The following is a 144,179-nucleotide window of genomic DNA, read 5'->3' on the forward strand; positions in this document are numbered from 1 at the left end:
AGTGATTATTCCTTATATATACCATTTTTTGACGGGTATTAAATGAATAATAATAATAATAATAATTTAATAATAATAATAATAATAATAATTTGTATATGAATGGGAAAATTTTAGGCTGGAACTTCAAAAACCTAGTTTCAGTTTAATTCTCAGCTCACTTGGGGTTTGGGGTCTAGACTAGTCTGGAACATAGTATTTTTTCCACCTTTGAAAAGATAGAGTTTAATGTGAGTCTAGTTTAATATGAGGGTAGGCTAATTCAAACTAAATTGTTTCCAATTCAACCAAGACTACAATTTTTATTTCTATTAAACGAAATCCTGCCGTCTTTTTGAAGATAGAAGAAATGTCATACACTCACAAGCACTCACAACCCCAGAACTTGGCCCTTAATCCCTTCTTTGGTTAAGCTGTAGATTAGCTACCTCTGATAGAAATACCTTACTTTTTTACTAAAGCTTAACTTATTGAACCTAGAGTTAAAAAATAAAGAAAAATATCTTTTGCTGAAGCTCGATTTATAAAACCTAGCGGATGTACAGAATCCTGCCAAGGACAACTTTTCTTACTTCTGAAAGGAATTTCTGCAATTAATGATTGTAACAATTGAATATAGTATTGAAGGTTTTCTTCTTGAAGAAAAAACACCCGTTCCCAATTATCTCAAGGCAGTTTTGACTACAAGTCATGATGTTTGTTCTATGGTAGAAAAGGAATAACAAGAGCAAGGAATAGAGGCTGTTGAGAATTTAGACAGATATTAGACAACAGAATGTAATGGAAGATACTGAGACTCTGTGGCAGAAAGATCCAGTACTGCTATTCAGATGCTAGAACCAAACCCTGGTCAGCAGTGAAACCAGGTACCATCAAAAGGAGTGCTATAATTCATCAAAACGAAGCGTAAGACTGAAAAGTTTTGTATGAAAAAAGCCATAGCAGAAGAGCTCATTGAAGAACTCCGCCCTGGCTTCATGAAGGGCAAATTATAAACAACAAGTATAAAGTACATAATAAGTGTGTACACCATTATTATTCTAATTCACTATTTCAAAGAGTTGGCCTCTCTTAGCATAGTCGAAGAGCCAGAATTGTATCTGTACATGGGAGAAAATCTGATACCAGTACATGTTTTCATAAAAAATATAGAGCAAGCATTAGTTAAATCTGTGCAGATTGATCTACTGCATTAGTGGTTGTGACACTGTGAGCTTTTTCTATTTGAAAGAGAATTTTTTTTTATTATTCCTGCAGAAAATTCTGGAATAACAGTAATATATCTTTCACCATCCTACTCAGCTCCCATTTTTCACAACTTGCTAAGATTGGGCAAGAAGAGCACCGTAAGGTACCACAAAAGAATGCTGGTTGTGTCTACTGAGAGCTTTCATCCATATCAATTCTCGATTCTCTTTGTCCATAACTTCTTTCCCTTTTGCAATCCATTTTTTTTTCACGTCCATAATATGTTTAGGGATAGCCTCCTTACACCCGTGCTTCCTCCGTCCTCTATCAAATAGGGACTGTCTTACTTCAGCTGTCGCCGGGTTAGGATAGTAGTCTATCTTTCACCATCTTACTCAGCTCCCTGCTTTCACCACTTGCTAAGATTGGGCAAGAAGAGCACCATCCTCATCATGCTTCTATGATATAATCGCCCAAAACCACCATACTATCATAGTCATTTATTAACATATATAAACAAATATCACCCCAAATCTTATCAATTTGCGGACCAAATCACGGAAAAAGTTGGGTAAAATGTTTAGGTTATCAAGGTCATCATAGACCCTAGCTGATTTCTCCAAATTCTTCAAAGTGTCTCCGTTCTCGTTCAACATTACTTTTTCCCATGCTAAGCAGTAGTTTGCGGCACCTTTTGTTCTCCATCCAACTGTCACCATTACTTCTTCAATTCCAGCTCCTCTTGCAGAGAGCGTTATTACTCCAGCGTTATTGTGCGGTGTCTCTCCTGCTGATAGCCCAATCTCCCTTAACGTAATCTTCAGGGACCTATAAATGGACTGTCCCTGCTGCCAAGGTCCTTTAAGATCCACAGTCTGATTGACGGGTCGCTAAATTTGGGCACTCAAAGCGATGTAAAATAATTCTTCCCTTTTCTTCTCTCGATATCAGAAAGAAAACAATATTTCTAGGTAAACAGTTTGAAAGTGTTTTATCAAGACCCCTCAAAAAGTGGTCTAGCTCCTCCTGCAATCTTGATTTCCGTTTCCTATAGGGCGAGGTCCGGAGCAGATCAACCAATTCTTTTCGCCTGGTTTCCCATCTTGTAAGGTTATGTTGGGTATGAACCTGCAATCAAAATCGAAGCATTTTAGACTTTGAACAATTTTATTTATCAAAATCATAATTTTTCATCAAATAGAAATACATAATAGACTTGCATGTACTTTAATATTTTGAAATTTGACTCTTACTGCTATTAAATCACTTATCAGACCTTTATTGTCTTTGAGATATCCCTTCTTCGAAGGAAAACGCAAAACCTTCTTATCTCGCTTTTTCCCTAAGGGCAAGAAATCTGTGGCATATGTTTTAATGATGGGCCACCATGGGGCTTCTTTTTTAAAAGGGAGCACAATTGTGACTTTCATATGCATGTTTAACCAATGATGTAGAACATGTGGAATCATACAAAATGGGGGGAAAACATAATAATTCTCCAATGGATGCAATTTTTGGGTAAAGAAGTCAATTCCAGCTGTGCCAGGTTGCGGATATGGCGAATAGAAAGGCAATGGAACCCCTAGAAGATCATGCTGAACATTTGATTGCAATGCCATTAAATCAAATGTGCGCCCCCTCCCTTCACCAAAGGCTTTTTGCACTTTTGACCATGCCCAGCCACTAAGCATACAGTGTTGTTTCTCAATCGATCTTGAAGACGCATCTGCAAGATTCAAACTCGAGGGTACATAAATCATATTCAACCAAATATTCAACTTTACAACTGGTAGGAACAGTTCCTTCAGTATGTTGTTAAGATCCCCAGCAAAACACCGGACAAGGTACAGCTATCAAAAACCGCTTTGTTATCCACCTTAGCTATCACCCGGGAATCTCTGACCAGTTCTGAAACAGCTAGGATGGCGTTTAAGACAGCTTTTGCCTCTTTTACATATATAGGTGAAGTTAAATCAGAAGGTGCAAAGTAATCAGAAAACTCCAGAACTTTATTCTCGGGTGATCTAAACGAGCATGACCATTTGTAGTTGCTCACATCCATAAAATCACCAGCTCTTTGTGGGCTGTACTCCTCCAAGGGAAAACCGTTGGTGAAGCTTTTAAACCTCCCCAAAATCTTATCTCTTCAATCACATTTTCTGGTATTTTTCCTCCTGGCGTCTTTTTTCTTTCCCAGCCTCAAAACACGAGGAACATGATTTTATAAAAAGACGTGCATGAGGGAAGACAGGGGTGAAGCTTACTATCTTTCCTATAAACCTCTGCAGGTCTTTAACCTTTAAATTAGGTTTACCAAGGAGCTCAATCCTCAAAATTTCAAATTTCTCCACCTTATCCTCTGGTATTATAAAAGAGCCGATTTTGCAGTCAATAAACATGCCCAAATGTTTCACTTTTGAGGATGAATGTAATTTCGATTTATTTGATATAAAATATCCTAATTTTCCCGCCAGCGATATTACAAATCTAAGGTGTCGTTCTCCCACAGAGTGAGAATCGGGGCCAGGTAGAATGTAATGAAACGCGTCATCATAATGCTTCCATCCCCATCCCCCCGCTTTCCTGTAAATAAGGGTTGGTATTTCCGAAATTCGCGCATTAAAATATGGAGATAACCTAGAGCCAAAAGTCAACACAGTTCAATCAAAATACCAGTCTTCTTCGTCGTCTACGTGTACGCCAGGGTATTTAAATCCAAGGTACGTTCTGTTAGTTGGCCTGACAAAAACATGGCCATAAGCACTATGCTCATCTACCGAAAAACCTTCACCATCCACATTTAAATATGGTTGTATATCCAACTATGTGTCTAACGAAAATGGGAGATCTTTTATCCATAAATTCAAAACGTTTCATCGTGACATAGCCTAGGTTTCTCTGGTTCTATAGCAAGTCCCATTACCAGTTTTGGAGGGTCACAATATCCTACCTTTCCCCATGGCAGCACCGATCCATTACGATTCCGTGTTATAACAGTATTTTTAACAAAATCGCGAAACAAGTCCACTGATTTTGAATTAGGAAATTCTGCTGGAACTGGTACAACTGAACCATAGAAATTCCCTCTATAGACACCCTAATACGGGACAAAGTAAGCTTCTAAGTCAACCCCATCAGCTATCCAGCCTAAAATTTCTTCTGAATGTGTGAACCCTATCACTTGTGAGACTTCTTTCCAATGCGATATGTGATTCACTAAATTTCCGGCGATAAAACGTTGAGTGTCTAGGACTACATACTCCTTTCTTTGATCCCAATGATCAAAACTCATAAAATAGCTTGCATGAGGGTGGACAGGGTATTCAACCAGACTCCCTTGTGCATCTGTCCATGTCTCTGGTCCACACTTTGGAATCTAAAAATATTTACGTTTTAGACGTTTTACATATAAGCAAAACTGCTATTGATTTTAATCTTTCTCAAAGGTCTTTTTCTTCCTCTATGCAGTGGTTCCAAATAAATTTTTGGGCCAATTCCTACCTATTCTTAAAACCTAATACTTTCCTCGTCGTAGTCAATTTGTTATTCAAAATTTTACCAATATTTCCCTAAGGAAACTCAAGGTGACATTAAATTGGTATTTTCAATTTTTTTTTTTTTTTATTTGTTTTTTTTTTTTTTTTTTTTTTGTCCAAATGCAGCTGAATGTGAAGTCATTCACATGATTTTTTTTTTAAGCTACGCTTTAAGGCATAGTCCGCCAAAGGGGGCCCGTGCTGTCCATGACTCATCCAAATATTGCCATACCCACGCTGAAACTGACGTCTCTAAGGGCATCGTGTTTCTGTAGTACGCCTACGCACATCTACATATTTCCATACGTATTTCCGTAACTACAGGGCTCAGTAGGGAAAAATAGAACTAAATATAAGAGAATATATTGGATAAAAGGGAAAAAAGAAAAAGATAATGATAGTAACGAATAAACGAAGACAAAAACTGTTTCACTCTTTTAATTGTGCACATCAAACATATACAAGACCAAGACCAACATAAGACCAGTTTAGAAAGAAAAGGAAAAGAAACTTTTACTCCTCATTTTTTGGCGTTGTTTTTCCCATGAAACGGTCGGCCACCAAATGCGACCCTGAACTACAGTTGTAGCATATTCTGCCACCTCTGTCCCCATGACCCCTCCTGTATCTCTGGGGGAAAAGTTCGAAGATCCATAAGGATTATGCCGTGGGTTGGGATTATACGATGGGCTTAAGGTGTATTTAGAGGGAATTGCCACTTGAACCTCTTGACACTTGTCTAACGCCTCGTTTTTTGTGTCAAGTTTTAATTTACTCTTAAGTAGTCTCCGCAATTCCCCGAAAGTCGCTTTCTCCGTAAACGTGCCGATCACATTAATTATGCATTGAACTAGCTCATGCTGGGGAAAACTTACATACGGAAGAACTGTTCGTAAGCCACCTGATACTTTTCCCCTTCAGGGTCACCAGTTGAGGTGGCTACAAAGGCGAGATGTCTCAAGCAAGACATATATAACTGGCCAGGAAAATCTGACCTTGCTCTCTCTACTGGAGATTGTGCCAACATCGTTCTTTACTTAGGCAGCGCTATTGTGCTACCAATGATAAAGCAAATAATTACTCCGACTGATCGTTGGAGTAATCAGTGGGTAGATACACACTAATATAAACACAGAAGTCCGTTTTCACGGCTAAGTAGTGATCATTTGGTTCCATGTGCGCCCATAGACTGAATTTTAGGGCGCTGAATTTACCTGGTCTAATCGGTTCTTCCAGTGCTGTATAATTGAAATCTCAAGACAATATATCATAGGCAGCGCGATAGCGCTGCCTAAGTAAAGAGCGATATGGGCACAATATATTGTTTTGTTTTTTGTACCAGGGCACTTCTTATAGAAATAAATGTAATGGAACTTCAAAAGGAGCTCATGGAGGGCAACCAGCTCTCCTCCCCCCCCCGTCAATCACTTCCCCAAACACATTCAATCAAAATTTCGAGATAGCCATTTTGTTTAGCGAGGTTTAAAGGTCCGGAAACTATGACTTTGTTAATGAACCCCCCACCCCACCCCACAACCCTCAGAGCATTAGTCCAGAGAGAATATAACAACGCCTTCAGTAATCAAATATAAGAAATATTAGGCGGACGTTGAACTAAATAAAAACAAACTATGAGCATGTGGACTTTCAAAACGGTGACAAAGCAATATCTCAACAACAGATTATATTATTAAGTTAGATCTTTAAGAGTATATTGTGGGGGATTTTGAACCAGCCAGAAGGCACTATGTGTATACTTTTAGTACTACAACCACAGTTACTGTAACTAATGACGTTAAGAGTACTAAGTTGAAACTTCTAGGAAGTATTTAGGGGACGTTCTAATTAAACGAAAAAACTGTATACATGCAGGTTTTCAAAAAGGCATATAAGCGATATCATAGATAGCACTACCTTGTAATAGCTAGAAATATCAATGAAACATTTAAAGAACTTAATTTGATTCAAAATTAAAAGTTCTAAGGTCCTTCTAAGAGTAAAACGAGATTGGAGGGCAATTAGCTCGTCTCTCAAGCCGATTTATTTCCCAGACACATCTAGTTAAAATTTTGAGAAAACTATTTTCTTCAGCATAGTAGAACGGCCCAGCAACTATGTCTTAAACCCCCACAATTATACCAAACTATGGATTCTTATAGAAAAAAAATCATACAGAAGATATTATTTTTCTTTCATGAAAATTACTTCGTCAATAAAAAACGTACAGAAATTCATCTAAAAAACTGTTTCCACAAAAACAGTTTTTCAAAGAAAAGTAGAGCTTCATGAAGCCAAAAATGGGCAGAAATGAAGTCAAGTAATCATCCAAGCGTAAAACTACCACAAATCACTATCAGTAAATAAATGAAACTCAAAATGAACAGAAATTAGAATAAACAGCCAAGTCAAACTCGAAATGAGCAAAAATTAACACTAGTAGAACTGATAACCCCCGTGCCTTCTCAAGACCAGAACATAATTTGCGCTTTATTGAAAACAAAAAATGTTTAAATGTTTTCACTTTTTTAACTTAAATAAATAAAAAACTTTTTTTTAATCACTTTTTCTTACCCTTTTTTTATTTTAAGGAATAAATATCAGTATATGTATATTAAACTGATAATCAACAGTATTTTTTTTTTTTTTTTTTTTTTTTTTTTTTTTTTTAGTAAAGCCTAAATTATATTATGGTCTTGAGAAGGCATGGGGGTTGTCAGCCCTAGTAATGTTAATTTTTGCTCGTTTTGAGTTTGACTGTATGGAATGCGTAGGAATGCACGAAATTTGAATTTGAAAATATAAAGATATTAAATTTATCCTGTTTTTCTACTTTATTTTGGAAGATGCTGATGAATATCCCTTTTTGCCAAGTATTATTCTTGTTATATATATTAGGTTTAGTGCCTTATATATATTTTCGGCCTATTTTTTGGCTTGAATGGATGTCAAAACTAGATACACCTGGCCTACTTCTGGAGGGAGGTCAATCCTGGGGGTTACAGCACATCCCTCCGATGATGAGGAAGCTAGCCATGATGATAGCACAGTTAAAATGATTGCTGTTGATGTCATCTCACCTGTAGGCAATCTGATCGCAATTATGGTTTCCATCTAGTTGAAAGCAGAAAAGAAAGAAACTCCCCAGTACCGCACTCAATATTAACTCTAAGCCAGAAGGGCTCATATTAAACCTGAAACCAGCCACAATATCCCCCTTTCTGATACTCCTTGTGCATTTCACTCATATTGACGATTCACAACCGTTTACAATTAAAGTAATTTTGAAGATTAGGATGCATCTTTACAAATTATTAAAATGCAATTTTGTTGCAAACATTTCAAGGGATGGAGTTCTAAGTGCTAAAGATGACGAAAAATCCCTAAAAAATACCAGTATCAATAACATATGTGTTACAGCGAGTCTAAAATAATCACTACCAACAGAAAAACAACAAAAATTGTGATATATTGTGTCCCCTATGAAATACCAATAGCAGACCTTAAAGAAGGTCTAATGAATGCTAAGGGTGAAGAAATATCAGTGCTAGAGGCCCACCGACTTGATATTACAAATGAAGCCGGACTTGTTCTGAGTAAAACTGCTCTGTTTAATTTGCCTGTCTCAATATTGGTGGAAAATATATTCCTATTTGGCCAACCAAAACCTTTTAGATTGTACCAAGAAAAGCCAATGCAGTGCACTAAATGCATGAAGCTGGGTCATGTCTCCAAAAACTGCAAGTCCACAAAAGCTCAATGCACTGTAGGGCCGTTTTTTAGCACTAAGATCTTACATCTAAGATCTTTCATCTTGTTGCAAAGAATATCGTTTTTTCAACTCATCTTTGTTCTAAGATCTTAAAGCTCACTGATGTTAGCAAAAACCATGAAAGACGCCATGTTTCCGCCATCTAGAACAATGATGAGATAACTTTGATGATATACTCATCATTGTTCTTAGACCACTGATCAGAGCAGAATGATGAAAGACATTTGCATGAAAACGACAAAAGATGTAAGATCTTATTATTAATACCAACAGCGGTAAGCTATACAAAAAGCTTGTCGCACTAGTTCGCACTTAGTTCAAAGATTTCACTTTTAAGCGTTTTCTGACAAAGGATGAAAGAACTTAGCTCATTGATAAGTGAAAAAACAGCCCTTGTCTGTCTTGAAGAGACAGACAAGGGCTGACAGACACAGAGACAGACACAAGCGCTAACAATCATTCCTGCAGCTCCGAGCCTAAATGCGCCAATTGCAAAGGAAATCATAATTCACTCAACAAAAAGCTTGTCCCAAATACCTGGAAAGACAAGTGTTGAAAATTGCCCGGAAAGAAAACCTACCTATTGGAATAGTTGCAAAATTATACAGCTCTATTCTCAAAGAAAACATTCCCACTTTAAGGAATAGCACCAAGAGTACACCAAGGAATTGGGTCCCTAGTACAATTAGCACACTACAACGAATATCCTATACAAGCAGTATGGCATCTCCGTTGACTAGCTCTAAATCACTTCTGGCTGATTTAAATTTCACCCCGTCAGGAGTAAGCTACAAAACTAGCAAATCTAATTCTAAGGCTCAAGAAAAAAACTTTGTCCCTTCACCATATGTACTTCTCACTTATGCAACCTCTGCCAATGCTCATGTTTCATTATCCAAGCTGATACAGTTCTTGATCTCAGTCACCTTTATTTCCCAAACAGGCATTCCTCAGAATCTTGAGGCCAAGATTCTGAGAGAGATAGCTGTACATTATTTCTCAAATTCTTTTGTTGAAGAAACAGAGTGTGATATTATTAGTATCCTCAACTAATTTTAGGTTCTCCATTATCTCACAGACAAAAATGACTAGTGATGTGTCTGTCCCTTTAAAGATACTTCAGTGGAATTGCGCATCAATTAACATAATGATATTAATATAATTAAACTCTCTGATTATGTTACACGGACTAATGTTAACATTTTGTGTCTCCAAGAAACAAATTTAAATAGACTAAAAAAGATTATCCTACCTGTGCATAAGTGCTTTCGTAAAGAGAGGGATTCAAATAGGAAAGGTGGTGGTGTAGCAATTTTTGTAGATTATACTATTACGCATTTTCATTTGCCTTCAATTTGCTATGACTTTGAAGTGGAGGTGATTGGAGTATCTGTTAATTTAAGGTCTGAAAAACATATCAACACTAAATCCTTTTATAACCCACGAGGTGAAACAAATATCCTTAATATTCTTGAGAAAGAAAGAATTGGAGGTAATACCCTTATTCCAGGCGATTTTAATGCTCACAGCACATTATGGGAAGTAACAACTTATGAAAATAAAGCTGGAAAAAGTGTAGATCAGCTTCTGGTAAATGATACAAGTCTCTCTTTTTACACCATCTGATTTATAGACCCAACTTGACATTTGTAATAATAATTCCTCCACTATTGATCTCCAGATTGGTCCCACAAGTCTTTATGCAAAGATTCATATTACAAAGGTCCCTGAACTACAAACAGATCATATAGCCGTTCTAACTTTCATAAGCAACACGCAATATGTGTTCACAAATTCCAAATCAAAGTATAATAATAAAAAAGCAAATTGGTCACTTTTCCAAGATAAACTAGCATCTAAATATACCTCATAGGTGTATAACGAGTTAGACATAAATGAAAAAGCTAAAAAATTATCATCATGTTTGATCACTGCTGCAGATGCTTCTATTCCAAAGATAGTGAGAAGAAAAGGTTGAATCTCAAGAAATGGCCTAAGACATGGTGGAATGAAGACTTTGAGTGGGCATAACAAAATAGGGGAAAAAAAAACATTTCCAGAACACCCTCTCCTATCATTCATCTTGAGCATAACCATGCAATAACAGAGCTTAAAAGAGTATGTAGAAAATCAAAACAGACAGTATGGGAAAGGTTTAGCTCCCAGATAGACCCCCAAAGTGCTGCAACTAAAATCCACCAATACATTAGCAAACCAAATGGCTATATAAACCTATTGATGATAGAAAATGTGATTTATGTATCAATAACAGGTACATTCTTAGTGACGGTAAAAAGAAAAACTGAACTGTTTGCAGAGCAATATAAAAAGAAATCATAAGACTGATCCCCAGATGACCTCCCTTTTGTATTCTGCCACAATCCTGCTTACATGAATTTTCCCTTGAAAAACTTTCCTTTTTAAAGAGATGGAGCGGGCAATTAACCTTAGCAGCCAGAGGTCAACTCCTGGACATGACGACATACATGTAAAGTGCATTACACAAGCTCCATGGATATTTAAATTTGCACTTCCGAACATTTATAATCATATATGGACCTATCATAAAATTCCAACATCATGGAAAATAGCCATTGTTATCCCTATCCTTAAGCCTAACCAACCGTCAAACAATATTAAATCTTACAGACCAATTTTGGTTCTAACAACACTAGGTAAAATACTGGAGCGAATGATTTTAACTAAGGTTGAATGTTTTGTAGAAATAAACAACCTCTATCCCCTTGAATAAACAGGATCCCGAATGGGACACTGCTCATAGGACAATATTGCTTGCCGAGAGCATGATATTTCAACTTCCTTTAATCAAGGATATTCAACCATTGTCATACTTTTTGATTGGATTGATGCATGTGGTAGTGTCATTCACCAGAAATTACTGGAGGTGCAAAAAACCTTGACTTTCCCCTTGGGGTGTGGGCCTTATTGATGATTTTCTTAACAACAGAACATGTGTTGTGCAGATTGGTAATTCCAGGAGCCATGAATACCCTATTAGAGAAGGTTTATCCCAAGGAGCAATCCTTGGCCCCCTTCTGTTTAATCTATACATATATCGGAGTTCCAATTACACCATGTATCGTTTGGGCTTTTTGCAGATGACCTAGTAATATGGAAGTCAGGCAAAAACGTCCTTGAATTAGTTCCGAGATCTTCAACAAGACGTCAACATAATACGTATCTTACTTCTCAGAAGCATTAGGTCTGTCCATCTCCACTTCTAAAATCAAAACAGTCGTATTTACTAGGCAAAAACATGCATCCATACCAAATATTGCTTTGAATAGTTACCCCCTAAATTACGAATCTTCAGTGAAATTATTGGGAATTGTTTTTGATTCTAAATTAAGATAGAAGGATCACATCAAAACACTCAGGAGTAACATTATCCAGAAACTGGCTCTCCTAAAACGGCTTACTAATTCTGAATGGGGTTCATCACATAAGACAATGATTTGTTTTTATAAAGTTTATATTACAGCAAAGATGGAATATGGTATCCAGCTTTTTTCTAATAGTTCCTGATTTATGTTTAACACACTGGAGTCACTACAAAATTCTGCAGTCCGTATTGCTATGGGACTTCATAAGCATACACCAATTCTTAAAATGAGAAAACTATCAGGGAACTCCCCTCTACAGGAGAGACCGTTGCTTCAGAGAACACGGTATTTCATCAGAGTACAAGCATATGGTAATCAGCATTTTGTATATAAGACAACATTTAATAAACCACCCCCTATGGTTTCTGTATCTCTTTCCTGGAATCTCTATCTAAAGGAGTTTCCAGAGTGGTCTTCTCAGGTAATTGACTCTTCTCCCTTTGTGATTTCCCCACCATGGGAGATGGCCCATGTCAAGTCGTTTACGGGCATGCCACCAAAAAATAAATCATGCTATTCACCCCAAGATGTTAATATAATCTTTGAAAATTGCGTGAAGTCCCGTTTTCCCAATTATGTACATGTCTACAGGGACAGTTCTGTTAAAGATTCAAAAGCTGGGGCAGCTGGCTGTATCCCGGACCTAAACTTGAATATTTATGCCCCCCTTCTGAGTAATTCATCAGTACTTTCGGCTTAATTATATGTACTAAGACTTGCATTAGATGCCTTAATTGATCTGAAGACCCCTTCAATGAATATTCAGTTCCTGTCAGATTCTCTTTCTCAAATCCATCTTCTTAGCCAAGTAAACTATCATACTGATGACCATCACCTGAAAGGGATACGCAAAAAATCCGTTATCTATTTTCAACTGAATATTTCGTAGCATTTCTTCATGTTCCAAGCCATAAAGAAAACAAATATAATGAAATGCCAAATAATTTTGCAAATAAGGCAGCAGATATCCCTCCCCCAGGAAATTTAAGGACGTTCAATTTCAGAGAGGTCGTTAGAGCCCGAACACAAATTGCTTGCCAACATTTTGTACATGTTCCTTTCAATTCTGATGACTTTAATATGCTCTACTATAAACTAAAAGTTGGAACTATTTTACTTAATGCTGATTTTTTTAAATGGAGAATTCACCACACACCCCTATGCAGAAATTGCCATTAGACTTCGGAAAATGCAAAATATGTTCTCTTTGAACGCAACCCAAGGGATCAAGATTCGAGGAGACTGAGAAATTACTGTAATCAATTGAAGATTCCCATATCGTTTGATGCTCTTATTAATTGATTTCTCTCACAGGATTTGGAAGCCACAATCTACAGACTGATGATTACGATCCTAAAAAGACGCCATTATTACTAGCGGCACGCCGACTGTAATCAACTAACAGATATTCTTTGGAATGTGGCTAGAATAATTCATAACACAGTGAATGTTTTCCTGGAATTTTATAGAGGTGAATGGACCTCCCACTGGGTCCCCAGACCTCGCAAAGCTATGAAGAAGAAGACGAACTCTTCAACCGGAAGGCGTTCATATCCAACTTTCACAGATGTTTTCAGAAACGTATCAAGATCAGTTTAAGACGGATAGTAAACTTTAACCGTTCAGGACTTGCCACACTACTATTTTTAGTGTACTTGGACCCCTTCAAGGAAGATTCAGTTCCTGTCAGATTATCTTTCTTCAATCCTTCTTTTTAGCCAAATAATAATAATGCTGATGACCTTGACCTGAAAGGGATACGTAAAAAATCAGTTATCTATTTTCAATTGGATATTTCATGCCATTTCTTCATGTTCCAAGCCATAAAAAAAACAAATATAATGAAATGGCAGATAATTTTTCAAATAAGGCAGCAGATATCCGTCCCCCAAGAAATTTAAGGACGTTCAATTTTAGAGAGGTCGTTAGAGCCCAAACAAAAATTGCTTACCAACGTTTTGTGCATCCTCCTTTCAAATCTAAGGACTTTAATATGCTCTACTATAAACTAAAAGCTGGAACCATGTTACTTAATACTGATCTTTTAAAATGGGGAATTTACCACACACCCCCATGGAGGAATTGCCATCAAAATTCACAATATGTTCTCTTTGAACGCAACCAAAGGGATAATGGTTTGAGGAGACTGAGAAATTACTGTCATCAATTGAAGATCCCCATATAGTTTGATGCTCTTATTAGTTGCTCTCTTTCACATGATTTGGAAGCCACGATATATTGATTGAAGATTATGATCCTAAAAAATGCCATTATTACTAGCTGCACGCTGACTGTAATCAACTAGCAGGTATTGTTTGGAATGTGGCTAGAATAATTCATAACACAGTGAATGTTTTCCTGGAATTTTAAAGAGGTGAATTGACCTCCCACTGGGTCCCCAGACCTCGCAAGACTATGAAGAAGAAGACGAACTCTTCAACCGGAAGGCGTTCATATCCAAATTTCAAAGATGTTTTCAGAAACGTATCAAGATCAGTTCAAGACGGATAGTAAACTTTAACCGTTCAGGACTTACCACACTCTACTTTTTTTTTAGTATACTTGGACCCCTTCAAGGAACATTCAGTTCCTGTCAGATTTTCTTTCTTCAATCCATCATCTTAGCCAAATAAATTATAATGCTGATGACCTTGACCTGAAAGGGGTACGTAAAAAATCAGTTATCTATTTTCAATTGGATATTTCGTGCCATTTCTTCATGTTCCAAGCCATAAAAAAGTCAAAAATAATGAAATGGCAGGCAATTTTGCAAATAAGGCAGCAGATATCCCTCACCCGAGAAATGTAATGACGTTCAATTTTAGAGAGTTCGTTAGAGCCCGAACAAAAATTGCTTACCAACGTTTTGTGCATCTTCCTTTCAAATCTAAGGACTTTAATATGCTCTACTATAAACTAAAAGCTGGAACCATGTTACTTAATACTGATCTTTTAAAATGGGGAATTCACCATACACCCCTATGCAGAAATTGCCATCAAAATGCACAATATGTTCTCTTTGAACGCAACCCAATGGATCAAGATTTGAGGAGACTGAGAAATTACTGTCATCAATTGAAGATCCCCATATCGTTTGATGCTCGTATTAGTTGCTCTCTTTCACATGATTTGGAAGCCACGATCTATTGATTGAAGATTATGATCCTAACAAATGCCATTATTACTAGCTGTACGCTGACTGTAATCAACTAGCAGGTATTGTTTGGAATGTGGCTAGAATAATTCATAACCCAGTGATGTTTTCCTGGAATTTCATAGAGGTGAATGGACCTCCCACTGGATCCCCAGATCTCGCAAAGCTAGGAAGAAGAAAACGAACTCTTCAACCGCAAGGCGTTTATATCCAAATTTCACAGATGTTTTCAGGAACGTATCAAGATCAGTTCAACACGGATAGTAAACTTTAACCGCCCGGGACTTGCCACACTCTACTGTTTTAGTGTACTTGGGGATTTGCTGTTTCAGCGACAGTTCGTCTAAATCTTCTGGCACTCATCGAATCACCACGACAAAAGCAAGTTCCTTGACGGAAATGTTGAGCGGTGTTTCAGTACGCCTAACATTTTGACTATCTCACCCACGGTTTGCTTTTTGACCGAACCAAAAGTTTCCACTCGTCGTTAGAGCAGCGTAACTCGGCTATATCGTTTGGATTCAGGCACACCTTGTCGAAGAATGCTTTTTGTTATTTAAGCCTATCAAGTCCTTTATTGGGTTCTTAAGTACCACAGAGTAGACTGCTGAGGTGGTTGCGGATTGAGGAGGCTAAGTTTTGTCAGGCAGGCTGACCGAGGAGCGGCTAGAATTCAACATAGATCCATCTAATTTTCTTGAAAGTTCATTTACTTTTGAAACTACTATGACATGAACAGACTTGCCGATGGCAAGTACTTCAAACGGACTGAAAATTACAAACTTCGAGATCTCAATATTTTGCTTTGCCGCCGGGACTAGCGACTTGTACATATCAGTAATATTGTCATCATCCTTGGCATAAGAAACCATCCGGGTTTGGATATCCAGCTTACTATGAAGGATCTTCTTAGCTTGTAAAACTGCATCATGTCCGAAGTAATTAACAGCATTCTTGACGACCAGATCCAGTTTTACCCCTTCTGTCAGTGATCTGCTCAAAAAGTTCAGAACGGGGCTAAACACCAAATTTTCAGTCATCTTGTTTCACTCATAAGCAGCCACAATCCAAACCATAATCCATAAATCAAAGTCTGGAGACGGTCGTTCGATCGGTAATGTAATGTTGACGTCACACAGTAGCAATAGCAATTTTATTTGGGTCAGGACCTATAATCCTTTGCCAAAGATTGCAAAATCTGATTAGCTTCACAGGGATTAAATTCACTGAAAAAGCTAACTGGTTTGATAATGCTAATAAAATATCCAATTCAATTCAGGTATGTTCACTGTCAACTCTGAATCAATACTGACAAATATATTATTGGATCAGATCAAAGAGACGAGTCAAGGTACAATATAGTAGCAGTCTTTCCTGCTCGAGCCATGTTCCCTTAAACTATCGGACCCAAACAATCTCAATCTGAACCATACATCAAGAAACTTCAGTTATCGTGGATGGGGATGCCCAAATGTAAGATTTTTGGTGAATCGTTATAATTAAGATGCAAAGCGCCTTGGATTTACTGCCTCATTGCTAAAATTCAATAGATGGAAGGAATTATATTATTTGAAAATAATAAGATAAAAATGCCACAATGGCAACCAATGATTTCATTTATTGCTTAATGATTTTATTTTGGCCAGTGAATTTTAAATATTTTTTTATTTTTTTTTTTTTTAATCGCCAGCATGCCATAAATATTCAATGGAAATTGTACATAAAGGCTTGCTTTACAACAAAATAAAGGTCGGGAACTTTGGGCATGTAGAATGAGCGGGATTTTCATCAAGATCAAGATATTCGTGAGGTTTCCTACCTTTTCTGAAACTACAAAATCAATCTAAAACCATTGTAAACAAATCAAATTTTAATATAGTATGTAATAAGAAATTTTGAGGGTAGAATCTAAAAATAATTTGTCTAAAAGCGTATACGGCGATCACAGATAAAAAGCATTTGTGCCCTATCTCACAGTGCAAAAAAATATTCGGGTACCCAATGAGGATAGACAAGCACCAAATTGATTGGCACCATCAAATCACTTCAGTTGGACGTCTGTATTACATACATTTTGTTGGTGACAGCGATTATATAATTTTTTAACTTGGCTATTTGTAGTTCGCTACCAAGAACTAGTTCAAAGGATTTCAATTTCAGCGAATTGGAAGCATCAATGAAGAAAAGAACATAAGCTGCTTTAGTATAATTTGGGAAACTACTTATTTCATTAGGAATTTTACATGGAAAACAGGAAATAATCTAAAGTGGTATTGTTTTTTTTAGCCTTACACTTGTGATCATTAGTAACTAAGATGCTAATCTGTTTTGAAATTCTTGTTTAGGGATTCCTTCCTATCTTTGAAGGTAGTTCAGTTCAGGGAATAAATCCAGGCCCATAACTATATCCTGGGAAGATACTGCCAGCCTCTTATGTCTACCTTTTTCTTATTTCTAGGGATTTGATTATTGCATATACCTTTCTGGGACATACTATAATCTGTAGATCCATAGCCTACCTTAAAGTTTCATTTTAATAGCCTAACCTAACTAGGCTACTTTCCAAGATAGGCTAGCAAAACTAGCTTGTGCTACCTCATTCACAGGCTACTTACTCTATCTGTTAGTCCACAAGTGGTCAGTTGGACAGAGGACTTTCTGAGGGACAGAACACAGCAAGTGAAAGTGATAACTGGACCAAACAGCCATGTCCTTTCTGACAAAATCAAAGTCACTAGTGGAGTTCCCCAGGGCAGCGTCCTGGGCCCCACCCTGTTCAACATCTACATAAATGAGCTACCCCTCATCACCAGCAACAAAACCACCCTATATGCGGATGATTCAAAACTCATAGGTCCTGCCAACACCTATTCTTCCATCCAATCCCTCCAAACTGATCTCAACCACATGTGCTCCTGGGTCAAAAGATGGCTGCTGGAATTCAATGCAGAAAAATGCAAGGTCATACACTTCGGACACAAAAACCCCAAACATCAGTACCTCATGACCCAAAATTCTGGAAGTCACCACACAATTGAGCCTGTCCAGGAGGAGAGTGACCTTGGCGTCATTGTTGACTCCCAGTTGAAATTCGGCTCCCACTCACAGAAAATTTCAGCCAATGCTAGTAGAGCCCTAGGCATCATCAAACACAGCATCACCAGTAGGAGTAAACACGTAATCACCAAACTCTATAAAGGATTAGTAAGACCTAGACTGGAGGTGGGGACAATACTGGCCACCCCTTGATTCAAAAAGGACAAGGCAGTTCTTGAGCAAATCCAACAAAGGGCCACTAAGATGATTGCCGGCATGGAAAACAAGACATACAGTGAATGGCTGAAGGAACTCAACCTCCTCTCCTTAGTATACAGACGGAAACGTGGAAACATGATCCAGGCGCACAAACTCCTCTCAACCAATCGAGAAAATGAGATCCTGGAGATCGACACCTCCCACAAAACACAGGGACACCCTAGACAAATCTGCAATCATCACGCTACAACTGGAGCAAGATGCAATTTCTTCTTGAATCGGATCGAGAACCTCTGGAACAACCTCAAGGAGGACACTGTTGCTGCTGAATCAACAGATGCTTTCAAATGCCATCTGGATGCTGAGTGGAAAGATACACCATGGAAGTTTGACTGGGAAGCACCAGAATCTTCCACCAGAACTTAACCAACTACAACAGTCATCACAAGGAGTGATTCAACAGGAGCGAAAGTCCTTATTTCACTCCAAGCTGTGATTTAAGGTAATTGTTTAAAATTTAACCACACTCAGTCCTACTCAGAAGGAACCTATAAAATTCTGAAAACAGCTGTAAAATATCTTTAAAACACAGACTTAAGTAGTTTTTAGAAACACAGTCTACCTTACAAGCACCCCCCTTCCCCCACAGTATAAGCCTAGAATTAGGGCTATCAAGAAAGAATTATATTGAGAAAATTCTGACCTTAAAATTACGGTAAATATTTACCAAATCGTATTATTGAACTAAAGTGAATATAGGCCTACCACTCCATGCCTTTTTTTATGCTCTACAAATATAATAGGCCTAATCATCTATGTTGGAAATGAATTTTAGCCCCCACCCCTATATACCAATTCAGGGTAGGCCTAGGCCCATATATTTGGGTAAAGTTCTACAAACTCATATTATTGAGTTAGGACAAAAGTGAATACACCATTTAATGCCTTTTGTTATGCTGATTACGAATATAATAGTTGTTTCTATTGGAAATGAATTTCACCCCCCCCCCCTATATATGCCAATTCAGGGTTAGGTTAGGTATAGCCTATATCGGGGGGGGGGGGGCTGAAATTCATTTCTGATAGAAATGATTATTATATTTGTAATCAGCATAAAAAAGGCATCAAATGGTGTATTCACTTTATTCCTAACTCAATAATAGGATTTTGTAGAACTTTACCTATATTTGCACATTAGAGGGTTGGGGTAATTTTATTTCTGATGCAAATAGGAGATAAGTTTAAACTTCCCCGCCCCCTGCCCCCCTAATGTGCAAATATATACCCTGAATTGGTATGTATAGGGGTAGGGGCTAAAATTCATTACTGACAAAAATGCTTATTATATTTCTAAAGAGCATAAAAAAAGGCATCAAGTGCTATATTCACTTTAGTCATAACTCAATAATATGATTAGGTAAATATTTACCAAAATTACTTTAAATTGTACTTGCCAGCAATAGGATGATCCTGTAGTTGGTGGTCAGTGAAGATAGTGTGGTGACTGATCAGGTGAGTCAAACTAATCATCAGGGATTGTTTATTTATTTATTAATATCAAAATATGGTAAGCTTTATCAAGCTTGTTGCACCAAACAATTATAAAAAAAATCTATGACAATGCTGACAACATAATACACACATAGGATTCTATGAAAAATAACACACTTCGAAAACATAATAACTAAAACATACCAAAATAGTCAACTGAAACAGCCCTTACCTTCCTTAGACCTTAGTTCCTCCATTGCCTCTGGAGGCACACAGGGTGTCAGTGAGCCTCCAATCTTCCCTCATATGAGCTGCTGCATATATGTCTTCCCACTCTGGGGTGAGACTCTTCTGGAGGGCTCTTCTGTCATGTTCATATGTCCTATGGAGTGTCTTCTTTGGTCTTCCTTGGTGACAGGTGCCTTCAGTTGCCAGTGGAGGAGCATTTTTGGAAGGCTGTGATCTGGTATGTGGATGATGTGTCCATGGTATTGCCATCTATGTTGTCATACAATGGTTGCAATATCTGGATGGCCTGTGTGGGTACAGATCTTGTCATTGCTGAAACAGTCTCTCTAACTGGATTCAATGATTCTAAGGATTCAATGAAGACAGTTATTCTTGAAGGTGGTAAAGCATTTCTCCTGTTCTGTGATTAGCTTAAGGCATTCCATAGCATAACTCAGGGCAGACAGTACATTGCTCTAGAACAACCAGAGTTTCAAATTCAGTAAGTATACTGTTGATTTCCAGATTGGTAGTAGTCTCTAAAATAATGCATTGGCCAAGGCTATCCTGGTATGCAATTCTTTTTCAGAGTCACCACTGGAAGTGACTGTACTCCCAAAGTACTTGAAATCTGTCACCTGTTTGATGTCCTCTCCTTTTAGTTGGATTCCCATGGGTGAAATATTGATTGACATAGTGTTTATCTTTGGGGCATTGATTTGTAGTCTGAATTGTTCAACTTTCTCTGTAAGTTTGTTCAGGAATTCCTGAAGCTTTGGCTTATTGGCTTCTATGAGCCCAATATCAAAGTCAACATCCTGAAGAAGTTTCCCTGCAATCCAGATTCCATGTCCATTTTTATTACTAACTGAATCATATCTGATAATAATTGAAACACACCAAAAAGTGAGCATACAAAATAACTGAAAAGATACTGGTCACAAAACAGCTAATACAAAAAATAAGACCTAGTATAGAAATCTGTAGATGCTAAACTACTTCTGAAAGACTAGACCATGATAGTTGCAATTATTTCCAATGGGAGTGCATTCCAAGTCTTCCACACTCAGCTAGATAAAGAGTTTTGGCCTAATCTTTTCTGTGAACATGGTGGGTATTTTTTGTGTTGGTGTTGATGGGTACTACTGTTTTCTGTAGAAGTGAAAAAGTGAGTTGGAGCGGTGTTATCAGTGTTCCTAACAATACGGAATGTATTTATTAAGTTGTCTCTGTCACGTCGAAACTGAAGAGTAGGCAACTGTGGTCTCTGTATTCTCTGGTGGTAATGTATATGTCTCAGATAAGATATGAGTTGGGTGGCCCTACATTGCACTCTCTAAACCCTCTCTCTATCTCTCTTAATAAGGAGATACCATACTGATGAGCAATACTCTAGTATTTAACGTACAGTGAATTCAATGAACAAAGATTAAACTTAGAAAATGTACACTTTAGATGTAGTAATTGGCAATTTGCCTTATGGGTCATATATAATACATGTTTATCAAATTTGAGACTCAAATAAAAACAAACCCCAAGGTCTTGAACATACTCTATGCTTGAAATTGATTTACCATCAACAAAGTAATGGTAATGTTGAGGGAGTCTACACAAATAGTGCACAGCATCCCACTTGGTTTTGTTAATGAACATAGTTTGTTGTACACCACCAGTGCAGGGCAACCAAATCCTCTTGAACTAAATAAATCTCATGTTCATTCATGACTGACCTGTAAACTTTCACAACATCTGCAAACATTTTTAAGGTCAAATTCCTAACAACACATGGTAAATCACTTATAAAAAGGCAGAAGAGTACCAGCCCAAGACCATTGCCTTGCAGAACCCCACTTATGACAGACATAGGTGATGACAGAGCATCACCTACTGCAACCTCTTGGGTTCTATTTGTAAGATAATCCATGCTTCAGGTTGTGGGCTGATACCATTTAGTTGACATTTCTTTATCAGAAGTGGGATGGAAATTTTGTCAAATGCTTTGAAAAAGTCAATATAAATACAATCAAACAAAATACGATTATCTGCCAACAACTGAAAATCATTTATCACCTCCAAAAGTTGCATTTTACAAGAATGCTGTTTACAGAAACCACGCTGAGCTGAATGACACAAGTTATTTTCCTCAAAATGTACATGGATTCTGCTCACCAGAACTTTCTCCATTATATGGGAAAAGATAGATGTATTTGAAATTGGTCTGTAATTTTTAAATGGGACTTAGAACCATTCTTGTACAAAAGCCTACTGATAGCTCTTTTCTAAGCTGAAGAACATTAACCAGACAAGAGACAGAGATTGAAGCAATATGTGAGTGGTCCAGCAAGCACTGATGCAAGTTTGCATAACATCATATTTAAAAATCCATCAATATCTGGTGCCTTTCCAGGATCAAGATTTTGATAAACCTGCTGGTCAGTAAAATATGAATCATCAAATTCTTTTGTTAAATCTGGAGGAGTAAATTGAGCATGTGTTTCTGTGTGAGTTTGTGTGAAAACTGAACCAAATACCTTATTGAAAAGATGTTATTTCACATAATTATCATCTATATGTGAAAGAGTTTCAAGATCTATAATGGAAGTGGATGATGGGGATTGTGAAACTTGATTCCTTCTTACATACTTCCAAAATCTTTTTGGGGAACTTTGGACTGATGCTATAACATTTGACTCAACCTCTTGACAATTTCAACAAAGGAACATAGTTGCTCTATTTCTAGCTCTTTTATATTTTGACCATGAATCAAAGGTTTTAAGTTTTACTTGCTCACACCACCTATCACCTTTTTCTTTTAGCATTTGTAAAATATACCAAGGAAAGATCTGTCTGTTTTTCAAAAACTGTCTGCTAGTAGATATTGGTACATATCAATCTTAACCTTCTTTAAGGGCCTGCATCATAAAATCAAAAGACACATCAGTAATGGCATTACATTGCTGTAACTCCTCTCAGATAGAAAGAGACAAAATATAGTCATAAACTGCAATGTAATTTGCTCTACCATAATCATATTTGGGAGAACTATTTGGAATATCAGCAAAACCCAAAAAAATAATGATAACTTTTTCCTAGTGGTGGTAAAAACTAAACACCAACAATATCATCAGGTGATTTTGAAGGAGTCAAATTAGTGTGCAAACAAGTAGGGTTTTGAATGTGCTGATGCAAGTAATGCTCTTGTAAAGTTTGTAGGAATTGGTTTTCAAATGGCTTGTCAGAAAGTTGTGGTTTACTTGAGGTCCAATCAATAGAGGGTAGGTTAAAGTCACCAACTACTAGAAACTTAGAACTAGATAAAAAAACAGATGGCAAATACTGTAATTTTTTTTTAAACAGTTTGTGGTAACAAACTGTATAGTAAGAGTGATTTGTCTCAATAGTAACCAAAACTCTAAAAAACAGAATTTTAATATCAATAGATACATCAAAAGAATTGGATTTTTATGCTGAAGTTAAATATATAAGTTTCATCAAGTTTTCTCACATATTATTAAATGTTGACAATTCACAACCACTAGGACTACAATAACTAAGCATTCACTTATACTTGATGAGATTGTGTCATTAACTTCTATATACTTTAATGAGGTATGGACATAAAAGAAAATTCCATGCTTATAATTACTGTTTACAATGACATTATAATCAGGCACTTCCTGGAAATACACATCTGGTTGCTGACATTTCTTGGGTAGTGATTTTGTAATAACAATTACATGGGGTTTGAGGGCTAATATTAGGGTTTGAAAATCATCAATTTTTGAAAATAATGCGTTTGTATATAGAACAGATAAAACTCCCTTTACCCGTGCTATGTAGAGGTAGGGAACAGGTTTTTAAAGCTCCATTCTTTTGACTGGGGCAATGGCTTCCCATTTTAGCTTGTTTTTTTTTTTTTTTTTCACTATACAACTATTTTTAATTCATAAATTTTGCTCACCAGCAGTAGCTCTTTTCTTGATTTATTATACTAGTTCTTTTCTGTGTAGTGGTGTTCTTTTGACATATCAGCATAGAAACAAATGTCTCCCTGTGTTAGAATGTCAATTTTTGTTTTAAAGGAACTAACTGAAAACAGTAATGGATCTGGTCAATTGGATGAATTGGGGTTAGTGCTTGATAGCCTTTGCAAATTGGTCACTGCACCTACATCAATTTGAAACTTGTTTTATAGAAAATTTTGTAAAAATTGTAAGTCATTGGTTTAGGGTGGGACACCATATGCAACTAAATTCATATGTCTTTTCAGTCTGTCATTATCTTGTAGCACCATCTTTCAAGCTTAATTTTGCAGCTTATCAACAATAGTTTGATTGACTATCTACTCAACATTGACAACAGACACTTTAGATAAGATGATGTTTTCTAAACTTTGCACTTTAGCATTAATCATAGGCAGTACAATCATGCTGCCTAAGTAAAGAACAATGTTGGCACAATGTATTATTTATTTTTTGTTTTCTACCATACCAGGGCACTTGGTATCAAAGGATTTGTCGTCTAAACTACAAAAAGGGCTCATTAGATTGGAAATTGGAATGGCTAGTGCCTTTTTTAATAGTTGAAAGTGATTGGAAGGCACTTCTACAAACACCATCTCCCCAAACACATCCAATTGAGATAGCCATTTTGTTCAATGTAGTTGAAAGTTCTGGAAACTAGGGCTTTGAGGACAACAACCCCCCTCTCCTGCCCACCATTTCCCCAAACACACACTATCAAAGTTTTGAGATAGCCATTTTTTTTAATGTAGTTAAAAATTCTGGAAATTAGGTCTTTGTGGATGACAACCCCCCACAGCCCTCAAGGCAACAATTGTAAGTTATGCCCTGGTGGCATATGAGGTTTTTATTGAAAGAGTTGTTGTAAAAACTTCAAAAACGGCTCATACAATTTGAAATTGAAAGGGGTAGAGCCCTTTTTAATAGTTGAAAGTGATTGGAGGGCAAGTAACCCCCCTCTCCCACCCACCATTTTCCCAAATACATCTAATCAAAATTTTAAGATTTTGTTCAATGTAGTTGAAAGTTCTGGAAATTAGGATCTTTAAGGATGACAACCCCCCCCCCCCACCACAACCCTCAGGGCAAAGGTTGTAAGTTATGCCCTGGGGGCATATAAGGCTTTTATAGAAAGTTTTGTCTTAGAAACTTCAAAATGGCTCATTTGATTGGAAATCAAACTGCCTAGTTCCCTTTTTAATAGTCAAAAGTGATTGAAGGGCAACTAACCCTGACCATTTCCCCAAATAGATTGAATCAACATTTTTAGATGGCCATTTTGTTTAACATAGTATCAAGTTCTGGAAATTAGGTCTTTGAGCATGACACCCCCCCCCCCCCAAACAAAAAAACCTCAGAGCAAGGGTTGTAAGTTATGCCCTGGGGGCATACAAGGTTTTATAGAAAGTGTTGTCGTAAAAACTTCCAAAAGGATCATTCAATTGGAAATTAAAAGGGCTAGTGCCTTTTTTAATAGTTGAAAGTGATTGGAGAGCAACTAACACCCCTCTCACGCCCACCATTTCTCAAAACGCATCCAATCAAAATTTTGAGATAGTCATTTTGTTAAACATAGTTGAAAGTTCTGGAAATCAGGTCTTTGAGGATGAAAACCCCCTCACAGCCCTCAGGGCAAGGATTGTAGTTTATGCCTTGGGGGCATATAAGGTGTTTATAGAAAGCGTTGTTGTAGGAACTCTAAAAGGGCTCTGTCAATTGGAAATTGAAAGGGCTGGTGCCCTTTTTATTAGTTGAAAGTGATAGAAGGCTTGACATTTTTATAGTAAAGAGTGATGGGGGTACAAAGCTTTTTTTTTTTTTTTTTTTGACCAGGGCACTTCTTATCAAAGGAGTTTGTCATAGGAACTTCGAAAAGGGCTCATTCGATTGAAAATAGAAAGGGTATATGCCCTTTTTAATAGTCAAAAGTGATTGGAGGGCAATTAATCCCACATCCACCATCTCATTTGCCCATTATGTTTAAAAACTAATGTTTCCTTAAGATTAAATCAAAATGCACTGTGTTAATGCTAATTCCCAATAAGGCATCTCAACAGTATCCCAAGAATGATAGAGGGTATTATGTTCAAACTTTTGGGGCTACTTATGCTCTTAAAATTTAACCAAATCAAAATAGCGTATGTGTACCCAAGCTATCAAAGAAAGTAAACAGATTTTTTTTTAGATTTTTTTTTAGAATGGTATCAAGTTTTCCCTTTCAGGTCAACTAGAGGAGATATGAAACTAAATTAAACGCTACTATTTGTGTCCAGATTTTAAAAGGGTGTATGTTGTTAAAAATTGCTGAAAAGATTTAAAGTATTATTTTCTTTTTCCCTGAAAAGACTATGTCAATATAAAACAAACAGAAATTAATTTAAATTTTTTTTTTCACAAAATAAATTTTTCAAAGAAAAAAAAGAACTCCATTAAACCAAAAATGAGCAAAAACAAAATCAAATAATGTACCATGCGTGAAACTACCATAAATCAGCATCAATAAATAAATGAAACCCAAAAGAATCAGAAATTACAATAAATAAGCAAGTCAAACTCAAAATGAGCAGAAATTAACATCAGTTGGACTCAAACTCCTGTGCCTTCCCAAGGCCAGAACATAATTTGCACTTTACTGAAAAAATATAATTGTTTTTACTTTTACAACTTTAATAAATCAAATAATATTAACATTTTGATTACTAAATATCAGTATATGTATATTGAACTGACAATGCACATTTATTTGTATTTTTTTCAGTATAGTGCAAATTATGTTCTGATTTTGGGAAGGCATAGGGGTTTGGAGCCTAACTCATGTTAATTTCTGCTCGTTTTGAGTTTGACTTGGTTATTTATTGCAATTTCTGATTGTTTTGGGTTTCATTTATTTATCAATGCTGATTTGTTGTAGTTTCATGCTTGGTAGATTATTTGATTTTATTTTTTCTCATTTTTGTTCTAATGGAGTTCTTTACTTTTCTTTGAAAAACTTATTTTGTGGAAAGTTTTTTTTTTATTAATACCTTCAAGAGAGGTATGCATTTCATTTTGGAAACCAACATACATAGCTTTCATTCATTGCAATGCTCATTCAAAGCTGACTTCAGCAGATGGGGAAGATCTTGCTGGGCTGGACCTCTATATCTATACATGGGGCATACCCAGGTGCTACCAAGCTGGTCATTCATTTTTACTAAGACATCATATTCATTGGAGGCAGGGGCGTCCTGAGGCTAATTTTATTAGGGGGGGGGGGGTGATCTTCGTAAATTTTACCGAATCGCTACCTGATTTATGCCGAATTTTCTGCAGAAATCAAGAATTTTGCTGAATTTCTGCCGATTTTGCAAAATTTCTGCCGAAATTCTCGCCTTTGTCGAAAATTTTACCAAATGCCAAAAACGTTGGGAGGCGGCACACCCCTCCCCACCCCCATCCTCGGGACGTCCCTGATTGGAGGACAAAGGGAGGCATTGTGCACACAACCATTGATTACATTTATCACACTGTATAGCACAAGAACTGTTGTCTAGGAAACACCCAGCAACAGCACATTTATCTATGCCTTTTTCAGGAGTAGTTGGCTTCTGACATTTGTTACTTTGTGGAGGGGGCATCACACTGGCAATAGGCTACTATACTGGCTGTAATTCAAAACTACCAACAGGTGTGCAGATTCTATAATCAATAGTCAAGTAGACTAAGGCTACCCGGACTGCCAAGGTGAGGCGTAACACAACAAAGTAAAAAAATTGGGCTACTATAGTTTGTAATACTCAGCTGTCACAATTATAGGCTACTTTGTAAACATAGCCAGCAATAAGTGAGAAATAAAAATTCCAAATAAGCTCACTCAATGAAACTAATCAAAATGTAAAAACAACAAAGCTTAGCCAATTGTCAACAAATTGGTTTAGATTATTAGGCAGACTCAATTTGGTATGCTATTGTTCTTAAATATAGGCTATTGTTGTTGTTGACTGCTTTTCTTATTTGTGTACATAATTATGATTGTGGTGGTACTATTAATCAAAGGCTGAAGAACAAAGCTGTCCACAGTGCTCCCTTTCCAGTTTAAACTGACTGAGGAGCTCTAATTGATAGATGGTAGGACTGTGTGATAACTGAAGTACCCTGGAAAACTTCAGCAGCCAAAATTCGCCTCTAACTTTCAACATCAATTAAAAATATGTACTTTTAGCCTCAAACCGTCCAAATTTGAGCAACAGTCTTTAAGTCTGTCACTGGGAACTAACCATAAGATATATCAGACTTTTTTTTATAATCCTTTGTTGTGTTGTATTGTTGCACCATTCCTTGTCAACTGATTATTTTAATTCACTCAATACTGGCAGAAGAGATTATATCCTGATATAATGAGTTTCATAGACTCACCACCCAATAAGAAAAGAATTTGCTATACAACATTGAGTTGGCATGCTTCTTGAATAGTTTTTTATCATGTCCTACTGTTTTTGAAGAGATATCCAGTTGAAAGATAATTTAAGTACTTAAATTATTCTCACTTTGTGATATGCAGAGGAATTGTATTTAACATATTTTAAAGGTGTTTCAACTATACTTTACCCTCCCCCCCCCCCTAGTGTGCAAATATAGTCCAAATTATATATTTCCTATGCATTTGCCATGTATCACTCTTGCTTCAACCCATATACCCATAAATCAAATCAATGCTGACAAAATCAAGAAACAGAAAAACGTAGGGAATATATAATGTGGGCTAGGTATATTACCTTACACAATTGTTATCAAGATAAAATGGTGAAGATTTCCTGTAGATTTGTTGAAAGTGGTGGTGTCACAATATCAGTTGATATTTGAGTCCCAATTCAGCTTCCAGTCAATGTTGGCCCAATCTGTGCTGACCCCAGCTTTGAATGACTCTGTAGAGGCTGCCTGGACTGTTTCTTCTGGGCTCTTGCAATTTAATCTGTCATTAGCAGCTACCATCAAGATGTGTGCAAAATCTACACTAGGCATACTTCAACAGTCTAAAGTTGAAGCTGCAGCATAACAACAACTTTGGATAAAGCCTGGCCAGGTGATAGAGTATGACAAGTTGCAGTACACCTTGTCAAGTTATACCAAGGGTTTTTCCCTCCTAAATTCAGGAGACATATTTACAGATCTTTAAAACCTTGTAAATTTGAATTGGCTAAAGGTATAAGACTCAAGCACTTCTGTTGTGCCTCATTTGAGTAGAAGATTTTTTTGAAATGTTTCTTTTTTATTAGCTGATATAAAGATTGTTAAAGGTCAGTGCCCTCATGAGGAAGAAGGATTGGTGCTTCAAAAAATATCTCTGGGACATCATTAAGGCTTTAGGTGCATTCCTGAAAGTTTAATCCACCTATCTCAATGGTTTTTCAATATATCAAGAAACCCCTAACTAGAACTTTATTATGTTTTTTTTTTCAATGAAACAATTAAAAAGGATTTTCCAATAAAGGCAGGGTAAGATCCACAGTGTTCAGATATCAGACTAATATCTAAATTGAAATGTATCTTCTTAAACATGGACCACAGGGTCCTAATCATGAACATGATGTATATAGGTTTAAACAGTTGAGATTAGCTGATATTAAAATCCAGACTAGTTAGGATTGGCTAACTAAAACCTTGAAAAACTTTGTTTTTAACATATAAACTTAGACAAAAGACCTGTACAGCATAGCCTGTTTATACACAATTATTCTGCTTTACAACACTTCTAATAGATCAAATCTGCCGAAAGATTAAGTCTATATCTTGTTTAGGTTCTTTGTTCTAGCTTTAAGATTCTTTGTCCCAGATTAGACAGCATTTTCTAATATTAGGCTCAAGCTTTAATTGTGTGTTCAAGATTAGGGTCTGCTATTGACTATCACTGCATTTAACAATATTCAACATGGTTTATAGTTAAAATATCCAAGTTAATCTCACTCTTATTAAAAAAATTTTGACACATTCAATAGTGAAACAATCCAATTTGAAGGTGGTATAATAGAGATTTTTCAGTAACTGTTGAAATCATGACTAGCTGTCTGATTACTGGATATCTTACCCTATATATAAATGCATCCTCCTACAGCATCCCAGCCCTCCCCTACTAATTGGGCTAGATATAGCCCTAGGCTCGGCTATATAGAAAATTTTGATATTTTTATCAAATTGGCCTTATGACCCCCCCCCCTTTCAAAAAATGGTAAAACCACAATATCAGCATTTTTTTTTTGTTGCCCAGTCATGTATTGGGATTAATTACTGGGTGGGGGGCTTTTACACAGTTAAAATAAAAGCAACTCCAGAAACCCAAAAAATAAACCTTCTTTGAAATAATGAAGTAACAATTCTGTTATTATTGGCTAGGCCTAATGTGTAGTTCAGTAGAGAGGATAAAATAGAATGGGACTCAAATAAGACTAATATATATATATAATACCATCATATATGATATTATATGATGCATTATATATGCATCATATATATAATATATGAATCAGAGAACTAAGTTCTGACTGTAGAAAGCAAAATCGGGAGAAAAACCCTAAATCAGTGGTCATGTTTTAGCAGCTTGAGTTGTTAAAAATAAGCATATTTTTCCAAAAAAGTACTGAACTTCAAAAAAAAAATTGTCTTGTAAGCTTTTAGACTTTATTAGTAGGCTAAATCTTTGATTTTCCTCTTTTAGAAAGAATGTCTCTTCCTCCATTCTTTATCCCAAACCAGCAATGGGCTGCAGCCAATATGGTTGCTCAAGCCCAGCAGCAAGCTCAACTTGCCCATGCTCAGGCACAAGCTGTCCAGCAAATGCAAGCTTACCGTCAAGCACAAGCAACTCAAAATAAGCAAAGACAAGATGCATATGATGAAGAAAAGCTGCAAGAGAAAGGTAAGGCTTGTTTCACCACAGTTTAATCTACTAGAGTACCTATCTTTAATAAATTATGTATTAAATAAGTATAACTATTAACTATGAAAAAAATATAAGTTAGTAAAGTAATAAAATGTGGATGGGACATTGAAAACCATCCAAGCATATTAAAATTCATTTCAAAGCAAAAAATTTACCTACCTGTACAACTGAAAAAAACCTACCTGAAAAAATATTCAAATTATAAATCCAACACTCACAATTCAAGCAAAAGAAATTAAACGGAATATTTAATGTATAATGATATTAATTGCTGAAAGCTCATCAGTTCAAAGTTTTGCTGTAATTTTAATGTTTATTAAGTACAAAAGAAAATATTTGTAATATAATTTGTTTTCAGTAAAGCACCAATGACGCAGTAGGTTTTAGACTTCTGCAGTGAGAGGAGGCGCTACCCAAACTCTTGTTTGTAGTTATTTTTATTCGATTCAGCTTGGTTTGCATATTCAATTTAAGTTTCACTCGTTTTAAGATTTATTTATTCATTTATACTAGTATTTATTGTATGTTTGTTTGCATTCATTGTTTATTTAATTTCTGTTCGTTTTAGGTTTCATTTATACTTCAATAGCAAAATTTTCTTTTCACTTTAAGCTTGATTTTCATATTCAATCTAAGCATTACTCGCTTTAAGATCTATTTATTCATTTATATTATTTCTTGTTGTATGTTTTTTGCTATGATTGTTTATTTAATTTCTGTTTGTTTTGTGTTTCATTTATTCTTTAATAGTAATTTCTGGTCACTTTGAGTTTGAATTTTAAAAGGTATTTGTATCTGCTGAGCTTAAGTTTAAAATGGCCTTTACTTTTCTTTGAAAAACTTATTTTTCGGAAAGTTTTTTTTTTTTTTAATTAATTACATATAAAAACATAAATGATTAAATTTTATCTCAATATTTTTAAGTTGCCTGAAAATATGACAGGATGTATGTATTAGGTAGGTTTTTTTTCTATATATGTTCCCCTTTCATTTTTACTTCAACATATAATGTATCATAGGCAGCGTGTACGCTGCCTAAGTAAAGAACAATGTGTTTTTTTTTCTCCATACCCGGGCACTTCGTATCCAAGGAGTTGTCGTAGAAACTTCGAAAAGGGCTCACTCGATTGGAAATTGGAGTGGCTAGTGCCCTTTTTAGTAGTCGAAATTGATTGGAGGGTAAGTAGCCCCCCCCCTCCACGCCCATCATTCCCCCAAACACATCCAATCAAAATTTCGAGATAGCCATTTTGTTCAGCGTAGTTGATTTCCAGATAGAAAATATGTTTTTGAGGAGAAAAATCCTCCACAACCCTCAGGGCAAGGGTTTTAAGTTATGCCCTGAGGGCATATAAGAACGATGTTGGCACAATGTACTATTTATTATTTTTCCCTTTAGAGCAGGGTACTTTATATGGAAGGGGTCGTCGTAGAAACTTCAAAAGGGGCTCATTCGATTGGAAATTGAGAATTTTAGTGCGTAGAAACTTTCTCGTAGAAACTTCAAAACAGGCTCATTCGGTTGGAAATTCGAAGGGCTAGTACCCTTTTTAATAGTCGAAAGTGATGGGAGGGCAAATAGCCCCCCCCCCCCACGCCCATCATTCCCCCAAACGCATCCAATAAAAATTTTGAGATAGCCATTTCTCAATCAGCGTAATTTATTTCCAGATAGAAAATATGTTTTTGAGGATGACACTCCCCCAGAGCTCTCAGGGCCAGGGTTTTAAGTTATGCCCTGGGGGCATATAAGGTTTTTTTATAGAAGGCGTTGTCGTAGAAACTTCACAACAGGCTCATTCGATTGGAAATTCAAAGGGCTAGTGCCCCTTTTAATAGTCGAAAGTGATTGAATGGCAACTATCCCCCCACGCCCATCATTCCCCCCGACGGGGGGGGGGCTAGTTGCCCTCCAATCATTTTCGACTATTAAAAAGGTCACTAGCCCTTTGAATTTCCAATCGAATGAACCCCTTTTGAAGTTTCTACAACAACCCCTTCTATAAAAACCTTCTATGCCCCCAGGGCATAACTAAAAACCCTTGTCCTGAGGGTTGTGGGGGAGTGTCTTCCTCAAAAATATATTTTCTATCTGGAAATAAACTACGCTGAACAAAATGGCTATCTCAAAATTTTGATTGGATGTGTCTGGTGCCCTTTTTCATAGTCGAAAATGATTGGATTGCAATTAGCCCCCCCCCCACGCCCATGCTGCCTCCCCAACCATCCCCTACAAAATTTGAGATAGCCATTATAAAGTTTATATAGAAAGTTGTTATAGAAATTTCAAAAAGGGCTCCAAACTAAATGTTGCCATAAGATTAAATGAAAATGCACTATGTTAATGCTAATTCCCAATAAGGCATCTCAGCAGTATTCCAAATCAAATCAAAATAGCGTAAGTGTATCCAAGCTGTCAAAGAAAGTAAACAGATTTTTTTGCGAATAGTATCAAGTTTTCCATTTCATGTCAACTAGAAGCGGTATGAAACTAAATTAAACACTACTATTTGTGTCCAGATTTTTAAGAGGGTGTATGTTGTTAAAAATTGCTGAAAATTTTTCTCCAGTATACAAATATCAGGCCAAACTATAAATTCTTAAAAAAACGAAAAGATTTAAGTATTATTTCTTTTTCTCTGAAAAGACTATGTCAATATAAAACGAACAGAAACTAATTAAAAAAACTTTCCACAAAATAAGTTTTTCAAAGATAAGTAAAGAACTCCATTAAACAAAAAATGAGCCAAAATAAAATCAAATAATCTACCAAGCGTGAAACTACCACAAATCAGCATCGATAAATAAATGAAACCCAAAACGAACAGAAATCACAATAAATAACCGAGTCAAACTCAAAACGGGCAGAAATTAACATAAGTTGGGCTCAGAATCCCTACGCCTTCCCAAGGCCAGAACATAATTTGCACTTTACTGAAAAAAAATACAAATGAATGTTCATTGTTAGTTTAATATACATATACTGATATTTAGTAATCAAAATGTTAGTATTATTTGTTTTATTAAAGTTATAAAAGAAAAACATTTATATTTTTTACACACAGGGGCTGGGTCAAAATTGCAGTTTGACTCATAAATTAAAATTCAGGTTCAGTCAACCTTATTTTCAACTTCTCAAACCGTTTTTTATCTTTAAAGAAATTTCAAATAAAACTTCTGTTGCTCTGAACAGTGGTGTTTATGATGAGTTGGAATTGAAGGAATAATCTAAGTAAACACCAAAAGACTTCTTCTTTTCTGTCAAAGGTGACTATAATTCAATTCAGTTCAGTTTTATTAATAATAGATTCAATAAACATATAAAAAATTCATACAAAAAAGATACAATCTTTAAGTAAACACTTTTAATTACGAAACAATTTTCCTCTAGGCCATAGTCTGTTGATGTAACATAAATTGCTGCAATTTACGTGAGCATTCAACATCCACTCCCCACTACCAAAAATGAGACCCAGGTACCAAAATCATCCGAATCAATAAAAGGAAATAAAAGGAAACGAACCCAAAACAATATAATTCCCCTTAACCTGTATTTAAACCTTCCAACCTTTCTCTTACCCATTCCCCCTCCCCCCAAGAAAAAAAGAACCCTATGACCCAAAATACTTTTTTATCGCATATTGTAATTATCCCACTGACCTCTTCTCTTTTAAATCTTTAGGCAACGCATTCCACACCTTAGAGTAAACTATATCTGTAGAAAAATCGGATCTTATGAAGTGTGTAGGAGGTATGTTAAGGTGATCTTCAGTTCTAATATTTACACTATGGAGATTCGATATATTTTGAAACAAATTAGAAAAACACTCAGGTAAAAGGCCATGATGAAATCGATAGGCAAAGGTATTGCAAGCAATCTTATATAAATTATCTATTGACTGTAAATCCCCATCTCCTATAAGTAAAAGATCCTTATCTTTAATTTTTTTTAATTTTTTGAGTATGAATCTTAAATGTTGACATCCAAGCTATTGAACAATATTTGAGATGAGTTTGGATCAGAGAAAAATAAAGCAGGCGTAAAAATTTTTTGGGGAAAAATGTTTAAGTTTTTTAATCATACCGAAACTCCTCGAAACTTTTAAATATACAGCATTCATATGATGTTTAAAAGAAAAATTTTTCATCAAGCAAAAGTCCCAAGTATTTAGTGAAACCCATCTCAGGTCTGCCAATAACGCCTCTTGATGTTGGTAGCCCCCCAACATCTGGGTGAGACTTTCCTGTTCGCGAAAAAAAATCAAAATTTGCAATTTAAGCACAATGATCACTAGCTTATTGACATCCGCTTAGTCATAAACTCGCTCAATAGCTAATTGAAGTTTATTGTAAAGTGAAGAAAAATCATCATCAGCTATTCCAATCGCGGTATCATCAGCATAACTTTGCACCAGGTCATCACCTGACTTTTCTTCCTCAACGGGTAAATTATTAGCACAGAAAGACTGAGCCACTTCTGAAGTTAAACAACCATCCCTTCCATAAAAACCTTAAATACCCCCTGGGCATAACTTACAACCCTTGTTCCTAATCTCTGGGGTTTGTTTCAACCCCAAAAGTCTTGTTGTATGATATTTACACTATTTTGGATAGAATGGCTATCTCAAAATCTCTATTGGACGCATTTCAGGACAATATGACGTGTGTGTAGGGGGGAGAGGGTAGCTGCCCTCTGATCACTTTGACTCTTAGAAATAGCACTAGAGCACCTGATTACCAATCCAATTAGGCCACTATGAAGTTTGGGCGACTGCACTTTCTGTAAAAATCCAAATTTTCTCAAGGGCACAGCTTATAGCTCTTTCGTTGAGGGCTGGGGGGATTCTTCATCACCTACAATGCAGTTTTCGGACCTGTCTAATAAATTTAGAAAAATGGCTGGGTCAAAATTTTAATTGGGATTGTTTAGGGAAATGATAGGCGTAGAGGGAGACATTTGCCGTTTGATCAATTTCCACTAATAAAAAAGGCACTAGTCTTCTCAATTTCCAGTCGAATTAGTCCTTTTTGAAACGTCTACAACAAAACTTTCTATAAAACCGTCATATGCCCCAAGAGTATGACCTAGAGCCCTTGTCTTAAGGGATCTGGGGGGAGAGTTGTCATTCTAAAAGATATTATACCCTGAACTTTCAACTACGGTGAACAAAATGGCCATATCAAAAGGTTGGTCAGAAATGTTTTGGGAAATAGTGAGTGTTGGGGGGGGGATTTTACCTTCCATTGCTTTCAACTGTTAAAAAGAGCAATAGCTGTCCCAGTTTTCAGTCGAAAGAACCCTTTTTGAAGTTTTACGTTTCTAAGTTTCTACGACAATACTATCTATAAAAACATCATATACCCCCAGGGCATAACTTACAACCTTTGCCCTGAGGGCTGTGGGGAGTTTGTCATCCTCAAATACATAATTTCTAGAACTTTCAACTACGTTGAACAAAATGGTTATCTCAAAATTTTGATTGAATGTTTTGGGGAATTGCTAGGTGTGGGAGGGGTGTTAGTTGCATTTCGAACACTTTCTAATGTTAATAAGGTCACTAGCCCTTTCAATTTCCAATCAAACGAGCCCTTTTGAAGTTTCTATGACAAAAATCTCTATAAAAGTCTAATATACTCCCAGGGTATAACTTAAACCTTTGCCCTGAGGCTTTTGCGGGGAAGGTTGTCATCCTCAAAGACCTAATTTCCAGAACTTTCAACTACGTTGAACAAAATGAATATCTCAAAATTAGGATTGGATGTGTTTGGGAAAATGGTGGACGTGAGAGGATGGTTAGTTGCTCTTTAACCACCTCCGACCATTAGAAAAGGCTCTAGCCCGTCCAATTTCGAATTGAATGAACTCTTTTCGAAGTCTCTATGACAACTCTTTCGATAAAAACCTCATATGCCCAAGGGCATAACTTACAACCCTTACCCTGAGGGCTCTGGGGGGTTGTCATCCACAAAGACCTAATTTCCAGAACTTTCAGCTAAGTTAAAAAAAAGGACTATTTCAAAGTTTTGATTGTATGTGTTTTGGGAAAGGGTGCGCGTGAGTGGGGGATTAGTTGCCCTCCAATTATTTCTGACTATCAAAAAGGGCACTAGCCATTTCCATTTGATTTGATGTGTTTGGGAAAATGGTGGACGTGAGAGAGGGGTTAGTTGTTCTTCAATCACTTTCGACTATTAAAAAGGGCTCTAGCCCTTTCAATTTCTAATTGAATGAGCCCTTTTTGAGGTTTCTACGACAACTCTTTCGATAAAAACCTCATATGTTCAAGGGCATAACTGATAACCCTTGCCCTGAGGGCTTTGGGGGGTTGTCATCCATAAAAACCTAATCTCCAGAATTTTCAACTATGTTAAAAAAAATGGCTATTTCAAAGTTTCGATTGTATGTGTTTTGGGATATGGTGGGCGTGAGCGGGGGATTAGTTGCCCTCCAATTATTTCTGACTATCAGAAAGGGCACTAGCCATTTCAATTTTTAATCAGATAAGCCCTCTCTGAAGTTTCTACGAAAACGCTTTCTATTAAAACCTTATATGCCCCCAGGGCATAACTTACAACCCTTGCCCTGAGGGCTGTGGGGGGGGGGGGGGGTCGTCATCCTTAATGGCCTAAGTTTCAATAATTTCAACTACGTTGAACAACATGGCTATCTAAAAATTTTGATTGGATGTGTTTGGGGAAAAAGTGGGCATGAGAGGGGGGTTAGTTGCCCTCCAATCACTTTCGACTATTAAAAAGGGCACTAGCCCTTTTAATTTCCATTCGAATGCACCCTTTTTCAAGTTTCTACGACAAAGCTTTCAATAGAAACCTTATATGCCCCCAGGGCATAACTTGAAACCCTTGCCCTGAGGGGGCTATCATCCTCAAAGACCTAATTTCCAGAACGTTCAACTACGTTTAATAAAATGGCTATCTCAAAATTCTGATAAAACATTATTCGCCCTAAGGCATAACTGATAACCCTTGCCCTGAGGGATGTGGGGGGGGGTTGCCATCCTCATAGACCTAGTTTCCAGAACTTTCAACTACGTTGAACAAAATGGCTATCTCAAAAATTTGATCGGATGCTTTTGGGGGAAAAGTGGGCATGAGAGGGGGTTTAATTGCCCTCCAATCACTTTCGACTATTAAAAAGGGCACTAGCTCTTTGAATTTCGAATCGAATAAACCCTTTTTCAAGTTTCTAAGACAACACTTTATATAAAAATCGTTATATGCCCCCAAGGCATAACTTTACAACCCATGCCCTGAGGGCTGTGAGGGGAGTGTCTTCAAAAACATAATTTCTATCTGGAACTCAACTACGCTGAACCAAATGGCTTTCTCAAAATTTTGATTGGATGTGTTTGGGGAAATGGTGGCCGTGGAAGGGGTGTTGGCTGCCTTTCAATCACTTCGACTATTATAATGGGCACTAGCCACTCCAATTTCCAATCGAATGAGCCCTTTCGAAGTTTCTGTGACAATTCCTTCGATACGAAGTGCCCTGGTATGGAAAAAAAATAATACATTGTGCCAACATCGTTCTTTACTTAGGCGTTCTTTACCTATGAAACCTATATAGCTGATGGTAGACTGGTTTTTCAAAATTTTTAGAAAAGACTGAAAGCAGTGATATAGGTCTGTAATTCATAACAGCAAGAGGATCTCCACCTTTAAAAAGTGGGACAACCCTAGCCTTTTTCCAAGATCAGATTGAAATTCGCCATTATCAGTAGAAAGGTTGACCAAATAAGTTAGAGGCTTCACAAGTGGATGGATACTTTCTTTGATTACTTTTGTTTGAAACTTGTCGTAGCCTGAAGATGAAGTACCCTTAATAGTTTTAACAATTAGGATAATATCTTCTTCGGTTACAGGAACAAAACCCCTTGATCCAGTGCACTTTTGTGGTAAAAAAATTGTGAACTTCTTATCACTCTTGGGTACTCTATTAATTGTTTCCTCACCTATCACACCAAACAAATGTGTTAAAACCCGTGCCACGTCCAAACTACCACTTTCTTCCTTACCTTCATGTAAAAGTTTAAAAGATATGGAAGATCCTGCAGAATTTGGGCTAATTACCCTTTTTATTAAATTCCAAACTGTTTGCCCATTATTACAACAATCAGCAATTTTTTTTACAATAATAACTCTCTTTAGCTTTTCTTAGAACCTTATTTGGTATATTTTATACTTGTTGTACTCATTTAATGTATGCACTGATGGATGTTTCTTAGAACGGAGCCATAAGCGCATTTTTTCATTAACACATTTTAATAAACCAAACAAAATCCAAGGTCTTCTTGAAGAATCTTTTCTAGAACGTTGTGTATCCATTTCTTCACATCTTTTTTTAAACTTATTAATAACTATTTCATGAAATGCTCGAAAAGCAATATTTATATCCTTTTTATCCAAAATTACTGACCAATTTATATTTATAGACAAATCTTCTCTAAAGAGTGTTAAATTATCCTCTGAAAAATTAAAAAATTATGCTCTTTTTTATTTCTCCTTTTGAAACTATATTTAAATCATCGATTTAAAGGTAGCATGTATCGGGAAATGGTCTGATGTGTCTGAAATAATAACGGATGCAGCAGTTGGTAAAACCGAAGAAAATGTGTTGTCAATTAGAGTCTGTAACAACTGGGTGACTCTTTTAGATGAAGAATACCATGGAAGCAGGCGTGAAAAAGTGCGGTAACCTGGTAATTGTTACTTGGCAGTTTTCATGGCTTGGTGAAATCTGTAACAGATTCTGTAAGAAAATACCAGTGTTTCCACTATCCCCGAATGTTCGGAATTTCTCCGAAAATCTGTGTCCTCCCGACAAAAATTAGTTCCCCAAATCCCCAATAATCAACTTTGGCCCAGGATTGCCACCCCTGGAGACTTATCACTGGTGACTATCCACTCGTAGTTACTACCACTTTTATTTTACTTTGCATAATTTTTGTCACTACCTTCCTAATTTTTTTTTGTCTTGATTATTTACTACCCATTAAAAAAACCAGGCCGAGATCATTGAAATATAGACCTTGTTTCTTATATTAGTAAAAGCATTGTGTTCATAAGATTATACAATTTCATCAAATTTTATAAGATTCTTTTGTGAGTTGCAGTAAAGAATTTTATTTGAACGCGTTTTTGTTCAGTTGGATTTTGAACATGGATAGAAAGAGGGTTATTTTGATAGCTAGATTGTGAGTTTACTTTTCTTTTCCTTTGTTTTTCTTTTTAATTTTTAGAAGTATAAAAATGTAAGGAATTTTAGATCAAGCTGTTACTGGCAGCTTTGGAATTTTTGTCATGTCCGGCTCGAAAAAAGTAGATCGCCAAAACCAGTGTAAAAGTCATGGAAATGCCAACCCTGGCCCTAACTTGTTTGAAATTGCCTTAATTTTCCAGTCCTATCTAAGAAACAATGACAGTAATAGCTTTAATGGGGTAATAATGACTGCAGACCTTTTGATTTGCTCCATCTTTGTAGTATATCTGTAGTTCCAGGCAAATGATTAGATAATTTGAAAAGTACTGGACACAGGAGGTTGAAGTGGTTAAAATCACGGAATTTCCTAGAAACAAAATGAATTATTTGGCTTCTTTATTGAATATAATGTCCCTTTTAATTTATGTTTCAATTAGGATTCAAAAACTTGTCGGTCTTGTGACTAGACACTCTATCCAGAATAAAACGAAGATTAAAAAAAAGTAAAACAAGTGTGCATGTCGTGAAAATTCCTACAAATCCTTCGGTTTCCCACTACAGCTTAGAAAATCTTGTCATCTTCTACTCATCCCCTTTGCTGAAATTCTTTGGCATTTGGGTATTTCATGTTCATGTGAAATTTTATGTAATGTTGGAACATATTGTATCTCCATGTGTACCGTATGTATTATCTACATTGATATATTACATTAGCACGATGCTCATATTGTTGGCTATTTTGCTGCTTTAAAGCATTGTTTTCTAATCTCCATACATGACGTGTGATTCGTGTGATTATGTACAAATACAGTTATATATTATGTTTTTGTTGTTTTTATTTGTTATTGGTTGCCTGGTAATACGAGCTAGAATCTCAGCCGGGCCTACCCATACTGTAGTTGTATTTAGTTTGTAAATATTCATATTTGGCAGATCATGGTCACATTCCAAAATGTAGGGGGAATGCAATTTCAGAAGGAGTTTGGCCCTGATACTCAATCCTGTATCTCAACGGCCCTCCTTTTACCGTCTTACAAATTGCGCAAGTTGTGTAAGGTTTAGCTTATCTTTTTCTGGTTTCTAAGCTGAATATTAAATTCTGTATAGGTTTCCATTTAATAAATATTTATTTGCTTTTTATGTAATCCAGTTTTGAAAGCTTATATTGCAATATTGGTAATAATTGATTAATTTTTAGCAAGAAAATGGCAGCAGTTGCAATCAAAGCGCTATGCAGAGAAGCGAAAATTTGGATTCGTTGATGCTCAGAAAGAAGACATGCCTCCTGAGCATGTTCGAAAAATTATTAGAGATCATGGTGATATGTCTAGTCGAAAATATAGACATGATAAGCGGGTTTACTTAGGGTGAGTTAATTTTTGTATCATTTTTATTTTCGTAATTATAATCATTGCGCATTACTTTTCTACCTACTTGGCTTAAATTCCAACATTTCTTAATGGTCGTTTTGAGACCTCTCTGTTCATTAGGGTGGGGATATGCCTTCAGTACAGGGTTGCCATCTCTAGTGATTTATCACTATTTCTTGTGTGATTTTTTATATATTGCCTAAAGAAAAAAAGTCACTAAATCAGCACATAAATCACTAGATTATTGAAGAAAATCACTAAATTAATCAAAAAACACTAAAATCTAGTGATTTTTTTCACCAGGTGGGAACCCTGCTACAGTTGCATTCACGGTCTCCATCTGTATAAAGCAAATCTTAAAGTCGGAGAAGCATGAAGTAATCTTTCCACTTTTATGCAGGGCAACGTCGTGGATGAGAGTTATGAATATGACCTTCCAAAGCTATCTTTGGGAATTGTGATTGACACTTAGGATGGATGTCGCCTGTCTGTTGAAGGAGTTTCTTCTATCAAACATTATCTTTTACATACTCAAGACGATGGTCTGACGTTTAAGATTCTATTGCTTTGTTGAAGACTTTAGGTTTAATAAGGAACAAAGTGGCGTATTCATTACTGTATTAAAACAAAGGAAAAATAAGGAGTTAACGTGAATCTCGCCTGTTGAGGTGTGTTTGAATAATCATAACTGTTAGAAACTAAAGTGTATGTTGAATCAGTATGAGGATTATTTAGATTAAATAATGAATTGGGGGAAGGGAGAGAGATATATTACACTTAGTGGTTTTTGAGTATATTTTCAGCAATCCAAACCGTAATGTTTAGTTTCGAGAGGTATCTTCTTTATGTCTAGAAGTATAAGGCTGAAGTATTTGCGCCTGCAACAACTATATTATTGCCTTAAATTTTCTGAATGATTTCATAAACTTTTAGGCTTTGAAGTAATCCAGGAACCGTTTAGTTTTGAACAGGGAGGAGGGTATTTCATCCCTGAAATTGGCTTAGGGACCCAACACCTTCCTTTCCCAGAAAATTTTATAATTGTGTTATAAATATGAACTTATTTGTTTTGCTTTGACGTGCATTCCCTTCTAAGGATTGAAGATTTTCAATGAAGGTAACAATCGTCATATTCATATAGCTCCATTTGTCATGGGGTGGGTGGGGGTATGAAAAATGAGCATTTGTTGGCCATGACTTTGAAGGGGGAAAAGTTATTTTAAACAAATTTCAGTCCTTTGCACAAAATTACCTAGACCTCTGAACTTATAAATTTGGCACAATTGACCTTGTTTATCTAAACTTTGGCATTTATTACCTTGCCTGTTATTTCAGCATCATCTTTCGTAGCCATCATATTAAAATGTCAGTTTTCATGTTTAATTCCTCTGTGCCAACAATAAGTTATGTTGCTTTATGTTACAGTAGCCAAAGGGTCTGTTGAACAAAAGGCATACAAAACAAAAAAAGTAGTGTATACCCTTGTAAGGATAAGACGCAAATAATATGCCCTCCTCCCGTAGATACAAAAAGTACGCCTTCAAGTTTCTGAAATTGTTGCTGGATCTTCTAGCTACAATATGAAAAGTTTTATACTTGCCAAACTATGCAAGTTGCTTTTTAATGAAAGCTACTGATTATGCAATGCTCGCTTGTTTTCTGGCTTTATGCATAAAAGAGAAAAAAAAGGACAAATACATATCTATAGTTATTGGAAACCACCTAAATATGTGAGTTGTAGAAGCTTTATGAAGAATACGCTGTGTTTAGCCTTCATGTACTTGTTGCATTATGGAGACATCACTAGTTACAGAGACACGAATTACATAGTAAGATAGTTCTTCTGCTTATGGTAATTTTTTCTTCATAATTGTTGAATGCACTACTGGTCACTTGTGGAGGAACATTCAAAACATTGGCTTTCTTTTTCTTCTACTCAGTCTTGAAGCTGTATTATCGAGCAGATTTTGATTATATTCAGTACTTATATATTCAATTTATTGCAGGGCTTTGAAATACATGCCACATGCTGTGTTGAAGCTACTTGAGAATATGCCAATGCCTTGGGAGCAAATCCGTGACGTGAAAGTTCTATACCATATTACCGGTGCTATTACGTTTGTCAATGAAATCCCATGGGTTATTGAACCAGTATATATGGCACAATGGGGGTAAGTGCTTGTCGGTTTTGCGTTATTTCTAGCTAACAAGAGTTACAATAATGTTTTGGTTCATTTTAAAACCTACATTAGTTTATGCTTGTATATTGATATAAAGCCAAAGTCTATTTTACATCTTAAAGGTGTCACTCAACAGTTTACATTGAAAAAAAACTACATTAGGAAAATTCAATATAGTTAGGGGTGCGAAATGAGGGGGGGGGGAATTATCCGCATAGATTCCCCCCTGGATTTGGAAAAATACTCTTTTTTGGTGTTTTGATTGGAAATACTTTTTTTGGGGAATTTCATTGAACAAAAATCGAAAGAAACATGATTGCCAACCCCGAAATTAAAAACAAAAAAAAATGCATTTTGCTCCCTCTACGTTTTCATGGACTAGATAATAATACATGGGAGATTGGATTTAACCCCCTCAAAATAGAATAAATTTCGTGATATGCTCGTATTTTATAAGTTCGCAATTGTTCAGTTGCTCTTCTCATTTTTTGAATGCAGATCCCCCTGCCCCCCGTCATAAAGATAATTGTATATGCCTAAATACTTCACTTTGTGACAGCTAGAAAACAGTATATGACTGAAGAAAATATCGATTCTCAACAGTGTCGTATCGATGCACCGATAATCTAAAAACGTATCGATACTTTCGACACACCGATATTACACTTTATGTGGAAGTTGTATACCACTGTCCAAAATACGGTGGCATCGTTTAACATCGCCATTGTATAGCCATTTTTAGCCATAGTAAAAAAAAAATGCACTCGTTTGGGGGGCGCGGTCGTATCCGAGATGCGGTTATATACCCCATAAATTAGGGGATAAATAAATACATTTTTTGGGAGACTTGACAGAAAAAAAAGAAGAAAGAACTTGAATTGAAACGTTTATCATGTCCCATTTTATCTTAGATTGTCATGCCTAACGAATGGGATGTGTCTCAATTCTTTGAAAATAAGCTTCAAGGAAGTTTTGGCTGTTATATTCTTATTCACTGCCTCCAATTCCAGAGTCGTACTTACTTCATAGGATAAAAGGCAAATGAATCATGATTACTACTACTGCTACTTACAACTCACCGCAGCATCAAGCCTCCTGAAGCCAACATTGCTATGTACGCTCATCCTCCATCCCAATCTATTCAAAGCCTCACTGTTTACACCTTTCCAGGAAGTTCCTATTTCCCTTAAAGCTTTCTTTATGACAATCCCAACCGCGGACGACCTGCTTTCCCTTTAGGTTGACCGAAAAGGATAATCTTTGGCAACTGATTGGATAAAGATATTCCACTTCCTCTAGGTCAAATATTAATTCTATCTAATTTTACTAAACAGTATTTTATCCAAAATTTACCACAAGTAAGTCATCATTCTGCTGAACAGTGTAGGTTTTTCTTTCTTATTTGAAATTTTGACCAAAATTTGTTCTGGCAAAAGGCACGAGTATTTTAGGTCTTATTCTTGTATAAAATCATGAAAGCGTGGTATACATTCTTTCAATTTTAGGCATTATTATTTGCAGTTTGGCCGTTGGCAAATTTTATAATTTTTTTTTTAAATACTTTTAAAAATATTCACAGCAAGTTTGGTGTAAAAATGTTAGTTTGGACTGCATTTTTTCTGATTTGATTGTGATAGTGGATAGGTTGAAACATTGCTTTTTCCAATAAAAGTGGGATTTTAATAGTTTTCGCTTAACAGGGTTCTTGTGCGATGTTTCATGGTGTTAAAGGATTTTATCGATATATATATGTCGCGTCGTATCGTATAGCAAGTCGTATTGATAGTGGGCTACCTAGAGACTCCTTGTTAAGGAAGCAATTCATCTGCCCCTTTTTCTAACGAACTTTTCGTTAAGTAACCAGGCCAACTCAAATTTATCGGATCAAACTATTTTTAATTAACGCAAGTTTGCGTTAATTAAACTTGCTTTTAACGCAAGTTTATCTGATTAAACTATTTTGTCCCCCCCCCCTCCTATAAGTTTATTTATCGGATAAATAATTTCTTAGACCACACTGCTTTTCCGTTTACGAAAAATTAAGCAAGAAAAATAAGTTTTAATTTTTATAAAGCAGTGAATACAATAAAATAAACACTTCCTACAATATGTGAGTTTTGTTTCCTATTTATTTATATTTTTTCCTTTTGTTTTTTTTGTTTTTATTTATTTTGATGTAAGTTAAGGTTTTAAAAAGAACGTTTTTTGTTTCATTTTTTCTTTTCTTTTTTTTCCGTTGAGAAAGGCTGCCGGACATGGGGCCGAAATATTCGGAGGATTTTTGTTTAATTAAGTGTTTATTTTATTGTATTCACTGCTTTATAAAAATTAAAACCCGTTTTTCTTGCTTAATTTTTCGTTATCGGATAAACTTATTTTGTGGGTCTGCATGCAAAATGTGTTTGCTACAATTATTCTGCATATTAGATAGATAAATAAGTGTATTTTAAAGCCAAATATAGGCCATGAACACAGTAAAATAACATAAATGAATATAGTGAATGGGGGGTGTTTAACCCCCCGGAAAATGCGTTAAATGGAATGTACTACTATGCATAAAAATTTTCGAAGTGCAAAAACTTTATCCCTCTGATCTAAGCAATTCCTTTTCTTGCTTTTGCTTCTGCACTGAGGCCTTAGTTCTCTGGCGTGAATGCCTTTAGCAACAATCACTTCCTTAAGATGGCTAATTTCAATTGAGCTATTATTCCTGTCACAGATTATGTTTCAGTTAAACTCCTTTTTGTTGGATCAGTGAAGATAAAGGTTTGATGATAGTTAACCTAAAATCTGTCAACTAAGCACTTAATACTCTGATAAACTTTTTCTTCTTTTTTTTTGTCACAGACAAATAAAATGTTAGGGTTTGGTTAGAAAAAATAGAGTTTATTCTTCAGCCCACTTTTTCGTGGTATAAAGGAGAGAGAAAACTTAAGAAATATTTAAAAATGAGAAATATTTTAAACTTTGGCTATAAAAATTGTTTCTGGATATATTGTATCTATAGTTTTTAGTGGCAAAGTTATAATCTAGTTTTGTATTATAGTTTCTTTGAAGAACACAAGAAACTTTAACAAAAACTTAATACAACTTAACACCAACCATTTATTCAAAGACCGTCAATTTTGAGCGATAGATCTGCAAGACAGGCTATAAATTAGGCTGTGTCTGTGCTTAGATTAGTATTCAAATAATGAAAATAGAAAATAAAACAAAGGGCTGAAACATCAATAAATGTAACAGCGCCCTTGTTGTAACAGCGCTCTATGGGATTTTAAATAATACTGAGGCTGTAGACACACGAAAATGTTTTATTTTTCTTTGACTCTAATGTCTCTTGTAAGCTTTGATGAAGCTTATTGAAATTATACTAATTTATATAACAAGTTAGCTTTAAGAGCAGCAATTTGTATGGATTGAACACTATTTTAATTAAATAAAGTTTATCTGTTTCGGATATTCAGTCTGAACACCCAAAATTTATAGCTTGTAAAGAATGAACCAGGAACATTCCTGAATGAATCAATCAATGAAGAGGGAAAATGGCGGAATGCCTATAAAAAATGAACCTAAATAATGTGTGTGTAAACAATGCCTGTCCGTTGGGGGGGGGGGGGTGGCTAAAAATAGCTGAAAGGAGCCCTTCCACTTACAAAAAACAGAAAAATATTGCCCTGGAAATATACTTTTTTTGACGCCTCCCTCTTTCTAAGAAAAATAGTTTCAGATCCCCTAGGGGTTTGGCCTGGTTGCAACTATTTGTATGACTGCATTGAAATAAATTACGCTGGCAAAACTGGGGGAGGGAATTTTTAATTTTCATGTTTTTCGTTGTTGTAGATAAGCTGTGGTTACAGGGGCTTGAACCTCCGCCTCTCTTTTTGCGTACATGTTATCAATGCTGTCATTATCAGTGAGTGGCCTTTGAAAATTTTGTAAAACATTAGCAAGGGATGTTCACTTTACCTAACATTTTTAGGGCTGCTTTTTTGCTTGAAAATCGCTGTGTTTGTCCAATCCATCATAATTCTTTTTGGGGTGTTACGGTTGATATTACCAAATTTAACTTTGCCTACTTTAATTTTATGTTGTTTTAAGTGGTAATTTTTGATGCTATACGTAACAATCAAGAACCCAATGCCCTTCCATCATTTAAAGAGAGAGAGTAGTAAAAAGTTACCTATTTCCCACTCGCAAGAAAATCAACCTCATTTTCGTTTTCTTTCTTTTCGCGGCATTCCAAGTGTCAACACAAGTGGAATGGATTTGGCTTGTGCAAAATTCATAATATTTATTTTTGGCGGAAAAAAAATATCGGTAACACTTTTCCTTCGACGTGTCTATAAAACGATGCTAAATGAAATTCTGAAACTCAATATATTGGGGGCTATTTAAGGTGCGTTTCTACCGTCCAGTTTTACTACTAACAATCAATCAACTGTAGTGAATCGAGGCGTGCGTCCTGAACATCAGATCATTTGCCCCTCTTCTTTCTGGACTGGGTTGACAATGAATCCCAATCTTTGAATATTTCTTCTTTTTTCAGGATTAATTCATAACCTTCTTCTCTAGATAATCCGCTTGCAACTGTACAGGATGTTGCCTTTTTATGTAAATTCACTAGTCGCAAAAATTACGTTACTATTAAAATAAACGGAGTAATTGTAAACACTGCTTATAAATATTCGAAATATGGATGAATATGTAAACATGTAGATTAGCTAATTAGGTAAAAAAATGTGGTATAATTGTAGTAGGGTTTACCCAATTCAATAAGTCAGCATAAATGGATTGCTATATATAATGTTGTAGGTTTAGATCCATTAACAGTTTGAAAGCATATAAGAACAGAATCTCTTTTTGAAGATTGTGTCAAGAGTTTTTACATTTGTCATTTAATTCAATTCTAGTTAGACTTTCAAATTTAAGAAATTCACTTGTTTTCTTTCCAATATTATATATTTCAGTAATAAGTACTCAGGAGTTTCTTCTTTGGTATTACAGTAATTGCATAAGGGACTTCAGGTAACTTCTCAATCTGGTTGCCTAATTTTAAATGAAAAGTACTGCAAGTCGAAGTTAGTTGTATTTGTACTCAGGCAATGAAAACAGACTGATTGCATCCTGGTTTGGAGAGGGGGATAGATTTGATGGCTTTAATTTGGGTAGTGTTTTCAGTCACAATCTAGTTATGTCCCTTATAGTTAGAGGTTTCACTGGTTCCATTTGGTTTTTTGCTCCTTGCTTTGCTATATTGTCTGCTTTTTCATTTCCTTCTATACCCAGGTGACTAGGTATATATTGAAATTTAATAACACAGCCTAATCTTCCAAGGCTAAGGTTTTCTTTAGTTTGATGTAAGTCTATGTCCAGTGTGTCAAAGTTAGGGTTCGTTAGGATATTGAGAGCAAATTTGGAGTCAAAGAATACAACTATATGTTTGTAGCTCTGTTTCAGTCTAATTAGGGTCTCAAGGCCCAAATTGATTGCAGCTACTTCAGCTGTTAGTATGCTGGTCCCTGTCTTATGTTTTTCCATAATGAATTGGCTGTGCTCTCTTACAAAGCACACACTTCCACATCCATCTTCACTAAATGATCCATCAACATATAGTTGGTTATATCCATCATATTCCTATTTTAGGAACTGTCCAAAATGTTGGATTGCAGTTTGGGATTCAATTTGTTCCTTTTTGTGGGGGAGGAATTCTAGTTTAACTACTGGTTTGATTGATATCCACGATGGATTTTTTGCTATTTTAGTTTTAACATGTTCTTGTTTAATGGGGTATTGTGCCCAGGCCATAATTGCTGACATCAGCGGGGGGTATTTAAGCTCAAGTCGGCTTGCTCTAACTACTGGAAATAAGAAATGGTGAGGGGTTGTTTCCAATTTTGTCAGGTATCTTATGGTTAAAAGTTTGTATCTATTTTCAATAGGTGGAAGCCCTCCTTCTTGTAGAAGGTTTTGAATCTTTGTTGTTTTTCTACATCCTGTGGCAAGGCGGATTGCTGTATTTTGCACACATTCTAATTTGTTGAAGAGCTGTTTTGAGCAAGTTCCATAGATAATCAGGCAATACTCAATTACTGGTCTGATGTACTGTGTGTATAGTTTGAGAAGGGATATATTCATACTGCCCCAGGTTGTACCACATAGTATTCGAATAATCCCCATCATTTTCATGCATGATTGTATGATATGGTCAATGTGAGGTTTGAAGGTAAGCCTGTAGTCCATAATTGTTCCAAGGTATTTAGTTGCACTGGTAGTTGGGATTGTCGAATTTCCTAGGGTAACAGGTTGTAATTCTACTTTTCGTCATTTATGGAAATATATGATCACTGATTTGGGGACTGATATGGGTAGTTTCATGCTGGTAGAAAAGTCCTGGAGGCTATTAGAAATAGTTTGGAGTTTATTTGCAACTTCAGCAAATGTTTTCCCTTTTGCCCATGTTCCAATGTCATCTGCAAAAATTCCATGTGGTGAGTCAATTTTTAATGCTGTCATATACAATATGAATAATAAGCAGCTGAGTACAGCTCCCTGTGGGAATCCCTTTTCAATAGGTCTTGAGCATAATAGTTTCCTATTTACTTTAACTTTAAAAGTTCTATTATCTAGAAAGCTATCAATCAGTTTTCTGATTGGTTGGGGGAAGCCTAATGCATGGAGTCTTTCTCCTAGTATGTCTTTTTGTGCATTATCATATGCTCCTTCTAAATCAATCAATACAGCACCCAGTATTAATCCCTCATTCATAGTTTCCTGTGCATCTGTCACAAGTTTCAAAATGATGTCTATAGTTGAATGGTAAGCTCTGAATCCAGCTTGCTATTTTGGGAGGATGTTATTGGTCTCTGTATACCACTGGACACGGTTGTACAGCATTCTCTCAAACAACTTACCAAGGGTTGGTAAACATACAATTGGTCTGTATGAATGTGGGTCATCTTTGGGTTTCCCTTGTTTGGCCACTGGTGTTATAATTGCATGTTTCCATTGCTGGGGGAATACTCCTTGTGAGTAGCAGAGGTTAAACGTATGTATAAGAGCTTCTTGGAAATTTCTTGGGGCATTTGATATCCAAGAGATATGGATTTCATCTTCACCTGGGCTTGCTTTTTGTTTCATTTTATTAACTGCTTGCAGGAATTCATTTGTTTTAAAGGACTGTGTTAGCTCATAAGCTGTATTTAATCTTTCATTGTGCCTTTGCTTATTCAACTCTTCTTTGTGGGCAAACTTCTGTTGGTAGATGTCAGCAAGTGCTTCAGCTTTTTTGCTATCATCTTCAAGTTGGATACCAGATACAAGTAGGGATACCAGATACCAATAACAAGTTAATGTTATTCTTCTTTTTTCCTGCTCCCATGATTCTGTCTAAAAATTGGTGTATTTTTGATTCAGGTGTGTATCTGTCAATCTTTTCCAAGTAGGAAGCCCATGTCAGGGCTTTGGCCTTTCTTGTGTCTCTTCTGAGTCCTGCGCAGGCTTGTTTAAATTGGATGTATGTTTTGGGGTTTGGGTTTTTTCTAAAATTCTTTTCTGTATCTCTTTTTGCAGTAAATGAGGCTTGACACTGGTCATTCCACCATGGTTTTGATGTCTTCCTTGATGATTTGTTTATGTATTGTTTGTTGGTAGTTCTAGGTATTGATGATATTGCAGCTTCTTTAAGATGAGTAGTTAGTCTTTTGGTACAGAATTCTGTGTCTTGGCTTTCTTGAATTGGCATGTAATCAATATTTTTGAGAATTTCTTTAAATTTAGTCCATTTTGCCCTGTTATGGTTAAATTTTGGTGTGTGCTCTTCTTCTTCATAACCAGTTCTACCAATTTCTACCAGTATGGCCTAGTGGTCTGTTATTAGGTGAGGGACTGTACTCATTTTTGAGTATTTAGATAGTTTATTTGGCATTAGTTGTAGGTCAATGGTGAAGAAAAGGTTAGTTTTGCAGTCGTAATAGGTATTCATACCATGTGGTGTGGCTATTGACATTTCTGGGAATTCATTTAATAGATTTTCTAAAAATTGGTCTGCCGTGCTGGTTTTCTTTCCTCCCCAAGTAGGGCTATGAGCATTGAAGTCTCCTGCTATTATTATTTTCTGATGAATCATCTTAGGTGCAATTTCTGTAAGGAAGGGCTATGAGCATTGAAGTCTCCTGCTATTATTATTTTCTGATGAATCATCTTAGGTGCAATTTCTGTAAGGAATTCCTTAGCTTCTTGGTTACCATTGGGATTGTAAAAGGAGTATATTGTTAGTGTTTCTCTATCTTTAAGACTTATTTTTAATCCAACTACATCAACCTCATTAGGGTATTCCTTTGGTATTATGAAGTTGTGCTTAACATCTTTCCTTACAAGGATAGCCACACCCCCTCCTTTCCTGCCTGATGATCTTTCTTTCCTGTAGAGCTCATATCCTTCTACCCATAGTGTACTTTCTTGGTCAAGGTGGGTTTCCTGGAGACATATAACATGTGTATCTTTTACTTTAATATACATGAGCAGCTGGTTTAGCTTTTCTTTTGAATGATAGTGAGCGTGTGTTCCATTGGAGGATCTTCAGTGTGGTTTTGCTCTGGTTTTGTAATGGTTGGTTGTCGCTTTGGACTTTATACATTGGCCATATAGTGGTAAGCTTGATGGTTATTTAGGATGGTGATTAGATCTAGCTCTGCAGTCTCTACTAAGATTTTAGAGAAGTATTTTGTGGCTAGTTCTCTCATGATGACTGCCTTAAGTCCTTGGGGCATTTTAGCTTGGGAAAGGAAAGTACTTGCCATGGTGTAGGCTATGAGGTTGGTGATTGCCTTGGCTGTGTTGGTGGGCATTGATTCTGTGGCCTGGTTTGTGGCTGATGCTACTGGAGCTAATGGCTTGGGGTTTTGCTTGATACCTGGTAGGCTTGTGGGTCTTACTTGCCTATTGCTGTTGCTGGAGCTGATGCTTGCTGGGGCAGGGAACAGGGAAGAGAATCTGGCAGGTATTGGAGATTTTTGTGGTGTGCTAGATGTTCTTTGTGTCCATGGGGTCTCAAGCATGCTGTATGTTGGGGAGAGGGGTGTGTTGGGAACTGTTTCTGAGGGGATAGCTGGCTTGTTGTATTTACTTACTTGTTGGACAGCAAATGGGATTGGTATATTTTTCATTTCAGCCATTCTCATTATGTTAAGGCGGTCTCTGTACTTAGGACATAGACTTCTATTATCAGAATGATGGGGACCATAGCAATTTATGCATTTAGGTTGGGCTTTACAGTCATTGCTTTTATGTTCTTCTTGGCACACTATGCATTTGTTTATTGTGGTTTTGCAATGCTTGTAGGTATGGCCTAGTCTATGGCACTTTTTACACTGAATTGGTTTGTCCTTGTATGCTTTATGTGCCTTTGGCTCCCCAAATAGAAATATTTGTTGGGTGATCTGGGGGTGTCCATCCAATATGAAAAGTACAGTCCTTCTTGTTAATGGAGTGTTTATTCCTGGTTTACCTAGGCGGTGGATAGCCTTAACTGGAATGTTTTCCCCATTGGCAGTCATTAAACTCTCTTTTAGTTCAGCTTCAGGGGTTTCAGGTGGTATGTTGTGTACTACAATTTTTTCTTCTTTTTGTTGAGGTTTCCACTTTTCAGTTGTCACCTGGATGCTTCCAACAGTTGTTAGCTGCATAGCTGTGTTGGCATGGTTAGCTTCTGGGAAAAGGACTTCTAATGAGCCATCTCTAGCTATGTTGATGCTGAAACTGCATCTTAGGGCCTTGAAGAGCGTTAATCTTATCTGCTGTATGTTCTTAGGTAAGAATAGTGTCTCCTGAGATTTTGGTATCAGTCTTATAACTGTTCCATCATGGATCTATTTCTCTGTAGTTTGTTGGGTTGGGCTATGAATTCGGAATGGTTGGGTGGTTTGGTAATAGCCTCTATGGTTTGTAGCCTGTAGAGGACTGGTAGATGGCTTCTTCCTTTTTGATTTTATCTGTACAGTGATGAACTCAGTTTCTACTGTGCTGGTTTCTGGTCTTTCCTGAACTGTGATCATGGTGTTGTTTTGGCTATCATCAGATGTTTCAGTTTCAATTTCCAATGCAGGATTGGGGACTTGATTTGGGGAGAGTATTGCATCTCCCCAAGACCGGCCCCCTTCCAAGTGGGGGCCAGGTGGATCTGGTTTTGACATTCAGTCAAGGAAAATGGCAAAAATATTGATAACAGGTAAATCAATACAATAAATAGATCAGCTAAGAAACTTGACCAAAAAAAGGATAATAATTGTAAACCTCTTCAAAATGGTAGTAAAAAGGATAATTTTTGTATTATCTATTTTCTAGCCGTTTTCTTCAAAAAAAAAAGAAAAAAAAAAAAGACTAACAAGTACTGACCCATTTGTTATTAAGTAAGATATTTACTAACAAAATGTTGTTTCTCAGAAATCTTGGAAACGCAAAATCTGAAATTGAATTCCAAAAATATAACCTTAAAATGCAAAGGAGAATTATAGACAGCAGAAAACTGTTAAATAATGTACAAAATATTATTCAAAATTGCGTCGTAAGTAATGACACTATCATAGTTTTAATTTCATATTTTTAATTTTTTTTTTTTTTTATCCACTGACGAACCTCTTCTGTTTGGTGGAAACTTTTTTACTCAACATTAAATTGGGTTAATGCTAATTGATTGAAATAAAAAAAACGGACATTGTTGCATTTGATTCTAATCGACCCAAATGTCGCTTGTGCCGAATTATTTCGACGTGAAGGTATTTTTTTTTTTGTATATTGAGTATATTTGTCTGCTCTTTTAGTACAATGTGGATCATGATGCGTCGTGAAAAGCGAGATCGACGACATTTCAAGCGGATGAGGTTCCCCCCTTTTGATGACGAAGAACCCCCCTTGGACTATGCTGATAATATATTAGATGTTGAACCACTGGAGGCAATTCAAATTGATCTTGACCCAGAAGAGGACAAGTCCATTGCGGAATGGTTCTATGAAAATAAACCACTTGTTGGAACACCGTGAGTTTTCTTTGATCATTTTACTACTGATAGGATTGCAAACTACTATTAAATACTCATTAGAACTTTAACGCATAAATAACAGTTCAATAGGGAAAATCCTTTGTGTTTCACTGTCGAATAAAAGGATTTTCCTTATTGAACTGTTATTTATGCGTCATAGAAAGGTAGCATGGTCTTTGAAAATACATATTAAAACTTTCTGAACAAAATGACTGTCAAAATTTGGATCCAATATAATGTGGCTTTCGGGTAAGTCGATCAAAAAGAATTTTTTTGGTTGGGGCGCGTGCCTCAGAGTTTTTATTTATTTTTTTTTTTTGTACATTAAGTTCTAGGCTCAAGGACTTGAGATTCAAAATTTGAAACAGACAAAAAAGAATGTGGGCCCAAGATTGGGCCCCAGTATAAGTAAAAAAAATATAAAACCACTACTACTACTACTACTAGGAATATATTTTTTCCTTTGTTAGTCCCGTTTTGTGAGGGGAACCAGTTTTTTTCTAATTTTCCTTCTGTATTGGGTACCTCTTAGCCCAGGGACCGAAGGATATAAGTTTCAAGCCGATGAAGAAAAAACATTTTGCTTTATATATATATATCTGTTCACAAAGGACTGATTTATTTTTCTCAGCTTTTTGTTATGTTGTCCTTAAAATATCCTGATTTTTAATCATGATTTGGGTTCTTTTTTTTATAGAAATATTTGTCTCAAGTTCAGAAACCGAACTTAAGCTTGAGAACTTAAGATCAGAAATAAGTAATCTGGATTCTTTCATGAAAATTATTTAAAAAAAAAATAGTTGAAAAAAAATTTGAGGGACTAGAATTTTATTATTTTAACTTTAATAATATATTGGATTGAAATCATTATTATTTCTTTCATTATTATTAGTACTGTAGCTTTTATTTTTTAATATGATTTTGTTATAGCTTTATTTATGGTGGGTTTTCAAGTATTTACCGTCTTCTAATTCGACATTAAATGAGTTATTCATGGGGAAGTTTTGTTAAACTTTCAGTTGATGCTTAAAAAAGATAAATAATTTAAGAAACAATGTCAATAAAAATTCAAGCATAAGGAAATTTTGGCAACCAAAATCGCTTCCTTCCCTCTATCTTTTTTCTCTATACTCATTTCCCTCTCTCCTTCTTTTCTCTCTTTGTCTATCCCCCTCTATGTCTTACCCTATCCCTTTATCTGTATTTCCCTAATATATATTTTTTTATTCCCCTCTCTCTAGCTCTTCTGCTCTTCCCCCTCTACCTCCCTGTCTCACTCCTTCTCTCTTGACTCTTTTATCTTTCTTTCTCTCTCTGCTTTGCTTTCCCTTGTTCTCCCTTTTTTCTCTCTCTCCTGCTACATTGCATTTTCTATGTCCTTTTAAATGGCCTAATTTCAATCTTTCTTCTAGTTATGTGAATGGTTCAACATACAAACGATGGCAGTTAACCATCCCAATGATGGCCAGCTTGTACCGATTAGCCAATCAGCTTTTAACAGATTTGGTAGATGAAAACTATTTTTACCTGTTCGATGTCAAATCCTTCTTCACAGCTAAAGCATTGAATATGGCAATCCCGGGAGGACCTAAATTTGAACCATTATTTAAGGACCAGGCCTCTGCTGGGTAAGTAATTTTCTACTCATTCAAGGTCAATCTAGAGCCGCGTTTTCAGGCTCAGCGGGTTCGAACATGGGTGTTCTCGTCTAGTTTCAAGTTTTCCGTCTGGTTTCAGCGGGTTCGAAGTTTCAACCCCGTGTTTCCTCGAGAACCCGCTTTGTGATACCGCTTGATACACTAGACGATTCGAAGACGGGTTGTTCACGGCTCAGCGGGTTCGAAAATGGGTTTTTCTCGTCTAGTGCATCAAGCGTTATCACAAAGCGGGTTCTCGAGGAAACACGGGGTTGAGACTTCGAACCCGCTGGAACTAGACGGAAAACTTGAAACTAGACGAGAACAACCCGTGTTCGAACCCGCTGAGCCTGAAAACGCGGCTTAAGAAAAGGTACCTTCTCCATGGATGTATGATTTTATACTGTATTTGTTTTCAGTTAAGACAGCTCTAAGAACCGTGTCCAATTAGTCTTGGGATATCTTTTGAATGCCTGAATAGTGCTCTGTTTGAAAGTGGGGTTTATTCGATTTTATGTTAAAGTTTCAAATTAGAAGCAATGAATTTTTTTTTTTCAGACCAAACAATGATGGTAGGGAAATTTCAGAGTATGTCTTTCAGCAAATGAAAGTGACTGCCGCCAGTGATGTCATATTCACAGAAACGAAGGGTGGGGGTGGTAAAATCTATATTTTTTTAAAATCTAGTGAAAGATCGTAATTTGTTTCTCTTTTTCTTTAAAATTAAAATACAAAAAGACATTTTTTTTTAATCGAAAGTATTCCCCCCCAAAAGGTGTTTTTTGACATATAGAAATGGGGAAAAGCCTCGACTGCTAAATGTAGTATCATTTAAGCCTTAAAATTATGGAAAGTCATCAGACTGGCAACTCCAGCTGGTCTTTGAAAAAGAGAAGTTAGCGTCACCTAGTGGTGTCATACAGAGTCATAAACTTGTAAATTCTTATTTTGTATTGCTACATTGCTTGTGGCGCTAGTGCTGTAGGTTCTTTTTATTTCTTCGTAAAAAATTCGACTAAATTACATCATTTTGTAAATGGAAATATTATTTAGTTGCCATAAAAGCCATCTGATGTTCCGCTATTCAAGTGGACTACATAAATTGTCTTGATTGACTATAAAAGATTACATGGGCAGTCTATAAGCATACTATGTGTATTGTATTAGGGGAAAAAGGACTCTTGATATTCATTATTCTTCAGTTTTTCTTATTTTATTTGCCTTCTGCGGTAAAAAAAAGCTCATTTTGTCTGCTTTGACAGACTGTAGAAGGCTATTAAGAGACTATATATGTAATGTCTAAAGGAAAATATGTACAACTTTTCATAGTCCAATGATTTGAATAATTTTTTTTTTACGAAGCTATGACAAAAAGAAACAGCAAACAAAATTGATCACTCCAAGAGAAAAATCACTTTTTCTTTGAATTGTTTTTTTTTTTGGGGGGGGGGGGTTTGATGCTTTACTATGTGTGTTACCTGTTTTCATGTAAGAAGCATATGGTAAGCTGTGTGAACATAGGATTAAAGACTCTGCCTATGTTGTGAATTAGCATCTTTTTTTCTAAAACTTAAAAGCAATTGTTTATGCTCATAAAAAGACAAGCCCACCCTAGAACTTGAAAACTGGGTTGATATAAACGCCGATAAGTATTTTTATTTTATTTATTTTATTATTCTCTTTTATCTTCCTGCTTTATTTTTTTCCTTTTTTCAGCGACGAAGATTGGAATGAATTTAACGATATTAACAAGATCATTATTCGTCAGCCAATTAGAACAGAATATCGAATAGCCTTTCCCTACCTTTATAACAATCTGCCTAAAGAGGTACATCTGTCATGGTAAGTTTTCCGGTATACTTTTTGGTATATTTTTTAGTTAATAACTTTTATGGCCGGGAGTTGGAAGGTTTTTTCTTTGCAACTATGACTACTAGCAACTCATTGCAGCATCAAGCCGGCTGAGGTCAACACATCCGCGCATGCTCCTCCTTCCCCTCAATATATTCAATATATTCTAAGCTTGACTCTTTACCCCTCTCATGAAGTTCTAATTTCCTTTAAATCCTTCCTTATAACGGGTACCTTTGAACCTAAAACGTTCCTTCCTTATAACGTTCCTCCCTTATATTTAAAATCCTTCCTTATAACGTTCCACCTTTAAAATTCAGGTCTATTCCTCAAAATATTATATTTAAACTATTAGCTTTGTTGCCTAAGGTTTTGGTATGGATACGGAAAGGGGTGAAATGGTGCTTTGTGGTTGCGGGCCCATATGTGGGTGCATTTCCCAGTGTGTGCCCATACAGTTAGGGTGACGGGATGTTCTTCTTGTTTGTTTTAGTAAAAGAAAAACAAATATTTGGTGAGCTTCTTTCCCAAAATAGCCTAATGAAAATGCCTTAGAGTTTAGAACGTTCTGGAGATCTGCTGGATCAGTCTGACTTCGATAATTCAGAAGTCACCGAATATTCACATAAAAAAGCAAAACGTTTTACAAATTTCAGAAAAGAGCTACTATTAGGAGAAGAGGAGGTACTTCTTGGTTCTGAATGTGCACTGAGCAAAAAAACGCTCGTCCACAAGAAGATAGTGCTACATGCGTCCCTTCTGTCTCCAAGCCAAAACAATTTTGCTGAAGTCTTAGCCGGCGAGACTTTATAAAGAGTTGACTTAGCTGACCTGGTTTCCAGCTGAACAGCTCTGATCTGTGTTCTTTTGTAGGGTGCTTTTTTTTAACATAGGATCTGTCACAGTTATTCGAGGAATCAAAAATCCATGGTGACTGATTTGGGATGCATCGCTTGAAACGTTTTTCTGTTTGACTGATATTACGTTTAACTGTTTATTTATTCTTTGGTTTAATGTATGAAACGTTTATTGACTCTTGGACAAATTGATAAAAAATATTCAACTGGGTTGTGTTCATGATTGGTTTTTCTATAAGTAAAATTGCTGGATCTGGGGTGATAAAGGTTCTTGTGTTTGTCATGAAAAATGTGTACAACCACAAAAAAGTCAGTGTTTTTGTGTATTATACCATGGCCGTTTTCTCAAAAAATTATGGGAACTATTGGCAGTTTATCTCACATATAAATTTGTTAGATTTTTCGTGTTAGATTATATTTCGCATTATTAATTAAACTTTTAATTAGAAGAAGCTCCAAAAGTTTAAAATAATAATGCCTTAATCAGGTCTTGATAGTAAGGCCTTACCTATTATAGCATTTTATAATAAGGCCTTATGGTAATAGTAGGCCTGGTATAGCCACTGATGTTTCAAAAGAAATACCAATGTGTGTTTAGACGAATCTCTATCGCAACAATTATATTGGGTCATGGATATTTGGAGAAGATTTAAATCAGAGTCTTTCGTGACCTTCCGCTTTTTCACGGCCTACTATCCTTTTGTTTGGTTCCTTGATATTGGTCAAGTCCCTAGTTATGGACTTGGTTGCTGAAAGGAACCTACAGTACTGCTTCTCAGCTCTAATTTATCACATGCATTCTGTTTGGATAAAATCACCTTATTAACAACCTTTTACACATTTACCTCACCTCATTCAACCTGCTTGCCTTACCTTATCTACCCTCTTTACCTTACCTTACCTTATCAACCTATAAAACCTTTCCTCACCTTGATACTAACCCACATCCATATCCAATCTTGTGAATGCACTGTGCTTGAAGCAACAAATTTTGTAGCTATATATAAAATATCAGTTTGTTTTTAGTAAAGGATACAATTTTGGACAGTATTTCTAAAAGTGAATAATAAGTTATTTTTTTAGTAGCTGTTATTTATGGTTCTAGTTTTTTTCAACATAAATAATGTGAAGTATCTCGGATGAACTTTGATTAATTTTTTCTTCAATATTTATTTACTTATTTCCCTAGAATCGAGGAATATATAAAATACATAAATAAAATTGCAAAAAAATGAGTACTTCAACAAATGAAGCAAAGCCCCCACATTCACCTGGTTTGCGATTTTTTTCAGACATTTTAGAAACCTAAACTTGGAAATAAAATAAAAGTTCAAAAGAGGGATAAAATCCTTTTTTAATAGACAGTGTATAATAAATTTCACAAAAAATACCAGATATTTCGGTCACATATACAGTGACCGTCATCAGTAGTAAAACATCAACACAGTTTTACTACTGATGACGGCAAGGGCGGATCCAGGATTTCTTTTCGGGGGGGGGGGGGGTACTAATTTTTGACTTTTTCGGGGGGGGGGGCTACTAATTTTTGACTCAGTTTTCGACTAATTATACTTATTTTGCCTAGGTTTTACTAATTTTCGACTTATTTTTGACTCGGTCAAAAATTTCGGGGGGGGGGGGGGGTTCAAACCGGGTACCCCCCCCCCTGGATACGGCCTTGGATGACGGTCACTGTATATGTGACCGAAATATCTGGTATTTTTTTGTGAAATTTATTATGCACTGTCTATTAAAAAAGGATTTTATCCCTATTTTGAACTGTTATTTTATCGTCATGGAAAGGCAGTGTGGTTTCCGAAATTATCTAAACTTGGAAATGGCCAGGTCTATCTCCTTATATCGGCAAAAATAGGGCTGGAGTTAGATGGCTAATATTTGAAAAACTTCTGAAAAAAAAATCATAATTAGATAAAAAGGAATGGTGTTTCCAGGACAACATGTTAAAAAAGAATGACGACAAACAAAAATTATTTTTACAAAAATACGAAAGACATTGCCAGAGCAACACTTTTCCATGGAAATTGTCTTCAAAAGATAAATACTTAAAAAATTAGTTTATTTATAGACTTACCATCTAGTTAGTTAGCCATCTGGGGAAAAAAAACCTACATTGCGGTATATTCTACGCGAAATGTTAATGCTATATTTTCCTTAGTTTGCCCTATCATACACATGTTAAGGTTTCCAATAAACATTGTTGGATTTAAAAAGTAAAATTAAAGGACATGAAAACAGTGAAAATCTAATTAGAAAAAAAGAAGACTGAATTGGCCAATCAGGACGAGTAAGATATTTTTATGATTGTTTGATATTTTCGGTTGATGTTGACGATTCGTTCAAAGCGCCCCAAAATTGCAAATCATTTATATCAAAAACGTTATAAAAACGACGTGACGACGAAAGCAAACACTGAAATCAAGGAAAAAGTACTGTTATTCGGCAATCAAGGCTGTTTATGAATAATTTCGAGTTTAATTTTGTCCATTTTATGCTTTTAATTGATCGACTTAGTTTTCATTAAAAGTAACACTCGGTTTTTCCTTATTTTGTTGACAAATCTTGATGATGCACGTTTTAGCATTTTGTTCCCTTAAATTTCTCTTATCGGCACTCAGGGCGTCCGGTCAAAATTTCTTTTTATGATACTATGAAATTATTAAATATTTTTGCTACTGTTAACCCTCTGAATTTGTTTTACTTTTTTAACCTAAATTCATCGTATTCGTTTTTTCTTATTGAGATGTTTAAAGATCTATAAAGAGATGTTTTCTTTATTGGAGCTAAAAAAAAAAATGTTTTTGAAAAAGATTTGAAATGTGTAAAGAATCATTATACGCTTTTTTTTTCTTTTGATTATCATTACATGGAAAAATAATCGTATCTGTTTCATTGCTTGCGGATACTTTGATTTCATAATGTTTGGGGATTGTAAGTTTGATGTCCCTTAATAAATTGTCTCTTATAAACCAAAGTTGCTCCTGACGTTGGTAAGCCTATATAGAAGGGTTGAGATCGATATTGGTATTGCAAGTGTTATATCCATCATTTTAGTACCGACTATGATAGCTTAAAGTAAGACCGAACTAGATTTGCGTTGCTAGGGCAACGTGAAGGGTGGCAGTACGTAAAGTTGTAACGTATAGGGCAACGTAAAGTTGCGGGGTGAATGTTTTTGAAGAGAAGAAAAGATTTGACAACTTCAAATCTTTTTCAAAAACGATGTAACTAAGAAAGTAGCCATCACCTTGCTGGCATTACTTCCCAGAATTTTTAGCAGGAAAGGCAGTCCCCCTCTAATGTGAGTTACTTTTCCAGGTATCATACACCGAACGTCGTCTTTATCAAGACAGAAGATCCTGATCTCCCTGCTTTCTACTTCGACCCATTGATTAACCCAATCTCGACACGAAGTAGCGGAAAAATACCAGAGAATTTACCAGGTATTTTATAATTTTATTAAATTAAGTTTTATGAAAATTTTATATTAATATCATATATTTTCTGGTCAATTACATACTGCCGACTTTATCTGTAAGTGTAGCTGCATTAAATTGGTTCTGTTCTGAAAGTCCTTACATTTTTCTTGTTTTATGGGCGGACTTGCATTTAAATTTGGTGTATTACTGTTATTTTTGAACTATTACTTCTCAAAATAAGACTAATTTTATCTCCTTGGACCCTTCTTAGGTCTGTTCGTACCTTAAAACCTTGATTTTCTAAGATTTTTCTTTTCTTTGTTTCAAAACTATGAATTTTTAGGTCATTATTTCATTTTCGTCAGTGTTGCGACGTTGAGCCATGATAATAAATAAGCGAAACTAATTTGTTAATATTTACAATGCTTTTTGTCCATGCAAGTTCAAACATAACGATCCATTGGTTCCCAATTACAACTACACCTTGAAAGGAAAATGTACCTTCTTTCGCTGCTTGGTGCCGTTTGTTTTTGGCTGAATTTTCATCCACGTTTCCTTTTTAAATTTTCAGGTGACGATGAGGAATTTATATTGCCTGACTTCATGACTCCTTTGATGCAGGAATGGCCACTGTATACCGACAACACAGCCAATGGTATTGGTCTTCTTTGGGCTGCCCGGCCATTTGACATGCGCTCTGGTCACACTCGACGTGCCCAAGACATCCCACTTGTAAAAAGCTGGTATAGAGAACATTGTCCACCGGGTCAACCGGTCAAAGTCAGGGTGTCCTACCAGAAGTTGTTGAAGTATTTTGTTTTGAATAGTTTGAAGCATCGACCGCCAAAGCCACAAAAGAAGAGATATCTATTCAGGTAATATATACTTATTTTACTTACTTAGACCTCAGTCTTTCTTGGAGGGGGGGGGGGACGGGTTGAAGCCTCTGCTCCTGCTCGGTCTTGCATAAGGGATCAATACTGCGCTTTATTCGTTTCAGTTCCAGTAGATATTTTCTCTTTCCATAATTTTTTCCTTTTTTTCTTAGAGTTTAGTAAATCCCTTAAATTTGAATTATATTTATATATTTCAATTTAATGTATTCTATTCAGTTGTTTTCTAGGCCTATTGTGTTTTTCTTTTAGTAAATCGTGGCTTTGTTTGATTTGCTGGAGTGCTTTTGCAATTTTTTTACTTTTCTTTCATGCTCCTTGATTTTGAGGGAAATTAACAATTTAGCCATGTGGGCGGTGGTTAGGTTCTCTTCCATTGTTTTTGTGGTGGGTTTTGTGGACGAAGTCTATGCAAAGACCCTTCAAAGGCCATTTTGGGAGGCTCTATTAGCTTGACGTGACCAAAATAGCGCAACTTTTTGAGCTGATATCTTTCATTTTGAAAAAAAGATAATGTCCAGCACAATTAGAAACAAAATTAGCCTAGTTTGAGTCTAATTCTTATATTACGGTTTAGAGGGGAGGGGGGGTAATATTGGGAAAACTTGCTGATGGCGAATATGCAATAAGACGAATTCCATTGGAGGAAAATTTTGCCGAGTACATTGCTTGCAGTCCTGTGTATCTGAGAATAAGTACACCTTTTCTTAAAGCATGCAATTCAATTTCAAGTCATCTCTACATTAATAATAGAAAGACCGAAGAGGTCCAATTTATGCCTAGTTTAATGTGGAGGGGGGATGGTATAATGTAATATTTAAATATATTTTTTAGGTGTATATATGTTTTGTAAAATGGTATGATTTGTATTAGATATACAAAACATATAAAACCTCATATTAACACTGTATTTCGATTTTATGGTTTTACGCTTGTACTATATACTGCTGCTTACCTAGGTTTATTTTCGACGTTTGAATACACTTCCCAAAACCCGATGGGCATTGAAATCCAAATCTTGATTTTTGAATTGCTTACGTAGAGAGACTAGACAATCTTATATGTTTTAGAAAAGAAGGGAAAATTCCGACTTCAGTTTAATAAAAAGGCCGTTGTATCCAGTTTAGGAGTTTTTGCTTCTAGCGGGTGCCAAATTTATAAAAAGGAAATTTAGTCGAAAAACAGCTAAAAATAACCTAAAATCATGTAGCAACAAGTAGTTTAAAAATGCTTAGCCCTCCTTAGAAGATGTAATTGTTTTTGGAGATCTACAGATTATTCTTATTTGAATTTTTAAGGACGAAGTGTTTCAAATTTAACCAACTAGTTTTTCCTATTTATATTTGTGGCTCTGTGTGGCAACACTGACAAAAATGAAATACTTTCCTAAAAACTTCATAATTTTGGAAGAAAGAAGAAAACGCTTATAAAATCGCGGTTTTTAAGCATGAATAAACCTAAGTCTAGTCTAACATCTGGTCTTTTTATTTTAGATATTGTAATTTTTTTACTTTATCTCCCCCTTTGGCACGGTAATAAAACTTCGTAATTTTGAAAAAAAGATGAAAAAGCTTATAAAATCGCGGTTTTCAAGCATGGTCTAACCTCTGGTCCTTTTATTTTAGATATTGTAAATTTTAACTTTATCTCCACTTTGGCACGGTAATAAAACTTCATAATTTTGAAAGAAAGAAGAAAAAGCTTATAAAATCGCGGTTTTCAAGCATGGTCTAACCTCTGGTCCTTTTATTTTAGATATTGTAAATTTTAACTTTATCTCCACTTTGGCACGGTAATAAAACTTCATAATTTTGAAAGAAAGAAGATAAGGCTTATAAAATCGCAGTTTTCAAGCATGAATAAACCTAAGTCTTGTCTAACATCTGTTTTTTTTTTTTTTTTTTTTAGATATTGTAAATTTTAACTTTATCTCCACTCATGGCAAGGTAATAAAACTTCATAATTTTGAAAGAAAGAAGAAAAAGCTTATAAAATCGCGGTTTTCAAATTATGAATAAACCTAAGTCTGGTCTAATATCTGGTCTTTTTATTTTGGATATTGTAAATTTTAACTTTATCTCCCCCTTTGGTACGGTAATAGTAAAATGACTCGTATGTTTAAAGTATCTAATGTAACAGCAAAGCTGGCCAGGCTGTATGGAGAGCTATTAGATTTAGCTTTTAACCGATTTTCGCCCCTTCTTCTTTTAGTCCATCTCTTGTTGATTATATTGTTTTATAATTGTAGTGTATAAAATGAATTGTTATTAAGATGTTTTAATATTTTCCTATTTAAACTCTTGTCTTAAACAAGAATGTTAGAGAAGATATGATAAAGAATGATAAAAAATCTGTATCATATCAGAAATACGATAAAGAAGAAAAAACGACAAACGGTAGTTTTCAATGGCTGGAATTATCTTCATTTTTTCTTCTTTTTTTCTATTGTTCCACGCTTAGCCAGTATGGTCTTGAAAGTGTATATTCCTAAATCAAGATGGAGGAGGATCTGTAACTTTTCACCTTTTCAAAGGAAATGCAAAAAGTTGCGCTTCAGTTACGGATGAATTGTTGTATAATTTAACAAATTAGTGTCTCCTATTTATTTTATCGATTGTGTGTAACAACACTGACGATAATGTGATATTTCCTAAAAAATACATGATTTTGAAAAACTTAAAAAATTGCCTTCTTCCATGTATGAATAAACACAAGATGGGCCCAGGGGGCGACAAAAAATTGCTTTAATGTCATTTGTGCTTTAACTATCATTAAATTGCTGTTGTCTTTTGCTGTTCAGCATAGTTTATCTGTTTATTTTATTTGTTCTTTTATAGGTCCTTCAAAGCAACGAAGTTTTTCCAGCAAACTACATTAGATTGGGTGGAAGTTGGTTTACAAGTCTGTCGACAAGGGTATAATATGCTCAACTTGTTGATCCATCGTAAGAATCTCAACTATCTCCATTTGGATTACAATTTTAATTTGAAGCCCGTGAAAACCCTGACAACAAAAGAAAGGAAAAAATCCCGTTTCGGGAATGGTACGTATTGGCTATATTTTTTTAAACTGAGAAATAAATATTACAAGTCTCAAATATCTCAAAAGTCTCAAAATTTGAACAATCTCAACTATCACCATTTGGATCATAACTTAAATTTTAAGCCCGTGAAGATTCTGACAAGAAAAGGAAAAAAGAGTCGAATTTTTGCAATTGTAAGGATTAACTACATTTCTTAAAAGTAAGAAATGAGTATTAAAAGTTTCCACTATATCACAAGTCTAAGAAATAAAAAAAAAAATTAAGAAATAAATATTACATATTTGAAGTATCTCAAAAATCTCAAAGTTAGAAAAATACCTACTATCTCCATTTGGATTACAAATTTAATTTTTGGCTGTGAAAACTCTGACAACAAAAGGAAAAAGTCCTGTTTCGTGAATGGTAAAAATTAACTAAATTAAAAAAAAAAATGTTAAATGTCTTTCTCCAACGACTATATGTAATCAAAATTCTAAAAAGAAATTTTATCTGTCGTCGAATGTTGATTTTCAGTACTTAATTGGTAGAACAGCCAACTATGTATATTAACAGGGAAGAATAGAATGCTGTAAACACCGACGAATAATGTTTATTTACGGACTTTATTTCTTTTTAAATAAAAACAGTCTATTGAAAAAATATCTGTAGTTAAATTTTGTAATCTTAAAATAGGTCTAATGTCACTGTTGCTAGATACGAGAATTGGCATCGAATTTAGGGTGCCTAAGTAAAAAAAGGCTTTTAGAGAAATATTTGGCGATTTTTTTTCCCAATTTTTATAATAAGACAGTGTGTACCGAATTTAGGACTTTTAGATTTACTCATCTCTCATAGCAAAGTTACTGTAATTAGCAACATATGTATAATAGCAGGAAATTATGTTGGACGGCATATATAAAAAAATAATTATTTAAATCTCCAAAATAATTTTAATATTACCTAACTACTACAAGGTTTGTTCCTTTTTTTCTGTCGGTACTGCCCAAACCTAATATCTGTGTTTCTCAAATTATCTGGATCACGAAAAAATGAATGTTAGGACGTAGAAAATGACAATTATTGTTCTTTAATTTCATTAAATTAGAACTTTAAGATTATTAAAATGAAATTCATAAACTAGTTCAGAAAAAAACTAATTCGTTTTTTTTTTTTTTTTTTTTTTTTTTTTTTTTTTTTTTTTTTTTGGTACATACAACCTTTCGGCTGTCCTCTTCCAAAACCTAATATCTTTATTTCTCAAATTTGGAAAATGACAATTATAATCCAATAATTATATTAAAATTATAATTTTAACATTAGAAAAATGAAATTGATAAACTGGTTCAAGAAGCCATCGCTTCATCGTTTTTTTTTTTTTTTGTTTTTTTTTTTGTACATACAACCTTTCGGCTGTCCTCTGCCAAAACCTAATACCTTTATTTCTCAAATTTGAAAAATGACAATTATAATCCAATAATTATATTAAAATTATAATTTTAAGATTAGAAAAATGAAATTGATATGCTGGTTCAAGAAACCATCGCTTCATCGTTTTTTTTTTTTTTTTTTTTTTTTTTTCTCTATTGATAAATACAAACTTTAGTATTTCTCAATATTTGAGAAGATCACGAAATAATGTTTTTTTTTGTTTTTTTTTTGAATTTTTAAGTGAATGTTCCTTCTTTTTTTTTCATTTTAAAACGGAGAAATAGATGAAAATACAGAATGGCATGAATAGATATTCTAGAGTCTATATTCTGCTTGTCTTCCCCACCAATTTTCTGATGAACTTAGATTTTTTTTTGGTGTGGGGGGCTCCGGGACGAGACCATTGAATGGAGAATCTAATAATATACTTCACTTTTATCCTCTGGTTTTGAGCAAGACAACATTTTAGTGATTTGATGTTTTGGAATTAATCAATTTCAATTATGATTGCTTGTCTTGTAGCTTTTCATCTGTGTCGTGAAATACTTCGATTGACCAAATTGATTGTGGACTCTCATGTACAATACCGCTTGAACAATGTTGATGCATTTCAACTGGCTGATGGACTCCAATATGTTTTTGCTCATGTTGGACAGTTGACAGGAATGTACAGATATAAATACAAATTGATGAAGCAAATTCGAATGTGCAAGGATTTGAAGCATTTGATCTACTATAGGTTTAATACGGTAAGTTTTTTTTATATATAAGAAGAATTTTTTTCAAGTTCCATTTATTTCATTAAATAAATAATAACAAAGACGTTGTGCCAAAGGGCTTGATGGCCCATTATTTGGGAAACAACTTGTAATAACTAATCAATAACAACATTTCACACGTCCATCTTAAAGTAAAAAAATACTACTTAGCCAAATTACCTTGTTCGAAGTGGGTTCTATTCATTTTACCTATTTGAAGCCCATTGTTTTTGTTTTGTTTTTTTCTTCGCAATTTGTTGGAAAATTACCTTTTAGCCAAATATCTTATCAAATTGGGTTCTCTATATTTTTACTATTTGATTTTTTTTCTACAATTTATTAGGGATTGGCGAGGTCTTCCAAAATTTGCAGCAGCTTTTTTTCAAGATCTTATTTGCTTTGACAAAGCGATTTTTTTTTTGTTGGGGGGGGGGGGGGGTAATACAAAAAAAACCTTAAAAAACGCATCAAAAATTTGTTTATATTCAGCTTTGTTACGTTTTACCAGTCAGATAAGCATTTTTTTTTTGGGGGGGGGGGGTTAAACCCCATAATCAAAATTCCTCTGAACCAATTCAAACAACAATATTTAATTCAGCTGTTAGATGAATAGCGTTCGTTAAAGATATTGAAAGTGCTGGAAAAGGGTGTTTTTACACTAAATAGATATGTTTAAATAGGGAGGGGGTTCAGTCCCTTCTATGTGGAGAAACTAACCTCTTCCCTTCCTCTTGGGTTAAGGTGCGCTTGCTTCGTTTATTGGTAGTAAAGTCATAATTTTAATTAGATTGGGTCTGTGTTGAAATATCAGGGTCACTCTACCTTAAAGTTGGAATGCAGTCATATCTTCACAGTTGTAATATCCGATAAGCTAGTATAGACCGCAGACCGGGGCCCGAATCGTGAGTGACCTACTCCAATTTATTAATGCAATTTTCTTTCAAGTACGTATAACAGATTTCTGAATTTTGAATTGCAAAAAAATCACTTAGCTACAAATGAACATTTACTAGGTCCTTACTAACAGGGTATTTCAAATAATTCAAAAATAAATAAAAAAACACAAGGTGTTGTCGAAAATAGAACAGCCTCTCTTTAAAGCTCATTCGTTTTGACTGGCCATGATGCTCTATTATGTAAGAAGTCCATTGAAGAGACTTTGACTTGGGGAAATTCATATATTTTGTATTAATATATTGTGATATTAATGGTGAAAATATTATATTAATATATGTTATCGACAAAGCTATTATTCCTTCAATGCACTTGGTTGCTTTTCTTCGTACACACTGGAGATTCTGAGATATACCCGAATATGGATATATAACTGGAAATGTTTGATAACATCTAATGCTATCGGGTTAAAAACTGATAAACTCTTAATTGGCTCAATATGACTGACTTAGCTAGAAAAATAAAATGAATACGAAATGGCTACGTTTCGTGTTTTTTTTTTTTACGATTCTGCTTTTTTTACTTAATTTTTTTTGTAAAAAAAAAATTGAAAACAGCACTATATTTATTCTATAAACATTTTATAAAATATTATTTTTATTTTTTTAAAATAAAATGGTTTGATAAAACTCCTATTTTGTAACGATTCTGGAGTCTGTTTTTAACCAAAAATAAAAAACACATAAAATTGGGAAAGCAAATAAAAAAGAAACAAAACAATATCGATAATTTCTAATTTCTTCGTAGACACTGGAGTTTCAGAGATATGTCCGGATATGGATATATAACTGGAAATGTTTGTTAGATCAAAATTAATTTAGAGACAACTAAATCAGAGAAAGTTGGCAAAAATACACAGTCCCGAACTAGTAAGTAAAGCATCTTAGTAGGATATTAGGACTGATAATAATAGGATTTATTGGACTAATGGGAGAATAGACTAATAGAAATAATAATGATAATTAATAATAACATCTTTAAGAGAACTTTTATAAGATAGGTTATAACTTACGAACAACTAAATTCTAAAAATTAAAGAATATGTACTAACAGAAGTACAGGAAAATATTTCTAAATTTACTAAAGGACCATTCACAATAAGACTTCACTAACACTAAGATTTAGCTAGCGCTAACTTGAGCCAATCAGTCAGTTCTATGAAAAAATCTGATTGGCTTAACTTAACTCTTGCTGAATTTAGTATTGTAAAATCTCACTGCGAATGAAAACTATTTGCAGTCTTAGAAGCTAATTACGTTTCTTTTGTTGTTTTTTTCCAGGGTCCAGTAGGAAAAGGGCCAGGGTGTGGTATTTGGGCCCCAGGTTGGCGCATCTGGCTTTTTTTCCTGCGTGGTATCACTCCTCTCCTCGAAAGGTGGCTGGGTAACCTCCTATCCCGTCAATTTGAAGGCCGTCATTCAAAAGGTGTTGCTAAAACCGTTACCAAACAACGTGTTGAGTCGCATTTTGATTTGGAGCTGAGAGCGTCTGTGATGCACGACATTGTGGACATGATGCCTGAAGGTATAAAGCAAAACAAGGCAAGGACGATATTGCAACATTTGAGTGAGGCTTGGAGGTGCTGGAAGGCCAATATCCCTTGGAAGGTACGTATTATATAAAGAAGTTAATGAAATGTTTTTATGCGAAGAATTGATAAGGGGGAGGCTAATGGAGGGCTAGTTCAATATCAAAATGTTGTAAATGCAATACTGAATAATTTTTGCGATTTTTTTTTGCTCGTTTGTGTAAAAAATCAACCCATTTTCTAGATTACTTTTTTTATATGCGGCTAATCAACATTTAATTTTTTTCTGGCAATTTTGAAAGCTTTAATAAATTACTAGAGTGAAAGTGAATTTTAGCAAAAAATCTAATAATTAACTTATTGGACTTACTGACTATTTTAAATTAATTTCTACTCTACTACTTCTGCTGCAATTTCAAAGTTGTTGCTCTTTTAAACCACTAGACATCCACGTCCTAGTGAGCATTTTTACTTCGCTTTACAAACATTTTACAACTTCCAATAATTTTAGTTCATTTTTTGTATCGTCCTGACCAAACCTGAGACGTCTGTCTCTCCTATTTTCCTTCTTAGGCGAAATAGTACAACTGCTCCAGGGATTGATTCTCTGGGCATCAAAAGGAGATCTTCAAACGACAAAGGCGTTTATTGGAGGGGGGGGGGGTCGGATCAGCGCACATAGCCCCTTTTAGATTTTGAAATAAACCCTGTTTTGGGAGAGTATTTTCATAAATATCTTTTTCTGCATTTTCAGTGAAAAAGGTTGAGATAAACGACAAATTTCCCCTCTCTCCCCGCAGATCTTCCAAATAATATATTTTAAATAATTTATTGAAAAAATATATTTTGTTATTTTCTAAATTTGTTTGTATTGACCTCAATGTCAAAGGATTAAGGCCCCTCCTCTCCAACAGCTGTGTGGGATTGAACTCCTTCGTTCATAAATTGTGATGCTTGGCACCTGATTACTAAGTTTTAGGCCTAAAATTGCTCTTGAATAATTTCTAATCCTTTGGCGTAATTCTTGTTACTAAATGAATGTCTTTATATTTCAATAGATTATTCACGTACTTTATTTTAGGGACACTTTGTTAGCTTTTTCTAAAAGGTGGCAAAAAGCAAGAACGAATAAGAATAAGAACGACTTCTTTTTTTTGTATTTGGCATTATTATTATCGATAGATGTCTTTGAAACACTGAAATAATTCTCCGAATAATGCAAATCTGCATTATGTTTATGCGCCTGAAATATACCTTGCTAATGAATGAAGCTCCCGATGGAATAGAACAGAGGAAGAGTGCGCGGTGCTGTATTGTCCCCAGCAGATGAGTGCTGTAGTGAGTAATTAGTATTCATTTTATACAGGAACACCTTTAATAGCTATACAAAATAGGATCAGCTTTTGTACAAAGCAGTCTATATTCTTCGTGGGGGGGGGGGGGGCTAGACCGTTCCTAAACAAAATTTTGGAAGTGTTTTCTAATCATACATTAAAGTTGTGCATTTATAACTTTGCAGATAAGGCCCTAGTGCCTCTCTTCTTTTGATCCCCAAGCTGGGATAAATCTATGAATTTTAAGTTAATTATTCTTAATTAACGTTAGTTCTTTCCAGAGTTTTACTGTCAACAATACCGTTATAAAATTTTAGTTTTGTTTTTGCGCTACAATTTTGCTCATATCTTCATTTTGAGGTGGTTTATCTGATTTTAAAAGTCTGTATTTGGTTTATTTAGTTTCCATTTAGTTTATTTTAATGATAATATATTATTATAATATAATTATATTTTATATTATAATTGTTATAATATATATGATATATATGATACTATATTAATAATAATTTATTAATAATAAATAGCGTACCATTTTTAAATCCAGTATGACTTTAAAATCCTTAAACTTTGGTTCTGAGCATTAAGAACGACGTTTTCTCTGGTTTTTCTTGTGTTACTGAATGTTTTGTTGTAGTTTTTTGTGGTCATTTTTTTTTGTACGTTTTTAGACTCCTTTTCTATTCCAAGAACAGTTAAAAATCTCACGAAGAAAAAGCAGACGGTGATGTAGTTTTTAAGAAGCCATCATCAGTGTAACTTCAAAAGCTTCCCTGGGGTGGGGCCTAGAGAAATTCATTTCTAAGGCTAAAAAATTCTGAAAATTTTTTGAAAGACTAAGATCCTTATTTCTTCCTTTTGAGCATCGTTTGTTACAAATGCGCCAATAAAGGGGGGGGGGGGGATTTCTCATTGCTATTAATTATGAAGGGTTATAAACCAGCTTTATTATTGATGGCTTTATTTGAATTAGGTTCCTGGGTTGCCTATACCTATTGAGAACATGATATTAAGATATGTTAAGATGCGGGCTGATTGGTGGACAAATACTGCTCATTATAACCGGGAACGTATTCGTCGAGGTGCTACTGTTGACAAAACTGTGTGCAAGAAAAACCTTGGGCGTTTAACGCGTCTCTACTTGAAAGCTGAACAGGAGAGGCAACACAACTACCTGAAAGTGAGTACCCCTCCGTTCCAGTAAATTGAATCTTTGTGTCTTTGTTACAAGCTTTGCTGTAGGCTTTTGTGTGTTGTGGCTTTTTCTTTACTTTAGAGTTTACGAGGACTTATTTTCTCTTTTCTTATACTTGCCCCTTTTTCTCTTCGTCATAGTAATGACTTTGAGCCCATGCTTTTTAGTTCTATCAAACCTTCCCAATTGGAATGGAATTTCTTCAGGTAGTTTTGCTCTTAGTACGGAATTTTAGTCAAACCTTTCTTCCACGGTCTTTATTACTCTTTAGTGACAAAACTTTTTTTTTAAATACCCATTAAAATAAACACATTTTTTAACCCCCGAACTATCTTAGGTCTAATCATACCGAAAATCGCATTTCTTAAAGGTTTTTCTTTTGGTTGATTCAAAATTATGATGTTTTTAGGTCAGTGCCACATTTTCGTTAGTGTTGCCACATAAATGGGAGCCGAAATAATAATAAAAAAAAACTTGAAAACGAAATAATAATGGAAAACATTGGACTTTTTATAAAAAAAAATTGAAACATTAAAAATTTTTGATTCCCAAAGACAACTACACATTCAAAGAAAGGCTATCCCTTCTTGAACTGCTTTGTGCCATGTGTTTTTAACTTATTTTTGCTGATTGTTCACCCATGCTTATTTTCCCCTTACTACTTGATGCCCATTACTGCCATATGGCTAGCCCCCAGCCCCCCATTGCACTTCCTGGCTGAAGGGTCACGAAACGGAGATCAGCACCGCCGGTTTGGACCTTAAGGGTCTAGTGCCGTTATACTCACTTACTACCATAAAATCAATAATAGACGCTTTAATTAAAAAATTGAATTCCTGACTTCCCCTAACTCTTTGACTATATAATTTTGTAAATTTACTACACTTAATCCAATTCCTGTCCTTGGAACAGTGTAAATTTTGTAAATTTACACTTAACCAATTCCTGTCTTTGGAACATTTGCACTGTCCTTGGAACTTCAACAAATATGTAAGCGCGTATCTACCTCAAGACCATACTAGCTTTCCTTCGTACAGGAAAACTGTGATAGATTTTTACGGAAAACTGGAATATCAGAAGCGCATTTTCTTTGTGAGAAAAAAGAAGAGAGTTTGTATCTACTTACACATCCTTTTCAAAATAATCGCCCGGGTTTCGTAGAATATAACTTTTTTACAAGTCCCAGTATGTGGAGAGTGGATAAGACCGCTCTTTTGAATTAACCATAGTCAGTAACAAAAAGGTATTTCTATTACTAATAATATCCCAAGCCCGCACACAATCACAGATATTAATAAGAAATTCCAATTAGGATATGCTCGTCCCTGTTGTGGTACAGCGAATTGATGCTCTGATTAACAATGCCGGTTATTTGGTTTGGGACGCCCGTTTGGACTTTAAGGGTCTAACGCCGTATCCTTAGACCTTTTCTTTACCTAGCAATACAGGGAGCTCAGTTCGATCCTCGCCGCAGCAAGGTTTTGCGACAGGCTTGCTACTTGTCCTTGTAAAAAAGACCCAGCAACTGAAACGTCGGTTTGACGGCCTACGCCCCTGCGATGGCTCGGGAGGACCTTTATCGTTTTTTATTAGGATAGGCTAAGATTGTTGTTGCTAACAGAGGGAAGTATAACAGACGGTTCGTTGGCCTAGCTCTTCTGAACTTCCTCTAGCCACTCTATCCTTTTTCACTTTTGGAATTTTTCTCCTTCTTAATCAAAAATATTTAAAAAGAACCCTTATTAATTATTTTTGGTTTTGTAAATTTTTTGTTTCTTCTGCCTTGGTCGAAAACTGGGTCCTTATTAGATTTTTTTTTTGTTCCTATTATTATTGAGAAACTCTCAAATACAGCTTCCGTCATTATTTCTTCTCATCACCGGCTAATGAGGCTCTTTCAGTTGTGAAGTTTATTTAATTTTTTCCCTTTTTTGTTGCTCTATTAGTGTGTTCTATGTGTTTGGCATTTGTGTTTTCTATTTGTATTTTATGTATTTTATCTATGTATTATTCCACTTTTTACAACTTTGTATAGTGAGGGTGAAAAATAAATAGTAATAATAATAAAAGGAATCAGAAAGTCATTTGTATCATCGCGCCCAAAACCAAAGAACCTATCTTAGTTTTTAATAATACTGAAAAAATTATTGGGGTTACATGGGAACATCTTTTTTTTTATCAGGAATTTGTCTCTAAGATTTGAGTAATACCAATTGCTTGGTGGTACTAGCTTGTAATTGTTCTAACATATTCGTTTTTGTTCAATTTATAAGAAAATTTACTGCAAATTTTCTGATTTGGGCAGAATTTGAATGAACGTTTTTAGATATATTTTTTTTTTTTAGCCCGTTGCAAGTCTGTGGTTTTCCGTCTAAACAGATATTTCATTTCGAAAGGGCATTTGAATGGGAAAAATTCTAATTTGGGTTAAAGTATCTAATTTAAGTTGAAGTTTTAAATTTTTGATTAGAATGAAATAAGGCAATTTTCAGAGATAATTTTTTGTTGGAATAAGTTTGTGGTTTTGTCCAAAAACAGCAATTTAATTATCGTGTGAAAATGTGGTTTGACACATTGGGGATAGCATGAGAACTCGGCCCTTGTGGATGCTGGCTCTGCTGAAATAATAATGCCTTTTCTGTTCTATCGGTAGCCCTGTTTCCAGTATTATCTGCCAGTAGTATACTCTGTACAATTTATTTACTTCACTATCAAATTTTTTACATTTATTGTTAAATTATCTAATTATTAAAATTCTTTCAGGACGGTCCCTATATTTCACCAGAAGAGGCTGTTGCCATTTATACAACCACAGTCCATTGGCTGGAATCTCGACGTTTTGCTCCCATCCCATTCCCACCTCTTTCGTACAAACACGATACTAAACTGCTCATCTTAGCCTTGGAAAGATTGAAAGAAGCCTATAGTGTCAAATCTAGACTGAATCAAAGTCAAAGAGAAGAGCTTGGGTTAATAGAACAAGCGTATGATAACCCCCATGAGGCATTGTCCAGAATCAAAAGACATCTGCTCACGCAGAGATCCTTCAAAGAAGTTGGTATTGAATTCATGGATCTGTACAGTCACTTAGTCCCTGTTTATGACGTGGAGCCCCTTGAGAAAATCACTGATGCATATTTGGATCAGTATCTATGGTATGAGGCTGATAAGAGAAGGTTGTTTCCCCCTTGGATTAAGCCAGCAGACTCGGAGCCTCCTCCACTCTTGGTGTATAAATGGTGTCAGGGGATTAATAACCTTCAAGATGTATGGGACACTGCTGATGGAGAGTGTAATGTGATGTTGGAGTCTCGGTTTGAGAAGCTTTATGAGAAGATTGATATTACGTTGCTTAACAGGCTGCTGCGTCTCATTGTGGATCATAATATTGCTGATTACATGTCCGCAAAAAGTAACGTCGTTATTAACTATAAGGTAAGCCGTGTACTTTGCTTCAATTGACAATTCTTTTTCGTTATCTAACTCTCCTCATTTCGAGGCAACCAATAGGTAAATTCTTCTTCTTTTTCTCCTATCACTCTCTTATTACGTTAAATGTCTTGAGAAAAATAAACGTGTGTCAAAGCCCATAATATAAAGTCTAGACTGAATCAAGGTCAAAGACATGTGCTTAATTTAATAGAAAAAGTAATGTGAAAAATCGAAAGACATCTGCCAAACACACAGATCTTCAAAGAAGTTGAACTGAGTTCATGAATGCCTACAGTCATTTAGTCCCTGTTTATGACATAGGGCCCTTGGGAAAATCACTAATGCAAAATTGGATTAGCAATTATGGTATGAAGCTGATAAGAGGAGATTGCCCCCCCCCCTCCTTGGATTTACTTTTGACATATCAATGGTGTCAGAGAATTAAAAACCTTCCAGATATATGGGACACTGCTGATGGAGAGTGTAATGTGATGTTTGAGTCTCGATTTGAGAAGCTTCAATAGAAGATCGATATTACGTTGCTCAAGAGGCTTTTGGGTATCAATGTTGGTCATAATATTGCTGATTACTTGTCAGCAAAAAGTGACATTGTTATTAACTACTAGCTTGCCCGTCACCCGCTGCTCCAATCTCAAAAGAAAGGAAATTGAAGGAAAATACCCCCCCCCCTCCTACCACCGGGGAATTCTCCCCTGCGGAAAATCCCATCAACCCCGGGAAAATTCTCCCCGTGTTTTAGTCACAATCGTATTTTTAAATTTAAAAGTATTTAAAAATTTTCACCGCAAAATCCTTCCGTAGACAATTTTCCACCCAGAAAATTCCCCTTTGTGCAAAAATTCACGGATCACCCCCCCCCCACCCCGTTTTCGCAGAAAACACCCACAGCCCCCTCCCCTCCGTGGGAAATCCTCCCCTCCTTCGGAGAATTCACCCCTGGAAAATTTTCCCCACAGGTAAAATCACGATCCATTTTTAAGTTTAAAATTACTTGAGACATTAGTAACTTACTCGATGTGGGAGGGGGGAGGTTGTTGGCAGTTTTCTTCAATTGCATTTTTTTCTTATTTTTGTAAGTCCTGTATCTTAAGGAAAATGAACGTTACATTGATCAAAGGGATTTTAAATGAAAATGGTCAATTTATGACAAAAAATAAGAAAAATAAATATTTTAAAGGAAGATAAAAACAAGTAGGGAAAATAGAAAAAAAAGAATGGCTCGCTTTATCATGTAATCTGCACTATAAACCACCAATAGTTCCACTCTATTAATTTTTTCTCTTGCTCGTTTAGCTGAATTTTACCAATATGTATTAAGTTAAGCTTAGTAAGAAAATTAATCCGGGAAAAAGATTGAATAATTATAATACTGCATAGGCAAAATATTTCACTTCTATATCCTGCTTAATTTCAAATGACAATCCAGTTTTCACAAATTCAAATATAAACTTCATTTATTTACCACATTTCTCTATTGCAGGACATGAATCACACAAACAGCTACGGTATTATTCGCGGACTGCAATTTGCTTCATTTATCGTTCAGTATTACGGTTTGGTGCTAGACCTTCTTGGTCTTGGCCTGCAGAGAGCATCAGAGATGGCGGGGCCACCACAGATGCCAAATGATTTTCTCACTTTCCAAGATGTCGCCACAGAAACAAACCATCCCATTCGATTATATTCGAGATACGTGGACAGAATCCATATTTTTTTCAGGTAATTTGGATTTCTTCTTTTTATCACAATAATTTTTCATTGAGGGATGGGGGGGGGGGAGGATAAATTGAAATGTACATTATTAATTTGATAACAATAATGGTTGACTTCGCAACAAGTAACATTTCGAATGTTGAAGATTGTTGCAAATTTTTTGGTATTATTTGACAGCCTAAGTTTTTATACTCATGCCTCAGCTACTTTCCTACTTGTAAGCTTGGCGAAGTGTTTAGATAGGTGATAAATAGCAAAAAGTTTTGACTAATGTTTGCTCCTCGATGAACCACAGGCTTTGGTAAGATGGTTTACCAGACCTAACTCTGGTTCTGAGCCAAATTCTTCTTTTCTTTTTTTCTCAAAGTTAAGACATTTTCACAATAATCTTTTAAGACTTGAAGGCAGGAAAGAGGTTGGAGGTAGTTGCGTCAAAATAACTCCTAGGCTCTTCACTTGAGCCGAAGTAGCAGTGTTCATTTACGTAGCAAAATCTCTCTCTGAGTATCCAAGATATCCCTCTTTTTTTAAGAGGGGAGGGGGTACGGGGTGGCGGCATAAGCCTACCGATGTCCAATTCTTAAAGTTTTCGTCACGTCAGACACCTTAATATCGACGTTTAGAGATAACGCTCTTCTTCTTACCTTTATCTTAGCTTTGCGTTTTATCTAAATGACATGTGGGAAGGGATCCTTAGCCGATTCTTAGTTTTTAGGTCTGGAGCTTAAACCATCAGTATTGGAAAGTAATTTTGTCTTTACACGTTTTACAGAATTAATGGTCACCCCGTTAAAATATTATCATAAATTACCCATAAAATAACCGTAGAATCACCCATAAAATTAGAATCCAAAATGAAAAATAGTATCGTACAGATGAGTTTTTTTTTTTACCGACTGATCCGTGTAAGTACAAGCGTGAACTGCACTCAGTCCAAGGTTGGGCGATCACTCCTTTCTTGGGTCTGCCTTTTTGAAAGAGATGAGAGGTTAATCCTGAAAGGGGGGTGGATCAAAACATGAAATGTACATTTTTAGTCCACTTTTTCATGGGCTGTAATTTTGCCCAATGTCTTGGACGGGGATTTCTATGAGAGTGAACTTAAATTCTTGTTTTTGAGGGTATAGTTGTTTTTCTTTTTTCAGCGATTTAATCAAGAAAAGCTGGTAAAAATTAGTATGTTGAGTTGAATAGTGTGTATTCATTTTTAGTGTATACAACCGTCTTTAAAATCTTCTCTCAATGTACTTATTATCGCAATCAAGTCCAGTCTCACTCATCTTCTATGCAATATGTCTCAAGTTGTAAATTATGCCTTCTACGGAGCACGTTGATATAATACAGCCAGGTAAAAGGCTTCCAGCGTTTTTTTAATTTCTAATATTCCCGAAAAGAGTGGGAGATATGCGCTTCCGTTTTGGGGAACAATTATTTAAATGACAGTAAATCCACCCAATGGATCTACGGGACGGAATTTTTTTTTTCAATTTCTAACATTTTCGAAAAATGTATGCTCTTTCCTTCGGGGCAATAGAAAATAAATGATAAAAAAGATTTGCTATGAAAAAAGTATGAAACTTGAAATATGAATGTTAGTTATATAACTAACTAAAATAAACAGTTTTACCTTTTTAATATTGTCACCATTGATATTTAAACTTACAAGGGCGGGAGGAGCTCTTCGTAACCGTCCGTGGGTTTAAATTTTTTGAGGAGGGAATTATATAAAAAAGGAAGCTATTGCACAAAACTGAATATCTTTTTTGCATTTCATGACGCCGGATCTTTTCAAGAGAGGCAAGAAGACAGCTTTTATGCCCCAACCGCATTGTGATAGGTTATGTTTTAGCTGGTTAATCTTTAAAAGGTTTAAAAAAAGTTCAAAGTCGAACAATTTTTCATATATAAGTTTTGTAAGCCAGCTTCCAGGCCCTCCCCCCTGCTTACTTTTAAGGAAGTATTAACTGTTTATCCTACAGGGGTCTCCTGTTGGTTCTACCTCCACTCGTTGTTCCCTGGTCTTCTAAATTCATCATTTTCTCATCCTAAAAGAATTTCTTAAAGTTGTTCTTTTTCTGTATAATTTTTTCAATTTATAAGTTTTCATATATAAAATTTTTTCGTATATATGTTTTTGAAGCCAGCTTCCAGGTCCCCCCTCCCCCTGCTTACTATGAAGCAAGTATTAACTGTTCATCATACAGGGGTCTCCTGTTTATTCTACCTCCACACGTCGTTGCCTGGTCTTCTAAATTCATCATTTTCTCTTCCTAGAAGGATTTGTTATAGAATTTCTTTTTATCTACAAAATGTTAAGGCAAAAAGAATACCTTAAGAAAGAAAATTGAAAAATGAAAAACAAAGTTGAATGAATAACCATTCATTTTCTAAAAACCTGACACCTAACTTTCTAAGCTCCATATTCTCTAGTCACGATTCCAATAAGATATTTCCTCTGCTCTTCTAATTTAAAGTAAGGCCTTCTGATTCGTAACAAGCTTGAGTTTTCTTTTATCCAATTCCAAGACTATGTGTTAAAATTTTCTGCTTGTTCTTCAGTTTCCAGTTTTTATTTTCTCTCTTCATTGACCGTCCCTGTTAATGTGCTCATAGCAGGTTATTTTCAAATTCAAGAACTTAAAATTTTTATAATTTTCTTCTGCCAAAAAGAATTGTTTAAGATTTTGTTTTGACATTTGAAAGTCCAGTTTTTCTGTTTCCTGTTGACTTTCTGTTTCAAATTATGATTTTCTCACTGAAGTTTATTTAGTTGTAGTTCCAATGTAGGACGTTTGGACTCCCCCCCCCCTTACAAAATGTTTCTGACTCGGGAAAAAGTAATAAAAATATATATAAACAAATTTTTTATGCGGTTTTTTAGCATTTTTGTAGATCAATGGGGAGTGTTCCTTTTTTAACGAAAAAATCTTCCAAAGGGCAACTATTGAAAGATTCTAGGGGGGATATGAAATTTTCGTGAGTGTAACTGCGCAAATATATATGAGTGATAACTTTTCTACCTAATTTTTTTGTATTTTCGGAAAAATAAAAGGATTTCATTCGTTTAAAGGCAAAATTTCCTTACTCTGTAAAAGACCTCATAAATTTTAAAATCGAATTATTTCCAACGAAGCTAATGCGTGACTCTTAAGACTTGAAACGAAAAATAAATTATCCTACTTATGATAGGGGTTGCTTTGCCTGTCAGCTCTGTGTTTTTAAGCAAATTTGTAATTTTCACATTACCCTTATGTTAGACATGGATTTTTGAGGACTTGTGATGACCTATTAGAACTTTAGCATAAACGGGAGGGTTGGCTGAGGGGAGAGGGGCTAGAAGCCTACCTCATAGGGTAGTATCTGGCCTCTATAAGTATGATGTTGCTTTTTACTTTAACAAATCCTGTAAGTTCATATAAAAAAAAAAAAAAAAAAATTATTTTAGGGCAGTCTCTGGATACTCGAAATGATTAAAAAATTATTCAGCAATCCCAAACCTATTCTTTTACGCCACATAATTGTGTTGTTGCTGGGACTTTTCTTGGGTATGAGTTTCTACCTTTTTCCAGTCTTGTATGGCAATGATTGTCATCACAAATTCACAAATGTGAATCACAAATGTTTATCTGACTCGTAAAAACGTAACAAAAATAGACATAAAGAAATTTTGTATGTGTTTTTTGATGTTTTTTTGCGTACCCCCCCCCCCCCCGAAAATTTTTTTGAGTAAAACACCCTCCAAAAAAAATCCTGTGTACGGCCTTGGTTAATTGTGAGGGAGTTATTGTCCTTGTTCATCTTCTTTTAGCTAGAAGAGACTTGACATCAGGTTTTGCAAAAATCTTCGCTTTATAAATTGTTTATATTCCATGTTTGCACTGCTGTGTATATTAATCATTACCATCAGCAGTTACATAAGTTTTATTGCTACTAATGAAAAATGATAATTCTTACCATTATTTGTCCATCATCGGGCTTATTGAGTCTTTCGTGATTGGTTGTGTGTTTAAATAGTTTATTTTGTAATTAGTGGTAAACGAAGCAAGTAAAGTCAAATTTACTCATGGCTCAAGTCAATTTTTGCCTCCCGGGGGGAGGCAAGATACGCAAAAAAATTACATTTGCCACAATTTTTTTTTTGTCAATTAAGCTCCTTATTAATATAACAAAATTAATGTCAGAAAACTGGGGGGGGGGGGCCGCTGCCCCCCCTGCCCGGTCCTAGAACCGCCACTGATGTTCTTCTCCTGTCCAAATGGGTTCACAGTGATATGGACAATGTTGAACAGTGTCGTCACTAACCAAACTCTAAAGACTTGCCATCATAAGTGGCGTAATTTCGTCAAAATACTGTGGGTGGGAGGAGTTGGGGCCAATTTTCCTAAGTCAAGTGAAAATTACAGTAAAAATGAGCCATATAGTTTGTGGATCCATCTTCGTGTACAATGATCAAATCTAAAATAAAAACAAAAAAATATTCAAATACTAAAAAAAAAACTAGTGAACTCCATGGTTCGAGTAATAGTATTATTTGAGTAAAGATCACTGTCAATGGGGAATGTTTCTTTTTTAGCGAAAACATCTTCCAAAGGGCAGCTATTGAAAGATTTTAGGGGGGATAGGAAATTTTCGTGAATGTAACTGCGCAAATATATACTGGGGGATAACTTTTCTACCCAGTTTTTGTATTTTCAGAAAAATAAAAGGATTTCATTCGTTTAAAGGCAAAATTTCCTTACTCTGTTAAGGACCTCATAAATATTAAAATCGAGGTATTTCTAATGAAGCTAATGCATGACTCTTACGACTTAAAACGAAACATAAATTGTCCTATTTGTGATAGGGGTTGCTTTGCCTGTCAGCCGTGTGTTTATAAGCAAATTTGTAATTTTCACATTAATCTTGTGTTAGACATAGATCTTTGAGGCATTGTGATGACCTATTTGAATTTTAGCATAACCGGGAGAGCTGGTTGAGGGGAGATGGGCTGGAAGCCTCCCTCATAGGGTAGTATCTGTTCTCTATAAGTATGATGCTGCTTTTTACTTTAAGAAATCCTGTAAGTGTAGTTTTTTTTTTTTTTTTTTTTTTTTTTTTTTTTTTTTTTTAGGGCAGTCTCTGGCTACTTGAATTGTGTAAAAATTATTCATCAATCCCAAACCTATTCTTTTACGCCACATAATTGTGTTGTTGTTCTGACTTTTTTTTGGGTACGAGTTTCTACCTTTTTCCAGTCTTGTATTACAATGATTGTCATCACAAATTTGTAAATTTTGTCTTCCGTAGGTTCACAGCTGAAGAGGCCCGTGACTTGATTCAGCGCTATCTAACAGAACATCCAGATCCGAATAATGAAAACATTGTTGGTTATAACAACAAAAAATGCTGGCCTCGCGATGCACGCATGCGTCTTATGAAACACGATGTTAATCTTGGCCGAGCCGTTTTTTGGGACATAAAGAATCGGCTCCCACGCTCAGTGACTACGATCCAGTGGGAAGGAAGCTTTGTATCTGTTTATTCAAAGGTAAAACTTATACTTAGTTTTCAGCCTCTTATTTATGTATTCCTTCAGTACTAAGTATTCAGCCTCTTATTTATGTATTCCTTCAGTACTAAGAGTTCAGCTATATTGGGAAACGGGATCCCCCAGGCCGTAAAACAATAGTTTGACTTGGATAACATAACTGTTGCCCTTGTTTTAACAAGAAGAGACTTGACATCAGGTTTTGCAAAAATATTCGCTTTATAAATCATTTATATTCCATGTTTGCACTGCTTTGTATATGAATCATCATCATCAGCAGTTACATTAGTTTTATTGCTACTAATGAAAAAGGATATTTCTTACCATTATTTGCTCAAAATTTAATTTTTGAATGGAATACTAGATTTTTTTTGGGGGGGGGGGGAGGGTCAAGGTGTTCTCTGCATACTTCTCTGATAATACACAAGCAATGCCGCTAAAACATAATTTTTCGTTGCTCCTTGTTAGTATAAATAACTGAACTCAACGCCCTCTCAGAAAAAAAAAGAAAAGAAACTGAATTTGTGTAATTTCTGCGTTCGGACATACCTGATGGTTCATTGATGGCCAAATTACATCATGGTCGTAAGTTACGTCATGGCGACTGAAAACACTGTTTAGATCTGATTTTCTGTTACGATTTTTGATACAATTTTCGTTTTAGGGTTTTTAGATTTTTAGGGTTGTTAACCTTCTTGTTCATTGCAGTGTTATATGGTTTCGATTTAGGTAATAAATCTGGGTTTAAACCGATTTCGGATCCTTCCAATAAATTAAAACAGAAAATATTATAATAAATAAAATTATAAATTGTTACAACTTATAAATTGTATGACTTTATTAAACTATTACATAGCTTAACTTGGAAGCTTATAAAATGCAATACCTTAAACTGTGTCGAATTATTTTTAGACTTATTTAAATAAAAAAGGACGAAGTTAAAAACCCATTGTAACCAAGATTTAAGTGTTTTGATGTTCTTTTATTGCCATGCACCTAATAAAATGTTTTGCCGATATTTTTTAATCATTAAGTGTCCGTAAATACATTGAGAAGTTTAAAATGGGAACGGTGAGGGCTAAAAGATCTAAAAATTCCTGATTTGAGGGGCGTGCTGCTGAAGATTAGTTTCACTTGTGCAGAATCTTCCGTTAATTATGTTTAGTAAAAAGAAGGTGTTTCGACTAAAATAATCAGAATGCGTGATTTAAAGTTAATTCTTGATTCTAAAGAAGAAGGGGTAAAAAATTAAACCGGATATAAAAATGGTAAACCCTAGTTTTTACTTATTTATATTTGTTTCGTGTATATGTGCCCGTCCATCGTTTTTTTTTAGCATCTTTTCCTGTTTTGTAAAATATGTAATAACTATTTTAGGACAATCCAAACCTGCTTTTCAACATGTGTGGTTTCGAGTGTAGAATCCTACCTAAGATCCGTATGACACACGAAGAATTCACCCATAGAGATGGTGTGTGGAATCTTCAGAACGAGGTCACCAAAGAACGAACCGCTCAGTGTTTCCTTCGTGTTGATGATGACTCCTTGACCAAATTTCATAATCGAGTTCGTCAAATACTCATGGCCTCCGGTTCTACTACTTTCACCAAAGTAAGTTTTGTTGATGAATTTGGAGTCAACCTAGTAAACAATTGTGTGTGTAAGTGTCTTTGTCTTGATATTAAAAAGAAAAATACAAATCGTCCGGTGTAGGAGTGGGTCCAAGGGGTCACCGGAGGTACGTGCCCCTTCCCCCATAACATCGACGTTGCACTAATTACAGGGACGGAGGGGCAAAATATAACAATAGAGGCTCCAAATTTTGCTGTTGCCCTTTTCCACCCCTCGAACATAAATTATGCCCCCGCCCCCTCGTGATCCAGTGGATATATTGAAGAACTATTCTGCTCGACTGTTACGTAAAAGTAGTTGGTTAATTACAGTGACGCTGCTAAAGCCTCATCTTAATTGGTATAATGGGTTGTTTTAATTGTCGAATGGTGGTAATATTATCCTTCGGTTTTAAGGGCCTTTGTAGTCAAGAAGCCTCATTAATCAACAAATATGATTAAATATATCATTGATTAAAGATATTAAATATATCACACACACACATATATATATATATATATATATATATATATATATATATATATATATATATATATATATATATATATATATATATATATATATAATTTATACATATAAATCGAGATGTAAATCAAGTTTACGTCTTATGCAATTAATAATTGCCAATTATGTATCGAAAAAAAAGAAAAGCATACTCTATACACTTGAAACTTATTCAAAATGATCTTGGAACAATGGTTAATGCTAATGGCTGTGGAAATCTCCCCCCCCCCCACCCTCGTCTTTCCCCAAGGAAATCCAGAAGACTGCTAGTAATCACGTCTTACGAAGACCAGAGGTCCCAGTTGCTGACCGCAGCGAGAGGAGGGAGGGGAGTTTGTAAGCGAGTACGTTTTGAAACTAATTGTATTTGTCTGTGTTTCTGTCTTTTCACTAAAAAAGCTAAAATAATTAATTAAAGTAAAATAAAATAGAATCCAGCTGAATAATTTTAAAACCATATGTTTTATTATAAACTACAAAAAAACAAGAAAAATCACTGAAAAAGAAATTGGCGGAGAAACCCTACTTGGAATGAGTCGTCCAACGTCTGGAAATCCGAGCTGGTGGAAGCGATGGAAAACATGCGAGCCGGGATTTTAGCTAACGTAATAATTTTCTGTAGAGATATCTGTAGAAATCTAATATTAATAAGTTAGATAAAAACATGTTATTTGACTTCTCCTTTTTTCAAATCTATTTGACTAAATCCTTCTAAAAATACACCTGAATTCAGGTTTTTAGAACTTGTAATAAGTTTTGCTTAACTTTGAATTCAAATATGAAAATAGACATTTTATAGCCTTCATTTTTTTTCTTCTTTTTTTTGTATGGTTAATGATTCTTGAATTTTTGTGTGGAAAATAATTACTCTTGTTACATTGTCGAATTCAGTGTATACAAATCCAGCTAGAATAGCAATTTCTAGTTTAAACAAAATGTACACATATTAGAAAAGGCCTTATTTGGTTTCTCAGCTATTTTAAAATGTAAAGGATTTTTAAACTGGACTTGTTGAGTTTGAATCTTTTAGCTGCGGTAATTTTGGGGGATATTTTCGCTATTTGAATCGTAAAATTTTTAAATAAAAATTCAATAGTTTTATTCTTGTAATGCTTATATCAATAGACTTGAATCTGTTCAAGCCTCTCGTTTTGCTATCATTTTTTTTCTTGATTTGTCTGAGTTTTTGTGATTACTTTGGGATATATGATTGAGGATGTACTTATTATAGAGATTAGTATTTTATTTAGTTCTATTACTATTAGTTCTATACTATTACCATACTATATTTCTATTAGTTCTATACTATTACCATACTATATTACTATTAGTTCTATACTATTACCATACTATATTTCTATTAGTTCTATTTACTATTTTAATTATTCTTCCTCATTTTTGGCACTACTTGAAGTAAAGAGTGAAGCCTTGAATATACTGGAGGTGAATGAGGGACTCAACCAGCTCTGTTGCTCTCGGGCTGCTTGTTACTGAAATAATGTGTTAGTAGTAGTTGTTGTAGGACTTGCAAGGATTTGTTACCCAAATTATTTTGGAATAAACTTTCCAGTGAAAGTAATATTTTTGTCTTTTTTAGATTGTCAACAAATGGAACACGGCGTTGATTGGTCTTATGACTTACTTCAGGGAATCAGTTGTAAACACACAAGAACTGTTGGACTTGCTTGTCAAGTGTGAGAACAAAATACAAACTCGTATCAAAATTGGATTGAACTCCAAAATGCCGAGCCGATTTCCTCCAGTCGTTTTCTATACACCAAAAGAACTGGGAGGTCTGGGTATGCTGTCGATGGGACATGTTTTAATACCTCAGGTAAAGTACCTCAGACTTTTGGCTGTGCTAATTGATATTTAGTGTGTCAAAATATTCCAAGGAAAAAAAAAGAAATCTCATTCAAAACTCTAATTTAGTTTGCTATAGTCATGGATATTCTTGTGGCAGCTAAAAGTAAACTAATATATACGAATATTTTGACTGCATGAAGAACAAAAAAAAATCAATTACTAACTCCTTGATAAAATGGAATTAAAATTAAAACGTAAAAGAGCATTAGCCTCATTACTTCTGGAAATTCAGATAACACTGTAAGTAAATTAAATTAAAACTACAATTAAATTAAAATGCTCAAGCACTATACATAGGTTAGATTTTAGTAATTGTGAAGAACCCACACTATTTCCATTATAAAACAATAAAAACCAATCTTGTGAATAAGGATTTTTTCGGGACAGTAAAAAGTAAAGTATACTGTCGACAATCAAATTAGTGCTTTTTTGATTTTCGACAGTAAAGAATAATCTGTCGGAATAAAAATGCAAAATTAAAAATGCCAAATGAAATTAAATGAGTTGAAGCTGAAAAAATCAGTCTTCCCTTTCACCGAGCAAAGCTTAGTCTTCTGGTACCACCATTTAAATGTGGAATTTAAGTCCCTTAATACCGCCGCACGATTTCACAAAGGTTTCACGGTTTCATCATCGGACCAAAAAGTCTAGGTTACTTAATTCATTTATGTAAAATTTCCGCAATATCGCCTCAATGCCATCTGTTCCATGTATATGCGTTTAGGGGTTTCCGATTCCAGTCAGCAGTAGGGGTCAGCACCGTTTCCGTTTCATTTTCTATTTTTCTTCCACCGTTTTCTCCGTTTTCTGTTCTTTTTTTTAGGAAATGGAAAAAACAGAAAACAGGTAGCCGTTTTTTTATTACCGTGTTTGTTTCTGTTGCGTTTTTTTTTTCTTATCGTTTTTACCGTTTCTGTTTTTATTAAATCCGTTTTTCTTCATTTTCCGGGTTTTGGTTGCGAACAGAATAATATCGCATTATTGCGACTTTTATTGGGTTTGAAAACTTGTCATGTATAGAGAGATATAATCTTAGTCCATCCATCACAAAAGATATGAAGTGTTCGATGGAACAGCACCCTTAGTGTGATAGAAATATATTATGTCCATAAAGAACCACTGCGCAAATTCTTCAACCGAAGTCTTTGTGACGCTAAAATCAGAGAGCTCGAACTTAACAACAATGAGTGGTCCGTTGTGGAAGCTGTCATTGAGGCTCTTCACCCGTTCAAACAGGCAACGGTGATAGCTAGCGGGTATAACTGTATATTGGCATGCAAAGTTGTGCTGATGATTGAAGGACTTCAGTTAGTTTGTGAGACGCCAGATAATAGTGCTATTCCTGAGTCAGTCAATGGCCTGAAGGAATTATTAGCTGTTCAACTCAGGAGATATTTTTTTTAACAGTCCCGGGTTTGATATGTTACTCTTCACAAAAGTTTTTTTTTTTTTTTTTTACCCTGTAATCTAAAAAAATTAACGATATAGACAGAGATTAAGTCCGTCTTCACTTCTCCAACAGTTCATTTCCGAGAAGAGAAATACAGAACAGCCCCTTCAAATCCAATTGAACTCTAAATCTTTCCCAATTGACGTCAATCCTATCAAGACAAAGACTAACGAAAATGTATTGCCGACTGCACATCAAGAAGACAGCCTGTTTGCTAAGTTTCTCGACACGACTGGGCTTCGAATGACAATCAAAATACTAACAATATAAGCACTGCCCGCACAGCAGCAAATATTATTAGGGCATATGAAGAGAGAGTTCCAGTGTTCTTGAGTGAGAGATGTAGATCAGGAAAAAATAATTCTGATCCGCTAGAATTTTGGACTGACTATCTCTACACTTACTAAGAGTTAAGTGAAATTGCTTTATGCATCTCGCAGTGCCTGCAACTTCAGTACCAAGTGAGAGTACATTTAGTATTGCTGGGTACTTTAATTGAAAGTAGTGCTCACGAATGACTGCAAGGTCACTTGAACTTCGAATGTTTCTAAGTGATAAGTTTTGATTTATTTGGCCATTTTGAATGTTTGGTCTTTTTTATATTTGATTTTTTTTTTTATTAATCAATGCTTGTCAATGTTCATTTTACTCTCATAAGCCTAAAAAACTGAAAAAAAAAAGAAATATCTGTTAAACCGACCATTAAAAAGAAAAGGATGGGCTGTTTATGTTTTTCTGTAAAAAAAAAAAAAAAAACGAAAAAAAGAAATGGAATTCCGTTTTTTTTCCTCGTTTCTGTTAGAATCTGTTTATGTGCCGTTTTTTAATTGCCGTTTTTTACGGTTTCTATTTTAGTCAAAAACAGAAACGGTGCCGACTCCTAGTCAGCAGACGATTTATGAAAAATATAAAGAGGACTGGCAGGGGAAAACCAATGTCCCTAGAACCCAGATCATTTTCACACGGAAAAATAGTACTATGCCAATATTTGACAAAGAAATTATAGTGCCATTTTCGGGAAAAAATTTATGTATACAATTTCTAGAATTGTTGCTCATTTAATAAGATAGACATCTTGAAGCGCTCAATGAATATCAACCGATTTGAATGACGTTTATTACTATGGTTTTATTATTGTTATTCTGCTTGTAATAATTGATGAAATCATCCTTTTTTTAATCTTTAATGCCTCTCTTTTCATTTCAGTCTGAGCTATGTTGGTAACGTTGCTAAGCTTTGTTGTTATTATTCTGCTAGCCACAATTGATAAAACCATCCTTTTTATCTCTAACGTTTCTCCTTCTATTTTAGTCTGATTTACGTTGGTAACGTTGTCAAGTTTAATCATTGTTATTCTGCTTGTAATACTGTATGAATACGTCGTTTTAATCTACAGCGTGTCCTTTCTGTTTTAGTCCGATCTACGTTGGTCAAAGCAGACTGAAGTTGGGATAACCCATTTCCGTTCGGGTATGTCTCACGACGAAGACCAGCTCATTCCCAACTTGTACCGATACATCCAACCTTGGGAAGCAGAATTTATTGACTCACAAAGGGTATGGGCAGAATATGCTCTCAAAAGACAAGAGGCTAATGCTCAAAATCGAAGATTGACCCTTGAAGATTTAGAAGACTCTTGGGATAGAGGTATCCCTAGGATTAATACACTTTTCCAGAAGGATAGACATACCTTGGCTTACGATAAAGGATGGCGTGTTAGGACTGAATTTAAACAGTACCAGGTGAGCTGATTTTGTATGCTTGAAAATATGTTATATTTGGTTAATCTTTAATGTAGTGCCAACCGTCTAGGGCTAAACAGAAAGCAGGTCGTCCGCGGTTGGGGTTCGAGGATGTCATAGAGAAAGATTTAAAGGGAACGGAAACTGTCTGGGAGGGTGTAAAGAGGGAAGTTCTGAATAGATTGGGATCGAGGAGGAGCTTGCGTAGCTGTGTTGGCCTAAGGCGGCTTGGTGCTGTGGTGATTTGTTAGTAGTAGTAGTTCAATGGAGTGCGCTTTTCTTCTGTAAATAAATAGCGGGCCTTCAATTTTACTTAAGAAAATTGTTATTTTATGTTTTGCCAGGTAAATGTACTTATTCATATTTATTGTATTCCAGTGGTGAAGGCTGAATACCTCCCTCGTTTCCTATTTGTATGTTTATATTGTCTGTTTGTCACTGGAAATGTGGTGTTGGTTTTTGTTTAATTTAAACTATTATGATGCCTAATTAATTCTATTCACGTGTAGTTTATTGGCTCGTCGTCTTAGCAAGCAGGGTAGCTCTGACAGCCAAGCTCTAAACAGTGGGGTGAAGGAAGAACGCAAGCAGATGTTATGGCTTCAGAGTCTTGGGAGTACTTTTCAAAGGTCAAGGGAGGCCTGGTACAATCAAGTATCCTAGGCCTGGCATTAAATCAGTGGCAACGCTATAGAATTGCCTATAGTAAAGGTCTTACGGCTCCAATGTTTTATTAACTATTATTGTCATTTCTCCAGAGGCACTTCATATGGAAGGTGTCGTCGTATAAACTCCAAAGAGGGCTCATTCGATTGGAATTCGAAGTGATCGGAGGGCAACTAGCCCCCCCCCCCGCGCCCTTTTCTCCCCAAATACATCCAATAAAATTTTGAGGTAGCCATTTTGTTCAAAATTGTTCAAAGATCATATAACAAAAACTCCAGGGTCGACCCAGGCCCCGGGGCGCAGGCGTTGTAAGTTTTGCTCTGGGAGCAAATATGGTTCTTATTGAAGGGATGCTCGTAAAAACTTCAGTGAGGGCTCATTTGATTGGAAATTAAAAGTTCTAGTTCACTTTTTAGAGTCAAAAGAGATCGGACGACAACGAGCCCCCCTCCCCTCCCCTCCGCCTTTTTTTCCCAATTGTGCCAGATAAAAATTTTTAGATAGCCATTTTGTTAAAAATAGTTCAGAGGTCAGATAACAAAACTATGATGTCGACACAGCCCCCCAGGGCCCGAGGGCAGGCGTTGTAACTTATGCCCTGGGGGTATATAAGGCTCTTATGGAAGGGGTGCTTATATAAACTTCAAAGAGGGCTCATTTGATTGGAGGCTGAAAGTTCTAGTTCGCTTTTTAAGAATTAAAAGTGTTTGGGGTATATATGGTTCTATGGAAGGGATACTCGTACAAACTTCGGAGAGAGCTCATTTATTTGGAGAGTGAAAATTCTAGTTCACTTTTCAAGAGTCAAAAGAGATCGGAGGGCAACTAACCCCCCCCCCCCCCGCCCTTTCCCCCAAATGCATCAGATAAAAATTGAGATATCCATTTTTTCAAAAATAGTTAAAAGGTTAGATAATAAAAACCCTGGTGTCAACACAATCCCCCATAGCCCCGGAACAGTCGCTGTAAGTTATGCCCTGTGGGTATATATGGTTGTTATGGAAGGGATGCTCGTATAAACTTCAGAGAGGGCTCATTTGATTGGAAATAGAAAGTTCTAGTTCACTTTTTAAGAGTCAAAAGAGATCCAAGGGCAACTAGCGCCCCACGCCCTTTTTGGGTTAGCTTCAAATTTTGAGTTTGCTATTTTGTTCAAAATCGTCCAAATGTCAAACTGTTACGGTTCCATGTTTGAATCCCCCTCAGCCCTGGGGAAAAGGGCTGTAAGTTACACTAGCAGCCCATCGTTAACACATAAAGCTTCTATGGAAAGCGTGGTCGTATAAACTGTGGAGGAAGTTCATTCGACTGGAAATCGAAATTTATTATGCCCCTTTTAAGAATTAAAAGTGATCAAAAAGTAACAACCCCCCCCCCCTTCTTGTGCCTTTTCCCCCAAATGCATCATCAAAATTTTGAAATGGCCATTTTGTTCAAAATAGTCTAAAATTCAAATTACTATAACTTAGGGGTTGAGAAATCCTCCATAGCCCCGGGGCAAGGATTGGAACCTATGTAAGTTTCCTGTTATTAGAATATAAGGTTTTTGTGGACGGGGTGGTTGTATTAACTGTGGAGGGGGCTCATTTGATCGGAAATTGAAACTTCTAGTTCTCTTTTAAGAGTCAAAAGTGATCAATGAGCAACTAGCCCACGCCCCGCTTTTCCAAAGGGCATGCGGTCAAAATTTTGAGATCGCCATTTTATTCCGAAAAATTTGAAAGGCCAAATGACTATGCTTCCGAGGTTGAACCCCCGGAAGCATAGTCATTTACGTGGCAAGTTCGATTTTTGATGCAAGGGCTGTAAATTATGCAAATTGTTTATTGTTACTTTGCTACCTTGTTTACTTTGACGCTTTCTCTACTTCGTTTTTTTTTTTTTTTTACTTTGATATTGTTACTTTGATACTAGTTTTGATACTTTGATGAATATTTGATATTGAAAAAAACGTTTTATTTTGAAATGAGGAATTTTTTAAAACTTGAAACTTTTTGCAATCAAAAACGAGCAAAAATTAATTAAAGGAAAATTTTCCGAAAAATAAGTTTTTCAAAGAAAAGTAAAGGCCATTTTAAACTTAAGATCAGGCCGATACAAATACCTTTTAAAATTCAAACTCAAAACGAACAGAAATTAAATAAACAATCATAGCAAAAAAAAATACAACAAGTAATAATATAAATGAATAAATAAATCTCAAAGCGAGTGATGCTTAAATTGATGAAACTCAAAACGAAAAGAAATTGAATGAACAATCAATGCAAACAAACATACAATAGATGTTAATGTAAATGAACAAATAAATCTTAAAACGAGTGAAACTTAAATTGAACATGGAAATCAAGCTGGAAACCAACACAAATCACTACAAACAAAAGTTTGGGTATGACCTCCTTCTGTCACTGTAAAAGTACTGCGTCAGTGGCGCTTTATTGAAAACGAATTATATTACAAATATTTTCTATTTGTACTTAATATTGCCAATTAACATTCAAATTACAGTAAAATATTGAACTGATGAGCTTTCAGCAATTAATATCATTATGCATCAAATATTCAGTTTAATTTATTAGTTCTTTCTAAAATTGTACAAGACGAATATAGTTTCACTACAAACAAGAGTTTGGATACTTTTCTCTTCCTTAACTGTAAAAACCTAAAGCCTACTGCTCCACTGGAGTTTTAATGAAAACGAATAGTATGGCAGATAATTTATTTTCCAATTATTACAGCACTAACCATTATAATAAAGTTAAAGTAATACAAAATAATGGAGTGGCGGATCTTTCAACAATTAATGTCATTATATATCAAATATTCAGTTTGATTTTGTTTATACTTTCCAAGACTATTCAAGGCACATATAGTTTTCAGTAAAGCGCCATGACGCAGTAGGTTTTAGAATTTTACAGTGAGAAAAGAAGGCGATATCCAAACTTTTGTTTGTAGGGATTTTTGTTCGTTTCAAGCTTGATTTGCACATTCAATTCAAGTTTCACTCGTTTTAAAATTTATTTATTCATTTATATTAGTATCTATTGTATGTTTGTTTGCATCGATTGTTTATTTAATTTCTGTTCGTTTTTGGGTTTCGTTTATACTTCAATAGCATTTTTTTTTTTTTTTTTTTTTTTTTTTTTTTTTTTTTTTTTTGGCTTGATTTTCATATTCAATTTCAGCATTACTCGCTTTAATATTTATTTATTCATTTATATTATTACTTGTATGTTTTTTTGCTATGATTGTTTGTTTAATTTCTGGTCATTTAGAGTTTGAATTTTTACAGGTATTTGTATTTGCTGACCTTATGTTTAGAATGGCCTTTACTTTTGTTTGAAAAACTTCTATTTCGGAAAGTTTTTTTTTAATTAATAATAAATGAAGTTGGGGCATTGTTCTGCCTAGCTAGTGAGATGAAAATGGATCTTATTTTGTTTCTTAATTTGATGAATAGACAGATGTCTGCTATGCGTCGTTCAACTTTATTTCAAACAAAATGCTGTTTTTCAATGTTTACGATTCTTGTATAAATGTTAAATAGTTTTGTTTGTTTTTATATCTTATTGGTTTTACTTACTAGTTAAATGATATCTGTTGATACTGAACGCTGTATTTACGTGCTAGCTGTATTTTTGCCCATTATTTGTTTTCTTGAAAAATCAAAAACACTATCTTAATCTTTTATTTTAGGTAAAACTGGTGCTACCAAGTTTCAACGTTTTATATGTGCGAAAATTCTCTGGGACGAGAATATTGGGGCAATTAACTCAAAAATTCTCCCATTTCCATTTAGCTTGCTTGCTAGATAAAAATAAAAAAAAACATAATATTTGATTTTTATTTCTCTTGAAACCAGAGCAGCTAAAAAAAACCTATGCCCTTTTTGTGTGAAAATATGGAGGTAATAACAAAGAAAAGCAAAATATATTTAAATTTTTGAATAATTTCCCGGTTTTTCTTTTGGCTGAAAAATGAAAATTGAAGGTAACTACGTAAAAATCGGTTATATATATATATATATATATATATATATATATATATATATATATATATATATATATATATATATATATATATATATATATATATATATATATATATATATATATAGAAAAAGGGGTACCGTACCTAGGGGCCCTAAGTTGCAAAAAGGGAATTTCCTTTAGAGTATTTGTCTTTTATCATTGATTGGGAAACTGACTGCTTTGGTTAAAAATCAGTTAAATTAATTACAGGAGAGTTTACCTATACAATTAAAGGCATTCCAAAATTAAGAAGCTTATTTAGGAACAAAAATGAGCTGAACCTATGTCGTAATAACTGTATATGTAGCTCAGTCAATATTTTGAGTTTTGTGTTTTGGATATTTTAAGTTTTGCAATATATTGGTTTACTTTTCAGGTTTTGAAGCAAAATCCTTTCTGGTGGACTCACCAACGTCACGATGGCAAACTGTGGAACTTGAATAACTATCGAACTGATATGATTCAAGCCCTTGGTGGTGTTGAAGGTATCCTTGAACATACATTATTCAAAGGGACCTATTTCCCCACCTGGGAAGGTCTCTTCTGGGAAAAAGCCTCTGGTTTCGAGGAATCAATGAAGTATAAAAAGTTGACAAATGCTCAGAGATCGGGTTTGAATCAAATTCCAAATCGGCGATTTACGCTCTGGTGGTCTCCCACTATTAATCGTGCAAATGTGTACGTTGGATTTCAAGTTCAGTTGGATTTGACTGGTATTTTTATGCATGGCAAAATTCCAACTTTGAAGATATCATTGATTCAAATTTTCCGTGCTCACTTGTGGCAGAAGATCCATGAATCGGTGGTTATGGATCTTTGTCAGGTAAGTTTAATAAGTTTTATTCTGGGTTCCATTTTAGCTTTGAGTAATTATGTTCATTTATCATCCGAGTGTGAAAATGTACATACTCTGTTAATGTTTGTTGGAATATCTAAGAGCTAATTTGAGAGTAATTAGTACTGGTGGTAGCAGAGAATTCATTGCAGAGGTAAAAAAAAGTAAAATGTTAACATTATGTGACCCTAATCTGGTAAAGATGTATTACGTCAGTATATCCATGAAAGTCCTGTTCGAAATGGGCTCAGATTGCTATTACACAAGTTTACGGCTGAAAACTGACGCCTGATGGTAGAATTTTGTTTTTTTTTCTCCTTTCTTTCCAAATTCGCTTTGCCATTTTATTTCATAATGTTTTACTACCCGGCAATGGTTGGAAAGGGCTATATTGAAAAGGTCATAATCTTAAAAGCTAAGTATAACCCCTCTTTACGTATTTGCTCACGGGATACGGCGATTATAATATGAATAATTGAAGACAAATTTCTGGGATACCACCTCCCTACCTATCTTTCCCCCCCCCCCAAAAAAAAAAAAACTATGCACGCTTCAGTATCTCGTTTCTAATTTCCCATTGATTATTTTGGGATTGTCATTTTAGTTTTAAGCAACTATGCCCAAGTCTCGTAAGAGGATTACGTGCTAATTTGAGATTAACAAATTATTGGTATTGGTGGTAGGTGGTAGCAAAGAATAAATTTTACTTCTCAAACCAGAAATGCTATGGTGATTAGAAACGTGTCTGAAAATTACACAGATAAATAACGATTTTGGCTCAATTTGAAAAATAAAAAATGTGGTAAGTTGCCTTTTTACCCTGAATGTGAAAATAGAATCTGAAATTCGGGGTAACGAACTGTAAGTAAGGAGCGATTTGCCCCAATAGAAATTGAAAATCTAAAAAATGGAATCTTTTTAAAATAGATGCATCAAAAGTTTAATGCTACCCGTCAAAAGCTACGAATCTGATAAAATATGCCCTTTTTCGAAAAAGGGGGAAGCACTCCCAAAAAGTTACGCGATCTTAATCAAAATCACACCACAATGTTCAGCATATTAGAGAACCTACATAAATATGGAATTTTGTATTTTTTGTCAGAAGAAAGATGAGGGATGCGTTTTATTTGTTGTTTTTAAATGAACAAAACGATTGGAGGGTAACTAGGCCCACCCCCATGCCCCTTTTCCCCAAAGACATCCAATCATAATCTTGAGATTGCCATTTGATTCAGCATAGTTGGAAGGTCCAACTATTCCATTGTTGATGACATGACCCCCCCCCCCCCCCCCCCATAGTTCCTGGGAAACTATGGGGAGAAACTAAGCGCTGTAAGCTATACAATTTGCCCATCCTTTACGTATAGCATTTGTTATTAACAAATTTACGGAATTTTCTTTTTTTTGGGGGGGGGGGAGTAGGGAATTTTCCAGGGGAAGTCTTAAACGAGGAATGAGAGGTAGGGCGTTTCCTGGAGTGAGCGGTCAGAAATTAAATTTAAAAAAAAGTTTAAAGTTTTTTGTGTTCAACCGAAAGTAAGGAGAAACATTAAAACTTAAAACGGACAGACTTATTCCGCATGTGATGGGGGCTGTCCTTTCCTCAACCCTAGCTGTTCACCTTGAACTTTCAACATGAATAAGAAGTATTGTTAAAGAACTTTAAGATGTTAGTGTAAAGGGTGGGGGTTGAGGAAAGGGCAGCCCCCCAAATATGTGGAAAAAATTTTGTTTTTAAGTTTTAACGTTGCTCTTTACTTCCAGTTGAAAAAAACTTGTTTTTGTATTTAATATACTGATGAATTTCCTTGTTTTTTGTTTTTTCTTCAGTCCCGGTTGAACTTTCTTGAAGTGATAATGCTAAGGCTGTTTTAATTGTTAAGTATTTTATTGTAAGTCTTATTGTAGTCTTATAAGTGTGATTGTTCTTAGATATAGAGCCGACATGTTCATTTAGAAAAAATTAAACTGTCTTAAAATAATTCAGTGTCGTTTTACCTTTTTGTTATTTGTAGAAGTAGTAGTAATAGTAATAGTCGTAGTAGCGGTAGGTTTAATAGTAGCAGTCGTAGTCATAATAGTCTTAGTAATCTCAGCAGTAGTAGTAGCATGCTTTTGCAAATAGTGTTATTTGGTTATTTCAACATCCCCTTCAACATGCCCTGAAAGTTTCAACATAATATCCTAAGCCGTTCCTGAGATATTATTGATACCCCCTTTTGACAACCTCGATGCACATAGTGCGTTTTGGTTCAGTTCAACATCCTCATAAACATTTCCCGAAAATTTCCCTTAATACCCTTAGTATTTGTGGAGGTTGAGGATCCAACTATTAGATCTTTTATAGGATGGCACTGTTACGCCATATAATATTCTGACTCTTATTAGGTTTACGACATTTGGGAGTTTTGGACTGTTTACGAAAATAAGTTTGATTTTAAAAAAGAAAATCGGCTCAAGATGACTAAACTGTGTGATTGAGTCTAGATATGAAAATAACCTCAGAATTGATTCATCACTCTTAGTTCTGGCCCAATAACTTTTTAAGTTTTGATGTAAAAACACTTATGGAAGAATAAGTGTTTTTATATTTTGATATAAAAACACTTATTCTATGGCCCTCAGTTTCTGCTGAGTGTCTTGTAATATTTATTGTGTCTGAAAAGCAAACAAGCAATTTTAACTAAAATTTTAGAATTGGAATTTCCCCCCAAAAATTGTGCCAATTCCAAAAACGATTTTGTGCAATTTGACCAATGAATCCATCAAAAAATTCTTAGATTTTTTCACAAGTTAAATACGTTTATTCCATTACCATTACCAAATGCGTTATGTGGAAACCTTGATAAACCTTAATAAACTCAATTTTGCCTAGTTGAGGTGAAAGATCGTTCTGTTCGGTGATTTACAGTGTTTGAATGTTGAAATTATCAAAACTCTTCTGAGAAGATGAACAGCTATTTACGTAATACGTAACTAATTAGTATCGCCAAGTTTTTGGATTGTATGCTTGATAAGCTCACACTCCAATGGACCAGTCTTTTTAAGTGTTTATTGCAGTAAGATTCGACGCTATCCTTTGGAAAGAAAAAAAGCAACTTGCGAAATGTTAATACAATAGCCTGTAGTTTTCCCTCCTAAAGGCCTTTCTTGAAAAATTTTATCATAAATACTTCAGGCAGATGCTTCAAAGAAAAATAATTGTTTATCATCATTAAACTGTGGGATTGATTTAAAGATGTGGGATTGATTTTTACTCGTTTGCTCATTTGGCTCAACTTCTCATTAATATACAACCGGAATATTATCTCTGTTTTTATCCCCTTTTATCTCTATTTTTAATCCGAAAACGGCAAGGTGAAATTGTATGCAGTGTTGCAAAACTGGATAACACATTTGACCTATTTTTTCGATAAGTAAGAAACTTTTATGGGTGTCTTGGGTTGATTCTTGTTAGATTGGTTTCATCAGCCCTTCTCCGGTCATTTTTTCCATTTTTGGTTTTTAGAGAAATTTGGTTTGTTGTACTAACAAAAAGAAGAAAGTGCATTATTTTTTGAGGGTGCTACCTAATACACCTTTTGTCCTAAATTCAGAAATGTAATCCGTATTGTTTAGGTTTTGACCAATAGGCTTTCGTGCTAATGGCATTTGTTTTCCCATGGAGTCTCATTAATTTGCTCCAACCCTTTATTTTGTTGTATTTAATAAAAAGATTTAATTAAAAGGACTTAATATTCATTCTAATCCCTTTTGACCAATAGGCTTCCTTGCTAATGGCATTTGTTTTCCCATGAAGTCTCATTAATTTGCTCCAACCCTTTATTTTGTTGTATTTAATAAAAAGATTTAATTAAAAGGACTTAATATTCATTCTAATCCCTTTTGACCAATAGGCTTCCGTGCTAATGGCATTTGTTTTCCCATGGAGTCTCATTAATTTGCTCCAACCCTTTATTTTTTTGTATTTAATAAAAAGATTTAATTAAAAGGACTTAATATTCATTCTAATCCCTTTTGACCAATAGGCTTCCGTGCTAATGGCATTTGTTTTCCCATGGAGTCTCATTAATTTGCTCCAACCCTTTATTTTTTTGTATTTAATAAAAAGATTTAATTAAAAGGACTTAATATTCATTCTAATCCCTTTTGCAGGTATTTGATCAAGAGTTGGATGCTCTGGAAATTGAAACCGTTCAAAAAGAAACAATTCATCCCCGAAAGAGTTACAAGATGAATTCGTCCTGCGCCGATATTCTTTTATTTGCTGCTTATAAATGGAACGTTTCCCGTCCTTCACTTCTCGCTGATAGCAAAGATATGCAAGACAATACAACAACCCAAAAATACTGGATTGATGTACAATTACGTTGGGGTGACTATGACAGTCACGACGTGGAGCGGTATGCCAGGGCCAAGTTTCTGGATTATACTACTGATAACATGTCCATTTACCCGTCACCAACTGGGCTTCTAGTTGCTATTGATCTAGCTTATAACCTTCACAGTGCTTATGGTCATTGGTTCCCTGGCTCGAAGCCGCTTATCCAGCAGGCTATGGCTAAGATTATGAAGGCCAACCCTGCTCTTTATGTATTGCGTGAGAGGATCAGAAAAGGTCTTCAGCTATACAGCTCTGAGCCGACAGAACCGTATTTGTCATCTCAAAATTACGGAGAATTATTTTCAAACCAAATTATCTGGTTCGTAGATGATACTAATGTATACCGTGTAACGATTCACAAGACCTTTGAAGGCAATTTGACTACAAAACCGATTAATGGTGCTATTTTCATATTCAATCCTCGAACTGGTCAACTTTTCTTGAAAATTATTCACACTTCAGTTTGGGCTGGGCAGAAACGTTTAGGTCAACTGGCCAAGTGGAAGACAGCTGAAGAAGTTGCTGCTCTTATTCGATCACTGCCTGTGGAAGAACAACCAAAACAGATTATTGTTACAAGAAAGGGTATGCTTGACCCATTGGAGGTACATTTACTTGATTTCCCAAACATTGTTATCAAAGGTTCAGAGCTTCAACTTCCCTTCCAAGCTTGTCTGAAGGTTGAAAAACTTGGTGACCTGATTTTGAAAGCAACTGAACCACAGATGGTTTTGTTTAACCTTTATGATGATTGGTTGAAAACAATTTCTTCATACACAGCCTTTTCTCGTTTGATTTTGATTCTGAGAGCGTTGCATGTCAATAATGACCGTACGAAGGTCATTCTCAAACCTGATAAGACAACAATTACAGAACCTCATCATATATGGCCAACTTTGACTGATGATGAATGGATTAAAGTAGAGGTTGCACTGAAAGATTTGATCTTGGCTGATTATGGTAAGAAAAACAACGTTAATGTTGCCTCGTTGACCCAATCAGAAATTCGTGATATTATTCTTGGTATGGAGATCAGTGCACCATCTGCTCAAAGGCAGCAGATTGCTGAGATTGAGAAGCAGACAAAAGAACAGAGTCAACTCACCGCAACCACCACTCGTACCGTCAATAAACATGGTGATGAAATCATAACGTCTACTACATCCAATTATGAAACAACTACATTTGCATCGAAAACTGAATGGAGAGTTCGTGCTATATCTGCTACAAATCTTCATCTGCGTACTAATCACATCTACGTTCCATCGGAAGATATCCGAGAGACTGGATTTACATACATCCTCCCCAAGAATGTGCTCAAGAAATTTGTGACCATTTCTGATCTCCGTACCCAGATTTCCGGATATCTTTACGGCATCAGTCCACCAGACAATCCCCAAGTTAAAGAAATTCGTTGTATTGTTATGCCACCACAATTTGGTGGTCCTCAGTCTGTAAACTTACCAACAATGCTGCCACAGCATGAATACCTTAAAGAGCTAGAACCTCTTGGTTGGATTCATACTCAGCCCAATGAACTCCCTCAACTGGCACCACAGGATATCACCAGCCACGCTCGAATCATGGCTGAACATCCAGAGTGGGATGGTGAGAAAACCATCATAATGACCTGCAGTTTCACTCCTGGTTCTTGCTCCCTTCAAGCGTATAAGCTGACTCCAAGTGGTTATGATTGGGGAAGACAGAACACAGATAAGGGTAATAACCCTAAAGGCTATCTACCGTCGCATTATGAAAAAGTTCAGATGCTTTTGTCTGACCAGTTCCTTGGCTTCTTTATGACTCCATCACAGGGCTCCTGGAACTACAACTTTATGGGTGAGTTGTTTTTTTTTTTTTTTTTTTTTTTTTTTTTTTTTTTTTTTTTTTTTACACGTGTGGATACCATATGTAATGAGAGGGAGCTAGATTTAAAGTGAGAGAGTATAATGTGATGGTTGCGCTTTTATAAGAGCTAGTTGAACAAAACAAAAGTGAAAATTTTTAAGCAGAAGTTCCATTCGGAGTTCTGAACATCATAAAACGTCATATTCAAACTTGATTATATCATTAAGGGGTTGAAAAAGAAAGTATAAATCCGTGATAAAAAAAAGTATAAATATCACCTCAGTTGACAAATTTAGCTTTCTAACCAAAATATGGCTTTTAGTATATATGAACCAGTGGGATATTGTCTTTTTCTCGTGAGTATTATTTGGATAAAAAGGGCCAGTATTATTCTTTTATGTAAAGAAAAGAAAAAAAATACTTGTTAGTTTTAACCTAAACGAGATGTGTGGCTGAGAAAAGTTAAAGGAAAAATTCTTTAAAGTTTTTAGATAATGTATATGAATCATGTAAAAAGTATTGTAAAGATCTTTAACAAGGGGGGCGTAAATTGATATAGGAAAAGGAGATGGTTGTCCTCTCAGGATGCCACCCCATCTTGGCCTAATTATGTCCCCAGATGCTCGTTTGCCATTTCCAATAGTTTCAAGTATAAACAAAGGTTAGGGTTATATTTGTAGTTATTATTATATTATCTTTTGTTTTCGGCTTAATTCGACCCTCTGTTGGGCTTCCGTTAATTTACCCCAGGTTAGGCATTCGTTGGAAAATAAGCTTCACCCTTCAGAATTTTTTTAATATTCGCCAATGTTAACTAGTGTTATAAACAAAAACAAAAAACTAACTCTTTTATCTATAACATGGTGGTGGAGAAACTCTCGGGTTTTTGGCACAACGGTATACATACATATGGTTCTTCGGTTTTTGGCACAACTATATATCCTCGGTTTTTTGGCTTTGGTACATGATACATTAATGGCCTTGTTGGTTTTTGGCAGAACGATTTGCCAGTGGCCTTTGTGTTTATGGCACAATGATAAGTCAATGGTCCTTTGTTTTTTTGTACAAAATATATGTGGGATCCTTTGGTTGATTGGTGCAACGCTTTAACTAAGGTGCTCCCCTTTTCACTTAAGTTTGTCTGCGAAGTCTCTATTTTAAATTCTTATTTCCTTAATCATTGGCCCTTATCTAGGGGGTTATAAACAAGCATGTACATAAAAGTCAAATTTTTGCTCCGAATTTATAATTTGTTACTTCAAAAACTTCTAATGCTAGCGTTGATGGAAATCAACCATCACGTAAAATTTATAAATCTGGGGGGAAGAAGGATGGTCAAGAGGCCTCAGGGCCTTTTGGACACTCGAACTATGCAGGCCTAATAGAGAGATCAAAGAATCCTTGGTGCTTTTCATGGGCTATATATTTGCACATTTGGGGGGTGGGGGTAAAGTATAGCATATATTAAAATACGTGACCTAACCTAACCTAGGTACCTTTTTCCCCCTAAACCCCAAAGAACAATAGTTGAAATATAGTAAACACAATGACAAACCACGGTTTCGATCCAATTCTCTACTGACAGATACCCGTTTGACTAGTTTCCTTTAGCATCTTCCCTATACTATGTATCGCGTGAGTACCAGCTAATTGAAAAGTACCGAATCCTTCAATTCCAGCATTTGATCAAAGATCGTGGGAGGCATGCGTACTTACCATGTATTGATAATGCTCTGGTTTTGGCTTAACGATATGTCAATGGTCCTGCGCCAAGCCCCAGAAAGTAATCTCTCTTTTCAATTTGTTTTCTATTAAACTTGTTTCCTTGGAAAACTCCAAGAATGGTCATTAAGTGAATCATTTTGAATGTCATTAAGAACTTTTTGGGGTGGTTGATTAAGCACAGTTGTGGAAGCATGACTTTTGTCCTACTTAAAAGGATGTATCTCACGCTTAAAAAATGGTTAGACAGCGAAGATCCTCTTTACCCCCACCTTCAGTTCCTCCATGGTTTGTTGTGTTGACAGAGCTTCGACAAAGCCGCTCCGTTTGTTCCAAAGTACTACCGCAGCTGTGCCACTCGGGAACTGCTCTCTCGTCCTTTTAATTTTTAAATCCTGTCACATGTTAGGCAAGTGAAGGGACTCGTCCGCTTTTCAAAACGTGCTCTTAAATCTCCTTATTTAGCGCAGCAATAATGATTTAACTCTGGTTTATATTTGTAAAACGCAAGGTTAGGTTCTATAGCTGTAGACTCATCATTATCGGGGAAGAAGATAATTTCCTTCGTGTCTTTAATGTAGTATAGATGGACACAATACTTTATCGTAGTACTTATATACTACTTTAAACTCCATTTTTACAGTGCTTACACGTATCGTAACCTCAAGTAAACCTCTTTTTTATGCGAAAAGGGACGTTTTTACCTTCTGCATCAGGTTTCATCCGTTTTTCGTCGTAAGTTCTTGTCAAGTAGTGGGTCAACGGTGGTGCCAAATGCTTTTATTTTGGGATTTTCTAAATTGAGAGCTGATAGTGTTCTAACTTTTTTAAACCTGGGTAGTTTTTCAGAAAGAGGAATAGTAATGTTTCTGTCCCAACCGTGGGCGGTCTCCTCTACCCTCTATGGAGTAAATGCGCCTCTACAAATGTAACCAATGAATGAAGAGAGGGTAGGGAGTCATTTACCGATTCCTTCCCCTTTTTGTTATTTAAAAACATAAACCAGAGCTCCACCGTCCTGCGCTAATGGAGATAGGAATATATACATGCTACTGATTTCAAAAAGCAGGGGCTAATCTCCAGCTTTTTTATTGGGGTGGGGGGGGGTAAGACGGGTCCATATCTGGATAGTCAAAGGGCATGGGGTGTATAATATTTTTTTCTCCACATTATTGGGGGGGGGGCAAATGCCCCCCTTTCCACCCCTAAACGACATCCCTGTCAAAAAGTATACTGTGCCCACCTTTCCACTTAAGTTTGTCTGTGAAGTCTCTATTTTAAAATTCTCATTTCCTGAATTTTTTGCCCTTATCTGGGGAGTTGCAAACAAGCATGTGGATAAAAGCCGAATATTAGCCCGAATTTATAATTTGTTACTTAAAAAAACGTCTAATACCAGCGTTGATGGAAATTGTTGATGGAAACCATCATGAGTAAAAATTGTTAATTTGGGGGGAAGAAGGAGATAGCCCCAAGGCCTTGTAGACGCTCCATTTATGCAGGGCTAATATATAGATCAAAGAATCCTTCAATCCCAACATATGATCAAAGATCATCGGGAGGTATGCGTACGTACCCTATAATTGATTCGGACATTCAATTAATCATGCGAGACAATTCCCTAAATGGTTTCGAACAGTCACGAGTCTAAAAAATGCAGTATATCTGTATCTTGGGTGGAAAGTATGGACGGGGTCCAGGCCCCAGGTGCAGATTCTTTAAATAATATAGATCAGAACCTGTTCATTCCTAATTTCGATAAACAGATCAAATAGGAACGGTTAAAATACAAACAAATGCACCTCTGTATATATATATATATATATATATATATATATATATATATATATATATATATATATATATATATATATATATATATATATATATATATATATATATATATATATATATATATATATATATATATATATATATATATATATATATATATATATATATATATATATATATATATACCAAATTAAGCAGCATGGGGTGCTTTCCTGTTTCAAAAATATTTTTGAAACAGGAAAGGAAATATTTTGAATTCAAAAATATTGGGGATTGTCGTACGTGGCGGATATATGCCACGTATGGTGTGAGAAGGTATTGGGGGAAGTACGAGTTTCGCTCGTGTGGCGCTTCAAATTGTACACCCATAAAATTAGTATTCTTCCTTGTCATGAGTCGAAGGAGTATTAATGAAGGGCTATTAGTAATCTGTCTAGGTTGACGACCGCTTCTTTGTGTCCCTTTTTGTTAATAAACAATAAATCTGTTCTTGAAAACAGAAAAGGCAGGTGGTTGATCTTAAACTTCTTGAAAATTGAAAGTGTCCTTGTGGTCAACCGCACAATAGATGCTAATTAATGTGTATCTGATACATGAAAATCTTTTACTTATTAAATTCAGGCAGAAAGTACTAATTGATGTTATTCATGGATAGTACAATAGATGGATTGGTCTTAGAAAATTGTAAATCGTCTTTGTGTTTTTGTAAACTGGGGAAATTGATCTCGGGGGCCTTTGAGGATGTGCAATAGACCCAGAGGGTCTTATTGTAGAATATTGCATCTCTTTTTACCCCCTCCTCCATACTTTCCTTGATACGACAATTTGTCAAAAATTTATAATCAACAAAATTTAACAAAAAAAAAAAACACTTGTACTGCGATTGCGTCACTTGATGGGGGAGACAGGGAGCCTGTGACCTCTAGATTTTTGCCCCTCTTTATTTTAAAAGAATTTTAGGGGGGGTATTTTCATCGAAATAAACGACCCAACTTGCCCCCCCCCAATTTTCTTGAATTTACATCACTGTTGCACTGTGATATTCAAGTTCTGACATCTTGTATTTGCATTCTATTCATTTATAATCTGGTAATTATTGGATTTAGTAATCAAAATGCTGCTTTGTATGGGAAATGCTATTCGATTTGTATAGTTGCACATTCATTGGAGGGCAATGGAATCTACACATGGTTTTATTACTAATTAGGCTGGATGCTACCCTGAGAATACCCCGTCTTTACAATAGTAGTTAGTTGGGCTTGAATAAATGATTTATCCAGTTAATAAACCCGGAGAGAGTATTTAGCTATATAATCTACAAAATAAACTGCAAAAAATAAAAAAAGCGAAGAAAACACCAAATATCACATTGAATGAAATATAAACAAGAAACATGCACATTGCGCTCAAAAGGAGCGGGACTTAAATAAGGCAGAAAATAAAATCCTGAAAGAGAAGAAAGAGAAGAAAAAAATAAACAGACTTATGCAGCACCTAAACTTAGGTACATATACATGATTTTTCTTTGGGGGTGGACTGGGGTGTATATTATTTTTTTTACTAGAGTAAGAAGTGCTAAGAAATTTGGCCGGACCCTGAGCCTCCACTCTCTGTTGTGTCCAGTCTCTTTTTTATTCTAGTATGCTAAAATCAGCTGCTATATCTTTTAATATTCCAAATAACATAGATATGAAACATATCAGAACACTCTTACAATTAAATTTGCATTTCCATTAAGTTTACACTAAAAAAGATAGCAATATAAGTATTTTAATCACCACAATCGTAAGTTGAACAACTGCTTTTATTGATCTTAAATAAAAATGAATTCAGTTTACCATGTTTTATCATTCATACTCCTGCCATTTACCATTTAAACATTTGCCTCTCAATTACTTGGACTATCTGTCTTGGCTTTTCTCTGTCTACAATTACCCAGCCCAGTCTTGATGCAACCGATTGCCCAAAATACTTGATAAATTCAATTCAAAATCAATTTGTACTAGTTTTTAATTAGACAAATATTTTAAACTTTGAATAAGAGACGCAGGATTTTTTTTTTTTTTTTTTTTTTTTTTTTGGCTATCGTAGAGTCCAAAATTGTTTACGCTTAATTACCTTGTGCTGTGATCTAATGAGTCAAGCTGCAAGCTTTAGTGTGAAAAATAACCAACAGCCTGATAGGAAGACAGTGAACTCTCAATTTGTGCTCGCTCTACTTACTTTCTCTACTAGGCTATGATAATTTAATTGGAAATTCAAAAGACAATTCTTCCAAATTATAAATTGTTCACATTTTTAAATTTGGCACATTAAATAGTTGGTTAAAGTATGAAAAGGCATTATTATCACTTTACGAGTTTTAGTATATCGATACCTTTTTTCGTTAATTTATACATTTGTTACCGCCCAAGTAGGAAAAATGAAGATGTTTGCGTCTACACCTCATATTATTGTGACAAAACCAAAGGGTTTGTCTAAAAATTAGTGACAGTGCTTCTAAGCGTTCTAATGGAATTTCATCCACTGGACCAGCGGTCGTGTTTTCAGTGGCATAGGCCTATAGTTATTTTTGATGGGGCAGGACTAACTGACCCAGTATAGTTTACTTTATTCCAAAATGAAGCCACATGGTTTAGCTATACGCTGTAATCTTACCAGAATTTTACTTAGTGCCAGGGGATCGAGCTTCGCTCGCAGAAAGAGATTTTTTATCTCTTTTGCAAAACAACTTCAATTTAATTTAATTTTATTTTTATTTTTAAGAAAGTAAAACCATTTTGGGTATTGTACGTCTGGGTATTAGTGACGTTATTAGTAGGACAAAAACTTTTCTATAAATTAACGTCCTAAGGAAATTTTCCTATATTGGTTATATTTTTGTTTTCCGAATTTTTTCATTGTGCGGGAAACGCTGTACTGTGAAATGCTCCAATCCTTATTTTTGTTGCCTTTTATGAAAGTGCGCACGACGGTTTACGCTGGGCACGACGGATGTGATATATCGAAAAGATTGACTTTTTAGGAGAAGAGGAAACCTAATTTTCGTATTTAATTTATTTGAAAGGTTCGAATGGCTTAAGCAGATTTGATAGATGTTTTCCAAAGGAATTGTCTTGGCATACTTTTAAGCATTTGTTTCACTGACAGCATCGAACAATAAGCTCTACGAAAAATATTCGGTCCCGCTTTCTAGGACTATATAAAGAGAAAGGTTACGATGGTTATTCTGGCTACGCATCTTGGCTATTTTGGCTAAGCAGCAGGGGCCAAACATAGAGCACGTCGTCCCTGAATGTGGTGGGAAGAGGTCATTAGAAGGGATTTAAAGGAAATAGGAACTTCATTGGAGAAGTAAAGTGAAGCTTGGGACAGATAAAGGTGGAGGAGAACCGTGTGCAGCTGTGTTGGCCTCAGACGGGTTGGTGCTGCAATGTGTCGTTAGTTATTGTAATAGTACTATGAGTTATCGTATTAATACTTGGCATATATGATATGCCAAAAATAAAGCCAAGGAATGTTAAATACATTAATGCAAATAAGTTTAAATAAAAAAAATTAGGGTGATTTTTTTTTTTTTTTTAAAGAAAAAAAGTGCGAGAGAGCTGTTCGACTCAATTTGTTACAATACACATATAATATGTGTGTCCCTAAAGAAATCGTATGAACTTGTTTTTTATTTAAATTGTTAAATTGAATTTTGTCTTAATTTAGGTGTTCGTCACGATCCAAGCATGAAGTATGAGCTTCAGTTGGCAAATCCCAAAGAATTCTACCACGAAGTCCATCGACCTTCACATTTTTTAAATTTTTCAGCTTTGGAAGAAGGGGAAGCAATCGGGGCTGACAGAGAAGACGTTTTCGCATAGAAGCTCATTTTTTGTATATTTTAAAATTGTGTTTATTAATTAAACGATTTAAAACCGAGGGTAATGAAGCGTTTTTACTCCAGTTCAGATGAGGGGGAAGAATTCAGGTAGGTAATGCAGGTCTCCGAATATATAAATATAGATTAACATATTTATTTACAACCTGGATCAGGGTTATATATACATTTATTTTCTTACCGTGGTCACCGAAACACTGAAAATGGTGTTTCTCGGTAATCCCCCAAAAAAGTCAAATGAAAAGGAGGAAGCAAGATGTAAAAGATGTGTGAGGAATAAACTGTGAAGTTCTGAATAGAATAAAAGGGAGAAGGGGTTTGCACCATTTTGGTGATTCTGGTGGCTAAATTCCTGTTTTTATCCAATTGTAATACAAAACATAATCTTCACAATATGGCTGTCAATTTCATTCAAATTAGACATTCGGTTCAGTTAATCCCCCCTCCCGTCTTATTAGGGATTTTTTAATTTATTAAAATTAAATTAATTTTTCTTATTAGGGATTTTATTTAAAATAAATCAAATTTTCACTAAATCTTAAAATGAATGCGTCTTTTAATTACAGAAAAATGTCCTAGGATCAGTCTTCCTTTTAAACCAAGGATAACAAGATCCCTCTTAAATATTAAATAGCGACCAAGACCACACTGCCTTTCCATCATAAACAATAAGTATAACAATAGGGAAATTTTTATATAAGACAGTGGAAGGCAACTTTAAATGAATATTTCGATATCCCAGGGCTGTGCTTAGCAAAACAAACGAAGAAATAAGCAATATAAATTAAAATTCAATCATTAAAACTGAAAAAAGTTTTTTTTTTTATTTTCAAAACAGCCCTAGCATTATTACTTCAAGGAAGTTCAACCAGGACTGGTATCCTGGGGGGATAAGAGTTTTTTTAGAGCTCGTTGATGTTAACTGAGAAATCTCCAGAAGGCCCAGGACATCCCCTCGGTAAAATCCCGGTATAATCTTGAGTAATAATCCGGTGGAATCCCTCAATTTTCATCAATTTTATATAGCTGAGCATCATCAATTTTATATAGCTGAAAAACCATGGGCTATCGTGTCGCTTAGCTGTGTCGCGCCTGTTAAAATCTACCCATTTTTCGGTGGACCTTATGGGGTTGGTAATCTTTCTCCCCTCCCCCCATAATACTTAAAACAGCCTGGGCCTCACCCTCTTCTTGAAGAAGAAAACTTGGCGTCCGTGATTGATACCTAGTTACTAACACATTTTCTGTACTTGAAATGTTGGGAAATAACCGTTCTTGTGTATTTTGCTAAAACAAGCGGAGATTTGCTATTAGCCAAATTTGTCATCTCATTAATGGAAAAATTACGATTGCTCAACACCGCGAGGACATACTACATCTAATACTGCCGCGGAAGCATATCATTTTAAACCAGGAAGCTTCATTCGCACATAGAAGCAGAATCATTGGAATAGCTATAACTCCGTGACTACTCTTTTCGGTTCTTTTAAAAGGATTATTGGAATAGAATATTACAGGTCAGTTTTAGTTTATTTTTGTGCCTTCATTTAATCTAAATTTTTTGCTGAAATAGGAGGTGGAAATTTGGATCTGCAGTCTCCTTGATTGGGGGGAGGAGTGCAGCTGGTTTGATTTGAGCATCAGGGTAACAAGACGACAGTGTATTGGGAGGGGAAGAGATCTGGTCGAGTTCTTACTTTGCTCTTGAGCGAGATACGAGAACTTTTTGGATAAAATTTTGAGGATGAAGTTGCTCACTTCGTAACATCCCATTTAAGTTTCCAGCTAGTATTGGACCCAAGGCAGTATCCAGGGGGTATTGGTTTTGAACAACCCCTTCCCCCAGAATTTTCATTTAACTCATAAAAAGTAGAAATAAAATGCATACAAACAAATTTTTAATGCGTTTTGTAAAGTTTTTTTTTGCAGGCTACCCCCCCCCCCTTCCCGGACGAAAAAATCCTGGATTACAGTCTATTTACCTGATCTATTACGAAAATCTTATTTTATCCGGTGTCTTAAGCAGAAAAGAGCGTTGGACTACAAAATAAAGTATTTCAACAAACCAACCAAAAACTGATTCAAATATTCCTTTTTCATGCGGTTTTCTTTGCCTTTTTTCGAAGAACATTGGCAATTTCAATCAAAAACGAAAAAAGTGAACTTCTAGATGCTAGGTCCTTAGTTGTCATTGAAAGCGAAAGGAATTTTCAGGGATTCCGAGTGGAAATTATACCTAAGAAAGCTGTTTGGGGCCTTTGCCTTTGAGGCTGCCTGGGTCATATCATTCCCAGTTGCATGTTTTTAAGATCTTTTGACTATCTGGAGCTAAATACCCCCCCCCCTTGACACTTTTAAAGTTTCATCTTAATAACCTTGGCATTTTCGGACCACCAGGATCGAAGATGTCTTTATGTCCGAATAACAAAATGGGAAACTTGCATAATTTACAGACCCTTCCCCATGGGTCGTGGGGGGTCATGTTATCCCCGGTGACAAATTGTTATTGGACCTTTCAACTATTTTGAACGACATGGCTGTCTCATAATTTAGTCGTATGTAATTGGGGTTTCAGGGGCGTGCAAGGGGGACCGGTTGTCCTCCAATCATTTTTATTCTTAAAAAGGTCACTAGAACTTTAAATTTTCACTTCAATGAGCTCCCTCCGGAGTTTCTAGGACAACTTCTTCCCTATGGAGTGTTCAAGAGAGAGAAAAAACATATATGTAATGCATGGGAGTCACTTTGCTCTTTACTTAAGCAGCGCTATTGCGCTGTCTATGATGTAATTCAATTTTATTTTTGTTGGAATAACATAGCTTAGAGGTGTCACTGTTTCTATTAAGAGTATAAAATAGTTAAATAGCTATTTGAATTAAGCTTCAAAACAATCTGCTGTCTTATTACTATTGAACTTAAGTGTCAAAACCTGAAAAGTTGTTGGCAAATTGGAAGGCCACGATTTAAAGTGAGGGACCCCTGTAATTGTCTAGAAGAGTGGTTTTAACGTTTGTGATATTAGGGGGAATTCCATTTTTTAAAGCTAGGTTACCAGATTTTAAAAAAATGCAAAACCTTTGTGAGAAACTCTATTCCGCTGAAAGATTCTATTCAAATCAGTATAAGATTTTGGTTTAACCCGTTTTAATCGGTGTGCTTCTTCTTACTGTTTTCTTAAACGATTTTAATCGGTTTGAATTGAACCGTTTTAATTGGTGGGTTTCTAAACTGTTTCTTGTTATTGTTTTCTTTAGTCGTTGATAAAAAAAAAAAAAAATTTCTTGTGGGAAAAATAAATTCTTTACATATTTTTAGATTGTAAAAATATTTGTTGACATACACAATATTGTTGTAGTCTTCGAGTTGATCCGAAAATTAACATAAATTAATCGGGTTGATGGTAAAAGCAAATTTTTTCCTTGTGCACTGGTGATTATCCTTAACCTTCACGCTCTTTGGTTCACTGACCGAAATTTATTATTTCTATTAAAAAGAAATCTTTCCTCATGTGACACACACAAAACAAAAACTTTAAATTTTGCTTGTTTTAATTTAAATAAAGTTTAAAAAGAAAACAAATACTCAAGAATTGTAACTTCTTGGGTCCCCTAATGGCCCCTTTAAATTAAAAAAATAACTTTTTTGGGGTGGGGGTATATTTTCATTCAAAAAAGCAAAATTGCACCACTTGATTTGGAGAAATATATTTTGCTCATCCTGCATTTTCGTGAATTGGCGTCTCTAGCTAGTCGCCTAATACACAAATTCCTATCTTAAGCATACTTCTATTCATTTTACTGTTAAATTTTTCAGGTATGAGTCAAAATACAAATCACTTTTTGGCAAAAAATTAAGCTAAAACATAAAAGTCAGAAGATGAAATTTCAGTTCCTTTGCTTTGGGAATTCTAAAAAACTAGTGCTTTACTGAAAACACAAACCGAAACAAAAATCATGATTAGAAGCTGAAAACCCCTTAAGCTGCTTCCAAAAAAAATGACTTATATATAAAGCCCTCTATAGTCTTTTACCGGCCGTGAAATCAATAAAACTTGCTACACAGTTTTAATTCCCAAAAAAATCAAGCATGCTTAGTTTTCAGTAAAGCACCATTTTTCAGAATTCTAAAAATATAAGGAAACATCACGATGCAGTTTGTTTGAAACGGTTTTTCAAATATTGCATATGCCGCTAAGCAATAATTTTTCTTCGTTTTAAGTTTCGACTTCGCTCTTACTTTTATTAGAAAAACTTAATTTTTTAAATTAATCTGCTTCTTGAAGGTCACTGCCAATATTTACTACACAATGGAATTTATGGAAAATCTATTGATTGCACTTCTGATAAGCTGACGTCAAATTGTCTTTCGTGTGAAGAGTGTCGTGCAAATAGATCATTTTAAAACTATATTCAAATGGGATGCAATAACTACCGACCCGTGTAAAAACGGTGTTCAGACGCTGGACTCTCTGGATTATATAGACTTACAGACTCTTTTCTTGAAATTGAGCTCAAATTGTTGAAGTTTCTACTTCTGACTCGATCTAATAGGACTAAATGCAGCATCTGAATGCCGCTCAAAGGGTCCCGTATTATGGGAGCCTTTTTATAGGACGCTGGGTTGCCAATTTATAGAAGTTTTTTTCTGGCGGGGGGGGGGGGGGGTAATTTCTTCATGTAAAAAAATAAGATACCAAAAGAATGTTTTCAAATATAGGGGTCAGATGGTAATTTTCTTTTAATGAGAATAAAGGTTGGAGCCTTTTTTACAGGACGCTGGGTTGCCAATTTATAGAAGTTTTTTCTGGAGGGGGGGGGATTTTTTCATGTAAACACTAAGATATCAAAATGGTGTTTTTCAAAGATAGAAGTTGGAGGGTAATTTAGTTTTCGATCAAAATACCAAAAAAAGTTAAGTTTCAAGATATGCCTAAACCCTTGTCGTTTATTTGGCACCACTGTTTACAACGCATTTGTCTAAACTTTATGCTCTGGAATGATTTTAGACGCTGACTGACTCCTTACGATTTTTTCCATCCCTCGCGCAGTCTTTCGGGTATAATAAATTTAATGTCAATTAGTCAGAAAAGTGAGGTTTGCATTCAGAAGCGGATTTAGGGGGGTTAGGGGTACGTGCCCCCTTCCCAGAAGTTCGAAAATTCCACTAATTACAGGGTCAGATGAGTGAAAAATATCAACGGGAGAGTCAAGTTTATCACTTCCTCTCAAACATTAATTTTGTATCTGCCTTTTTCGGTATTCAATAAAGTGTTTGAACGCCAATCAATCAGATTAAAATCGGCCAATGGTGATTTTTTATTAGGCTAATAAATACAGATTTTTACTTAAATTACTCAGTCAGTATAAAAAAAAAAAAACTAGATTTGATGGCACTCAAGTTATTATTACCAGTTATCAATTGCATTCACAGCTGTTTATTTTAGTTATATATAACAAGACATGTTTTCAAAATCCTGTCCCAGTTTTGCATCTATGCGGGTATTGCAGAGTCAGTACAAGCCTGCACATAATTTATTCAAGATCATTTTGGGAAAGTTGCTTGATTTTTTAATTATCTTCGTGATAGAATTTACCGTCAAGGGTCTCCAATATTTTCGTAGTGTGGGTCGCATCAAGGTTGAAATTAGATCGTGAGCTGCATAGACATCGAAGATATAGATCATAGGCATTTGATTTGTGATTTTTTTCGTATTTATTTTTAAAAGTGTCGAACTTTTAAAGGGGTGGACTGGATCCAACTTGCAGGGTAATGGGAAGCATTTTATTCCCTGAGATTTCTAACCCTCCTCCTAATCTTAGGAATTATGTCCCAACGTTATAATCTTGATAAGAATATGGATACTAAACATCAAACAGTTCTTGGTAACGAACTGAGGATCGTGGTAACGAACTGAGGGTATAAGATTACGAACTGTAAGGTATAAGATTCATCAAGTTTAGCTTTACCCATCAGACGTTACTACCCTGAGAAAATTTGCCTGAATTTTGAATAGGGGAGAACACCTCCAAAAGGTCAAGAAATCCTAATGAAAATCACGCATTGTATTCAGCGCACCAGAGAACCCTACTGTATAAGTTTCAAGCTCCTATATACAAAAATGTGGAATGTGTTAGAGACAGATCAGATCACAGAAGAATGAACGAAGATGCGTGTTTATTTGTTTGTTTGTTTGTTTTTTTTTTTTTTCAGGGGTGATCGTATTTAAACAATGGTCCTAAAAGATCCGAAGAGGGTGCAATCAAACAGAAATTAAAAGTTCTAGTGTTCTTTTTAAGTGACAAAAAAGATTGGAGGGCAACTGGCCCCTTCTAACGCCCATTTCTTCCCCAAAGTTATCTGATCAAAATTTTGAGATAGCCATTTTGTTCAGTATAGTTGAAAGATCAAATAACTATGGCTTTAGGTGTAAAATGATCTTCCACAGTCCGTGGGGAGAGGCCTGTAAGTTATGAAATTTGCCAATTGTTTACGTTCAGTATTGGTTATTGGGAAGTATACAGATATTTTGCGGGGTGGGAGGGGGGAAGGTTGTGCTTTGGGTGGATTTCTATAGGGAAAATCTTCCTTGGAGAGGAATATTTCCGGGGGGGGGGGGTGAATTTTCCAGGGAAAATGTTACACTGGGGGATTGGCAGGGGGCGAGGGAGATGACTAAATCCCAATGGTTTTTGAAAAATCGTACAACTCATTTATTTTGACCTCATTGAGGTCCCAGGTGCTCAATTCTGAGATAGTCTAAGTATTAAATCCTTCTCCTGGAAATACTTTTGCATTTTCAAGCTACTCGGTAAAGAAATGGCTGATTTTTACAAAACTCAGCTTCAGTCGTAGATACCAAAAACCGAATCCGCATGAAAGTAGAATAGAATCGTTTAAATTAAGCCAGAATTAGAGGGACTGGGCTGGTAGCAACTCATGTCTTAAAAGCTTGCTTATGCTTGCGCATGATTTGTTTTGGTCTGGTCGTTCAGATCTAGCCCTACTTTTCGCGAAGTCATTTAAGTCGTTTATTTTGACCTCATCCAATTCTCAGGTGCTCAATTCAATCAGAGGCAGTCAGAGGTGGATCCAGGGGGTGAGGGGGTGCGCGCCCCCCTAACATATTCTAAAGTAGTGTAATTTGCTTAATTAACGCAAATTTGCGTTAAATAAACTTGCTCCTAACGTAAGTTTATCAGATCAACCTCTTTTGCGCCCCCCCCTTAAAAAATTCTGGATCCGCCCCTGGAGGCAGCCTACATTGTATTTTCGTTCTCCTGAAAAGATTTGAATTTTCTGATTTCGCAGTAGAGAAACGGTTGTTTTTAGTACTGCTTAGCGTCAGTAGTTCAGTCGTAGATACCGAAAACCGAATTTGTATATAAATAGAATAGAGCTGTTTTATTTTATAATTAAATTCGTATTTTTAATAATTTTGGATTTAAACAGAGTCGGTTAAATTAAAACAGGTTTAAACGGACTGAACTGGTACCCTAGCAAATCGCCTTAAAAGTCTGTTGATGCTCACATGTTTTATTTCTGTCTGATGGTTCAGCAGTTTGGGAAAATTCAACTGAAGCCTGACAAGATAATATGAACAAACCAAAAGCAAGAGACAAGGTTACGTGGATGGAGTGTCGGTCAAACTTTGACTGCGAGTGGAAAAGAAGGCAAGAAATTTCTAAACACAATGGAAAAATAATCAGAATTCAAAGGAAAGGAGTGCCATAAGACCCTTTCAAAGCAAATACATACAGGAGAGTGAAAAAACTGGATTACAATACGAGGTTTAGACGGATACAACACTTGAGAAGACAGGCAAGACTTGGCTTAGTACCCATAATTTTTTTTTTCCCCAGGACAGGAGTTCTTTTGAAGACGCTGGGATAGCTCATTCAAGTCGGGAGGTAAGTTTTTGGCTGGGATGAAAGTAATGAGCAACGTTAAAACTTCTAACAAACAGAAATTAAATAAAAAACTATTTCAACTGTGTGCCTCCGGCTCTTTACGGTAATTTTTGAGGTTATGCTATCGATCGACACAGATGATGAGAAGGAGTCAAATATAGGGCAAGACGTCTCCAATTAAAGACCCAAAACGGTATTTTTTACATGTATTACCAAGCTGAAATACATTATATCATTAGTCGCTGACTCGAATGACATTATTAAGACCATCTGGGAAAATTTTACGATGTATGCGAGAGGTTTCTTGGCGAAAATACAATCTATATCATCTTCTGTGTTAGAGCTATGCAAAGAATTAACGGTGAATTGCCAAACAAACACAGCTTAAAAACAATAGGGAAATTTTTTTTCCAAGACAGTGCAATTTAAATCGGTGAATATTTTGGCCCTATGTCCAAGAGCCGTCTTCAGCACAACATTAAAGAAAAATATATATATAAACGACTTACATTAAAATACGAAGTTTAAAATTAAAAATACTTTTTAGTTTTAGATAGCCACAGAACTAGATGTGGCTACTTCTGAGCAATTATTAAAAAACAAAATAGAAGAAAATTATCACTTAATCGAAGACTCAGCGACAGGGATTGATGGTGAAGTTTTATTTAATCTTATTAAAATTTGTAATAAGTTTTCAATGTATTTTCAGTTTTGTGATTCTTTTTATCAACAAATAAATGGGTTACCAATGGGAGCAGCTCTATCCGGCCTACTGGCTAATATTTATGTCGAGAACCTTGAAAATTGGGCATTAAATTCTTATTTTTTTAAACATGTATGACAAAACATTAAAACATGGGTCGTTACATGGATGACATAATCATGGACGCCCATAAGCTGAATTCCAGGGGGGGCAAACTTCGTCTAATTGCTACTTTTAATGCTATATAATAGAAATCTGAGAACAAAAATATAAAAATAAGGCAGCATCATTTAGCCAGGGGGGCAAGAGCCCCCCCTGCCCCCCCCCGTATGGGCGCCCATGGACATAATTTCACTTTGGAATTATGGGGAAATTGAGCTTCGGTGTTTCCTAGATCATCTTAATACTTATGATAGAAATTTGCAGTTTACCCTAGAAATTGAATTTGAAAATAAACTACCATTTTTAGATGTGCTAATTATCCGTAATACTAATAATTTGGACTTCACTATCCATAGAAAACCAACACAAAAAAATAGATATCTTCATTTTAATTCAAATCACCCCCCAAAAGTTAAAAGAGCAGTTGTAACTTCTCTCATTGACCGTGCCCTGAACATTTGCTCCGATTCATACATAAAAGCAGAAATAAATTTTATCAGAGATAATCTTTTTGGCAACGGATACCCCATTCCTTTTATCAATAATACAACTAACGGTAGACTAAAAAGACATTTCCGGAAAATCAACGATGTTTCACAATGTGAAGCTCCCGAAAGCCCTCAAATATAATCTATCTTCTGTAAATCCCCAAAATCACAGCAAAAATAAAAAATATTTGCACAAAAAATAATCTGTATTTAGTTTTCACTAATAATTTTAAAATCATAAATTTCTTAAACTCCGGTAAAGATAAAACCCCAGTTACTCACCAAAGAGGGGTTTATCAAATACCATGCGATTGTGGCAATTACTACGTTGGCAGAACTCATCACAATCTAGAAAAACGGATACACCAGCATAAAGAAGACATAGACAAAGTGTTGATTGCTAATAATTCTAATAAATCCTTTGAATTTGCTTTACCTAGCTATACATCTGATAACCCCAACCACACAATGCTTTTCGAAAATTATTCTCTTAGTAGCAATGAGTGGAGGAGAAAACATGTAGCCCAGGACTCATTCAAACTTAGGCTCAAAATAAATAAAAATATTTCCTTAAATAGGGACTTAGGAGAATATTCACTGAATTCTTTATGCTCAAATTTAATAAGAAATGATCTAGCAAAATATTTTATTAAACCAATTGACAATAGTAATGAACCCGTTATAAAAAGGCCTTGAAGACTAGCTGCTAAAAAAGCAAGATTAGCTTAGAAAGCTTGCAGTTAATAATTTCATTTTATTTCGGTTGAATGTATTCATCCTCTCTCAACATTTTGTTTATCAGTCCTGGTTGAACTTCGTTGAAGTAAGGATACTGGGGCTGTTTTAAAAGGTTTTTAAAAGTATTTTTAGTTTTGAACTTCGTATTTTAATGTAAGTCGTTTATATATATATTTTTCTTTAATGTTGTGCTGAAGACGGCTCTTGGACATAGGGCCGAAATATTCACCGATTTAAATTGTACTGTCTTGGAAAACAAAAAATTCCCTATTGTTTTTAAGTTGTGCTTGTTTGATATGGAAAGGCAGTGTGGTCATCGTCAATATTTACGGTGAATTGCACTGAAGAACTTCTCAATAATTCAACAATTAGTGGAGTTGTTATCGAAAGTTGCAATAACTATTTTGAAAGTATGGTTCACTGGGGTCCGGGAATAAGGAAGCCAATCTCTAACGAAAACCAAAGAAAGTACCTTATTTCGTGTGGTCTTAATCAACCAAAGCTGAGCGTATTCCCAGTTGATCCTTCAAAATAAAAATGAAACAGTAGCCTTTTCATCCGTGATGATATGAGGATTGCCAGTTCTTAGGTTACAATATCGAGAAAGATGCTGCCTTCTGCTTCGTGCGCAGGAGCAATCAAAAAGCTTGGGTGGAAGACGGTCTGTGGTAATGGCCCAAAATGAAGAGCAAAGTAAAGGCAAAGAGAGTAAAAATGGCAAGTTATTTCTCCTCTGAGTCACACAAAAGCAGCTTTGTCCTTTTTTGTCACTTCGTTAATAACAGCAGTCATGTGGATTTCCTACTTGATAAAAGCACTCGAACCAAGTTTTGCAGCAAAGCAAAAGGTGAAGAAGACAAACAGAAAAATTGAAATTTTTTTGACGTTACAAAGACCCTAGTAAGACCTAGCAAGAACCCTAACAAGGACCCTAGCGAGACAGGACATTAGCTTTGGGATAAATGAAGTACAAAACAACAACTTTGTTCAAATTATTCACCGTCTAGCGAGATATTTGGTAGCTCTTGATACCCGATATGGACCACACAAATTTACCTTTTTACACACAATTTCTCAGAACAAGTTCATTAACTTTCTTTCAGCAGAAGTCAGAGAGAAGATCTTCGGCGAAGTCTTGGATTCAGAAATTCATTTTCTGATGGCGTATACGATACCAGATGCTTCACATTCTGATAGGCCTGCGGTCGTAATCCGCAATATCAGCTCAGAAGAGACACCTGGAAAGAGACTACTAGATGTTAGCGAAACAAATGACCAAACTGGGAAGGGTATGGCAGAAAGTATAATAGGAACATTGTCAAGGAGATAAATTCTTCTGGGTAATCTAGCTTTCTAGTGTTATGACTATGCAAGTGTAATGTCTGGTCAATTTAATAGAGCCCAGCAGAATACATCCGAGCTTCTTGATTGCCGTGTGCCTTATATTCCCTGCCTGGCCCACACACTAAACATTGTTATAAAACATAGTTGCAATTCATCTCTTTTGACAGTCGAGCTTTTCAACATCCTTGATGACATAAACGTGTTCTTCTCTTCATGTACAAAGCTTTTCGCCACCCTTAAAGAAAAACCCTCTTCGATTGAAAATAGCCTTAATCTCTTAAACTTATAACGGACTTGGTGAACGGCAAGGCCTGAAACTATGCAAGCACAAGTTAATTCGTTTGAAGCAATATTTTCAGCCATTTACGAAACAAACCAGATAAAGAACACCGATGCGAAGACGAAGGCACAAGCTAGCGGCCTTCTGAAAAGGTTACTTAACTTCGAATTTGTCCCTTGCCTCATGTTTATGAAAACAAAATCATGTACAAGATCAGGATAGCAACAGAAAAACTTGAAGAGGAGAAGATAAACATCATCGACGCAATCGAGATGCTTGAAGCTACGAAGAAACTTTTCGAAAGAATATTGAGGGATGAAATGAATTGAGGGATGGATGTCATTTTATGGAATTATTTCGGCGAAACAGTTAGAGACATTTTAAAATATGATTTTTGAAGAGATTTTAGGAGAGAATTTGAGGGTAAAACTTGACAGTGCAAACGTGTTTGCGAGAACGAGAGATGTCGATCCAGAGGCAGATTTCGTCAGACATCGTCGTCGTTGACTTAGACCATCTCGTTTTGACAGCCGAGCTCAGAGTCAAACCGTGATCTCAATTTGTCAGTTCTGTGGACAATACTTTAGAATCCTGCTTGAAAGGTTGACTACACTGATGCGAGATAATCTCATAGCTTTTCTTGTCAATTTTGAGCCGTTTTGCTCCTTACTTCAGCCTGACCAATTTTGAAATGAACTAAAACTGAAAACCAATTTTGTGACAAATATTTTCTTTTGTACTTATCTCTCAAAATAAACATTAAAATTATAGCAACATTTTGAACTGATGAGCTTTCAGCCATTAATATCATTATCCATCAAATATTCAGTTTAATTTATTAGCTCTTTTTAAAATAGTTAAAGACGAATGTAGTTTCTCTACAAACAAGTGTTTGGATACTGCCTCCTTTCCTAACTGTAAATAAAAACCAAAAGCCTACTGCGTCATCGGCGCTTAACTGAAAACGGATTAAATTACAAATACTTTCTTTTCCAGTTTTTACAGCATTGAACATAAAAATACAATTACAACGAAATAAATTCTTGAACTGATGGATCTTTCAACAATTAAAATCATTATACATCAAATATTCAATTTTATGTTGTTAATATTTTCCAAAACTGTTCAAGACGCATATAGTTTTCAGTAAAGCGCCAATGACGCAGTAGGTTTTAGACTTTTACAGTAAGAGAAGAAGGTCATACCCAAACTCTTGTTTGTGGTGATTTTTGTTTGTTTCAAGCTTAATTTACATATTCAATTTAAGTTTCACTCATTTTAGGATTTATTTATCAATTTACTTTAATATCTATTGTATGTTTTTTTGCATTGATTATTTATTTAATTTCTGTTCGTTTTAAGTTTCATTTTTACTTCAATAGGAAAATATTTTTTTCGTCTTAAGCTTGATTTTCATATTCAATCTAGGCATTACTCGCATTAAGATCTATTTATTCATTTATATCATTGCTTGTTGTATGTTTTTGCTATGATTGTTTATTTAATTTCTTTTAGTGTTGGGTTTCATTTATTCTTTAATAGTAATTTCTGGTCATTTTGATTTTGAATTTTAAAATGTATTTGTATCTGCTGAGCTTGAGCTTAAAATGGCCTTTAGGCTACTTTTATCTGAAAAACTTTTTTTTCTGGAAAGTTTTTTTTAATTAGTTTTTGTTCGTTTTTGATTGCAAAAAATTTCAAGTTTTTAAAAATACCTTATTTCAAAATAAAACTTAAAAAAGAAAAATCAAATATTCATCAAAGTAACAAAACTGGTATAAAAGTAGAAATATCAAAGTCAAAAAATGGGTTTGTGTCAACCTCGGAGTTTTTATTATCTAATGTTTGAACTATTTTTAACAAAATTGCTATCTTAAAATTTTTTTCGGATGGGTTTGGGGAAAAAAAGCGTGGGGGGGGGACTAGATTAAGCTTCGGTCTCTTTTGACTCTTTAAAAGTGAAGTAGAACTTTCTATTTTTAATCAAATAAGCCCTTTCTGAAGTTTATACGAGTATCCCTTCTATAAAAACTATATAAATCCCCAGAGTATAACTTACACCGCCTGTCCCTTGGCCCTGGGAGGCTGAGTCGACCCTGGAGCTTCAATATCTGACGGTTGAACTATTTTTAACAAAATGGTTACCTGAAATTTTTATCGGATGGGTTTATCCATCCGATACGCCCAAAGGCGTGGAGGGCGAAGGGGCTAGTTGCCCTCCGATCTTTTTCACTACGAGAAAATGAACTACAAATTTTAATTTCCATTCAAATGAACCCTTTCTGAAGTTTATACGAGTATACCTTCCATAAGAATACTTACAGAGCAATACTTACAACGCCTGCCCCGGCCCTGGGGGGGGGGGGGGGTTGTGTCGACACAGGAGTTTTTCTTATCTGACCTTTGAAATATTTTTAACGAAATTAACATACGTAAAGCAGTTTTGTTATGTGATCTTTGAACTATTTTTAGCAAAATGGCTACCTAAAATTTCTTATCAGATGTGTTTGGGGGAAAAGGGCTCGGGGGACCAGTTGCCTTCTGATCACTTTTGACTCTTAAAAAGGGCTGGATTTCAATATCCAATCAAATGAGCCCTCTCTGATGTTTATACGAGCATCCCTTTCATACGAACATTGAATACTCCAGGGCATAAATTACAACGTCTGCCCCCGGGCCCTAGGAAGTTTTGATGACACCTTAGTTTTTGTTATCTAACCTTTGATAAATTTTTAACTTAAGGGCTATCTCAAAATTTTTAATGGATGCATTTTGGGAAAAGGGGCGTGGGGGGCTAGTTGACCTCCAATATCTTTTGACTCGAAAAAACTTAACTAGAACTTTCAATTTACAATCAAATGAGCCATCTCTGAATTTTTTACGAGCATCCCTTCAATAAGAACCATATATTCCCCAAGGACATAACTTACAACACCTGCCCTCAGCCCTGTGGGGCTGTATTGACCCCTGAGTTTTCGTTATATGGTCTTTGTACTATTTTTAAAAAAAAGGCTATCTCAAAGTTCTTATCGGATGGGTTTGAGGGAAAAAGGACGTGGAGGGGGGGGGGGGGAAACTAGGTGCCCTCCAATCTATTTTGAGTCTTAAAAAGTGAACTAGAAATTTCAATTTCCAATCAAATGATACCTCTTTGAAGTTAATAAGACCATCCCTTCCATGAGACCCATATATGCCCCCAGGGTATAACTTATAACGCCTGCCCTCGGGCCCTGGTGGGTTGTGTCAACACCGGAATTTTTGTTATATCATCTTTCAACTATATTTAACAGAACAGCCATCTTAACATTTTTATTGGATGTATTTGAAGAAATAAGGTCTAGGAGGGGGGGGGGGGAGCTGGTTAACTTCCAACACATTATTACGATTAAAAAGTGAACTAGAACTTTCAATTTCGAGACAAAATAATACACAAGGAAGTTTATATAACAATGTTTTCTATATAAAACTTTATATGCCCCGAGGACATAGTTTAAAACACTTGCCCTGAAGGTTGTGGGAGATTTGTTATCCTTAAAGACCTAATTTCCAGAACTTAAAACTACGTTGAATAAAATAGCTGTTTCAAAATTTGATTGGATGTGTTTGGGGGAAGGATGGGCATGAGTGGGGGGTTAGTTGCCCTCAAATAACTTTCGGCTATTAACATGAGCCATAGCCATTTAAAGTTCCAATCGACTTAGCCTTTATCGTATCTTTTATAGAGCTACCTCTCATAAAAACATAATTCACTAAAAGTGTGTCACATACTCCAAGTTCCTGAAGGGTACTGGGGGAGGGTTCTGATCAAGAACCTATTTACTATATGAAAATCAACTACTCTGAACAAAATGGCTATCTCAAAATTTTGATTGGATGTGTTTGGGGGACTGATGGGCATGGGGGGGGGGCTAGGTGCCCTCCAATAACTTTCGACTATTAAAAAGGGCACTAGCCCTTTGAATTTCCAATCAAATGAGCCTGTTTTGAAGTTTCTACGACAATGCCTTCTATAAAAACCTTATATGCCCCCAGGGCATAACTTAAAACCCTTGCCCTAAGGGTTGGGGGGGGGGGGGAGTGTCCTCCTTAAAAACATGTTTTCTATCTGGAAATCAACTACGCTTAACAAAATGGCTAACTGAAAATTTGGATTGGATGTGTTTGGGGGAATGATGGGCATGGGGGAGCGGGGGGGCTGGCTTTTTGCTCTCCAATGACTTTCGACTATTAAAAAAGGCACTAGTCCTTTGAATTTCTAATCAAATGAGCATTTTTTGAAGTTTCTACGAAAACGCCTTCTATAAGAACCTTATATGCCCCCAGAGCATAACTTAAAACCCTTGCCCTGAGGGTTGTGGGGGATTGTCATCCTCAAAAACATATTTTCTATATGGAAATCAACTACGCTGAACAAAATTCCTATCTCAAAATTTTGATCGGATGTGTTTTGGGGAATGATGGGCTCGGGGGGGGGCTATTTGCCCTCAATTCACTTTCGACTGTTAAAAAGGGCACTAGCCCTTTCAGCTTTAAATTAAATCAGACCGTTTCTAAGTATTTGTGATACCATCTTCAATAAGAATCTTATAAGCCCCCAGGGCATAATTTACAACCATTGACCTGAAGGCTGTGGGGGAGTGTCCTCCTCAAAAACATATTTTCTATCTGGAATCAACTACGCTGAACAAAATGGCTATCTCAAAATTTTGATTGGATGTGTTTGGGGGAATGATGGGCGTGGGGGGGGGGTCTAGTTGCCCTCCAATCACTTTCGACTATTAAAAGGGGACTAGCCCTTTGAATTTCCAATCGAATGAGCCTGTTTTGAAGTTTCTACAACAGTGTTTTCTATAAAAACCTTATATGCCCCCAGGGCATAACTTAAAACTCTTGCCCTGAGGGTTTTGGGGGAGTGTCCTCCTCAAAAACATATTTTCTATCTGGAAATCAACTACGCTGAACAAAATAGCTATCTCAAAATTTTCACTGGATGTGTTTGGGGAATGATGGGCGTGGGGGGGGGGGCTAGCTGGCTTCCAATCATTTTCAACTATTAAATAGAGCACTAGAAATCTCGATTTCCAATCGAATGAGCCCCCTTTGAAGTTTCTATGACGACCCCTTCCGTATGAAGTGCCGCTGGGGAAAAAAATTATAAATAATAAATTATAAAACATTGGAGCCGTATGGCCTTTACTATAGGCAACGCTACAGCGTTGCCTCTGATTTCTGTTTGTTTTGGGTTTCATTTATTTTATCGATGCTGATTTGCGGTAGTTTCACGCTTGGTAGATTATTTGATTCTATTTTTGCTTATTTTTTGCTTCAGGGAAGAAGAAAATAATACCTTAAATCTTTTTGTTTTTTAAGACTTTATAGTTTGGTCTGCTATTTGTATGCTGAAGAAATTTTTTTAGTAATTATTAACAACATACACCCTTTTAAAAATCTAGACACAAATAGTAGTGTTTAATTTCATTTCGTTTCGTTTTAATTTATTAAAACGTTTTAGTTTTTAACGTTTTTAATTTTTTTCTTGTTTAATTTCGTTTAGTTGACCTGAACTGTAAAATTTGATACCATTCGCAAAAAAATCTGCTTACTTTCTTTGATAGCTTGGATAGACTTACGCTATTTGATTTAGTTAAATTTTAAGAGCAGAAGTAGCCCCGAAAGTTTGAACATAATACCCTCAGACGTTCTTGGGATGTTGCTGAGATTCCTTATTGGGAATTAGCATTAACACAGTGCATTTTGATTTAATCTTAAGGCAACATTTAGTTTTTAAACATAAAGGCAAATGGGAGGGTGGGCGCGAGAGGGGGATTAGTTGCCATCGAATCACTTTCGACTATTAAAAGGGGCATCAGTCCTTTCTATTTTCAATCAAATGAGCCCTTTTCGAAGTTCCTACGACAACTCCTTCGATACGAAGTGCCCTGGTCTAAAAAACAACAACAACAACAAAAAAATCATACATTATACCAACATCGATCTTTACTATAAAAATTTCAAGTCTTCCAATCACTTTCGACTAATAGAAAGGGCACTAGGCCTTTCGATTTCCAATCGAATGAGCCATTTTTGAGTTTCTACGACAACGCTTTCTATAAACAACTCATATGTCCCCAGGGCATAAGTTACAACCCTTACCCTAAGGGTTGTGAGGGTGGTTATCTTCCTCTATTACATAATTTCCAGAAATTCCAACTACTTTAAACAAAATGGCTCTCTCAAAATTTTGATTAGATGTGTTTGGAAAAACGATGGACATGAGAGGGGCGTTAGTCGTTCTCCCATCACTTTCAACTATTAAAAAAGGTACTAGCCCTTTCAATTTCCAATCAAATGAGCCCTTTTGAAGTTTCTACGACAACGCTTTCAATAAAAACCTTATATGCCCTCAGGGCATAACTTAGAACCCTTGCCCTGAGGGGTGGAGGGGGGGGGGTCCATCCTCAAAGACCTGATTTCCAGAACTTTCAACTACGTTGAACACAATGGTTATCTGAAAATTTTCATTGGATGTGTTTAGGGGAATGGTGCGCGTGAGAGGGTGGCTAGTTACCCTCCAATCACTTTCGACAATTAAAAAGGGCACTAACCCTCACAATTCCCAATTGAATGAACCCCTTTTGAAGTTTTTATAACAACTCTAACTATAAAAACCTTATATGCCCCCAGGGCATAACTTACAACCTTTGCCCTGGGGGCTCTGGGGGGATTGTCATCCTTAAATACATAATTTCCAGAACTTTCAATTACTTTGAACAAAATGGCTATTTCTAAATCTTGATTGAACGTATTTGGGGAAATGGTGGGCGTGGTAGGGGGGTCAATTGTTCTCCACTTACTGTCGACTATTAATAAGGCCAATTTCATTTTCCAAACAAATGAGCCCTTTTTGAAATTTCTGCCACAACTTTCTATATAAACCTTATATGCCCCAAGGGCATAACTTAAAACCCTTGCACTGAGGGCTCTGAGGATATTATCATCCTATGGCAACTTTGACTGAATGTGTTTGGGGAAATGGTGGGCGTGAGAGGGGGGTCAATAACTCTCCACTCACTTTTGACTATTAAAAGGGAAATTTCAATTTCCAAACAAATGAGTTTTTTGAAATTTTTACAACAACTTTCTATATAAACCTTATATGCCCCCAGGGAATAACTTACAACCCTTGCACTGAGGGCTCTGAGGGAGTTATCAAACAGTTCGTGGTAACGAAGTGTAAGTAAGGAGCGACCCAGCTCAATGGTAACCGAAACTCTAGAAAACGGGTTATTGATACCAATAGATATATCAAAAGAATCAGATTTCAATGCTGATTTCAAATATATAAGTTTCATCAAGTTTACTCCTACCCTTCGAAAGTTACGCGCCTGAGAAAATGTAGCTGATTTTCGAAAAAAGGGGGACAGACCCCATAAAACTCATGGAGCCTTAATGAAAATCACACAATCATATTCAGCGTATTAGAGAACTCTGCTGTAGAGGTTTCAAGCTCCTATCTACAAAAATGTGGAATTTACATTTTTTGCCAGAAGAAAGATCACGGATGGGTGTTTATTTGTTTGTTTGTTTGTTTGTTTTTTTTTTTTCGGGGTGATCGTATCGACCCAGTGGTCCTAGAATATAGTGGGAGGGCTCATTGGAACGGAAAATAAAAGTTCTAGTTCCCTGTTTAAGTGACCAAAAAAAATGGAGGGCAACTAGGCCCCCTCCCACGCTTATTTTTTTCCCAAAGTCACCCGATCAAAATTTTGAGATAGCCATTTTGTTCAGCATGGTCGAAAATATGATAAATATGTCTTTTAGGATGACTTAATCCCCAGAAGTTCCCAGAGGGAGGGCTAAAAGTTATGAACTTTACCCAATGTTAACATATAGTATTGGTTATTGGGAAGTATACAGAAGTTTTCAGGAGGTTTTTTTCTGGTTGTGGGTGGGAAGGGTGGGTCGGTGGTTATGTTGGAGGATCTGTTCATGAAGGAAGTTTTTATGGGGGAAGGGAAATTGCCATGAAGGGGGCGCCGGACTTGCCAGCATTATTTATTGGTTATTGGGAAGTATACAACCATTTTCAAGAAGGATTTTTTCTGGAGGGGGGGGGGGCTAGAGGAGGGAGTTACTCTGGAGAATATTTCCGTGGAGGATGTTTCTTTGGGGTAAGGGACATTTCTATGAAGGGGGCGCCAGATTTCCAAGCATTATTTAAGAAACGATCAGAAATTAAATAAAAAAAAACAAGTTTTTTCAACTGAAATGTAAGAAGGAATATTAGAACTTAAAACAAAAAGAAATTATAACGTATGTGAGGGGGTTCTCCCTCAAGTCAATACCTCGCTCTTTACGCTACAGTTTTTTTTAGTGCTTTCAAAAGAGCTATCTATTCTAATTAAACGGCCTTTATGATTCAGGGGTTTCTGAATCAAAATTTTTTTTAACTTTTAAAGTAAAGAGCGTGGTATTGACTAAGGGGAGAACCCCTTCATATAAGTAATAACATATACGTAATAAAAAAAACAATAAAAAAACAAGCGATACGGCTCAATAGTAATCGAAACTTTTAAAAACGAAATTTTGATGTCAATAAATGTATCAAAAGAATGTGTTTATAATGCTGATCCTAAATATATAAATTTTATTAAGTTTAGTATTACTCATCAAAGGCTACGAGCCTGAGAAAATTTACTCGATTTTTTAAAGAGGGGGAAACATCCCCTACAAGTGAAAGAATTTTAATGAAAATCACACCGTCAGATTCAGCGTATCAGAAAACCCTATTACATAGGTTTCAAGCTCATATCTGCAAAAATCTGCAACTTTGTATTTTTTGCCAGAAGAAAAATATACGAATATAGAAGTTAGTTACGTAAGTTAATTTGTAAAGACATCCATTTAGCAAAAGAAAAGTAAAATTTTTATACAAATAAAAGCTGCATTAACTAAAAAACGATCAGAAATTAAATAAAAAAAAACAAGTTTTTTAAACTGAAAGTAAGGAGCGACATTAAAACTTAAAAGGAATAGAAATTAGTCTGTATAGTAACGGGATTGTCCCCGCCTCACTGCCTCGAGCTTTACAGAAAGTTTAAACTCTTTCCCACAACTTTTTTTTTTTTAAACAAATAAAAAATTTATCATAAAGAGCGTGGTTATCTGGAGGGTACCGCCTTTTCATATACGGAATAATTTCTGTTCGTTTTAAGTTTTAATGTCGCTCCTTACTTTCAGTTTAAAAAACTTGTTTTTTTTATTTAAATCATCCTAAAAGACCTAATTTCCAGAACTTTTGACTACGTTGAACAAAATAGATATCTCAAAATTTTGATTGGATGTGTTTGGGGGAATGATGGGCGTGAGAGGGGGGTTAGTTGCCCTTTAATAACTTTCGACTATTAAAAGGACACTAGCCCTTTCAATTTTCAATTGAATGAGCCCTTTTTGATGTTTTTACAACAGCGTTTCTTATAAAAACCTTACATGCTACCAGGGCATAACTTGCGACCCTTGCCCTGAGGGTTGTTGGGGGGGGGATGGGTTGTCATCCTTAAAGACCAAATTTCCAAAATTTTTAACTACGTTGAACATAATGGCTATCTAAAAATTTTTATTGGATGTGTTTGAGGAAAATGTGGGCGTGATAGGGGTGTTAGTTGCCCTCCAATCACTTTCGACTATTAAAAAGGGCACTAGCCCTTTGAACTTCTAATCAAATTAGCCTTTTTCAAGTTTCTACGAAAAACATTTCAATAAAAACCTTATATACCTCCAGGGCATAAATTATAAACCTTGCCCTGAAGACTGTGGGGGGAATTTCCTGCTCAAAAGTATAATTTCCTGAACTTTAAACTGTGTGGAACAAAATGGCTATCTCAAAAGTTTGATTGGATATGTTTGAGGAAATGGTTGGCTTGGAAAGGGTGTTAGTAGCCTTCCAATGACTTTCGACTATTAAGAAGGGCACTAGCCATTTCAATTTCCAATCGAATGAGCCATTTTTGAAGCTTCTACGACAACACGTTCTATAAAAACCTTATATGACCCCAGGGCATAACTTACAATCCTTTCCCTGAGAGCTTTGGGGGAGAGTCCTACTCAAAAACATAATTTCTATCTGAAAATAAACTACGCTCAAAAATATGGCTATCTCAAAATTTTGATTGGATGTGTTTGGTGAAAAAATCGACGTGAGAAGGGGGTTAATTGCCCTTAAATCACTTTCGTCTATTAAAATTGGCACTATACCTTTGAATTTCTAATCGAACAAGCCCTTTTTCAAGTTTCTACGACAAAGATTACAATGAAAACTTATATTCCCCCAGGGCATAACTTATAATCCTTGTCCTGAAGACTGTGGGGGGAGTGTCCTGCTCAAAGATATAATTTCCTGATGTTTAAACCAAGTGGAGCAAAATGGCTATCTCAAAATTTTGATTAGATGTGTTTGAGAAAATGGTGGACGAGGAAGGGGTGGTGGTTTCCTTCCAATTAATTTTGACAATTAAAAAGGACACAAGCCGTTTCAATTTCCAATCGAGTGAGCCCTTTTTGAAGTTTTTACGACGACGAGTTCTATAAGAACCTTAAGTGCCCCCAGGGCATAGCTTAAAACCCTTGTACTGAGGGCTGTGAGGGAGTTGTCATTCTCAAAGACCTAATTTCCCGAACTTAAAACTACGTTGAACAGAATTGCTATCTCGAAATTTTGATTGGATGTGTTTGGGGAAATGGTGGGGGTGAGAGGGGGGCTAGTTGCCCTCCAATCACTTTCGATTATTAAAAGGGCACTAGCCCTTTGAAATTACAATCGAATGAGCCTTTTTTTAAGTTTCTACGACAATAACTTCTATAAAAACCTTATATGCCCCCAGGGCATAACTTACAGCCCTTGCCCTGAAGGCTATGGAGGGAGTCTCCTCCTCAAAAACATAATTTCTATGTGGAAATCAACTATGCTGAACAAAATCGCTGTCTCAAAATTTTGATTGGATGTGTTTCGGGAAATTGTTGGCGTGGAAGGGATGTTAGTTTCCTTCCAATCACTTTCGACTCTTAAAAAGGGCACAAGCCACTCCAATTTCCAATTGAATGAGCCCTTTTCAAAGTTTTTACGACAACTTCTTCGATGCGAAGTGCCCTGCTCTAAAGGAAAAAAATAATACATTGTGCCAACATCGTTCTCATATGCCCTCAGGTAATAACTTAAAACCCTTTCCCTGAAGGTTGTGGAGGAGTGTCCTACTCAAAAATATATTTTCTATCTAGAAATGAATAACGCTGAATAAAATACCTATCTCTAAATTTTTATTGGATGTGTTGGGGAAAATGATGGGCCGGGGGGGGCTTGTTCCCCTCCAATCACTTTCGACTATTAAAAAGGGCACTAGCCGCTCCAATTTCCAATCGAATGAGCCCTTTTCGAAGTTTCTACGACAACTCCTTCAATACGTAGTGCCCGGGTATCGAAAAAAAAATACATTGTGCCAACATCGTTCTTTACTTAGGCTGCGCTATTTAGCTGCCTATGATTGGTCATTGCATCTACTTTATCGCTATATTTTACCAGTGCGCGTAGATGAAGGTGAGCACGATAATGACCACTTACCCATAGCCATTACCCTCTCAGTGAATCAGACTAACCGTAATTTGGTAGGCACTAGTGCAAAGAAATGGTATTAAAAAAGGAATTGGTTGAAAGCTAATAATTTTTTATATATTACTACTCTAGCTCGACTCCTGGCTAATGTCCGAGTCCTGTTCTACCTACTTTGTACTGGTGCTGTCTCATCTCTAGCTCTTTTAGATTTGAACGTCTATTATTACCATATCGTTGAATGCTTAAAATGTGCTTAAGAAGTTGCGGTCCCTCTAATCCGAGTGCGTCCTAATACCTGTAGTTCTATCTGGAAGGAAGATCCCGAATTAAAAGTCGTGAAGAACACTACTAAATTGTGGCCGAGGATTTGAATCGCTTGTGGGCGACCAAAGAGAGGGCAAGTGTTTGATTTAAAGCAAAGGTCTAAGCTGTATTTTAAACGGTATTTATGCAGTGTTCGCTATAACGGCTCTGAGTTTCCTCAAAATGCAAATAAAATGAAGGCACATTATCAATTCAGCCAAGGGTGATATGTTTACTGGCAGTGGCGTTTGTATTTCTTGTGATGCGTGGCTGAATCATTATAAAGGGAATTGTGATGTAATTAATTATAATGTGCATTGTTTTTTCATGGATCTTTGCTCTAAAGTGCAGGATGCAGTTTAGAGTATTTGTTGGACATATGTGGGCTGCATTCCGCAGCCCACAAATATCCAACAAATTCATGTTATTCTTGTTTCCCTTGCGACTGTTGTAAATGGTTTAAAGCAACTCAAATAAAAAAAAAGTGTGGAATCTGATGGTATTTGTGTGAATCACTTGAATTTAGAGTCACTTGCATTGATTTAACGTTTACAAATTACTATTCCAGATGTGTTTGTCATCTTCGCCTGCTCCTGATTCATTTTTATGCGGAACTGTCACTTCGTTTTTGAGATTTAAAAATGGCCCCTTGAACTGTTATTTTTATAGACTAATTACAGTTGCCTGCAATCTAAGGTATTTAAATACATTCTTCTGTCACGTATCATTACAAACTGCGAACTTGATGTGAATCAGTTCGGATCCAAATCACTTATTGATAGTCAACATGCTCATCGTGCACTAGCTACTTTATTACAGGATACTCAAAACAAAGGTCATGAGCTTTACATTTGTATGCTTGACTTAGCTAAACTATTTTATTCCATTTGCCATGCCCAGCTTTGGCATTCTCTCACTGCATCAGGAGTTAATTCGTCAATTATTTTATTACTATGTTTCCGGTATGGTGAGCCTTATGTCGGACAGAATATGTAGTCAGGTGATTTTGGAAATATCCCTGTTAGGTCAGGCGCTCGTCAAGGTGGAGTCTTATCCCAATATTTATTCAAGATGTGCATTATTCACGTGTTGACTCGTATTAAATCTACCTGTTTTCTAGGCTACACCAATATCTCCTATGTTGCTTATGCAGTTGATCTCTTGTTGATTAGTAGAACGCGATTGGGTTTGGTCCACTCGGTTGATCTTGTTTCTCCTCTTTTTTCTAAAATTGGATTAATTCTGAATGGTGATAAATGTGAGTATTTAGCATTTAATATAAAATCACCATCTACAATTTTTGCACTGCCATGTGGATCTTCTTCAATTCGATGTGCTAATGTTGGCTTGGAATCCACATTTGCAATACGCTGTCAGGGCTCCGTGCAAAAGCTCATGTTGACATTAAACAAAAGCTTCAAATAGGCTAAGGCAAAATCGTCGCTAATCGTGGTGGTTACTCACGTCGAGCGCTCGCCCGTCTTTATAGCATCTTGTGTGATCACTCCGTTTCATTTATGTCTGGTATGTAACCTCTGCTCTAGAAGAAGCCGTTAAAATCAATTCGAGTGATGTACTTTTGGTTCCTGAAATACCTACTTTATTTGCCTCGATCTTACTGTAATCATGCCATTGTTCGTAAATACGATGCTACGGATTTTTACGTGTCATTAAAAAGATTAAATACTGTTTTAGCTGATAATGCTGTTTTTTTCTCTGGGATATTTCCACCCACTAATCCAATTATTTTGCCGTTAATGGTTGTGCATTATATTTGGGGATACTGAAGTTTATTTTTGTTTCTTTTTCCTAGTACTCCGCTTGTGTTAGTAGAATGGGGGGTACCAGCACAGAACGTACCACGTGGTTTATGGTTTTCTCAGTGAGAATGAAAAAACAGGAATTTTATCACTTGGAAAAACAGGAACTTTCTCACTTGGAAAACCATAAACCACGTGGTCCTGTCACGAGTAGCACCTGTGAACTTGATTTACATAATCGCTAGGGGAAATTATTGATTCACGAAGGGAGAATTAAGAAACATTAAGGCTTCTTTAATCTTAGGTCTGAGGGATATACATTCTTTAGGTCAGAGAGAAAAATTAATATTCAATTTTTAAATAGGGCTTCATTGATCTTTAGTGTCAGGAATTATAAATGAAATCACTTGATATCTTGGAATTATGCGGGAGTCTAAAGAGATAGAAATTATATTTTTAAATACGGCTTCACTGAGCTTTAAGTCGGAGAGATAAAATTGATATTCTAACGAAACCTTAATAGTTTAGCTAGGAAAATTTATGAGATGAAGAGATTAACGTAGGAAAGGGTTTCCTAGAAATTTGAAATGCGTTAGCGCAGAGATGCCAAACAAAAGGAACACACAGAAATTACGTTTAGGGATTATTTGGGAGAAACGGTTTTATCCATTTTATGGGATTATTTTGGCGAAACAGTTAGAGACATTTTGAAAGAAGATTTTAGGAAAGGTTTTAGAAGAGAATTCGAGGGTGGTCGTTATAATACACAAGTTGTATTTTAACAGTGTTGTGAGGTCCCCTACCCCAACCCCAAAGGGCCCCCATCACCCTACCCCGATCCAAAGGGTTCCAATCCCCATACCCCAATCCAGAAGAAACCCCCCGGTCCCCAAAGGTTCCCAGGGCTCCCAAAGGGTCCCCGGACTCCCAAAGGCCCTCACTCGGTCCCCAAAGCCCCAAAGGGCCCCGATCCCCCTACCCCGATCCTCAAAGGTCCCCCAGGCTCCCAATGGGCCACCGGACCCCCAAAGGCCCTCCCCGGGTCCTCAAAGGTCCCCCAGGCTCCCAATGGGCCACCGGACCCCCAAAGAGCCCCTCCCCCCCCCTTTGGTCCCCAAAGGGCTCCCCTCCCTCTCCCTCCATCTCCCCCCTCCTTCCCATCCCATCCCCTCACCTCCCCTCCCACCCATCCCCTCCCCCTCCTCCCCCTCCCCTCCTCCCCTTCTCCCCTTCCCTTCCCCATTTTTTAATATTTTTTTGTGCATTGAGACACAGAACGACCCTCCCCCCCGGCCCCTCCCCCCCCAAAAAAGGTCCCCCCCCGACACCCCAAAGGCCTGATTTTTCAAACTTCATTTTGAATTTCTTTCGTTGAAATGCAAGAGTTGGAATATTTCAGTAGTGTTTGGTTGTGGTTCACCGTGGCACAGTTACAGCCTCATGATTTTTCAAATTTCTTTTTGTATTTCTTTCATTGAAATGCAAGAGGTTGAATATTTCAGTTGTGTATGGTTTTTGTTTACATTGTAACAGTTAAAATTTCATGATTTTTCAAAGTTTATTTGAATTTCTCTCGTTGAAATGCAAGAGTTGGAATATTTCACTAGTGTTTGCTTGTGGTTTACCTTTTCACAGTTACATTTTCTTGATTTTTCAAAGCTCATTTTGAATTTCTTTCGTTGAATAGCAAGAGTTAGAATATTTCAGTAGTGTTTGGTTATGTTTTACCTTGTCACAGATACATTTTATTGAATTTTCAAAATACATTTTTAATTATATAGTTTTAAATAACGAGTTTTTATATTTAATAATATTTTTTTTGTCGTTTAAAATGTTACAGTTAAATTTTCTTGATTTTTCAAAGTTAATTTGAATTTATTTCGTTGAAATGCAAGAGTTGGAATATTTCACTAGTGTTTGGTTGTGGTTTACCTTGTCACAGTTACATTTTCTTGATTTTACAAAGTTCATTTTGAATTTCTTTCGTTGAAATGTAAGAGTTGGAATATTTCAGTAGTGTTTGGTTATGGTTTACCTTGTCACATTTACATTTTCTTGATTTTTCAAAATTCATTTTGAATTTCTATCGTTGAAATGCAAGAGTTGGAATATTTCAGTAGTGTTTGGTTGTCGTTTACCATGTCACAGTTACATTTTCTTGATTTTTCAAAGTTCATTTTGAATTTCTTTCGTTGAAATGCAAGAGTTGGAATATTTCAGTAGTGTTTGGTTGTGGTTTACCTTGTCACAGTTGCATTTTCTCGATTATTCAAAGTTTATTTCGAATTTCTTTCGTTGAAATGCAAGAGTTGGAATATTTCAGTAGTGTTTGGTTGTGGTTTACCTTGTCACAGTTACATTTTCTTGATTTTTCAAAATTCATTTTGAATTTCTTTCCTTGAAATGCAAGAGTTGGAATATTTCAGTAGTGTTTGGTTGTGGTTTACCATGTCACAGTTACATTTTCGCGATTTTTCAAAGTTCATTTTGAATTTATTTCGTTGAAATGCAAGAGTTGGAATATTTCAGTGGTGTTTGGTTGTGGTTTACCTTGTCACAGTTACATTTTCCTGATTTTTCAAAGTTTATTTTGAATTTCTTTCATTGAAATGCAAGAGTTGGAATATTTCAGTAGTGTTTGGTTGTGGTTTACCTTGTCACAGTTACATTTTCTTTATTTTTCAAAGTTCATTTTGAATTTCTTTCATTGAAATGCAAGAGTTGGAATATTTCAGTAGTGTTTGGTTGTGGTTTACCTTGTCACAGTTACATTTTCTTGATTTTTCAAAGTTCATTTTGAATTTCTTTCGTTAAAAATGCAAGAGTTAGAATATTTCAGTAGTGTTTGGTTGTGGTTTACCTTGTCACAGTTACATTTTCTTGATTTTTCAAAGTTCATTTTGAATTTCTTTCATTGAAATGAAAGAGTTGGAATATTTCAATAGTGTTTGGTTATGTTTTTACTTGTCAGAGTTAATTTTTATTGAATTTTAATATTTAATTTTGTTTTTCTTTCTATTAATTTATTGAGTTTTATTATTTCAGAACTGTTTTGTCGTGGTTTACCTTGTCACAGTTACATTTTCTTGATTTTTAAAAGTTCATTTTGAATTTCTGTCGATGAAATGCAAGAGTTGGAATATTTCAGTAGTGTATGGTTATGGTATACCTTGTCACAGTTACATTTTCTTGATTTTTCAATGTTCTTTTTGAATTTCTTTCGTTGAAATGCAAGAGTTGGAATATATCAGTAGTGTTTGCTTGTGGTTTACCTAGTCTCAGTAACATTTACTTGATTTTTCAAAGTTCTTTTTGAATTTCTTTCGTTGAAATGCAAGAGTTGGAATATTTCAGTAGTGTTTGGTTGTGGTTTACATTGTCACAGTTACATTTTCTTAAACCATGTCACAGTTACATTGTCTTGATTTTTCAAAGTTCATTTTGAATTTCTTTCGTTGAAATGCAAGAGTTGGAATATTTCAGTAGTGTTTGGTTGTGGTTTACCTTGTCACAGTTACATTTTCCTGATTTTTCAAAGTTTATTTTGAATTTCTTTCATTGAAATGCAAGAGTTGGAGTATTTCAGTAGCGTTTGGTTGTGGTTTACCTTGTCACAGTTACATTTTCTTGATTTTTCAAAGTTCATTTTGAATTTCTTTCATTGAAATGAAAGAGTTGGAATATTTCAGTAGTGTTTGGTTGTTTTTTACCTTTTCACAGTTAAATTTTCTTGATTTTTAAAAGTTCATTTTGAATTTCTTTCGTTGAAATGCAAGAGTTGGAATATTTCAGTAGTGTATGGTTATTGTATACCTTGTCACAGTTACATTTTCTTGATTTTTCAATGTTCCTTTTGAATTTGTTTCTTTGAAATGCAAGAGTTGGAATATTTCAGTAGTGTTTGGTTGTGGTTTACCTTGTCACAGTTACATTTTCTTGAATTTTCAAAGTTGATTTTGAATTTCTTTCGTTGAAATGCAAGAGTTGGAATATTTCAGTAGTGTTTGGTTGTGGTTTACCGTGTCACAGTTACATTTTCTTGATTTTTCAAAGTTTATTTTGAATTTCATTCGTTGAAATGCAGGAGTTGGAATATTTTAGTAGTGTTTGGTTGTGGTTTACCTTGTCATAGTTACATTTTAATGAATTTTCAAAGTTCATTTTGAATTTCTTTCGTTTAAATGCAAGAGTTGAAATATTTCAACAGTGGGTGGTTGTGGTTTAAATTGTCACAGTTACATTTTCTTGATATTTAAAAGCTAATTTTGAATTTCTTACGTTGAAATGCAAGAGTTGGAAAATTTCAGTAGTGTTTGTTAGTGGTTTAATTTATCATAGTTACATATTCTTGATTTTTCAAAGTTCATTATGAATTTCTTTTATTGACATGCAAGAGATTGAATATTTCAGTAGCATTTGGTTGTGGTTTAACTTGTCACGGTTACATTTTATTGATTTTTCAAAGTTTGTTTTGAATTTCTTTCATTGAAAAGAACGAGTTGGTATATTTCAGGCGGGGTTGGTTATGGGTTACCTTGTCAAAGTTAAATTTTCTTGATTTTTCAAAGTTCATTTTGAATTTCTTTCGTTGAAAAGCATTAGTTGGAATATTTAATTAGTGTTTGCTTGTGGTTTACCTTGTCAAAGTTACATTTTCTTGATTTTTCAAAGTTCATTTGAGTTTCTTTAGTTGAAATGCAAGAGTTGAAATATTTCAGTAGTGTTTGGTTATTGTTTAGCATGTCACAGTTACATTCTCTTGATTTTTCAAATTTCATTTTGAATTTCTTTCTTTGAAATGCAAGAGTTGAAATATTTCAGAAGTGTTTGGTTGTGGTTTACATTGTCACAGTTAAATTTTCTTGATTTTTCAAAGTTCATTTTGAATTTCTTTCGTTGAAATGCAAGAGTTGTAATATTTCATTAGTGTTTGGTTGTTGTTTACCTTGTCACAGTTACATTTTCTTGATTTTTATAATTTCATTTTTAATAAATAAATTTTATTTTAAAGATTTTTTCTATTTCTGTCTTTTTTTGTTTTGTTTTACATTGTCACAGTTACATTTTCTTGATTTTTCAAAGATCATTTAGAATTTCTTTCATTGAAAAGCAAGAGTTGGAATATTTCAGTAGTGTTTGCATATGGTTTACCTTGTCACAGTTACATTTTCTTGATTTTTAAAAGTTCATTTTAATTTCTTTAGTTGAAATGCAAGAGTTGGAATATTTCAGTAGTGTTTGGTTATGGTTTACCTTGTAACAGTTACATTTTCTTGATTTTTCAAAGTTCATTTTGAATTTCTTTCGTTGAAATGCAAGAGTTGGAATATTTCAATAGTGTATGGTTATGGTATACCTTGTCACAGTTACATTTTCTTGATTTTTCAATGTTCATTTTGAATTTCTTTCGTTGAAATGCAAGAGTTGGAATATTTCAGTAGTGTTTGGTTGTGGTTTACCTTGTCACGGTTACATTTTCTTGATTTTTCAAAGTTCATTTTGAATTTCTTTCGTTGAAATGCAAGAGTTCGAATATTTCAGTAGTGTTTGGTTGTGGTTTACCTTGTCACAGTTACATTTTCTTGATTTTTCAAAGTTCATTTTGATTTTCTTTCCTTGAAATGCAAGACTTGGAATATTCAAGCTGTGTTTGGTTATGGTATACCTTGTCACAGTTACATTCTTATGATTTTTCAAAGTTCATTTTGATGTTCTTTCGTTGTAATGCAAGAGTTGAAATATTTCAGCAGTGTTTTGTTGTGGTTTAACTTGTCATAGTTACATTTTCTTGATTTTTCAAAGTTCATTTTGAATTTCTTTGGTTGAAATGCAAGAGTTGGAATATTTCAGTAGTGTTTGGTCGTGGTTTACCTTGTCACAGTTACATTTTCTTGATTTTTCAAAGTTCATTTTGAATTTCTTTCGTTGAAATGCAAGAGTTGGAATATTTCAGTAGCGTTTGGTTGTGGTTTAACTTGTCACAGTTACATTTTCTTGATTTTTCAAAGTTCATTTTGAATTTCTTTCATTGAAATGCAAAAGTTGGAATATTTCAGTAGTGTCTGGTTGTGGTTTACCTTGTCACAGTTACATTTTCTTTATTTTTCAAAGTTCATTTTGAATTTCTTTCGTTGAAATGCAAGAGTTGGAATATTTCAGTGGTGTTTGCTTGTGGTTTACCTTGTCAAATTTAAATTTTCTTGATTTTTCAAAGCTCATTTTTGAATTTCTTTCATTGAAATGCAAGAGTTGGAATATTTCAGTAGTATTTGCTTATGGTTTACCTTGTCACAGTTGCATTCTCTTGATTTTTCAAAGCTCATTCTGAATTTCTTTAGTTGAAAAGCAAGAGCTGGAATATTTCAGTAGTGTTTGCTTGTGGTTTACCTTGTCACAGTTACATTTTCTTGATTTTTCAAAGTTCATTTGAGTTTCTTTCGTTGAAATGCAAGAGTTGGAATATTTCAGTATTGTATGGTTATGGTTTACCTTGTCACAGTTACATTTTCTTGATTTTTCAATGTTCATTTTGAATTTCTTTCATTGAAATGCAAGAGTTGGAATATTTCAATAGTGTTTGGTTATGGTATACCTTGTCACAGTTACATTTTCGTGATTCTTCAATGTTCATTTTGAATTACATTTGTTGACCATCAAGATTTGGAATATATATAAAGTGGTTGGGTATGTTATTAATTGTCACAGTTAAATAATCATGATTTTTCAAAGTTTATTTGAACTTCTTTCGTTGAAATGCAAGAGTTGGAATATTTCAGTAGTGTTTGGTTGTGGTTAACCTTGTCACAGTCACATTCTCATGATTTTTCAAAGTTCATTTTGAATTTCATTCATTGAAATGCAAGAGTTGGAATATGTCAGTATTGGTTGGTTGTGGTTTACCTTGTCACAGTTACATTTTAATGATTTTTCAAAGTTAATTTTGAATTTCTTTCGTTAAAATGCAAGAGTTGGAATATTTTAGCAGTGTTTGGTTGTGGTTTACGTTGTCAAAGTTACATTTTCTTGATTTTTAAAAGTTCATTTTGAATTTATTTAGTTTAAATTCAATATTTGGACGATTTAATTCTATTTTTTTCGTTTTTTACATTGTAAAATTTAAATTATATTAATTTTTAAATTTTAATTTTTATTTTCTTTCGTTGAAATGCAAGAGTTGGAATATTTCAGTAGTGTTTGGTTGTGGTTTACCTTGTCACAGTTACATTTTCTTGATTTTTCAATGTTCATTTTGAATTTCTTTCATTGAAATGAAAAAGTTGGAATATTTCAGTAGTGTCTGGTTGTGGTTTACCTTGTCAAAGTTACATTTTCTTGATTTTTCAAAGTTCATTTTGAATTTCTTTCGTTGAAATGCAAGAGTTGGAATATTTCAGTGGTGTTTGCTTGTGGTTTACCTTGTCACAGTTACATTTTCTTGATTTTTCAAAGTTCATTTTGAATTTCTTTCGTTGAAAAGCAAGAGTTGGAATATTTAAGTAATGTTTGCTTGTGGTTTACCTTGTCAAAGTTACATTTTCTTGATTTTTTCAAAGTTTATGTGAATTTCTTTCGTTGAAATGCAAGAGTTGGAATATTTCAGTAGTGTATGGTTTTGGTTTACCTTGTCACAGTTACATTCTCTTGATTTTTCAAAGTTCTTTTTGAATTTCTTTCGTTGAAATGAAAGAGTTGGATTATTTCAGAAGTGTTTGGTTGTGTTTTACCTTGTCACAGTTATATTTTCTTGATTTTTCAAAGTTCATTTTGTATTTCTTTCGTTGAAATGCAAGAGTTGGAATATTTCAGTAGTGTTTGGTCGTGGTTTACCTTGTCACAGTTACATTTTCTTGATTTTTTCAAAGTTCATTTGAATTTCTTTCGTTGAAATGCAAGAGTTGGAATATTTCAGTAGTGTCTGGTTATGGTTTACCTTGTCACAGTTACATTCTAGTGATTGTTCAAATTTCTTTTGGAATTTCTGTCATTGTATTGAAAGCTTCGGTTTAATTCAGTGGTGGTTGGTTAGGATGGAACATGTCAAAGTTGTATTGTAGTGATTTTTAATAGTTTATGTTTTTTCTCTTTCGGTTTATTTAAATAGTTGGAATATTTAAGAATTGTTTGTTCTTGTTTTAACTTGTCACAGTTACATTTTAGTGATTTTTCAAAGTTAATTTTG

General features: G+C 35.4%; 1 protein-coding gene across 2 annotated transcripts; it reads left to right on the forward strand.

Annotated features, from left to right (window-relative positions):
* The first annotated feature begins 17,234 nt into the window (after positions 1-17,234).
* On the forward strand, positions 17,235-110,751 carry Prp8 (pre-mRNA processing factor 8). 2 transcript variants are annotated; one of them, XM_089097848.1, is made up of 23 exons: positions 17,238-17,321; positions 27,622-27,770; positions 30,739-30,939; positions 41,379-41,547; positions 43,557-43,721; positions 54,548-54,763; positions 56,179-56,394; positions 58,120-58,245; positions 62,448-62,572; positions 63,120-63,423; positions 66,279-66,484; positions 68,414-68,640; positions 70,884-71,210; positions 73,439-73,645; positions 76,424-77,095; positions 78,594-78,832; positions 84,113-84,353; positions 85,731-85,964; positions 88,087-88,323; positions 91,221-91,547; positions 96,618-97,064; positions 101,232-103,299; positions 110,539-110,751. In XM_089097848.1, the coding sequence occupies exons 3-23, from the start codon at positions 30,744-30,746 to the stop codon at positions 110,691-110,693; spliced, it is 7,104 nt and encodes a 2,367-aa protein (XP_088953974.1). In that variant the 5' UTR covers positions 17,238-17,321; positions 27,622-27,770; positions 30,739-30,743; the 3' UTR covers positions 110,694-110,751. The 2 variants fall into 2 exon arrangements, with proteins under 2 accessions (XP_088953973.1, XP_088953974.1); XM_089097847.1 differs by lacking the exon at positions 27,622-27,770 and having other exon boundaries at positions 17,235-17,321.
* The last annotated feature ends 33,428 nt before the right edge of the window (positions 110,752-144,179 follow it).

Source organism: Artemia sp. Qi Xiang Cuo, chromosome 12 (genome assembly GCF_049724085.1).
Source record: "Artemia sp. Qi Xiang Cuo chromosome 12, ASM4972408v1, whole genome shotgun sequence".
In the NCBI taxonomy this organism is placed as follows: domain Eukaryota; kingdom Metazoa; phylum Arthropoda; class Branchiopoda; order Anostraca; family Artemiidae; genus Artemia; species Artemia sp. Qi Xiang Cuo.

Coding starts and splice junctions, on each gene's coding strand:
- Prp8 (XM_089097847.1), top strand. CDS start 30,744: ATGTCTCTTCCTCCATTCTTTATCCCAAACCAGCAATGGGCTGCAGCC. Junction 68,641..70,883: donor TCTACTATAGGTTTAATACG/GTAAGTTTTTTT, acceptor GTTTTTTTCCAG/GGTCCAGTAGGAAAAGGGCC. Junction 88,324..91,220: donor GACATGTTTTAATACCTCAG/GTAAAGTACCTC, acceptor TTTCTGTTTTAG/TCCGATCTACGTTGGTCAAA.